Source organism: Bufo gargarizans, chromosome 6 (assembly GCF_014858855.1).
Source record: "Bufo gargarizans isolate SCDJY-AF-19 chromosome 6, ASM1485885v1, whole genome shotgun sequence".
Classification (NCBI taxonomy): domain Eukaryota; kingdom Metazoa; phylum Chordata; class Amphibia; order Anura; family Bufonidae; genus Bufo; species Bufo gargarizans.
In genome coordinates, this window is record NC_058085.1 from 136,671,232 (window position 1) to 136,805,522 (window position 134,291).

Sequence of the window (134,291 nt, forward strand, 5' to 3'; positions counted from 1 at the left end):
TCTGAGCACCTGTCATGTTTCCTGAGGTTCTACAATGCCCAGACAGTAGAAACCCCCCACAAATGACCCCATTTCGGAAAGTAGACACCCTAAGGTATTCGCTGATGGGCATAGTGAGTTCATAGAACTTTTTATTTTTTGTCACAAGTTAGCGGAAAATGATGATTTATTTTTATTTTTATTTTTTTTCTTACAAAGTCTCATATTCCACTAACTTGTGACAAAAAATAAAAACTTCCATGAACTCACTATGCCCATCACGAAATACCTTGGGGTGTCTTCTTTCCAAAATGGGGTCACTTGTGGGGAAGTTATACTGCCCTGGCATTCTAGGGCCCCTAATGTGTGGTTAGTAGTTTAAAATCAAAATGTGTAAAAAATGGCCTGTGAAATCCGAAAGGTGCTCTTTGGAATGTGTGCCCCTTTGCCCACCTAGGCGGCAAAAAAGTGTCACACATCTGGTATCGCCGTACTCAGGAGAAGTTGGGGAATGTGTTTTGGGGTATCATTTTACATATACCCATGCTGGGTGAGAGAAATATCTCAGCAAAAGACAACTTTTCCCATTTTTTTATACAAAGTTGGCATTTGACCAAGATATTTATCTCACCCAGCATGGGTATATGTAAAATGACACCCCAAAACACATTGCCCAACTTCTCCTGAGTACGGCGATACCAGATGTGTGACACATTTTTGCAGCCTAGATGCGCAAAGGGGCCCAAATTCCTTTTAGGGGGGCATTTTTAGACATTTGGATCCCAGACTTCTTCTCACGGTTTCAGGCCCCTAAAATGCCAGGGCAGTATAAATACCCCACATGTGACCCCATTTTGGAAAGAAGACACCCCAAGGTATTCAATGAGGGGCCTGGCGAGTTCATAGAATTTTTTTTTTTTTTGCATAAGTTAGCGGAAATTGATTTTTTTTTGTTTTTTTCTCACAAAGTCTCACTTTCCGCTAACTTAGGACAAAAATTTCAATCTTTCATGGACTCAATATGCCCCTCACGGAATACCTTGGGGTGTCTTCTTTCCGAAATTGGGTCACATGTGGGGTATTTATACTGCCCTGGCTTTTTAGGGGCCCTAAAGCGTGAGAAGAAGTCTGGAATATAAATGTCTAAAAATGTTACGCATTTGGATTCCGTGAGGGGTATGGTGAGTTCATGTGAGATTTTATTTTTTGACACAAGTTAGTGGAATATGAGACTTTGTAAGAAAAAAATAAAATAAAATATTTCCGCTAACTTGGGCCCAAAAAAATTCTGAATGGAGCCTTACAGGGGGGCGATCAATGACAGGGGGGTGATCAGGGAGTGTATATGGGGTCAGGGTGATCACCCCCCTGTCACTGATCACCCCTCTGTCATTGATCACCCCTCTGAAAGGCTCCATTCAGACGTCCATATGTTTTTTACGGATCCACGGATACATAGATCGGAACCGCAAAACACATACGGACGTCTGAATGGAGCCTTACATGGTGGTAATCAATGACAGGGGGGTGATCAGGGAGTGTATATGGGGTGATCACCCCCCTGTCATTGATCACCCCCCTGTAAGGCTCCATTCAGACGTCCGTATGCGTTTTGCGGATCCGATCCATGGATGCGTGGATCCGTAAAACACATGCAGACGTCTGAATGGAGCCTTACAGGGGGGTGATCAATGACAGGGGGTGATCAGGGAGTGTATATGAGGTGATCACCCCCCTGTCACTGATCACCCCCCTGTAAGGCTCCATTCAGACGTCCGTATGCGTTTTGCAGATCCGATCCATGGATGCGTGGATCCGTAAAACACATGCAGACGTCTGAATGGAGCCTTACAGGGGGGTGATCAATGACAGGGGGGTGATCAATGACAGGGGGTGATCAGGGAGTGTATATGAGGTGATCACCCCCCTGTCACTGATCACCCCCCTGTCACTGATCACCCCCCTGTAAGGCTCCATTCAGACGTCCGTATGCGTTTTGCGGATCCGATCCATGGATGCGTGGATCCGTAAAACACATGCAGACGTCTGAATGGAGCCTTACAGGGGGTGATCAATGACAGGGGGGTGATCAATGACAGGGGGTGATCAGGGAGTGTATATGAGGTGATCACCCCCCTGTCACTGATCACCCCCCTGTAAGGCTCCATTCAGACGTCCGTATGCGTTTTGCAGATCCGATCCATGGATGCGTGAATCCGTAAAACACATGCAGACGTCTGAATGGAGCCTTACAGGGGGGTGATCATCCCATATAGACTCCCTGATCACCCCCCTGTAAGGCTCCATTCAGACGTCCGTATGCGTTTTACGGATCCGATCCATGGATGCGTGGATCCGTAAAACACATACGGGCGTCTGAATGGAGCCTTACAGGGGGGTGATCAATGACAGGGGGGTGATCAGGAAGTCTATATGGGGTGATCACCCCCCTGTCACTGATCACCCCCCTGTAAGGCTCCATTCAGACGTCCGTATGTGTTTTGTGGATCCGATCCATGTATCCGTGGATCCGTAAAAATCATATGGACGTCTGAATGGAGCCTTACAGGGGGGTGATCAATGACGGAGGTGATCAGGGAGTCTATATGGGTGATCACTCCTCTGTCATTGATCACCCCCCTGTAAGGCTCCATTCAGACGTCCGCATGTGTTTTGCGGATCCGATCCATGTATCAGTGGATCCGTAAAAATCATACGGACGTCTGAATGGAGCCTTACAGGGGGTGATCAATGACAGGGGGGTGATCAATGACAGGGAAGTGATCAGGAAGTCTATATGCGTGATCACCCCCTTGTCATTGAGCACCCCCCTGTAAGGCTCCATTCAGACGTCCGTATGCGTTTTGCGGATCCGATCCATGTATCCGTGGATCCGTAAAAATCATACGGACCTCTGAATGGAGCCTTACAGGGGGGTGATCAATGACAGGGGGGTGATCAATGACAGGGGGGTGATCAGGGAGTCTATATGGGCTGATCAGTGGTTTATAAAGGGTTAATAAGTGACGGGGGGGTGTAGTGTAGTGTAGTGGTGTTTGGTGCTACTTTACTGAGCTGCCTGTGTCCTCTGGTGGTCGATCCTAACAAAAGGGACCACCAGAGGACCAGGTAGCAGGTATATTAGACGCTGTTATCAAAACAGCGTCTAATATACCTGTTAGGGGTTAAAAAAAATCACATCTCCAGCCTGCCAGCGAGCGATCGCCGCTGGCAGGCTGGAGATCCACTCGCTTACCTTCCGTTCCTGTGAGCGCGCGCGCCTGCGTGCGCGCGTTCACAGGAAATCTCGGCTCACGCGAGATGACGCCTATTGGCGTTAGCGTAGCCTGGGAGCGCCGCAGAGATGACGCCTTTCGGCGTTAGCGTAGCGCTAAGTGGTTAAAGGCATATTATCTTTTCTGCTTCTGAGAACACAAAATATATAACAGTTATATGACATCCAAACATGAAGTCACTGTAAATAACTCTGCTTTCGTCTTTAACACACAAACATAGGAACTGTATTAAGGTTATTGGCAGGTCTAGCTGTTGTAGGGATTTGCTCTGGTAGGCAGGGTAAGCGGACGCAATACAGAGGCAAAACTACGGTTGAAAAGCAAAAGTCAGTGTTTATTCACACAAAAAGGCAGAAAAGAAACACAATACTTGGCAGGACCCTGATGTTAATTCACACAGCAGGAATCCTCGTGTTAATTCACACAGCAAAAGTCCACAGAACTCAAAAACACATCACCTGGCAGTCCACAGCAGGCTTTAGGGCGCCTGGCTTCCAGCTGGCAGCTCTCATGCAGCTCTTAGCCTTGCAGTATGGCAGAACTACTCAGCTCCCAAAACACAAAGCTGCACTATTACCTGGAGGTTCATTCCACACCCAGCTGAGCTGCTGACTGGGCTTTTAAACCCCAGCCCATATCCTAGCCTGGACGTGGGGAACAGCCACCCACCCTGCTCTTTGGCTGCTCCCAATAAGAACCGGCCCGGATTGGCTTTACAGCCACACTAAGTAAAACAGTGTCACACAAAATTACCGGTTCTTATCTCACCGAGGCCAGGAACCTCGGTGACACGTACCTTCTGTCAATGATGGACCCCTTCTCCTTCTTACACTGTATAAACACACAAGCTATATTAGCAACCTAGGACAGGTCTTAGCTGGCCAGGTACACCCGATACACTTGGCAGCTGACCTGCAAGGAACACCAAGACACTGGTGCAAGGCACCAATGGTCAGGCATATATAATAGGATAATGTTCAGACAAGACCAGATACAAGATCACAGACAGAGCCACATACCCAGGAACCCATGCATATCAGAATACATAGAGCATGACGAAGATATATCAGAACCAGAGGCAGCTCTTCCATTAGGCCGCCGCCAAAGGCCTCGAGCTGGTGGGGGCCTCGCCCTGGCTCCCACCTGCACCCGACACCTCTGCAACCGCAATTTTATTGGCTTCCGCGGGTGGCCTGCGCCCTGCTAAGCAGCCGGACTAAGAGCCGCTGCGGCCCGGCCGTTCTGAGCCCCTCTCTGCCTCTTTAAGAGAGCAGTGGCTGTTGGGGTTTAGAGTGTGCCGCCGCACAGGCACGTCTTCTGACTGAACGCAACGCCAGCCCCGCCCTCAGAGCGCTGCACAGCCACAGGGGAGAAAGAGCCAGGGCCCTGCCTCACCTCTCAGTGTCCGTGTCTGGCTGCTGCCGGCACCCTAAGAGTTGGGCCCGAAAAAGCCCAAGGTAAGGTGTGTGTCCTGCTGGCTGTTGTGCCCATCCCCCCTCCCCCCTGGCTGGCTATACTGTGTGAACCTTACCTTAGTGCCTGATTTGATGATAATAACTTACTGTTACTGGTGCCAGTGTCATCATGGACAGGGTGTCGGGGGAGAAATGTACCGTGGGGGGAGTGCTGCCATGGTAGGGGCGGGATAAATGTGACACTAAGGGGGTGATGTAAAAATTAAATTAAAATACAGTTGCATTTTATACTGGGACACATTATGGTGGATACTATGTGGAAGCGTGGAGAGAAGTACTATGGGGTAATTTCCGGGGGGCACTAAGAAGGGGTATTTTATACTGGTACATTATGGGGGCACTACGAGGAAGGAGGGAGAGGAGCACTATGGTGCATTTACTGGGGGCACTATATAGGGGCTTTATTACTTATGTTTTTTTCCCCTGAAGGCACCCATACCGACAGATGTGACGTCACACAGGAACCGTTCTTGGACTTACTTTCTTTGGCTTCCCCGCGCTCACGCCAGCTACCGGCTGGAGCAGCGCACGCAGAAGAGGGGAGTCGAGAGGACAGAGCAAGTTAACTACCATGAGGAAAGAAAAAAGGAAGAATAGAGAGAGGAAAAAGGGACTTGGGACAGTACACGCATCCCACTTACATCACCGGGAACTTGGAGGCAACTGACAGCATTCTATTGCAGGGGAGAACGCTGCATATACAGATTGTGTCTAACAGGATTGTTACATCAGGTCATATCTTTTGTAGTATCCAAGGGAAGTGTCTTTATTACAGCACAGGATCCAATTAACCTAAAGTTTCTATTTTAGAATTTTACTTGTTAAGTCCAGGCGGGGCTTTCTATTGGAACCCAGCAGCGGCCCCCGGAATTATTTCTAGGGCAATATCAGACACGTAGGTTGCATAGATTAGCGGCAGAGCAGGAGTACCTCCCTCCTTTCTGTTTTATTACTCCCCCATGGTATGACCCCCTAGTAGCAGCACCAGCCTCTCCCTGCTCTGCTATCCCTCTGCCCCTTCTCCAAATCCTTTATTATTAAATCTTTCTCATTAGGATAAAACACAACATCAGCTCCACCGAGCCCCCCAGCCAAAGTGTTGATTTTTATTATCGCTTGCATATGTTGTGTTTGTGGGGACCTTGTGTTCGAGTTTCGCCTAAGGCCTCACAAAGTCTAGAGCCGCCTCTGATCAGAAAAAATAAGAAACATAGAAGCATGCCTGGAACCCATGCAGAACAGGAAGCATGACAATCACGGAAAAACTAGGGCATAACAGAATCATACAAACATGCCTGGAAACTATGCATAACAGGGAGCATGGCGTTCACAGACAGACTAGGACAGAATAGAGTAGAGAAACAGTGGGATTGGGATCGATGGGATATTCATAAAGAGTCCGAAATGTTAAGCATGGCCATATTGAAAGATATCTACGAAACTACTTTCTGAAAAAAACTAAAGAAAACCGACTAGTGGTCGACTTTACTAACGGCTGGCTACTGATAGCAATCTATGATCAAAAGATCAAAGCTTCACTGCGATTTTTAAGCCGCGATTAAAGAGTCCGTATCATACGAAAGAAAAGTTAACAGCTCATCTCGTGATAATTGAAGCGATCTTAAGGAGTTCCGATTTTATGATATCAGCAAGCAATTACACTCTGCCGTTTTTATTTGATTGAATCGACGCCGAGGTTAGCACTCTTACATGTGGGACGCCACAGAGTTGCGAATCAAATAGTGAGTACTCTATTTATTATGCTATGAGACTGTTTGCTATGGATTTTGCCCAATAGGAACTATTAGCATAAGAACGGGACTTTATCCATTTTCCATCCAGCTAGGCTTGATCCAACTTAACACATATACCTGCACCTTACGGACTTGTTACATGAGATAGTCCATCCACTATCTGATCCATCCCAAGAATACGTGTATGCATGTTTTTATGTTTTTTATGTTTGAAAAAAATTGCACTATTTTACTTTATATTGGTTCTCTGCGTGAACCCTTATGTTCGAGTGCCGGTCCAATTAAATTCAATTTTACTGCTTTTGAAGGGGTGATTCATTTTGGACATTGGCACCCATCCGTGTTTATAGAGATTGAGCCATCCCATTACTATTTATTGCTTTATAAGCCTGCCAAGACCCCGCCTGGAATGTGGGGAGAAGCCACCCACCCAGCACTTTTGACTAGTCCCAGTAAAAGCCGTCCCGGATCAACTTTACAGCCATACTAAACAGCTGAAGTGTCAGACTGCAATCTGCAATAATGACACTTGAAAAAAAACGGCTCTTACCTCACCGATGCCAGGAACCTCGGTGACACATACCGACCATCAATGACGGCCCCTTGTTCCTTCCTGACCTATATAGGTTAGGCCCCTTTTACACAAGCGAGTTTTCCGTGCGGGTGCAATGCGCAAACTTAACGCACCCAGAGTGAATCCTGACCCATTCATTTCAATGGGTCTGAACACATGAGCGATAATTTTATTTCTTATTTGTGTTGCGTAAGAATCGTAGCACGTTCTATAGTGTGTGTTTTTCACACAGCCCTGGCCCCATAGAAGTGAATGGGGCTTCAATGAAAATACGCATTGCATCTGGATGCAATGTGTTTTTCCCTGATGGTTGCTAGGAGATGTTGTTTGCAGAACGCGTGTGAAAAAGCATCAAAACTGTTTGTTCCGGCTGTGGGGATTCGCTCTGGAAGTTAGGACTAGCGCATGCAGTATAGAGGCAAAATACACAGTTCTTGAATCAAACAGCAGTGTTTTTTCACACATTGGTGTATAACAAAATGCAGATAAGGTGTATCACAAAACGCAGGTGGCTTGGTGTTTGTTCACACACAAGTAAAGTCCATAAACAATAAAAGTCACCCTTTCTCCTGAGTGTTAATTCACACCCTGTTCAGACTCATCAAGTCCATAGGCGAACTGTTCGCCTTTAGAGGGGCCTGAGTCCTCCTTCCGGCTCAAAACTCAAATCCCAGCACAGCCCTCAGTTCACAGCACAGCTGGTTTTTATGCCTGGCAAAACCTGGCCTGGAACATGGGGAGTAGTCACCCACCCAGCACTTTGACTACTCCCAGTAAGAGCTGTCCCGGATTAGCTATGACAGCCATGCTAAATCTCAAGGTGTCAATTCGCAATAGCTGCCGCTGACACATAAAATACTGGCTCTTGCTTCACTGAGGCCAGGAACCTTGGTGACACATTGTCACGGTCATATTGTTTGACTGTGATGCGGTTGCTGTGCAGACTGTTTGCCGGTGGCAAAGTGTTGTTGTCGGTTTGCACATGCATTTCCCCTTCAAGGTGTGTCTCTGTGCGGTTTGGTGAGCGAGGGGTTAATCATCTAGCTAGTGGGGATTTAGGTGTGTCCTGGGTGTGGCCATGATGTGGATATTATCTGTGGCTTCCTGGCTGGGGGCAGTTGTACTCCAGTTGTACCTCCTTGTTTGGTGATGGAGCTCTGCTCCTTTCCTGGGTGATTCTGCCCAGTCCTTGAGGGCCACCTTATTGGACATAAATTGTCTTCCTTTTGTATGCTCCTTATACCCTACGTTACTTGTTGTATGTTAGGTGTGGGTTTATGTTCAGGGTGTGTTGTACGTCTTGATTGTTGTTAGATGTCTGGGCTGTTGTTGGTGTTTGTCCCTGCAAGTATGTAAGACGTTTTCCCTGTGTGTTGTGTTCTCTGGAAGCGGGCTGGTTTCCTGGAGGGGTGAACCAATAGTCTGTATGCTGTGCTGCCCGGGGCCTCCGTGCATCTTGCTGCATGGGGATCCATGCAGTTACTAGTGAGCTGGTTTCCTGTATGTGTTGTTTGTACGGTGCCCATTTTGGTGTGTGGGCTCTTGTACGTATGCACTGGTTCCAGTCGTGGTGGCAGCGACAGGTAAGTGTGTTTTCTGGTGTTCTTACCTGCCGATCCAGTTGCTGCATATGGTCTTTTCCTTTCCCTGCTTCAAGGACTTTTGAGACTCCTGTTCCTCCGTGTCCTGGAAGAACAGGGCGCCTCTCCTTAGCTCCTTTGTGAGGGATTCTCAGGGCAACTCAGGGCCTCAGGTATCCAGAGTATGAGCCGTCCTACCTTCCAGGTCCACTCATACAGTTAGGGCGATGTATAAGGATGCAATAGGAGGTGACCTGCTCCCTTATCCTTATCCCAGTCATCGTACAGTGTTTTTTGTTCCTTCCCTACTCCCCACCGTGACACACATACCTTCCATCAACGATGATTCCAGGTACCTTCTTACATACCCCCCTTTGTTCAACCCTGAGCGGGTGAACACCTGCCATACAGTATACCCGGGACAGGGCATCTGCGTTTCCCTGCAGCCGGCCTGCCCTGTGTTCCACCGAGAATTTAAAGTTCTGTAAGGACAGGAATCACCTGGCATTTCTCTCTTTGGCCTGGCTCATCCACTTGAGAGGGGAGTGGTCAGTCACCAAGCGGAACTTTCTCACCAACAAATAGTAGCAGAGAGACTCAAGTGCCCACTTGATAGCCAGGCACTCTCTCTCCAATATACTATACCTGGTTTCGGCTGGGGTGAGCTTGCGGCTTAAAAAGACAATAGGATGCTCCTCCCCTTTGACTTCCTGAGAGAGTACAGGAAGAGTACTTCGGAGGCATCTGTCTGTGTAACACCCCAGAGTTGTGTTACTACAAATGTGTCTTCACAAATGTGCATCTAAACACTGGATTAAATACAATTATTGTTGTAATTTTCCAGGTACACCAGCAGGTGGCAGCACTGTGTTGGTAAGGTATTAGTTTAGCTCCCCCTCTGTGGACGTGTGGACTGTTCCCACATCCTGCACCATGGGTGGAGAAGGAAGTTAGGTCAGTGTGCCAGCCACCCCTGTTGGGGAAGGCTGTGTGATAGAGTTCAGGAGTCCCCCTGCATAGGGAAGAAAGCCAGGATCTTGTCTCGGCTAAGACATTGATCAAATATCCAGACTGAGCCCTGCAGCCTCAGCTGGATGAAGACAGCAGACAATCTCCAGAGTTCCAGGACGAAAGCATTCCCTGAGAATATATCTGTGAGTAAAGTCCAGAGACCTAGGATAAGCCATATTCCTCCTCAGCTAGTCTGTCCCCACAAAGCAGAAGATATAGAGAAATGCAGAAGATAAATTCCTGCCACAGTTACAGAGCTACTAAGCAGACGTCTTATCCTGCAAGCTCCATATTTATAGTGCAGAAGATTTATTACTGCCAAATGATTGCCAAAACCTGCTGGGACCAAAGACCAAAGCTGTATTCTGTTTGGATTCAAGTTATCATCAGTAAAGAAAAGTTTGAACTTCATCTAAGGGTCTGGACATCATTTCTGCTGCAGAATTCCTCTATTACTCCTACTATCACAACACTCAATTTATTGCAAGTGAGCCAGGAGTCCGGCCGTACCCAGGTAGGAGACACCGTTGACACAATTATCAACACCTATAGGCCATTACACCACTCTGGCATTCCTAACCTAGGACGTGCGTTATAACACCTTGGGAGGGCCCTGTGATAGTACCCTGCGCACGCTCAATTGGCGTCATGAACAAACTATAGACCAGGGATGGCCAACCTGTGGCTCTCCAGCTGTTGTAAAACTACAACTCCCACCATGCTTTGCTGTAGACTGATAGCTATAGGCAGTGTGGGCATGCTGGGAGTTGTAGTTTTGCAACAGCTGGAGAGCCTCAGGTTGGCCATCCCTGCTATAGACTATCATCTACACCTGACCCAGCCATTGCATAATTTGGCGTCAGCGTATACCCGTATCCTGCTCCTTGCATTTTTGGCGTCACTGGAACAGGATCGAACTGTGTTTTAACAGCATCGGATTGTGTGCCAATCCCTGCTACAAGGCCTACAGACTGTGTCAAAACCCTGAAAATGTACTTTGTTGCTTTATTGTGGTGCCAGCCAGTGCTAAACCGTGCGCACCGACACTTCAAGGGTTAATCCGCCATATTCCTGTAATGGCGCCACTTCTTCATGCCCTTTGGAAGCGCAAAAACTCAATAACGCCCTCTCAGGAGCACGAAAATGATGACAACGCCCCCGAAAACTAAAGACTGCCCACCAAGAACTTTGCAATGTGAGCTAAGGGAGTGAAAACTCCTTCTTTTGGGCTCCACCCTCATTTCCTGCACTGACCGTGGCGGAGGAAGCAGAGAAGATGGCGCATTTCCCGAAGCCAAGATGGGACCAGATGGTCATCGGAGGCGAGCCAGTGTATGAAGACCACCTGCCAGAGATTAAAGTCTCCCAGCTGGTGAAGAAAAGTGGTTCCTCCGTCTTTGCTGTGACCCCTGAGGCAATGGATCCCTCCGAGGCTGCTGAACCAGCGACCAAGATGTCCGTCACACCCAAGCCCGCTCCCGCGGAAGACCTTGCCTGCCAAGCCGTCCAGACACTGGAAGTGTCTGCACCGCCAAGTGCTTTGTCATCAACGACCGACGTCCTGGCCCAGGAACCAGCTGCGTCCTCGGAGGAGTCGACCGCCGTTCCGCAGACAGCCGAGATCACACCAGATGACCAGCAGGAGTAACTAGAACCGGCCGCCTGGCTGTGACACCAGGTAGAAGTAGCCCCGCTCCCTGATGCCCCTATCCAGTCCGTAGCTGCCCCTGCATCTCGCCCAGTGGCGGGTCCCGTTACTGCTAATAGGCCCGAACAGGCTCCACTCCGCACACCTTCTGGTGCGGCAGAGGCGGACGGAGCTTCCACTCCGTCGCCCAAAAGAGATAGCCCCAGGCCAGGCCAGCTTAGGCTACTTTCACACGAGCGTTCGATCGGATCCGTTCTGAACGGATCCGATCATAATAATGCAGACGGAGGCTCCGTTCAGAACGGATCCGTCTGCATTATATTGGCATATAAAAGCTAAGTGTGAAAATAGCCTCAGACGGATCCGTCCAGACTTTCAATGTAAAGTCAATGGGGGACGGATCCGCTTGAAGATTGAGCCATATTGTGGCATCTTCAAACGGATCCGTCCCCATTGACTTACATTGTAAGTCTGGACGGATCCGCACGCCTCCGCACGGCCAGGCGGACACCCGAACGCTGCAAGCAGCGTTCAGGTGTCCGCCTGGCCGTGCGGAGGCGAGCGGAGCGGAGGCTGAACGCCGCCAGACTGATGCAGTCTGAGCGGATCCGCATCCATTCAGACTGCATCAGGGCTGGACGGAAGCGTTCTGCTCCGCTCGTGAGCTCCTTCAAACGGAGCTCACGAGCGGACAGCAGAACGCTCGTGTGAAAGTAGCCTTAATCCAGAGGTCTCGCTAGAGATTACCGGTCACACCCAGACCCCATGGGAATATAAGACCGCCATAGAGTAGTGGGTCAAACAAGTCCTAGACGACCCTCAGCCTGGCGACCCTAAGCTCACCAGACGGACAGGGACAATACACTGGTTTTCTGTACCGCGAGGAGTGGGCTTCCTCCAGGACAACTACTCTGGAGCGGAGATCTAGTTTAGTGCTCCTACTTGCCGCAGGCCCTACACAGCCTGTATGTGGGTGACCAAGTGGAGTACACCCCAATGCAGTCCCTTCAAGGCCCTTTCGCTGCAGGAGTGACTTTACTGGCCAAACCGTTATCCCCTGCCTTAACCCCAGAGACCTGGCAGCAGGACCCAGGCTCTGCAGGGAGAGTCAGACGTCTTCAAGAGACCCCAGATGGCCAATTAAGGTTGAGAGAGCAAGCGCAGCCTGAGCCAGAGTCGCTCATCCCTGACCTGGCCGCACCCCCAACACTACGGGTGGGCCAAATAAATAATTATATTCTCACCTTCAACCCCAGGGTGCAACCCTACAATTTGCCCTGGAAGCTACCACAGGCACCCCCAATTTGCCTGTCAGAACCCCTTCAGCCGGAGGTTTTATTCGCTTCTGCACCGGCTAGGGATCTCAATTTGCAGCAAGTCACCACTGCATTCTCCAGGCTTACTGCTCAGCCATTACCAAAAGACACCACCAGAGGGCAGTGGCGCATCATTACGGCTGCTAAAGTGAGCTATTAAAGGCAAGAGTGCCCCCTTATGAGGTTCAGTAGCTCCAGCAGCGAGGAGGACCTGGAAGTCCTTCTCTAAATGCCCTTCTCATTCAAAAATAAAGGACTATTGGGGGCCACAGTGTGGACTGGTCTTGAAGACTGAGAGTTGGCAGTTTTGTTGTTTACGGTTGCCACAAGTTACAGCCTCAGCTGGATGGCCACTCTTGTGAGGACTCCCCCCATCATCAACTACTGTTTTAGGCCCCAGTTTACATTGTTTTATCCTCTTTCTCAGGTTTCTTGAGAGCCTCATGGAACTATGGTTCTCATTATGCTGCTGTGTTATGTGCTTTTATATAACATTTTATACCTTCTATTGGATTACAATTGACTCTATTGTTTCCCATTGGATTTCAAGTTACTTTTTTTTGTTTCCAGAGGATTCTACATAAAGCACTTCAAAGAAAAAGGACTCAAGTCATATTTGAGTGTATTATTGCATTAATAAATGCACTATGTTTTTGCACGAATATTTACCAGGTTATGCAACGTTACAAGCTTTCACCCAAAGAACTATTTGTGATTTATACTGTTCTAATCTTGCACTAATTTATGCACTAAATGTTTACAGGTTATGCAACGTTAAAGTATCTTAGGCCCATTGTGTGTATTCTCTTATAGGTGCCGCAATGTGACCTTCATGCACTTATTGTGAAATTGCACTAACTTTTGCACTTAGCCAGATATGTAGCACCTTACTTTTGTGCCTTGCTTTACAGCCATTGTTTCTTCCCCCCTTATACGGACTGTCTCTGCGGACGTTTAATACCAATGGCCTACACCCAGTGTTATATGCCCATAGGTACCCAGGATAGGACCAAGTGGTAAGTCCCGGCAGGTCCAGAAACTACATGGGTAACCCCGCTGCTTCGGGAATGGTTAGAGGAGTTTTTAACCCTTCCTTCCCGTTTTTTATTTGTTCAGGATTGCTCCCATCCTGAGGTGTCTTCCAGAAATTTCATGGGATTATCATACCCTCCTCCTATGACTGCCAGAAGTGGTTGGAGAAGCTGATACCTCCCCTTCTGTGACATTGCCTAAGGTGTAGGCCTCAACCTTAGAGCCATTTTAGCTACCCATATTCACCATAGTGATTGTGCTATAAGCCTTATATTTTGACTTTGGTGCAGGGAAGAGAATACAGGATAAAGCCACCCTTCCATTTGCGGGCATTTCATTACACAATGGTGGGATTACAGAGTAAAGACACCCCCATGCTTTCTTTGGTATTCGATCAAAAATACTTCAAAGTTAGTCAGTAGTGATTGCTTAGCAGACCTTTGGTTCACTGGGTATACCGAGAGGGAAACTGTTACTTAGGACACCCTACTCATGCGGGCAGGAACTTTAGGGTAGCCGTTATATGTTTGTCTTTGTATGTCTTATGTGTATTTCATGCAGCACTTTGTATTAAAGGGCTTCTGTCACCCCACTAAAGTGATTTTTTTTTTTTGGGCTGGTGAAATTAGTTATATTGCGATATATCACAATATAATTGTGTCACTTACTTTGATCCAGCAGTTTCTTCAAAAAACGAAGTTTTATCATATGTAAATTCGGTCTCTAACAGCAAGTAGGGCGGCTACTTGCTGCTAGCTGCTGCAGAAATCCGCCCTCTCATCGTGTTGATTGACAGGGCCAGCCGGGATCTCCTCCTCCGGCCAGCCCTGTCGGCATTTCAAAAATCGCGCGCCTCTGTGGATTTGGCGCAGGCGCTCTGAGATGAGGAGGCTCGTCTCCTCAGAACTCCCTCAGTGCGCCTGCGCCGATGACATCACCGAAATAGAAGACGTCATCGGCGCAGGCGCACTGAGGGAGTGCTGAGGAGACGAGCCTCCTCATCTCAGAGCGCCTGCGCCGAATCCACAGAGGCGCGCGATTTTTGAAATGCCGACAGGGCTGGCCGGAGGAGGAGATCCCGGCTGGCCCTGTCAATCAACACGATGAGAGGGCGGATTTCTGCAGCAGCTAGCAGCAAGTAGCCGCCCTACTTGCTGTTAGAGACCGAATTTACATATGATAAAACTTCGTTTTTTGAAGAAACTGCTGGATCAAAGTAAGTGACACAATTATATTGTGATATATCGCAATATAACTAATTTCACCAGCCCAAAAAAAAATAATCACTTTAGTGGGGTGACAGAAGCCCTTTAAATTGGGTACCCCAGAGCTTGTATCCTCTCCTCCTAAGCATAAGCTGAGGTCGACTTAACTCAAAGTAAGGGGGAATGTAACACCATAGAGTTGTGTTACTACACGCCTCTACCCCGCTACTGTCTTCTAAGAGCTTTCACATTGTCATCAGGTATATTTTACATTATGTCTTCACAAATCTGCATCTAAACACTGTATTAAATACAATTATTGTTGTAATTTTCCAGGTACACCAGCAGGTGGCAGCAATGCGTTGGTAAGGTATTAGTTTCAGTTTAGTATATCTAGGCTGGAATAGATTATTCCAGCTTAGCTACCTCTCTGTGGAGGTGTGGACTGTTCCCACATCCTGCACCATGGGTGGAGAAGGAAGTTAGGTCAGTGTGCTAGCCACCCCTGTTGGGGAAGGCTGTGTGATAGAGTTCAGGAGTCCCCCTGCATAGGGAAGAAAGCCAGGATCTTGTCTTGGCTGAGACATTGATCAAATACCCAGACTGAGCTCTGCAGCCTCAGCTGGATGAGAAGAAAGCAGACAACCTCCAGAGTTCCAGGACAAAAGAATTCCCTGAGAATATATATGTGAGTAAAGTCCAGAGACCTAGGAGAAGCCATATTCCTCCTCAGCTAGTCTGTCCCCACAAAGCAGAAGATATAGAGAAGCGCAGAAGATAAATTCCTGCCACAGTTACAGAGCTACTAAGCAGACGTCTTATCCTGCAAGCTCCAGATTTATAGTGCAGAAGATTTATTACTGCCAAATGATTGCCAAAACCTGGGACCAAAGACCAAAGCTGTATTGTTTGGATTCAAGTTATCATCAGTAAAGAAAAGTTTGAACTTCATCTAAGGGTCTGGACATCATTTCTGCTGCAGAATTCCTCTATTACTCCTACTATCACTGCACTCAATGTATTGCAAGTGAGCCAGGAGTCCAGCCGTACCCAGGTAGGAGACACCGTTGACACAATTATCACCACCTATAGAGACATTATAGGCCATTACACCACTCTGGCATTCCTAACCTAGGACGTGCGTTATAACACCTTGGGAGGGCCCTGCGATAGTACCCTGCGCACGCTGCAATTGGCGTCACAAACAAACTATAGACTATCATCTACACCTGACCCAGCCATTGCATGATGTGGCGTCAGTCTATACCCGTATCCTGCTATATTGCATATGTACCACAAACTCCCTTTTGAAGTCAAGCGTCACCAAAACCGGTGAACCGCACAGGGCAGACTTCAAAGTGGAAAAAAACTCTTCTGCCCGCTCATCTCAGCAAACCATCACAGATTTTTGTCCCTTCAAGAGCTCTGTCAAGGGCGCGGCTATAGTGACAAAGTGGGAAACAAATCTCATGTAATAGCCTATCAGTCCTAGGAATGACTTTACTTGTTTAGTGGTGATAGGTCGGGGCCAATTTCTTATCGCCACTATTTTGTTTACTTGGGGTTTGATCACTCCGCGCCCAATGACATACCCCCTGTATTTTGTCTTCTCTAACCCTATCGCACATTTTTTGGGGTTAGTGGTAAGTCCAGCTTTTCCAAGGGAGTCTACTACAGCCTGCACTTTGGGCAGGTGACTTTCCCAGTCGGTACTGTGGATAACAATATCATCCAGGTAAGCCGAAGCATACCGATGATGTGGTCACAGCACAATGTCAATTAGCCTTTGGAAAGTGGCGGGGGCGCCATGCAGACCTGGTACAGCCGCTCCGGTGTGATGAAGGCTTCTTTTTGGCAGCCTCCGTTAAGGGTACCTGCCAGTATCCTTTGGTGAGGTCCAAAACAGAAAAATATCAGGCTTGTCCTAACCTCTCAATCAGCTCATCTACCCGGGGCATGGGATACGTGTCGAACTTAAATACTTTGTTTAATTTTCGAAAATCGTTACAAAATCGCAACGTTCCGTCCGGTTTGGGTATCAGTACTATAGGGCAGGCCCACTCACTTCTAGACTCCTCAATGACATCTAGTTGCAGCATTAGTTGTACTTCCTCAGAGATGGCCTGTCGCCGATCCTCGGGTACCCGGTATGGTTTCAACCGGATTTTGGCCTGAGGCTTAGTGACAATGTTATGCTGGATTATGGAAGTGCGTCCAGGGAGGTCTGAGAACACATCCGTGTTCCTGCTGTTCGTTTTAACATCGTTTTTAACGTTTGATTAAACCTTTCTAGGCCGTCAGTTTGCAGGTGATAGACGGATGTCCGTATCTGTTTGATATTCAGCAACTTACAGAGCTCCCGCATGACCTTGGACATAAAAGGAGTCCCCCGGTCAGTCAGAACCTCATTGGGTATGCCCACTCGGGAAAACATCTCCATTAACTCTTTTGCTATGAGTTTGGCCGATGTATGTCGCAGTGGCACCGCCTCCGGGTACAGAGTAGCATAGTCCAGTATGACCAAGATGTCTTGGTGCCCTGTAGCAGACTTTGGTACTGGGCCTATGAGATCCATAGCGATTCTCTCAAATTGTACCTCAATAATCGGGAGGGGCACCAAGGGACTGCAGAACAGGTGCTGGGGGCTAGTGGTTTGGCAGGTCAGGCAAGACTTACAAAAGTCATTCACCTCTCTAAAGACACTGGGCCAGTAAAACCGTTTTAGTATCCAGACCTGTGTCTTCTGCAGTCCCAGATGACCCCCGAGAACATGTTGGTGGGCTAACTCTAACACAAGTTTTCGATAGGCCCTGGGCACCACCAACTGTTCAACAGGTTCACCCCGCAGCGGCTTTACCCGATATAGCATATTCTGGTGGCCCACAAAACTGGGAAACATCGACTTGGCCCTAGGTTGTTGGGGTACACCATCAAGTATTACCACATTCTCCCAGGCCCAGGATAGGGTTGGTTCTCGGCGTTGGGCTGTACCAAAATTCTCCCCGGAGACGTTGAGGTCTGCCAACCCAGGACCCAGTGGCAACTCCTCCACGTCTCCCACCATTACCCTATGCGGGGTTTTCTTCCCCTCTTCCACTGAAGTGGCGGTCACCCCTATTACTGGCCCTTTGGCCTCAGGTTTCCAGGGCCGTCCCCCTGAACAAGGCCAATGTCCTGGGCTTATTCCTGTCTCAGGGGTTTCCTTAACTCTCACAACCGGCCATAGGGCAGGGAAACCTGGAAAGTCTCTCCCTTTTTAAATCAGATAATTTTTATTAGATTTTTCGGAAAATCACAAAAATACAAAGGAAAAGAGTCTGCACAATATACATGCAACTGTTGATGACAAAAATACCATAGCATTACAGGATCAGATAAATAGTTACTTTCATAAGTATCCCAAGTAACATCAACCATGGTACAAGTAGTAGATAAAATCACGTAATCTAGTTACAGAGTATACCTGGTACAAAACCACATCTCCCATCTAATAATGTATAAACAGAGCTGCCCCTCACAAACTGACAGTTGCGGAGTGAGTGCTAAAAGCGACTTCCACTGCTCTTCTGAGATTGGCCCGACCTCCTTCTCCCATTTAGATTTGACTGCTAAAACCTCCTGTTTCAGTGATCCTGTAGGTAGATAATATCAGACCGCTCGAGGAACTGGTTGTGAGAAGTTGCTGAAACAGCGGGACCATAGTGCATTTCAACTACACGGATTTAGCCTGTGTCTGAAAGGCATGACGAAGTTGTAGAAATTGATAGAAAGCCGTGTGTGGGAGATCAAATTCAATTCTCAACTGCTCAAAGGACTTAAAAACATCAGCACTCTGTAGTTGACATAAATATCTCACTCCTTTGCGCTCCCAGGGTGAAAAGCCATCTAACTGGTACAGTTTAGGAAGCTGCGGATTCCTCCAAATAGGGGAAAATTGCGTAAACCCCTTTACTGATAACAGCGCCAAGTATTTTTGCCAAACCTTGTGCATCATAAAAAGTGTGGGGTGCCCCGACAGCTTACCAACAATTCCACTATTTTCCAATAAAGCCACCGGAGAACTGTGCCCAATAATGTGTGCCACCAATCTGGCTGAGGCAACGTCTCCAGGAATCCTCCCCCATCCCCTCAACTGTTGCAACTGGGCCGAGATGTAATAAAGCCATGCATTCGGAACTGATAACCCTCCCTCCTCTTTCCCTCTCTGCAGAGTGTCCAGTCTAATCCGCGCCTTTTTATGGCGCAAATCAAATCCCTAAACAACCTATCAATTTTTATGAATATCCTGCGAGGAATCCATACCGGGGAATTATGTAGTATATACATGAGTTTGGGCATGAGAATCATTTACTCCTCCCAATTTCAGACAGCGGCAATTTGCACCAAGCCTTTATCTTATCCAGCATTGCGATTAAGAGTGGCTCCACATTCTGTTTAATATAACTGTTAGGCCTCTTTCACACGGGCATCATGTTTTTTGCCCGGATAAGAGGCGGGTGCGTTGCGGGAAAATGCGCGATTTTTCCGCGCGAGTGCAAAACATTGTCATGCATTTTGCACTCGCGTGAGAAAAATCGCGCATGTTTGGTACCCAGACCCGAACTTCTTCACAGAAGTTCGGGCTTGGGATTTATGTTCTGAAGATTGTATTATTTTCCCTTATAACATGGTTATAAGGGAAAATAATAGCATTCTGAATACAGAATGCTTAGTATAATAGTGCTGGAGGGGTTAAAAATAATAAAAAAGTTAACTCACCTTCTCCTCTTGTTCGCGTAGATTCCGGTCTGTTCTTTAGCTGTGGACTGAATGACCTGAGGTGATGTCAGATCACATGCTCCAATCACATGGTCCATCACCATGGTGATGGAGCATGTGATCTGACGTCATCAAAGGTCCTTCAACCCACAGCTAAAGAACAGACCGGCCTCTACGCGAACAAGAGGAGAAGGTGAGTTAACTTTTTTATTATTTTTAACCCCTCCAGCACTATTATACTAAGCATTCTGTATTCAGAATGCTATTATTTTCCCTTATAACCATGTTATAAGGGAAAATAATACAGTGAATAGACTGTCACCTAGAACCCATGCGTGAAAATCGCACCGCATCCGCACTTGCTTGCGGATGCATGCGATTTTCACGCAACCCCATTCATTTCTATAGGGCCTGCGTTACGTGAAAAACGCACAAAGAGGAGCATGCTGCGATTTTCACGCAACGCACAAGTGATGCGTGAAAATCACCGCTCGTGTGCACAGTCCCATAGAAATGAATGGGTCAGGATTCAGTGCGGGTGCAATGCGTTCACCGCACGCTTCGCACCCGCACGGAAAACTCGCCCGTGTAAAAGGGGCCTTAGGATTTGCTGTAACCATTATCCCCAGATATTTGACCTGATGCACAATTTGCAATGGACAAGAGTTTGGGGTAAGAGTTATAGCAGATTCATCTAACGGTAGGAGAGTGAACGTATCCCAGTTGATACGGAGACCAGACCTATCACCAAACTCCCGTATAAGTGTCATAACAGGACCTAGAGACTGTTCCACATTATCCAAATAAATTAACATGTCATCAGCGTACAGGGACACCCTTTCCTCCCGAGTCCCACAGGGAAGCCCCACAATTTTTTCAGATGAGCGCAACAAGCAGGCAAGCGGCTCAATTTCAATAGCAAACAGAAGGGGGGATAATGGGCATCCCTGACGGGTTCCTCTTCCCAATCTGAATGACTTTGATGTTCCCCCATTCACCCGTATCCTAGCCGTGGGGCCATTGTATAACAACTGAACCCAGGAGATAAAGGTCGTCCCAAACCCCATGACTCGCAACACCTCCCATTCAACACTATCAAAGGCTTTAGCCGAGTCCAATGAGAGAATGGCTCGCCCACCGACAGACTCAACTCTTCTCTGAGTATTAAGAAAAAGGCGTCTAAGATTCACCGAAGTAGATTTGTCAGGCATGAAACCCGCCTGATCACTATGAATAATAGTGGAAATGACAGACTGTAGATGATTCGCTAACACTTTCGCCAGTATCTTAATATCAGAGGTTAACAATAAAATTGGTCTGTACGGGTCAGGGGATTTGGGATCCTTACCAGGTTTGGGCAGGACCACTACTATAGCTTCTTTCATAGAAGCAGGAAGGTTTCCTGTTTGAAGGGAATCATTAAAAACTGACATCAAGTGGGGCATTAGAACAGTACTATACTTTTTTTAAAATTCTATCGGTAGTCCATCTATCCCTGGAGCTTTCTCATTGGGAAATGATTGTACGGCCAATTCAATCTCCACCTTCAATTTAGACCTATACAAGGATTCATAATAGGTGTGAAAAACTGACAAAATCTCCTCATCCGCCGTAGCAAGAGAACCATCTGCCCTCTGGATAGACAAGATTTTGAATGGTCCCTCCTGGGCTCTAATAACCCTTGCCAGTAGTTTACCAGAACTTTTTTGTTTCATAAAAAACCTGCGATTGTTCGCCGTTTGCAATAAATGCTGCATCAACCTCGTCTGAGCTGCTATAAGGGAGTCCTCACTTGCCCTATCAGGTGTATTTACAAACCTTTCCTCCGCCTCCACTACCAAAGCTTGCAGCTGTTTCTGGGTTTCACGAGATTTAGTTTTATGTCTGCTAATTTTCAGAATACAAAGGCCTCTGACGTACGCTTTGCAAGTATCCCACACCACACCCACACTTGCCGATCCAACATTTTGCGCAAAGAACTCTTTCAATTCCTCCCCCACACCATTCTCCACATCTACCAATTGTAGCCAAAACGGGTTAAGCTTCCACGCCCCGATCCCAGTGAGACGCCTAGTGCCCGGATGCGTCTCTCCCTTTTAATGGTTCATAGTGGAGATTTGTGGCGTCCACCTGCCGGCCACTGTGGTTAGAGACACCAGCGCGGTGGGGTAGTCATTCAAGTCTCCATGAATGCATATCACCCCAACTTTCCGGCCAGTATACTCAGCGGACAGCACCAGGGTAGCCCTTACCAGGGTAACCAAGCTCCCTGAGTCCAGCAGCGCCTCTGCTTCAGTGTCTCCCACTTCCACCTGGTACCCCTCCGGGGTACCTGTGGCTTACAGTTTCCTAGCATATAGTGATTGTCGGTAACCACAATTAGTGTCCATAGGCTCAATCCGATGAGGACAGTCAGCCCTGGTGTGACCAGGTTCCTGACATCACCAGCAGATTAACTGGGTCCGACCCATAAGGGGAACCTCCCGGGGGGTTTAATTGGCTCATACTGGTGGGCCTGGGGTGGGGATTTCTGGAGTTTTCCCACATCCTCCACCAATTGTGGGGATTCTCTCTGGTAGTTAGGACTAGCGGATGCAGCATAGAGCCAAAGTATTCAGTTCTTGAATCAAACAGCGGTGTTTATTCATACGTTGGTGTATAACAAAATGCAGATAAGGTGTATCACTAAACGCAGGTGGCTTGGTGTTTGTTCACACATAAGGAAAGTCCATAAACAATAAAAGTCACCTTTTCTCCTTGGTGTTAATTCACACCCTGTTAGCAGTTTAGCCTCATCAAGTCCAGCCAGCCCGGCTCAAACCCTCAGTTCACAGCACACAGACACCTAAGCTCCACTGTCAGAGGGAGGTAAATCCACCCACCTGGCAGTGCTGGCTGTTTTTCATGCCTGGAAAAACCCAGCCTGGAACATGGGAAGTAGTCACCCACCCAGCACTTTGACTACTCCCAGTAAGAGCCATCCCAGATCAGCTATGACAGCCATGCTAAATCTCAAGATGTCAATTAGCAATAACTGCTGCAGACACATAAAATATTGGCTCTTACTTCACCGAGGCCAGGAACCTCGGTGGCACATACCTTTCATCCACGATGATTCCAGGTACCTTCTTACATGGCGCAGAAAAAACTGAAAAACTGAACGCAATTGCAGACAAAACTGACTAAACTTGCTTGCGAAATGGTGCCAGTTTTACTGAACGCATCCTGACATAATCCGTATAGTTCGTGCGAAAGAGGCCATAGTCTTTTCTTAGTGACAATCTGTAGAAATGTATGATGTCCACTGAAAATGTATGAGAACTAATGAACTACAAGAGATCATGAAAGGATATAACGAAAATGGATTTGCCTGAAATTTTCATTTCCTGTAGTCCGTAGGCAGCACAGTCCCAAATGGCTTCAACTTGTGTTAAATTCATGTCTGTGCTGCCATAGGATGTCTAGGAAAACAAACAAAAAACGTCACCCCGGCAGCCCCCCTGACTTGAGCATCGGAGCAGTTTATGCTCCGATGCTCTCCTTTGCCCTACGCTAAATCGTTCAGGGCAAAGGAATTTTATGGAGATCCGGTGACGTACCGGGGCTCTCCATGGGGCTGCCAGGAAGCCCGGTGACGTCACCGGCACTGATAGGCGGGATTTAGAGCTGCCCTATCCAGTAAAAGGGCTAGGGCAGCGGCCCATCAGAGCCGGTGACGTCAATGAACACACTGCCGGGCGGAAGTTTCCTCCCGGCAGTGTTTTATTAAAAACAAAAGAGACCTTGCCCTGCGCAATTTAGCCTCAGGGGGGCTGCCAGGGTGAAAATAAGGGTATGTCCGGGTTCAGCGCTGAAATTTTCATTTCCTGCAGTCCATAGGCAGCACAACCATGAATAGGCTAAAGTAATTTGTGACTGTGCTGCTGTAGGATGTCCAGAAAAGGGTGTTTATGTATAATTCAAGTTAAGAAAACGCACTGCACTCCATTATAGCAACAGATAAATCATAAGTTTGCACAACTTGTGTAGTTCTACAATGTCATTTTTCATAATAAAAAGTCATGCCTTTCTCATGCTCCAGGGAATAACCTGACTCCAGCCGGGTCTTGCTGGAGCAATAGCTGTGATAGTCACATACAGTTTTACCGGCTAAACAGTGACGTAACTTGTCTAGAAACAAGTGCCTGAGAGTTTATTCAAAGGGCGTGTGCATTATACTGACTTAGGGCTCATGCCCACGAACGCAAGTGCTCCGTGCCCGTTCTGTGGACCGCAATTTATGGTCTGCAGTGCACGAGCACAGACAGTGGGGGATTCGCATGCGGATCGTGGACCCATTCACTTGAATGGGGTCCGCAATCAGCAACCTACGGTCTGCACCGCAAAAAATTAGTGCATGCACTACTTTTTGCGGGGAGGAGGCACGTACTGTACTCGGTAGTGCTTCCGTGGGCTTCCGATCCGTGCCTCCATTCCGTATCTCTCGGATTGCAATGCACACGGCCGGTGCCCGTGTATTGCGGAACCGCCGTATGCGGTCCACAGCACAGGCACGGAGCCCTCACGTTCATGGGCATGAGCTCTTACTCAGATGTAGGGTAGCCTGAATCAGGAATTACCCATGTACAGTAGCATGCAGAGTGCAAAGACGCTCAGTTTGTCACTGTCTTATGCCTCCATACTGTACCTTATTCTCCCTTACAAATACTAGGGCACAATACTTTTGTAATACAAAATTTGATGCCACAATGGTTATTTCGCAAAAATCACAGCGAATGTGTGAGAACACGTTCTGTAAATGCCTCCATGTCATCAGACGTATACAGACGTATACAGAGCTCCCGTGGGTGCTTTATTACCATTTTGTACATCATGGTTACATATTTTGTAAGCATACATAAGTCCTTAAAGGGAATCTGTTAGCTCAGAAATATACCCCTAGAGAAAGTGGTGTATAGCCTGTGATACTGAGTCCGGTTATGTCATTTTTATCTTCATAATCACTCGCATTCTGACGCTGTGCTCCAACAAACCAGCAGGAAAATGTATTGAGAGGACTCCTGAGCTCACACACATAATGGAGAGGAATCAAAGAGGAGTCCTCTCAATGTATTTTACTCCTGGTTTGGGGGGGAGCACAATGTTGAAAGGTAAAAATGAAATAAATGGATTTAGCACCACGTACTATATACACTACTTTGGGGGGGGGGGGGGGCGAGAGTTTTGGAGCTGACAGATTCCCTTTAAAGGGAAACTATCACCACAAAATACAATGCAATCTGCAGGCAGTATGTTATAGAGCAGAAAGAGATGAGCAGATTGATGCATAGTTTTGTGAGGAAAAAAATCTGCAAAACTTGTAATTTATAAATGTAAACCTCTGCTCTTTTTGAGCTCAGACTCAGATGTACCCGGAGGGGGTCTTTTCAGTTTCAGTGTGTGAGATGGCAGTCAGTCACTGATAGCATTACTGAGAAGCAACTGAGCTCAGATGAGCCTTTTCCCACAAAACTATATATCAATCTGCTCAGCTCTCAACCTTTTCATTGCAACTACCTGTAGTGACAATAAGTTCAAACAGAACAATCCCAAGGAAACGATCAGTGATAAAGTTATGTCTCATTCACACGTCAGTGTTTTGGTCAGTGATTTTGAGCCAAAATCAGGTGCGGCTCTAAACACAGAACAGGTGCAGATCTTTCCCTTATACCTCATGTCGTCTGTGTAGCTCCACTCCTTGGGTTTGGATCACAATCACTGATGAGCCTTAAGGCTATTCCCAAGCCGCTGTCAAAGGCTCTGTTCTAAACCTCTGTCAGCATTTCCTTCAGATTTGACAGAAAGAATAGCGCAGCATGCAATACTAATCTTTGTCATAATGACAGACCTCACCTTAGGAACCATGATAGATGACCAAACATACAGGAGAACACAGTACTTCATACCTTTTTCCTCTAATGATGTCTCCTCTGATATAGATGTTTTCTTTCCTCATCTTCTCCATTCAGACCAGACCGCCATGATGACTTCTTTCAGTCATGTCTCTTCTCTGCAGAGTTTTCTACACAGACATCTTAGGTTCCTACTTTTCTATCATCCTCCCCACCTTCTCAACACCCCATCCCATTACTCCCAATACTGTGTCTGCTGTGCTCCCCAGTACTATACTGCTTAAACAGATAGCCCGTGAAAATACTAGTGCCACACAGATAGTTCCTCCTTCAATAAATTGTAGTAATAAAGCCCCCATAGTACTGAACTCAAATACTCATGCCACTGTCTGCGAAACAGTACAGGACACTGACCTCTTCTGGCCTGTGTCCTGAGCTGCTTGCAGCCCAGCTTAGGCGGTCGCTATGATGATGATGTCATCATGCTGCTTGCTCCAACCTCTGCCTGTCACGGACGTTCCTGTGGCAGGTACCAGGAGATCCCAGAGACTGGCAACTCGTGGGTTAAATTGACAAGTTCCCTGTGTCTGTGTTCTGGTGAATGCCACACCCTTTGCTTGAGGTGTTGCTTGTTGGTAAATTACCTTTCCCATAAGTAGCGGCTTCTCACTCTTGGAGGTGCGGTTTATAGATTTTCTTCCTGACTTCTAACTAGCTGTTCGGGTGTATCCTGTGGTGCTTCTAGAGTTGCCAGCTTTCTACTTTCAGCTAAGTTTGTATTTTCTTATTGTATTGTGTTTGTTATATTCCCTGTTGTTTGTATCTGGGCCTGAGACATAGACTTCCATTCGTCCATCTGGGGAGGAATGGGTAGTCTCTGGTCCTAACCTCATTCCAGGGCCTTCTAGGAATATAAGGGCCTACGTATACAGCATATGAATATTCCTACCTTCAAGGTCTATTCATATTGATAGGTAGTTAGGGCCTGAATTAGGGTTGTTTAGGAGGTGACGGTGGGGCAGTGAGATATCGGCTACTGTACCCTGCCACACCTTTCAACTGTATCACTGTCCTCAGGACAGAGATACAGTTGAATATCAGCACAAAAACTACCCCCTTATAATGTACGTCAGTGCAAATGCTACCTTACAATGTGCGCTACTACAAAAAAAATCCCTTTACTTTTCAGATCATACCCTCATATCAGACCTCAGATTAAACCCCCATATCAGATCCTTAGACCCTCATATCAGATCAGACCCTCATATCAGATCAGACCCCCATATCAAACCTCAGATCAGACCCCCCATAGGACCTTTATGTTAGACCCCCCATATCAGACCTCAGATCAGACCCCTTTTAGACCTCTGTCAGACCCCAATATCAAAACTCAGATCAGACCCCTCTATGTCAGACTCCCTCCAATATCAGACCTCAGATCAGATCCCCATTTGACCTCCATGTCAGACTCCCCCCAAATCAGGCCTTAGATCTCCATGTCAGATGCCCATATTAAACCTCAGATCAGACCCCTTTAGACCTCTGTGTCAGACCCCTTCCCTCCAAGTATCAGACCTCAGATCAGACCTTGAATTAAATAAATTAACTTACTTTTCCTGCTCCAGCACTCATCTCTGGATCTGGCGGTCTCCCCTGCATTCTTAGCTTCCGGTCTTTTCTGGGTCTGTGCTGCACTGCTACCTGACGGCCTCCAGCGTCAGGTCATAGTGTGAGTGTACCGCCTCCTGCAGACTAGTGAGTGCTTCCATAATAAAAGCACTCACTAGCCCCACTGGCTCAGGGGCCTGGTCGCAACTGCGACCGCTACAACCCCTATAGCTACACCACTGCCATAATTATCCTGGGTGGTTGTATCAGCCATGTATGTTGATTAGCAATAGCCAGCACACAATGAATACAGATACATTAGATCTGTTTATTACGTGTGGAAAACGCATTACCAGTGAGAGGATCCAGAATGCTTCATGCATAAGACTAGTATCTGACTAGTGCTTCTAGATCCAGTAGGCTTTTCTAGCAGGGAGATCCAGCTGCAACCCTGCAAATATGCCAAGAATTGGCTGGACTAAAACCGCTGTGCATTATAGTTAATACCTTTAAATGGATTATGCTGTTTCCTATAGTGATGACCTGAAATGCTGCCGTATTTCAGAGTATAACATAGCTGTCAGTAATAAAAGAGCCTGATGGGTATTCATACTACCTGTGGTTTGGGCAGCATGAAGTGGGTAGTAGTTTTCTTTTAATCATAAACTCTACTGTCATAATTACACACAAAGATTACATAAACAAGACAGTGTATAAGTTATTTGTGGTTTAGTTCAAAAAAGTTAAAGAGGTTGTCTGGGATTTTTTAACTAATGACCTTGTTAGGTCATCACTATCTGATAAGTGGGGGTCTGACACCCGGGAATGTGCGCCGATCAACTGTTTGAGACGGCACTGGTGCTCGCAGTACCATTCATCGCTCACATGACCTAGGCCTATTCACTTCCATGGGGCTGAGCTGTGATACCAAGCATCAACAATATACAATGTACGGCGCTGTGCTTGGTGAGGTAAGAGAAGGCCACAGCGCTACTGTGAGCATCGATGCCTTCTCAAACAGCTGATCGGCTTTCCTGGATGTCGGACCCCCGCCTATCAGATACTGAGGATAGGTCATCAGTTAAAAAAATTCTGTAAAAACCCTTTAAGAGGCTGCCTCAAGGGCCCTTTTTTGTGTATAGGCATCATTTACATGTCAGAACGGCAAATGGACATAGAAAGAGAAAGTCATATATGGTAGACCCCGCCTTAAAGGGAATGTGTCATCAGAATAATACCTGTTGTTTATATAACATTTTGTTAAAATGATGTTATTTTAAATCGTATATTTAAAAATCGTGCAGTTTCGCACTGGCCACTAACCCTAATAATAGCCACCATATCTGGGTCTGCATATATGACTTTACCGCAGTTATCTCCTTTTCATTACAGGCAGGATTGGAATGACAGGTACACAGGATCCACAATTCACAATAGGTGATATCACAGCTTATCTACTCCCTCCTGACTTCTCAGGTCTCAGAGCAGGGTGCCTTAGTGGTAAGCACTGGTGACTTGCAGTGGTGGGGTCCTAGGTTTGAATCTGACCAATGTCACCATCAGCTGTTCTCCCTGTGTTTGTGTGAGTTTCCTCCGGGTACTCCGGTACTCTCACACCAAAGACATACTGGTAGGGAACTCAGCGTGATGCTAATGTCTGTAATGTGCTGTGGATTATGTCAGCGCTATATAAGTGAGTAAAATAAATGCCTAGAAGACTCCCCCATCTATGGCTATGGCCCATATAACAGCTGTAAAGCATATCTCTAAATGCTGTTAACATCCGCTCAGGCAAAATGGCTGCCCTCACAATCATCTTCAGGAAACAGAATTTAAAAATAATAACAAATATTTTTTTTAAAATAAAAACAGAAAATGGTATATGTGTCACCATTAGGGATGAGCGATTCGCATAAAACTTTGTTCCAATACTGTACGGAGCGCTCCGTACAGTATTAGAATGTATTGGCTCTGATGATCCGAAATTATTACTTTGCAAAGTCTCGCGAGGCTTCGCATAATAACTTCAGAAATTGATTTATACTGTAAAAAAACATTTCTCGAACTCGGGTTCGGTTCCAAAGTACCACCCAAGTTCGGGAAATGTTCTTTTACAGTATAAATCTCAACGGTGGCTTCACTTACATCTGGTTTATCTCATTATATTAACACTTTACATATTTGAAGGCTTCCACAGCTCATTTGTGAACTGCAGGAACTTTCATTGCCACTTACATTAGATGTAAGTGCTTTGTATTCAAATATAGACCTCACCCTTAGAATAGCATCATTTAAAGGGGTTCTCCGGGCTTTTAATATTGCTGACCTGTCCTCAGGATAGGTTATCAATATTAAATCGGCAGGGGTCCGACACCTGGCACCCCCATGATCTGCTATATGAAGGGAAGGAGCAGTCTCCATTCTCTCTTCCTGCATACTGCTTCTATGTCTATATCTACTGCACACACCGGGTGTCGGACCCCCACCTATCTGATATTGATGACCTATCCTGAGGATAGGTCATCAATATTAAAAGCCCGGACAACCCTTTTAAATATTACTTGGAATCTGATCCCAAAATGTCCACTACACAGATACATTTTTTTGTTCATTGGAAATTATTTTATTCTTCAAAACAATTTTTTTCCTTTGAGGGTCGTTTGCATCAGCAGAGACGGGGCTGTGCGATGAGACCTTGATTTGATTTGCAAATTTTTTCATGGGGCGATTTGAGTCCCAATCCATTGAGCAGTCCCCACTCTGCAATCACCTTTACACTGTCCTTTACCTTCAATTTTACGTCTAAGGGCTCATGCACACAAACTTATTTTCTTTACGTCTCCATTACGGTTTTTTTTGCATTCACTTCAATGGGTCCACAAAAAAAAAACGGAAGTTACTCCGTGTGCATTCCGTTTCTGTATGTCCATATTTCCGTTATGCAAAAAAGTAGAACATGTCCTATTATTGTCCGCATTACGGACAAGGATAGTACTGTTCTATCATGGGCCAGCTGTTCCGTTCCGCAAAATACAGAATGCAAATGGATGTCCTCCGTATTTTTTGCGGACCGCAAAATACATACAGTAGTGTGTGTGAGCCCTAAGGCTACAGTCACACGACCGTATGTGTTTTGTGATCCGCCCAAAAAACGGATGACGTTCTCAGGTTTTTTTTGCGGATCCATTGTAACAATGCCTATCCTTGTTAGCAAAACTAACAAGAATAGGACATGTTCTATCTTTTTTGCGGGGCTACGGAACGGACATACGGATGCGGATAGCACACGGTGTGCTGTCCGCATTTTTTGCAGACCCATTGAAATCTATCCTATCTGTAAAAAAGAAAAAAAAAAACGGAACGGACACGGAAACAAAATACGTTTGTGTGAATGTAGCCTAATAGCATAGATTTTTTTTAAATGTAATTATAAGTAAAACGGAAATGTTTAAATCAGTTGACGTTCATAGTTTCATTGATTATCGTAGTAACCATTACTATAAACGGCTTGACAATATTCCATTTGGTCAGTTTCATAGAATTAAAAAGAATTGTTCTCTAGAATCTAACATCAATCAACAACCCTCGATTTTACATTAATGCTTTTTACAAAAGGCTTACCCAAAAACTGCATATCAGAGAGTGAACTCATTTGATCCCCAAAAAACTTTTGGGACACCGGTCTATTCCTAAAAAATTGGAGTGAGATTTTAGTAACATAGTAACATAGTTCATAAGGCCGAAAAAAGACATTTGTCCATCCAGTTCGGCCTGTTATCCCGCAAGTTGATCCAGAGGAAGGCAAAAAAAACAAAAAAAATAAAAATAAACCCTGTGAGGTAGAAGCCAATTTTCTCCACTTTAGGGGACTATAAACTTCCTTCCCGACTCCAATCAGGCCATCAGAATAACTCCCTGGATCAACGACCCCTCTCTAGTAGCTATAGCCTGTAATATTATTAAGCTCCAGAAATACGTCCAGACCCCTCTTGAATTCCTTTATTGTACTCACCATCACCACCTCCTCAGGCAGAGAGTTCCATATTCTCACTGCTCTTACCGTAAAGTAATATTACCCCAACACTGGCATTTAGTTTCAAAGGGCTTTATTAGGAAAAGGTTTCAAATGGAGCAGAAAGATAATACCTGGCAGCTGCAGAGAAGAGGCCCCACACAGAAGATTGTGCTACTGTATCACAATCTGGATGTCACGGTCTATAGTGCTGAACAGGAGTGGCAGGACAGGGGGCAGCCCAGCCACATGCGGTAGTCCCCAGGGGCTCACCTGCCATTAGAGAGAAATCATGGAAGGGGAATGAGAGGAGGATACTAACGGCTGCCATAGTCCCGTGACTACCTCAACTCTCTTCACCAATGGTGATCATCTTTTTGAAGTCATTTTGTCCATTAAGGTTTTGACCGCTGCCACAAAAAGGGTAGATTAATTTAGGCCAGGAGGAGGAAGAACTGAGCAAGTTTGAATGGGGTAAATCTCATTCCTATGGGTCTGGCTCCCAGGAGGCACACAGCAAAAGATTTGTGAAATGTAGTACCTAAAATCTCAGTTAAGAGAGAGCATATAGAGGACCAAAGGCTGCTCAATACGGGGCAGGCCCATTAAGTATGGCACATGGACCTCACCACTACACAACCACTAAAGCACATTGGAGAAACCAATGGTTATCCAACACTGGCATTTATTGTTACCTGATCCTCTATTAAACATAGTTATAAAAAAAAATGCTATTACTTTTAGATTATGACAGTCCCTAAAAGAATACTAGCCCCCAGTTTTTTTGAAACTTGCATTTCTATCATGTGAATATTTCTGCATTGTACTTTCACACAAATCCATTTAATAGAGAAAGGGGGTAACTAGCACATTTCAAAATCCCTTCATTTAAAAAATCCACCTGAAAAAAGAGCTGTGAAGTCATGGTCACTAGAGGTCTCACTTCCACGTAATTGGCAATTCACTGCCTGTCAGGTAAGATCCTTCCCTAGTAACAGACACAGAAGACAGCAGTGAAGAAGTAGGGGAGTGTCAGAGCTAGCAGAGAGCCTGAGCCTAATTAAAGGACTGCTTTTACACTGCTTCTGAAGATCACAGGAGCCTGATGCCTTTCTGTAAGTGTGATCTCCTCCTCCTTATCTGTTCTGTGAGCTTCGGAGCTAAAAACAAACATAGTGGACGTCACAGCAGTACAGTGCTGTCAGATTCCACAGAAGGGAGACACCCCCCTGCTTGTGAAAGAAATGCATCTAGCTGTTCAGCTGAAACAATTAATAATATGGCTGAAAGAGACACTAGGGGGCCCCAAAAAGTCTTATTACTTTTATGACAGTTGTGATTATACAAAGAAGCACAGCCATTAAGCAAAGTTTTTGAAAACTCAGTTATGCTTTCAAGTTAGGTTCCGAGAGTATAAAAATTCCCCCAATATGCCAGGCCCCTCAGACTGAAAATATAAACCTGGCTCCCCACGCCACTCCTGGTCCCCGCACCACCGCTGCTACTTCTCCCCGTGTGCGGATGAAAACATCCTGTGTTGGGGGGGGGGGGGGGTTTGCAGCCAATGGCAGGCGGGGACAAGCCCCCCTAGCATCACCCGCAATGCTAGGGAGGCCTCGTCCCCATCCCCGCCTGCCATTGGCTGAATTCCCCCCCCCTCCCGACACCAAATGTTTTCACATCCGTGCACAGGGAGAAGCAGCAGTGGCGGAGGGGGCCAAGTAAGTATATTCAGTGTGGGGGGCCTGGCATATGGGGGATTTTTATACTCTCGGATAACCTGTTTAAATGGGATGTAAAAAGTGGCTATGCTGGTTCAGAATGCTTCACTTCTAGCTGGGCTGAGCACTTTGAGATCCTGGGTGCCTTAAAGGGGTTGTCCGGGTTCAGAGCTGAACCCGGACATACCTCCATTTTCCCACCGGCAGCCCCCCTGACATGAGCATCAGAGCAGTTCATGCTCCGATGCTCTCTTTTGCCCTGTGCTAAATTGCGCAAGGAAAAGGCATTTTTTGAAGATCCGGTGATGTAACGGGGCTCTCCATGGGGCTGCCAGGAACCCCGGCACAGATGGTCGAGATTTAGCGCTGCCCTAGCCAGTAAAAAGGCTAGGGCAGCGCTAAAGCCCGCCCATCAGAGCCGGTGACGTCAGCGAACACACTGCCGGGCAGAAGTTTCCGCCCTGCAGTGTGTTATTGAAAACAAAAGAACCCGTGCCCTGCGCGATTTAGCGCAGGGCAAGGGAGCGCTTTCGGAGCATGAGATGCTCCGATGCTAGCATCTGGGGGTTGCCTGAGTGACAATAAGGGTATGTCCGGGTTCAGCTCTGAACCCGAACAACCCCTTTAAACTGTTTGTCTTCTTATGTTATTTACTTGATTACCATACTTGTCCCTGCAATCTGCAGCACATTGGTCTCACTGTGCAGTCAATGGGAAAAAAGTCAACAGATTGAATATTAATGCAGGGAAATTTAAAAGCGTTTTCCAGGATTTTTTAAGTGATGACCTATATTCTGGTTAGACAATATGTAATATAGAGCAGCACAACAGTACCTTTGTGTGGAACTTCAGAAATGCATCAGCCCATCCAAAGCCCCAGATCCATAGGGGTTAATATGTCAGTATCCAAAAAAAGCTTGAAAAAGGCTACCATGTAGCCGAAACGTTGCTGTCCATGGACTGGAGATGCTGCCATCGCTTTCTTTTTTTGGATACTGACATATTAACCCCTATGGATCTATGGATCTGGGGCTTTGGATGGGCTGATGCATTTCTGAAGTTCCACACAAAGGTACTGTTGTGCTGCTCTATATTACATATTGTCTAACCAGAGGATAGGTCATCACTTAAAAAATCCTGGAAAACGCTGTCTTTGTACTGTCTCATGCACCACGTGTGAATAAACCCTGTTGGACTGGAGATGCTGCCATCGCTTTCTTTTTTTGGATACTATCCTCTGGTTAGGTTATCAGTATCTGATTGGTGGGGGTCCGACATCCGGGACCCCTGCCGATCAGCTGTTTTGAGAAGGCAGCAGCTTACCAAGCACAGCGCTGTACATAGTATAGCAGCTGTGCTTGGTATCACACTGCTTCTAGGCCACGTCACACGTGAACGTATCAACAATGGCCTAGTAAAAGCAGTGAGAAGGAGCGCCACTGCCTTCTCAAACAGCTGATTGGCCAGGGTCTGAGTATAAAAATCCTGTCATCTTGGCATCAGACATAATAAACGTGACAGTTTGATGAACCTAATTATTCTTGAGCAAATACTGCATTGCATAGAGTTTTATGATCAATAGAGAAGCCTGGATGTTCAGGATGCGGATTCTGACACCAGAGGGATTAACTGCAGCAATAGTAAGAATTAGATTTCTCTCTATTGTGTATAAGGATATAGGAAAGGAGTCAGTGGAATTATATTTTAAAGGTTTAGAATTGTAAAGGGTGTATTAGACAGGTAGATTTGGTAACAATGATGATTGACGATCGAATAGTTGACAAGTCGTTATTGTTCCTAACTGGTTATTATTACACAAGACAATGATCACAGAAGTAATCGTTATTGCGATCGTTCTAAAGTTTAGAATCGTTTGTAAATGCAATTACTTACAAGGATTATAGCACTTGGAGGTTTCATTCCGATTCCAGTCCTCTACTATGATGTCTTGAACATCAGGTGATGACTTATTACACACTTAGATGTCATGTTGATGGACGATAATTTTTTAAGTTGAAAGGTGTGGTTGAACGAGAATCAAACGTTTTCACGATCGCTAGTCAGTATTAGACACTATAAAAATTGGTGTATAGCGAACGAGATTACGATTTTTATGATGATAATTGATTCGTCTAACTTTTTAGGAACTCTTTTTGTATTTCTAATGGTTTTATGCAGTATTTTATAAACTGTTCCAGTCTATGTTTTTGAGATGTCTTGTATATGTGTTCTATATATTGCCCCCTGTCCCATGCTTTTGTTGTACCTGAAGAAAGAGGCGGCCATCCTCTGAAATGCATTGTATGTTAGAAGCAACCTCTTGTTTTTTTATTTAAATAAAAGTTTTACAATAGTATCCTGCGGCCAGAAGCCTGCATTTTTACTATTGTAAAACTTTTATTTAAATAACTGCCCCCCAATGGCTTAGGGGACTGGCATACTTGCTGACAAAACAGGGACAGTGGTGTGATGACAAATAATACTAATTAGACCACTTTTGATCAAACTATAGAAATGTATACAAATGTGATACATTGTGATGTGAACATGACACACCGTATGGTATGTTACATGTACGGTACATGTCAGTGCGTATGAGGTGGTGGATAAGTAGGGATCCCCTGTAATTATAAGTTCGATTTATTAGACACTAATACTAGTGTTTTTAGTGAATTTCCTTTTTTTTTTTTTTTTTTTTTTTTTACGAGACAGTAAGCACGCACACACTGTGACAAGATGGGATTAAGTAAGTAACACATCTTTAACCCCTTTGGAGCAGGTCTAGAAGATGCCAGTGGGTTAAGGCAAGAGGTGTTTGCCAAATTCAACATTCATCATTCTTCCTTTCATGTGTGTTATAGAAGCCCAGCCTGCGACCCTGACTACCCTTCCCAGGCTCTTCATGGAAAGAAGCCCAGTCTCCCTTGTACATAAAGCACCTCTGTGAGAACAGCATTCAGTCCTAGCGAGTGACCCAGAAAGAGAAGACTGGCTACTCTACACATGCACTGCTAATAGGTGGGTACTGAAAGAACAGCCGTCTCTGCGTTGGGTTATGTAGTTTAATATTTAAATGGGTATATGGCAGTTATCATTGGACGTAGTCATTATTGCGATGCCTAGTACCTGTCTTCATACATCTGTACCATCTCTACCCACTTTTGCTTACATCCCCTTTTATTTTTTGTGCCACTCAACTGCCAGCCTTGTACCATCCACAATGTAACCGAGCACTCCAACTCTGTGAAAGTGGCAAGATGCCCACAGTTGGGGATGAGTGGGTCCCTGAGGAACAGGAATCTGTAACCGGCAAGCTACAGCGTAAAATGAAGCAGTCTCCTCTTGTTCCAGTTGGTGAGTAACACTCAATCTTAGTCTACTTTCACAATGTGTTTTGCAGTGTCCGTCGTAGGTATAGGTCAGAATGGCAGTGTATAAGCATACAGTGGCATCTGTTGCCCATAGGCTTGATATAAAAAATTGTATATCACGCCAAACACATTTTTAATTGGATGTCTCTGTATGGAATAATGCAATCTGCTGCGCTATTCCATACAGCAAAAAAAAACAAAAAAAAACTATCATATACATATTCAATGGAAGCCAAAAGCGCTTATGGCCTCAAGTCTGGTGAATAAGGGTCTATCCATACATCTGACATATGAGCTGGGATCTTTGTGCGTGGCAATCGGATACTGCTAGCAAAGTGTGAAAGCAGCCTTATTATCTGGTTTACGGGCTTGAGATAAAGAGAATAATAACACTTCTTGATTATGTCAGGAATAATTTATAGGTCTGGCCTATACCAGATGCATATAGGGAAGAGTTTGGGCTAAAGATCACATCTATTGATTTGTAATTACCAGTCCACAAATGTAGACCATGTCCTTAAAGGGGTGTCCGCTTTGGACGTTTGAAGGGTCTCTTGATCACAGCATACACAGATCACTAGGAACTAGCTGTGCCTAGGCCATGAGACCAATGTACAGTGACCAGGGGTGGACTGGGAACTTAAAGTGGCCCTGGAAAAAAAACTAAAAGAGGCCCTGGAAAAAAAACTAAAAGAGGCCCCATGCTGTCGGCGGGTCCAAATTGACAGAAACAGACAACAGAAGTAGGAATACCTTAGTGCAGCACAATATACCACCCCAGTAGAACCAAATAACACAGTGCAGAACAAAATACTGCCAAAATTTAAAGGGGAATTCCGGTAGGTACAAGTTACGATAATAGCTGCCCCATTCCCACTTCAGGCCCCTTGCCGCTCCACTAAGATGAATGGAATGGCCACACACATGTGCAACCGGCCACTCTGGTCATTTTAGGGGAGCAGCAAGTGGCCTGAAAGGGGGTATGGGGCCCCCCGTTCTTATGATAGGTGGGGGTCCCAGCGGTTGGACCCCCACTGATCTGATAGTTATCCCCTATTCTGTGGATAGGGGATAACTTGTACCTACCGTAAATCTTCTATAATGTATGCTGAAAGCATCAGATCTTTATGGACCTGGCTGGCAGACAAGAGGAGGGCTTGGGTGGCCCTTCGGCCATCAGCCCACCAGGAAATTTGCCTTTAGGTTCTATGGCCAATCCGCCCATGACAATGATGTCAGTGGCCTAGGAAGAGTCGCTCATGGGTGCTGGGAGTTAGAACTTCAACCTATCAGATATTGAAGACCTATCCTGTGAATGCACCATCAATATAAAAATCCCAGACAACCCGTTTAGTATTAGCTCATGGGTGAGAGACCACTTAGCGCGTCTGTCACTAGTTTATGCTGCCCTCAGTGACGGCAGCATAAAATTGATGACAGGAGGACCAGTATTCCATGGGATTTGCTCTACTGCATAAACCAGACACCATGGCAGGGTTGTGTTCAATTATTCCTGCTCCTTTCAGGTCTGCTTGGATTTGCTGTGATTGTCGTTTATGGACTTCACAGACTGAAACAACGGGGCAATGTAAAAATGTCTGTTCACCTGATTCATACACGGGTAGCTGCACAAGCCTGTGTTGTGGGAGCTACTGCCTTAGGTAAGTCTTCCATAGTACATTGATCACCTGGAGAAGATAGTGACCTGTGCAAATTGCTATGTTTGACTAAGTTTATTAGGTGTGATGACAGTATGTTCTTAGTATTACTCCTTATATTATACCTTCATATGTTAGCTTTGCTGCATCATGGCACAATTCCAGCTAAAGAGGGGGCTCTTAACTCAAACTTCTTGTCGCACCCATTGTTTGATTCGAGTGGCACCGCACAGGTGAAACTCGAAAAATTAGAATATCGTGCAAAGTTCATTTATTTCAGTAATGCAACTTAACCCCTTAAGGACCAGGCCATTTTTTGCAAATCTGACCGGTGTCACTTTAAGTGCTGATAACTTTAAAACGCTTTGACTTATCCAGGCCATTCTGAGATTGTTTTTTTTGTCACATATTGTACTTCATGACACTGGTAAAATGAAGTTAAAAAAATACAAAATTTTCCAAAAATTTGTAAAAAATTGCAAATTTCCAAGTTTCAATTTCTCTACTTCTATAATACATAGTAATACCTCCAAAAAGTGTTATTACTTTACATTCCCCATATGTCTACTTCATGTTTGGATCATTTTGGGAATTATATTTTATTTTGTGGGGATGTTACAAGGCTTAGAAGCAAATCCTGAAATTTTTCTGAAATTTAGAAAAAAAAAAAATTTTTAGGGACCAGTTCAGGTCTGAAGTCACTTTGCGAGGCTTAACCACCTCCCGTCCGCCCATAGGATATAAACGTCCGGCAGGTAGATCTCTATTTCTGAATGGACGTTTTAAAACGTCCGTTCAGAAACTGCAGCTGCACGCTAATCGTGCAGCTGCTGATCGGGTTGCCCGCTGTCAGTGACAGCAGGGCAACCCTTAGAGAATGCAGGGACAGTGCCCAGGTGTCCCTGCCTTCTAGATCACTGCATACACAGCGCTCACCGAGCGCTGTATATGCAGAGCAGGAACGCTATGCGCTTCCTGTTCCGGCCCGGCGGTCATGTGACTGCCGGGACCGGAGAGTGCAGGAGCTGTGTGAGGTCTTTCACAGACCTCGATCAGCCCTGCACTGAGGCTGTATTGCTTCTAAACTTCTAAGCCTTCTAACGTCCTAAAAAAATAAAATGACATTTCCAAAATGATGCCAACATAAAGTAGACATATGGGGAATGTTAAGTAATAAATATTTTATGAGGTATCACTTTCTGTTTTAAAAGCAGAGAAATTGAAATTTAAAAAAATTGCAAATTTTTCAAAATTTTTGGTAAATTTGGGATTTTTTCATAAATAAAGGTGAAATATATTGACTCAAATTTATGACTATCATGAAGTACAACGTGTCATGAGAAAACAATCTTTGAATGACTTGGATAAGTAAAGGCGTTCCAAAGTTATTACCACATAAAGTGGGATATGTCAGTTTTGCAAAATTAGGCCTGGTCAGGAAGGGGGCAAATGGCCCAGATGGGAAGTGGTTAAATAATAGAAACCACCCAAAAAATTACCCTATTCTATAAACTACACCCCTCAAGGTATTCAAAACAGATTTTACAAACTTTGTTAACCCTTTAGGTATTCCACAAGAATTCATGGAAAATAGAGATACAATTTTAAAATTTCACTTTTTTGGCAGATTTTCCATTTTAATAGTTTTTTTTCCAGTTACAAAGCAAGGTTTAACAGCCAAACAAAACTCAATATTTATGGCCCTGATTCTGTGGTTTACAGAAACACCCCATATGTGGTCATAAACCGCTGTACGGGTAAACGGCAGGGCGCAGAAGGAAAGGAATGCCATACGGTTTTTGGAAGGCAGATTTTGCAGGACTGGTAGAAACTCCCAAAAAGTGGACCCATTTTAGAAACTACGGTATAGGGTGGCAGTATTGTTGGTACTAGTTTAGGGTATATATGATTTTTGGTTGCTCTATATTACACTTTTTGTGAGGCAAGATAACATGAAATAGCTGTTTTGGCACCATTTTTATTATTTACAACCTCCATCTGACAGGTTAGATCATGTGATATTTTTATAGACCAGGTTGTCACGGATGCGGCAATACCTAATATGTATACTTTTTATTTATTTATGTAAGTTTTACACAATGATTTCATTTTTGAAGAAAAAAAAATCATGTTTTAGCGTTTCCATAGCCTGAGAGCCATAATTTTTTCAGTTTTTGGGCGACTAACCTTGGGTAGGGTATGATTTTTGCGGGATGAGATGACGGTTTTATTGGCACTATTTTGGGGTGCGTGTGACTTTTTGTTCGCTTGCTATTACACTTTTTGTGATGTAAGTTGACAAAATGGTTTATTTAGCAGTTTTTATTTTTTACGGTGTTCATCTGAGAGGTTAGGTCATGTGATATTTTTATAGAGCCAGCGATACCAAATTATGTATACTTTTTTATTTATTTATGTTTTACACAATAACAGCTTTTTTCAAACAAAAAAAAAAAAGATGTTTTAGTGTCTCCATATGGTGAGCCAGTTTTTTTTTGGGCGATTGTCTCAGGTAGGGGCTCATTTTTTGCGGGATGAGGTGACGGTTAGATTGGTACTATTTTGGTGGGCAAATGCCTTTTTTAATCGCTTGCTGGTTTATTTAGCAAAGTTTTTATTTTTTACGGTGTTCATCTGAGGGGTTAGGTCATGTGATATGTTTATAGAGCCGGTCGATACGGACGCGGCGATCCCTAATATGTATTGTATACTTTTTTTCCCCCTATTTTTTTTTTACTTTCTTTGGGGAAAATTAAATTTTTGTTTATTTTTACTTGAAACTTTATTTTTTCACTTTATTTTTTGTCCCACTTTGGGACTTGAACTTTGGGGGGTATATTCCTTTACAACGCATTCCAATACTTCTGTATTGGAATGCATTGGCTGTACGAGTAATACTTAACCCCGGCCGCGACGCAATCGCGGTTTAAACCCATGACGTACCGGTAAGTCATGGGTCCTTAAGGACTCGGGAAACATGCCGTACCGGTACGTCATGCGTCCCTAAGGGGTTAGAAGGTGAAACTAACATATGAGATGGACTCATTACATGCAAAGCGAGATATTTTAAGCCTTTGTTATAATTTGGATGATTATGGCTTACAGCTTATGAAACCCCAAAGTCAGAATTTTGAGGTACCCTTTGCTCAGGGGGTATGGACTAATTAGCTGACTAGAGTGTGACAGAGCCTAGAATATTGAACCTTTTCACAAAATTCTAATTTTAAGCTGCATTAATGCAATTCCTTTTAATTTGCATTACTGAAATAAATGGACTTTTGCACGATATTCTAATTTTGAGTTTCACCTGTACCGTAAGTGGAGGAGAAAAGTCACACAGCTGCATTGATCTTCACTGGGCTGATGCCACATTATACTGGGATGGAAAACTGTTTAGCTCAGCAGAGGGTCTCCACCTGTTGCCGTTTCATGTCACCTACAACCGATAGAGAAAGGGTGCATGGCTAACTTCAGTTGGGGCCACACTTCTCAATGGCTCAGGCACTGGATGTAGAACCACAATCATAATGTTCCATAGAAATTGATCTAGGAAGTGTCAATGACTAATCTATTAGTAATGTGGCTCACTGCTGCACCACTGGACATGTGGCTGCGTCCTTCCTTTCATGCTTTTAGCACAAGAGGATGCATCTGAGGGGCCGCTAAAAGCATCCAACAAAGACTTTTCTTCCAAGGATTTGCCTATGCAGAAAAGAGCAGGAAACCTGATAATTGCATAAGAATTCATCAAATCCATATAAATGTGGAAAATCCCTTTAGGCTGGTGACACAACAGCCATTATAACTTGAACTTTTCCCAAAACACTAGGCATGGTCATCTGTAGATGGCACATACGAGACGGGGAATATTCTCATATCACATCAGCAAACATGCTGGCATTTTTAGGCTGGGTTTCAACACCGCACAAATCCACTTGCGTTTCACTGAGAATTACCACATGATCACGTGAAACTGCTTTTAAAAATGTGTTTCAAGCTACTTTGATATTGGCATTTTGGCTTTCCGTTTGTGAGATCCGTTCAGGGCTCTCACAAGCGGTCCAAAACTGATCAGTTTGGCCCTAATGCATTCTGAATGGAAAAGGATCCACTCAGAATGCTTCAGTTTGGCTCCTTTCAGTCTCCACTCCGCTTTGGAGGCGGACACCAAAACGCTGCTTGCAGTGTTTTGTATACATCTGACGAAACTGAGCCAAACGGATCCGTTCTGACACACAATGTAAGTCAATGGGGAGGGATCCGTTTTCTATGACACAACAGAAAACGGATCCGTCCTACATTGACTTTCAATGGTGTTCAAGACAGCTCCGTCTTGGCTATGTTACAGATAATACAAACGGATCCATTCTGAACAGATTAAGACATTTGTATTATCTGAACGGATCAGTCTGTGCAGATCCATGACGGATCCGCACCAAACGCGAGTGTAAATGTAGCCTTACCTGTAAAAAGTGTGGCCAATAATCACAGCACACACTACTGCTACCTTGTCTTATTATAGGACATCACCACAAAAGCTGCCCATACACAAACTGCCGGCTGAACGCGTGTCCAGTCCACAGCCACTCCGTCCAGCGTGGATTAAAAGAGAAATGAATCACAAGTCCCAAAAATGTATTATCTTTATTAAGTACACATATGTGACATTCAAGTGTCTTGTGTGATTGAAGCAAAGAGAATTTGTAGGAATAATCTTGTGGAAATGAGTTTTGAAGAGCGACAACATGGACTTTTCTGTCCATCCCAGACCTCTTCTATTCAGAAAGCCCATATTTTAATGGTGAAAGGCACAGACACCTCTAACCAGAAAGAATTGAGCATGACCAATCCTTCTTTCCTCCCCAACATCTGCCGTGAAGGGGGGTTGGGGCATCCGTATACACCACCGATCTCCCCACAATTAGAAGGTTCCGCACACAGCTCTGCCTGTATGGTTGCACACAGACTTCCACTGGCTACGACCTAAAGCCGCAGACACACAGCATGGACCACGTTATAGTCTTCCCTATGAGCACTAGAGAATGCCACGATTCATACAGAACACAAGACTGTGGGGGTCATTTATCAAACTGTTGTAACGTAGAACTGGCTTAGTTGCCCATAGCAACCAGATTCCTCCTTTCATTTTAGACAGCTGCTATGGAAAATAAAAGGAGGAATCTCATTAGTTGCTATGGACAATTAAGCCAGTTCTATTTTACACCAGTTTGATAAATCTGCCCCTGTATAAAGTAGGTGGTTAAATATGCCTGTTTGCATACACAGCATATCTAAGGGTATGTTCACATGGGATGATTTTGCTGTAGGTAGAGCTACGGCATACTACTATAGCTTTACAAGTCTCATTCATTTGCTGCTGAACGAATCAGCGGCATTAAATGACCTGCAGCGTGGATTTTGAATCCGTAGAACGTCGGCGGATTATACCCTTTGCAACGCACTGGCGAAATTCATGGTCCATAATAACTCATGCTGATTTTGCCACCATAAATTGAATACTGTGGACAGCCCCTTAGAAGTACCCAATCTAATGACCTCCATCAGCTATGACAAAATGTAAAGATTACATTTACCACGGCCATTGCTTCCTCTTCACGTCTTTTTCCCCCCTGCATTGAATACTATAGCGTACTTCTGATGACAGCTACTGTACTTCTGTACCTTTAATAGTGGAGACTGACCCCTCTGTTGCTGCAATAGCAATTGCAGTGTCTGCTAGCAGAAAGCCAGACAGCTGCATATGGGTTGTTGGTGTTAAATCAGCCCTTTGTTAATTTTATCAGACTATGTAAAGCTTTATAGAATACATCCAGTTGTATGCAACAGTCCTCCTCCTACAGCAGAATGTCTGCATGTTCATTTGTCTATGTGACTATTCCCCACGCTTCAGAACAGAGTTCAAGAGTTAATTTTCAGGAAATGCAAGAGACATGATCCCAGGAAGAGGGTAAATTCCAGAATGCGCATTGAGGGATTAAAGAGCCCCGAGCAAGGGCACAGAAGGAGCACGTGTCAGCAGTCAGGGGAAACAAGATCATTATAAGGCATCGAGTATCATTCTGAAATACAGTGTGATGAAGGAATAATGTTTATCTTAACATTCAATAATCTCCTTCAACTGCACATATGAACTTTAATAATGTAAGTCCTATCTGTTATAAGTGATTATTCAATAGTACAAATATCCCCCCACAATGCCCAGGCCCCCTCCTATAGTCGATACTAAAACAGTTGCCGGCACCCGTGTCCATCCGGATCCTTGCACGGACACTGCTGCTTCTCCCCATCACACGGATCAAAACATCCAGAGATGCAGTGTAGTTTTGTACTATTGGATAACCCCCTTACGTAGCTGTGGGTAGCTATAAAGCCTAATGTCTAATATAGACATGTCTGTGGGTTATCTTCTATTGATCACAAGAACAGGTAGCACGAACTGCTGCTCCATTCATCTCTACGGGAGTTCTGGAGACAACCAAATACAGCACTTGGCTATATAGTTCCTTGGCAATAAATAAAATTACTAAGTGACCCCCTGCTGGGACCCTCAGTTATTGGTTGCAATTTGCAGGGAATCCCAGCAGAAAGTGTTCAATTCCCCTGCAACTATAAAAGCACTTCTTGCCAGATAAACCTTTTCAAACCTGTGACTGGCTAAGAGGAATGTGGTCCAGACCCCGTGACAACACATAGCCAAGACGCACTTTCAGCCCAATTTGGGGTCTGTTTAAAAGCTACGGACAGCAATGTTTTATTATTGCTTTCTACTTATTCTGGGTTAAAGATCTTTTATTTTTATTTTATTAGTCTTTACAAAAAAATGTAAGCCATTTCCTTGTACAGCTGTTAGCTTCTGTATTTTTGCAGAGTAGTCGGCTTTCCGTTTACGAGTCCCATCAGAGAGCAACTGACAGCTCATGTGTAGCCCTCATCTCTGAACTCCTGATGGCTCAAAAACAGCTCAATTCTTATCCGCTTTATAAGAATATGGCTTAAATAAGTGTTTATGAGCTGTCAAGAGTTCATAGATAGAGGGCTACATATAAGCTGTCTGACAGGACTCAGTGTAAACAAAGTCTGCTGACTCTGCAGACCAATTAAAAAAAATATATTGTTAGCCCAAAAGGAGAAGAATGCAATAATTAAAAAAAAAAAAAGTTACCTCCAAAGGTGGATTCAATTACACTCACTAGCAAAGCATCAGCCTGACCTTGTAGTTTACAAAGTTGGACACCCTGTAGTTCTACTGAACCAAACTTAGAGATGCATGTTAATCTAAATTTGGTTAAGAAAAAAAAGGAAGGGGTATTACTTCAATCTGATACTACTGGGTACTAGGGAGTTGGAACCGAATCACAGTTCGGGAAATGTTTGTATACAGTAAAATTAATTTCTGAAGTTATTGCAAGCAATAACTTCGGCTCATCGGCGCAAATACACTCTAATACCGTACGGAGCTCCTGCTCTGTACAGTATTAGAACAAAGTTTTATGTGAATCGACTTTGGATGTTTCATCCGAAGTCGATTCGCTCATCCCTACTGGGTACGTTTTAACTTTCATCTTTTTTTATCTGCAGGAACTACATACGCCATGTACAAGGAATACAGGGAGAAAAAGGCAACTGAGAGAGAAGCTGTAAAACAAAATGGAAGACGTTCTACCAAGGAGTAAAGGATGTGTCTCATGACCGAACCAGGCTATGACTCGCACCTAGGAGAGAGATCTGCTCCCATTTTTCTGCCGTTATAGTTTTACTTCCAGAGGACAATTATAAAAGTACATTACTCTGGCACTTGATATGGTTCCATATCCCAGATAACCATAGAGGACAGCATTAAAATCTGCAGACTAAGCGGTATAGAAAAAAACTACGTATTTACTCTCCTTACGTAGCTCTGGGGCCATTGTAATGCATATGTAGATGTAGAATGTGATTGGGACAAAAAAGAAACAAAGATAATACACGACTTCTGTACAGAAACAGTGACATTACAATAACCAATTTTCTGCTTTTACTGGATCAACAGCTGATAATACATAGTACATATATGCAGATGTAGCTGAGCTAACATTGACTAATAACCAAGATAATGCTGTGCCATGTCTTTTCTCACGACAAAAGCCATTTAAAAGTTATCTTATTATTACCATACTTTACGTGTCAACCATCAAGTTTAGCTTGGCTGCATCTGTAGTTAGATTATATACCCACATATTTTTATGTATGATACACACATTTACAGTCTAAGTATCAAGTACTCATTGATATTTCAGTAGAACGATTCCATCGCTGTCCAATTACTACAAGTCAGTTGCTTTTAGAACAATCACAGAGAGCTCCTATTTTTGTGTGTTACATCAAGGCCAGATGTAGTACGTGCCTTGCTCCCTCTGCAGCTGTGCTGGCGAACATACCCCAAAAAAAACTGAAACTTATAGTAGACAGATGAAAAAGTTTATTAAAAAAATAAACAAATTATGTACACATGGCAAGACCTGGGTAAAATTTTCTACACAAAATTCAATATGTAGAGAATATTGACTGTCGTTGCCCAAAGACACACTATGCAGATATGGGAAGATCTGTCTTGTAGCCATACAGTTAAGGACTCTCATACACATTGGTGTATTGACGGGTGAATCCGCTGAGAACTGCGGGTTCTGCTAAGTGTCTAATGTGTATGGGGAACTCACGACCCATCCCAAACAAATGGTATTTTCTTCTCCCTGGAAATAAGCTGCCAGAAGTGTCTGGCATGTGGCTTTCTTCCCAATGAATACACATATATGTTTGGCTCAGCCAAATGTGTATGTGTATGGGGGAGGCGGTCGAGTTGGGAGAGAGAGCTGTCAGCCAAATGACAGCTACTGAATGTGTATGGACGCGCTTAGCCAGATGTTAATTGTAGCCAACTGTAAAACGTTCGGGAACTAGCCTCCCATTGTGCTCACATGGGATAGTTCAGCACTACATCCTGTTTGGCCAATTCCAACAACATAGGGTCATCGAAAAACTTGCTGATGCTTACATCTTCGCTTAGACCCTGCAAGGAAGAGACCGGTTATTGATACTAATAGAAAATACATTTTTCCAATACAAAATACTTGCATTAGGCATATCAATGGATAACGAATATGTAAACTTGTTTAAAGGCTATGTACACCTTTGGAGTCCATTTTTTTTATGATTGCGTTTAATTTTTGGCTACAAATTATATTTTCAATTGGCGTTTATTAAAAATATTGAGCTGTTCAGTCACAAAGGGTTCGTTTTTCACACAAAAAAAGGATTCCATATTGTTAATAAAGACCAATTGAAAAAAAGATTTATTAGCTCAAAAGAAGTATAATGCAATAAAAAAAATAAAAATAAAAAGTCTCTAAAAGGTGTACATAGCCTTTAAATGAGTCTATAGGAGATGACAATGCTGGCATCGAGTCTAGACAGAGGGACCTTTCTGAACCAATCTAACCAACTATGTTTGTCATATAAAGTAAAAAACAAAAAAATATTTTTTCCCTGAATGACCACACATATACTTTGCATCATTTCCATATACTCAACTCTGAATATGAGCCATATTGGAAGTTATGGAAAGACTTTGATATTCTTGAACATGTGCTGGTCAATGGTTATGTAGTTTTGTGCCCTTGGTGTCATGATACTTTCATGGACCTCAGTCATCATGTGGTCTTTAAGGCCACTGTCACACGTGTGTATTGTGGTCAGTGTTTTGCCTCAGTACTTTCAAATCAAAACCTGCAAGAGGTGCAAATCTTTCCATTGTATTTTTCGCCTGTGTATGTTCTATTTCTGATTTTGGCTTGGAGTGAGGAATGGTTTTAATTTAGATGTTTATTCCAGCTATAGCACGTGATGGCATACCGCTATGCTGTCACTGGCTGATCTATGGGACTTGCAGCAACTGTTAGAATGAAGAAGCAGAGGCATTCTGTAGAGTACTGCAGCACCTTTGGAGTTTTAGGGTACCAGCACACTGCAAATTACACAAGTTTTTTTACTGTGGATTCTTGTGCAGAAAAACCTCAGCATAAAGGCTCATTCACACGAACGTGTGCTGCCCGTTGCCGTTTTGCGGATCCGCAATACACAGGCACCGTTCCGTGTGCATTCCACATCATGGATGCGGACCCATTCACTTCAATGGGTCCGCAAATCCAGAGATGCAGAATGGAACACTATGGAAGCACTACGGAGTGCTTCCTGGGTTTCCGTTCCTCCGCACTACAAAAAGATAGAACTTGCTCTATCTCTTTGCGGAACGGACAGATCGCGGACCCAGGTCCGCGATCCCCATGAGGCTGGGCCACGGTTGGTGCCCGTGCATTGCGGGCAGCAATTTGCGGTCCACAGCACAGGCTTCACACGGTCGTGTTAACAAGCCCTAATACATTACTAGCAAAGTGTATGAGATTAGAAAATGCTTTATTCTTCTGTGCTGAAACTGACCTGCTGTGCAGATTTTTGCAATCCGCAGCATGTGAACTATTTGTGCAGTTGTTTTGTGTGGATTTCATCCTTTTCAATGGAAGGGTGAGACCTGCAGCAAAATTGGTGCAAATCTGCACCAAAACTGCAAGTAAAGTATTCGTTGTTTGGTGCGAGAATGCACAGTAAACCACACAGAAGTCTGTGTGCATTTTCTATTAGTAAACCTGTTGCCATGGCCAATCCAGTTGCTTTGATTCTCAAACCCCCACAGATCAGCAAAAGTTACAGTAAATCTAGTCGTATTCACCCACTTGCTATGGATGGAATACCCTTTCAGGGTTCTCTTGAAAGACAACCTGTAAAACCAACTTTTAGGTAATGAATTTATCCAACAAACTTCTTACATACCTTCCTACGTCTTGTTTTGATCATAAATTCTCGGGCAAGGTGAGGTGCTGGCTGAGGCTCCAGTGGTCGTATAATGATGCTTTTATCCAAGGGGTCTCCTGGCACAATCTGCAATGAATAAGAAAGCCCAATCAGTGCTTGGTACTCGAGAAAGAAAGAAATTACCTAATAAAAATGCTTCCGACCATCAACTCCTATTTTACCTGCCAGTGATGAAAGACAGACAAGGAGAAAGCCTGTCCTTGAGTGTGAGTGCGCAGATCTGTCTCAAAACCAAATGAGTCTATTGCTGGGATGAATGCTTTGATGGTATAGAGCGGTGAACCAGGAATAGGAGCATCTTGTGTGACATGGCCTCTGCAGGACAGAAACATCATGTTATCACTGTAAAATAAACATGTTTAAGCCAGGTTTACACAGTCGAAAAATGAATCACTAACCTTCTTCTGGCCAGAACAGTATACACAGCAGACACACAGTCAGCAGGAGCTTGCACTTCCACAAAGTAATACGGCTCCATGAGACGTGGAGTGGCCTGTAAGGTGATATGGGTGAAGTGGCACACAATGAAAAAGGGCCAGTCACAGTAGAATTGTCAATAAATCGTAAAACATTGGCACTGCTTCTTTCATATAGTACTATGCTGGTACATGGCATCTACAAATGCATGCAAGCACCATTGTATACATTTTCTTTGCAGGCATAACTAAACATAGGCACAGGGCTGGGCAACCTGGTAACAACTAACCACTGTATTTCTAAATCAAACTAAGCCAGCAGAGTCTATGCTGACAATCCTTGTTAATTGTCAGCTGTGTGAGACTATGGACGAGGTCCTCATTAATTTGCAGAGTTTGGGCTCAGTTCCCGCTGAACACATTTAGCTCCAGTGTGCCATGATGTAGGACACGCACAGCTGAAAACAAAAAATGCTTATGCAATATAAAACATTGTGAACATGATTCACAGCCAGAGCTTATAACACAGCAGAATGCATGATAGGAATGAATGGATCTGCCTATGTTAGTAACCCATGTGTCCAAAGAAGAGAAACAATAAGAAATAACCTTACCATCAGGAAAGCAGAGTATACTACTCTGCGGGCTGTTGGAATGATCTGCCCACCTCCCCGATGCAATGGCTCCTGCGCAATGACCGCATCCAGTATTTTAAACTTCACATTTCTGATCACTAAATGGAAAATACATGCATATGAGAAGAGTCAAACTCTTATTTACAGAGAAGACAATGGCCCAGATTTTCTACCTCTATAAATGACGGCTGTCTAGACCTGCACCAGATTTATCACAGGGGCTCAGTTTGGATGATAAATGAGGTGTAGGAATAGAAACTTTTGTCTAAATCTATACTAACTATTGGTTAGCTGAGACAGATTTTTTTTTATGTCAGAATTGTGGTGCAAAATAGCACATCTTAGACCAGCCCCATCCCTGTAAAGTACCACCCCTTTCCAAAAACGTTCCCCCTTTCCAAGTGAGAAAAAATAAAATAAAAATGGTGACACTTTTTAGGAACAGATACACTAGTAAATCTAGGCCAAGGTTTCTTATCATATTATAAGACATTGCAAAATACTCACACTCATCACACAAGGGGCCTTCCCTTGTCCCCCATTGGAATCCCTGTACAATGCTGTCCTTTACCGAGCTCAGCAAAGCTTTATCCACCTGTAGCAACACAAAGTAAAGGTTAGGGGGAAATGGAACATTTCATATTAGACCCGGGAATGGGCAAGTAGGTACAGCAGAGGGATCTATACTGCGAGTTTATATTAATTAAATAAAAAAAAATGCCAGTACATACTGTAACTCTCTAAAGCAAGGGTACTCAACTGGCGGACCACGGTCCAAATACGGACCGCGGCCGCCAGTTGTCCGGACCCTGGCCATCCTTCAGAGTGCTCCTTCTCTCCTGCACACTCTGGTACGTGCAGGAGGAGGAGCTTACGGCACACTTCTGCCTGTCCCAGAGCGCAGTGAGACAGGGCTCCCTCCACATGCCAGCGGCTCCTCCTCTCCTGCAAACTCTGGTAAATGCAGGAGGAGGAGCTTACCGGCGCACTTCTTCCTGCTCCAGGGGCGCAGTGAGAGACGGCTCTCTCCACCTGCAGGCACCAGCGCTTTCATCCGGCACCTGCACATGGAGGGAGCTTTCTCCCTCAGTGCGCTCACAGGTCCCTCCTCCCCTGCAGCAGCGGCAGCACGTAAGGGAGCTTCAAGCTCCAAAGGACACTTACGTGCTGCTGGAGAGGGGAGGGACATCACCACTGCCACCAATGAAATAAATGTCCCATTTGGGAAGGAAGGGGGGCGTGGAGAGGGCTACAGAGAGGCGGGAACACGACACTGACTGCAGGAAAGGACTCCAGTCAGTATCGTGTTCCCATCTCTCCTGGGCCATCTTCTTTAAAATTAAAGGTAACCTGAATAAATAAAGTGATGAAGCCCCATCAAACCATGATCGTTTTGTTCCGCATCCAATTCCCATTATTGGGGCATTGGATGCGGACCCCTTAGTTTCAATGGAGCGGAAAAAGATGCAGACAGCACACAGTGTGCTGTCTGCATCTCTTGTGGCCCCATTGTAATTAAGGGGTCCGCATCCAATCGCCCAATAATGGGAATTGGATACGGAACAAAACTATCATATGTCTGTTCTGTGGCTTGGGTTGCCACCCGGCCAGTAGTTCACCAGCAAGGCTGCTATTTTAGCTCCCTTGCCGGTGCCATAATTTTCCTGTAAGGACTGTTAGGGTACTTTCACACTTGCTGCAGGACGGATCCGACAGGCTGTTCACCCTGTCAGATCCGTCCTGCTGCTATTTCGCCGGACTGCCACTCCCCATTGACTATAGCGGAGAGTGGAGCTACGGCGCAGCATGGCAGTGCACGGCGTGAGGCCGCCAGACGAAGAAGTCGGACATGTAGTACTTTTAGTCTGGCGGCCTCTCACCGTGCTGCGCCGTAGCTCTGCCCCCATCCCCATTATAGTCGATGGGCACAGAGCAGCGGCACGGCGAAGTAGTGGCAAGATGGATCTGACAGGGTGAGCAGCCTGTCGGATCCGTCCTGCTGCAAGTGTGAAAGTACCCTTACTAATGAGCGCTTCCATCATGGAACACCCATTAGTACAGCCTTCACCTCCACCACTACTTGTGCTAGTAAAAAATTAATTAAATTACGGTACCTCCATTTGCTCACGCTGTGGAGAACACTCCCTGCTGACTAGAAGCTCAGGACAGGACCTACAAGACGTCATCACGTTGGAGCACCGGTCCTGAGCTTGCAGTCAGCAGCGAATGTTCACCGCAGCCAGGTGAATGCAAATTTTTAATTTTTTTTGCAAAAGCAGAGAAGGGGGGCACTAATGGGGGCATTACTCTTACTGGGGGCACTAATGGGGACATTATTCTTACTGGGGGCATTATTCTTACTGGGGCACTAATGTGGCCATTACTAATTCTGTGACTTACCCGGGGCGCTCCACTGTAACGTCAGAGCGCCCCACGCGCATGGATCACATGATCGCATGGCATCTTTACTGCAGACCCAGGTATGTGGACCTTTAATAAAACTAGTTGAGTACCCCTGCTCTAAAGTATCATTTTGCCATTAACAATATGACATTATTATTTTACCTTTAAATGTAAATGTAATGAAATTTCATTCCAGAGGCTACATTAAAAGGAACACAGCAGGCAAAACATATAAAACTTTGTCATATCTAGTGCAGAGCCTGAGAAGGTGATGCACGACACAGGGAATGAAAAATATAACAGTGTATGCATTTGGTCCACAGTGTTCCTTTAATATCAGATTGCTGCCTAGAAAAAAAAACCAAAAAAAAAAAAAACCACAATCTTGTAAGGTCTTATTAAAGAGGACCTTCTAACCTCTCCTGACATGTCTGTCTTAGTAACTAATTGCGTTCCCCATGCAATAACAATTCTGGAGCATCTATTCTTATGACTGATGTGCAATTCTTGCCAGAAGTTTCTGTGATGGGATATGTGGTAGATTTTGTTGCAGACAAAATCCCTTGTGTGGCCCTACCCTTAAATCAGGCACTTACCTCAGAAGGCAATGTGTCATCTACCAAGATGTTGGGACCAGTGGTGTCTGGCCCAAAAGCCCAGATAGAACGGGCAGCCAGAAGATCCCAGTCATATTTTGTCTGAAAAAATTCTCCCAATTTCTTCCTGTGAATTAAGATCAGAGAGGATACTAAAAGCAGAGCCAGACATTTCAACAAACTAAAGGAACATTGGGTCAATCTATGGAAGATTTCATGTAAAGCACGCAACACCTCTTGATAAGATGTATCCTATTCCAATGCACCTCCATTATACATAGAACTTCAAAGCAGATCTGCAATTTCAGTACACGCGTTTTACCTGTTCCAGGAGATCTGCACCACCTCATTTTCAATATCTTCAGCCAGGCCTTTTTCCAACGGCTCAGCAATCATTGTGATTTTATTTCTGCAGAGAAGACATTAAGGGTAAGAAATGTGGACAAGTGGTTTCACAATCGCGGTTGGAACAATATTACCATGAGAAACATGGATACCTTGGTTATTTGGTGTGTATAGATATAAACTTACTTCTTATTTGGGGTCTCAGCAAAACATTTCAGTGATGATGTTTCCACTACAGTCTCGCAAAAAGTCACCACAGGATCTGCCACCTGAAAGTTTACAGAGGTGATAAATAAGCAATACTATTAAAGGGTTATCCCATGAAAATAATATTTATAGTTAAACTCATCCCTTCATGATAAACATTTTTGTATTTACAATTCCTTAAAAAAAATAAAAAATTATATGAACGATGTTTGTATGGTGCCACCTGCTACTTCTATGGAACAGCATTCGTGTGTCCACCTGAGTAAATGTGCCAAGGTGGACACACATGCTCAGTCTTTCTTCTCTGTTCCTTCAGGTATGTTGAGGGATTCCTGGTGTGTGTCAGCTTGCTGAGGCAAAACCCAGACCTGAAATGTTAAAATAGTTCAGCCTGTTCTGATAACAAGCACTTCCCCATTTCAAAACTCACCTTAATATCAATTTCTGAGTACATTTTGCGGAGGTCGTGCATAACACAGTCAAGGTACAGCTCTCCAGTGCCAAGAATGACATGCTCCCCAGACTCTTCAACCTACACAATAATTGCGGACAATTACCACACAGGAAATCCTAAGTCAATTCCCAATACAACACCAGAAATCAGTGGGAGTCAAAACAGGATATTATGATATAACCCAAATATCTAACTGTATAGCTGGATTCATGCACATGCTTATAGAGAGATGATACCTTGGTGGTGAGAGAAGGATAGCTCTTGTTGACTTTCCTAAGTCCATCTAACATCTTTGGCAGTTCTGACGGGTTAACGGGCTCCACAGCAATTTTAATGACTGATGTGGTGTTGAATTTTAATGGCCGGAAGATCTGAGCCTAGAAGATAATCAAATAATAATTTGTGAAGGCATTCATCAAAATAATTCTGATTATTAAGCATAAAATAACCATAAAAGTAAGGCATTACAACCCCACCTAATCAAGGTCTCATCAAAATATTATTCAGTAATAGTCTGATTATTTGCCATCCGTTTACCTCCTCATTGCCCCTAGGTTCTGTGATTGTGGCTGTCTTTACTATAGGCTGATCCACACCTTCAATCAGAACCCAATTCCCGGCTGGTACTCTATTCACTTCAATATGGTACCTAGACGGAACAGCAAATGATTAGGACACAAAGTACAATTATCAATATCCATTAGAAATCTCTCTTCAGTACCAAAACTTACCTGGCCACAGACACCCACAGCCTTCCAACTGTGCAGACCTGGGAATCCTCCTCATCTTCTAAAGTATAATTCTCACCCAGTACCTTAACTGGCTGCCCAGCATGAATAGTCCCACTCAGCACACGGCCAAAGGCATGAAACTGTACTCCATCATCTGTGCTGTACATCTTGGTTGTATGACACATCAGCGGACCCTTATAAGAGATAACCATCAACCAAATTAACCTTCAGACAGACAGTTGCTATAAAGGCCCAAGTCTCTAAGCATATTCCAAGGCTATAAATTAAAGGGGCCGTCTCACTTCAGTAAATGGCATTTATTACGTAGAGAAAGTTAAGTCAAGGCACTTACTAATGTATTGTTATTGTCCTTATTGCTTCCTATCCCATTAAGATAATTTGGTTACGAATATATATGTGCAATAATTTTGGAATCATGGTGGTGCAGCTATCTTATATGCAAGAATTGCTGCTTATACAGTTAGGTCCATATATATTTGGACATTGTTTTTTTTTACCTGTTTACTAAAACATATTCAAGTTAGTTATATAAATGGACATGGAATTTTAGCTTTCATTTGAGGGTATCCACATTAAAATTGGATAAAGGGTTTAGGAGTTTCAGCTGCTTTACATGTGGCACCGTTTTTAAAGGAACCAAAAGTAATTGGACAATTGACTCAAAGGCTGTTTCATGGGCAGGTGTAGGCAATTTCTTCATCATTTCATTCTCAATTAAAGGGAGTCTGTCACCGGATTGTGACCTTATAGACCGCTTACATAGCGCTCTAGCATAGCAGTCTATGATTCTAATGGTACCTTTGATGTGTGCTTCTGAAGTTCCCCCAAGGCAAAAACGGACTTTTATTCAAGGGATCGCAAGTGCCCAGGGCGGGGTTCACCTCATTGGAGCCCAGGCTGTTCTGCCTCTTTTCGCCATATCCCCGCCCCAGCCTCTTCCTCTGCCCGCCCCGCTCTTCCTTTGCGTCCTCCTTCCCTGCAGCCGGATCCCGCGCCTGCGCTATCCATTGCTTGGCCGGGGCATGCGCACTGCAATGCCCATTGTGGGTGTCTCTGGTCCGCCTCCTTGCCGTTGGCCGGCGCATGCGTAGTAGCTACTGCGATGCCGTGCCCACAATGGGCATTGCAGTGCGCATGCCCCGGCCAAGCAATGGATAGCGCAGGCGCGGGATCCGGCTGCAGAGAAGGAGGACGCAAAGGAAGAGCGGGGCAGGCAGAGGAAGAGGCTGGGTCGGGGATATGGCGAAAAGAGGCAGAACAGCCTGGGCTGCAACAAGGTGAACCCCGCCCTGGGCACTTGCGATCCCTTGAATAAAAGTCAGTTTTTGCCTTGGAGGAACTTCAGAAGCACACATCAAAAGGTACCATTAGAATCATAGACTGCTATACTAGAGCGCTATGCAAGTGGTCTATAAGGTCAAAATCTGGTGACAGACTCCCTTTAAGCACATAAAAGGCCTGGAGTTAATTTGAGTTGTGGTTCTTGCATTTTGAAGATTTTGCTGAGAAGTAAACAAGCGGTCAAAAGGAGCTCTCCATGCAGGTGAAACAAGCCATCCTTCATCTGCTAAAAACCAGAAGAAAAAAAAACATCCGAGAACTTGCTACACTATTAGGAGTGGCAAAATCTACAGTTTGGTACATGCTGAGAAAAAAAGAAAGAAAGCACTGGTGATCTCAGCAATGCAAAAAGACCTGAACACCCATGGAAGACAACAGTGGTGGATGATCGTAGAATAATTACCACGGTGAAGAGAAACTCGTTTACAAACAGCCAACCAAGTGAACAACGCTCTCCAGGATATAGGCGTATCAATATCCAAATCTACCGTAAAGACAAGACTGCATGAAAGTAAATACAGAGGGTTCACTGACCGGTGCAAGCCACTAATAAGCCTCAAGAATATGAAGGCTAGATTGGACTTTGCTAAAAAAAAAACAAAAAAAAAAAAAAACACACTTCTGGAACAACATTCTTTGGACAGATGAAACAAAGATCAACCTCTACCAGAATTATGAAAAGCAAAAAGAATGGCGAAGGCATGGTACAGCTCATGATACAAAGCATACCACATCTGTAGAACACAGCGCAGGCAGTGTGATGGCTTGGGCATGCATGGCTGCCAGTGGCACTGGGTCCCTAAGTGTTTATTGAAGTGACACAGGCCAGAAGCACCCTGGGGGAATTCTGGGGTTTTCAGAGACATACTCTGTGCTCAAATCCAGCCAAACTGATTGTCCATCTGTACTATGGCACGCCGACCAATGACCCAAAACATAAAGCCAAAGCAACCCAGGAGTTTATTAAAGCAAAGAAGTGGAATATTCTTGAATGGCCAAGTCAGTCACCTGATCTGAGAACCCAATAGAGCATGCATTTCACTTGTTAAAGACTAAACTTCAGACAGAAAGGCCCACAAACAAATCGCAAGTGAAAACCGCGGCAGTAAAGGCATGGCTGAGCATTAAAAAGGAGGTAACAGCGTCTGGTGATGTCCATGAGTTCAAGACTTCAGGCAGTCATTGCCAACAAAGGGGTTTCAACCAAGTATTAGAAATTAACATTTTATCTACAATTATTAAATTTGTCCAATTTTGAGCCCCTGAAATGAAGGGATTGAGTTAAATGTTTTAATTTAGCACCTAACATTTTTATGCAATCATTTTGTTCAACCCACTGAACTTCAACTACATCTAAATTGTTTTGTTCAAAATCTATTGTGGTAATGTACAGAACAAAAATTACAAAAAGGTCGTCTGTCCAAATATATAAATATATCTATGGACCCAACTGTAAATTGCCCAAAAATCAATACTATCTTTATCAGTATAAGACAGCATTCAGCAGGGGATCTCTTTGGATTCCAGCATTGCCAGTAGCTTGAGCATCCCTGTCTGGTCCCATTAACTATTATGGGGACCAGCAGTGATCTGGGCGCAACCTGGCAAATATGCAGAGAACTGGCTGGAAGGAAACTACTGCGTGGAGATCCAGCCAATTCTCATTCAAGCTTCTGGCACGCCGGAATGCAGAGAGATCCGGCTCGCAGTTCCCTGTCTGAACAGCCTGTCGGATCCTAAACGCTACTGTGCAACTAGCCTATAGCCAGAATGACAAAACACAAGTACATATATACGTCTATGAATACCAGCTAATTTAATAAAAGAATAAAAATGTACGCACATCAGGATCACACTGGCTCATCTCCTCTCCTAGTTCAGAATCCATACCCCCAGTATAGGTGTGTTCAATTTTGGCTCTTGCACCAGCCTTTGGAGATGGAATGTGCTGAACACACATATCCACAAAACCTGCAAAATGAGAACAATCGCTTAAACCTAATCATTTTACATTACAACAAAACATGAAAAACACGTCAAGTGCATTGTAAAAGTAAACCTTTTATTCAGCATATATGTACAGCATGCAAACTAGAAGGTCAGAGTATAAAACTTACCTGTGAATAGGGCTGAAACGATTATTCGAATAACTCGATTAAATCGAGTCAAAAAATTCATCGATGCAGTTTCCCTGCATAGAGGAATCGTTCAGATCACGTGATCACGGAGCGGGAGTGAAATTAAGCGTCTCACTCACCGCTTCCGTGTCCTCCGGAGCCAGAGAGGCAGGACTGAGCGGCCGGCACAGCTGAGGGAGGAGGAGGGAGTCTCTCCCTCCCCACTGTGCGCGGCTGCCGCTGAAGACCAAGGAGGAGGGGAGGAGGAGAGGAGGGGAGGGACTGTGGCCACTGCACCACCAATGAATGTGCCGGCCATATCCCACAGGGTCCCCCTCCCCCCCCCCCATCATTGGTGGCAGTGTCAGTTCCAATCGGAGCCCCAGCAGTGTAATGCTGGGGCTCCGATCGGTTACCATGGGAGCCAGGACGCTGCTTAAGTCCTGGCTGCCATGGTATGTTAGTAGTGAGCAGAGAGCAGCGCATTATACTCACGTGCGCTGTGGCCGGCGGTCGCTCCTTCTCATAGGTCTGTGCGGCGCATTGCTAATGCTGTAAGCATTAGCAATCCGCCTCACAGACCGAAGGAGCGACCGGCGGCCACAGCGCACGTGAGTATAATGCGCTGCTCTCTGCTCACTACTAACATACCATGGCAGCCAGGGCTTCAGTAGCGTGACTCTTGGCTGCCATGGTAACCGATCGGAGCCCCAGCATTACAGATCAGAGGCTGGGGGGGGGAGGGGGGGGCAGATCAGAGGCTGGGGGGAGGCAGATCAGAGGCTGGGGGGAGCCAGATCAGAGGCTGGGGGGGGGGGGAGCCAGATCAGAGGCTGGGGGGGGGGGGGGAAGCCAGATCAGAGGCTGGGGGGGGGGGGGAGCCAGATCAGAGGCTGGGGGGGGGGGGGGGGGGGAAGCCAGATCAGAGGCTGGGGGGGGGGGGAAGCCAGATCAGAGGCTGGGGGGGGGGGGGGGGGAGCCAGATCAGAGGCTGGGGGGGGGGGGGCCAGATCAGAGGCTGGGGGCAAGCAGATGGAGTGGTTAATGGAGGCTGCAAGCACCACCTTGGCATGTATAAAGTTATTGGTTTAGAGAGGGGTTAATGAAGGCACCTCCAAGGTGCTTTCATTAACCTCTTCAGACCAATAACTTTATACATGCCTAATGCCAAGGTGCTTCCATTAACCCCTCCAAACCCAATGGGCATGTATAAAGTTATTGGTTTGGAGGGGTTAATGGAAGCACCTTGGCATTAGGCATGTATAAAGTTATTAACCCCTTCAAACCAATAACTTTATACATACCTAATTACGTACGTTATTTTAAGTAGCTTTTTCTTATTAGATTACTCGATGAATCGAGAAATATAATCGATAGAATACTCGATTACAAAAATATTCGTTTACTGCAGCCCTACCTGTGAATTCCCCAAAGAAGCGATTGCATACAAGCCTCAGTAGTGGTCGGATATTAAGCTTCAGTTCCTCCTTTGTGAGATGGATGCCCAAGTCTTCCAGTGTCTGTGGCAGAGTAGTATCTACATCCCCCACTACCTGTAAGGGAACCAAAAAAAAAAAAAAAAGGAAGATTAACACAAGCCTTCAATAAAAGAACAAATCTAAAAAGAACACAGAAACCAGTGCTGACCTGAGCCAAAATCTTATACAAAGGCTCCAAGATGAACTCCACGAAACTTCGCTGAGAGCTGCTTGTTGGAGCTTTCTTGGTAAATTTACGCCTGGAAGAAGTAACGGAGTTAACATTCCTCTATTTTAAACCTGATTACAGCTGCCCCTTCCCTCTAAGTCTTGCGAGCACAGGAGCTACCCCCGACCCAATACTATACTGACTTTAAAGGGGATGTCTCAAAAAAAATATTGTTTAGTTACATCCAGACCAATATTATAAACAATGTTTGTATTTACACTTCACCAGATAATACAGAAATATTAGCGCCACCTGCTGTTTCTATTGAACAGCCATTCTGTGTGCACCTAAGCAATTACAGTAATGCTGTCTAACTCAGTATCGCCTGACAAGCAGAGAAGATGCTGCAGCTTTAAAAGAGTCCAGCTTACCACACCAATGATCCCTCCACATGACCGAATGAGCAAGACTGAGCATGTGTGTCCACCTAGATACATTTTACAGCATGGACATAGAATGGCTGTTTAACAGAAACAGCAGGCGGCGCTATTCTAACAGTCCTGGGATATGAGCATTAAATAATCGCAAATACAAAAAATATTTATAATAAATGGGGTGGATTTAACTATCACCAATATTTTTAATGAGACATCTTCAATGCTCTTCATATATGATATACAGGTGAAACTCGAAAAATTAGAATATCGTGCAAAAGTCCATTTAGTTCAGTAATGCAATTTAAAAGGAATTGCATTAATGCAGCTTAAAATTAGAATTTTGTGAAAAGGCTCAAAGTGTCACACTCTAGTCAGCTAATTAATCCGTACCCCCTGAGCGAAGGGGACCCGAGATTGTGACTTTGGGGTTTTCATAAGCGGTAAGCCATAATCACCCAAATTATACCAAATAAAGGCTTGAAATATCTCGCTTTGCATGTAATGAGTCTATCTCATATGTTAGTTTCACCTTTTAAGGGCTCTTACAAACTTGCGTTGTCCGGATCCGTCGTGTACGCCACTTGCCGGAATTACACGCCGGTTCCGGAAAAACGCAAGTGAACTGAAAGCATTTGAAGACTGATCGTCTTCAAAATGCGTTCAGTGTTACTATGGCAGCCAGGACGCTATTAAAGTCCTGGTTGCCATAGTAGTAGTGGTTAGCGGGGGAGCAGTATAGTTACCGTCCGTGCGGCTCCCGGGGCGCTCCAGAATGACGTCAGGGAGCCGCACGGAAGGTAAGTATACTGCTTCCCCGCTCCCCACTACACTTTACCATGGCAAATAGGACTTTAGCATCCCGGCAGCCATGGTAACCATACAGAAAAAGCTAAACGTTGGATCCGGCAATGCCTCGAAACGACGTTTAGCTTAAGGCCGGATCCGGATTAATGCCTTTCAATGGGCAGTAATTCCGGATCCGGCCTTGCGGCAAGTGTTCAGGATTTTTGGCCGGAGCGAAAAGCGCAGCATGCTGCGGTATTTTCTCCGGCCAAAAAACGTTCCGGTCCTGAACTGAAGACATCCTGAACGGATTTCTCTCCATTCAGAATGCATTAGGATAAAACTGATCAGGATTCTTCCGGCATAGAGGCCCGACGACGGAACTCTATGCCGGAAGAAAAGAACGCAAGTGTGAAAGAGCCCTAAGTTGCATTACTGAAATAAATGAACTTTGCACAATATTCTAATTTTTCACGTTTCATCTGTATTATCTGCTTCAACAAGTACTTACGTTTTCGGATTGAAATAGATATCACCCCACAACCGCTTGGCAAACTCTTGATAATGGATATCACCTGCAGATCAGAGAATTTAAGACTGTAAAATACCACTAGAGGAGGAAACTAAATTGGCAGTTACTATAAAAATGAAGGTTTATCCCCTCTGCTAGAATATAGAAATCCCAACATTCATTTCAATGACACGCATCATCCCAGAGAATATCTATGAAAAAGTCAGAAGTGAACGTCAGATCCTATTATTTCTGTCTTTCGTCTGCAATTCTGCAGCTCTCCAGTAGATGTCCTCAGTTATACAAGAATTTTTATTATTTTTTATTATTAATAGAACTAGAAATGAGAAAAATCGATTCTAACAAATCAATTCTTCTCATCAGCAAAGCTTCTTTATCTGTGGGGCGCTGTCCCCGTAGGTGAAGTGCCCACCTGCAGGCATTTAGTCCATCCCTCTCAATTTCCTGACTGCGTCACTACTCCGATTAGAATTGCTGCATCTGTGCAGTCTGTCGTAGCAGTGGCCCAGGCAGGAAATTGACAGGGTTGGGCTAAAATTGTCTGGCCCTGTCAATCTTACTGCAAGTGGGCACTTCTTCATCAGTGGGGACAGCCCCCCACAGGTGAACAAGCCCAGCAGATGAGAATGAGAATTGATTCACTCATCTCTGGTTCAATTATTTAAGACACTTTTTTTGTATAACTGACCCCTACTGCGAAAGAAGTGCAGAAGAAAAACTGCAATAACTGCATCCGAAATTAGCTTCTGACCTGTCTCCGCAAGTGAAGCAGCCCTACTGATGAGACAAAATCAATTCACTCAGAACATTTCAAAAACTGAACCATGAATCAAAAGTATAAAAGCATTGTCCCAAAAGACAGCAAGGAAACACAAACTAATGGTATGGTTAGTGTTCCCTGGAGCAGTTGCTTTGCATTTTTGTTGACAGTAAAACTTTATTTTGGTGTTGGATGGTCAGAAAATTCCCTTGGTTCGGCATGCGGTTTTATTCTGGAGATGCAAGACTATCTAAAATTATAACATTCCTATCATGGAAGTAAAAGTGCAAGTGCAAAGACTTGTGCCTCACCCTTTCTATAAATTCTGAATTGTTAAAGGGGTTCCCAGAGAATCATTTAAAATAGTTGCAACTTGTCCTAGAATGTGACTAGTACTTGTTGCCACCACTTGCAAAAAATGCCTATAGGCTGTGGACGCACTACACACTTCCCTACAACAGATGGCAATAATGAAATCCTGCCTACGATATGCCATCATGGCTGAGCAGCCTGATAGGAACACTGACAAATGTGTAGTAGAGGCAAGTGCCAGGCAGCTCTAGAAATGGAGACAACCAGCCCTGCGAACATTTCAGGACAGGTTGTTTGCGGCCATTTTAAATTATTCCCACAAAAACCCTTTAATATGAAGAGCTCCTACATTTTTGTGCGATGTATTTAACAGGACAACAGCACTCTTACATCTTCAGACTGGAGCACAGATTGTTGCCATAGTTAATTCCAGTGGACACTTATTACTAGTCTGCTGCGTATGGAGTTATATAACTTCCCTATACAGAAGACATAAGGGGAGGTGTACAGCCCCAAATTTCAAATTTTCTGGAATTTCGAAATATCCAAAAGTTTACTGGATCTATTATTATTATTATTATTAACATAAAAAAGCTAACATTATACACTTGAGAAAGAGTTGTACTCGCAGTTTATAATAATCCAGTAATGTGCCCCATAGTAACAAAACTTTAACATACCATATGTGTCAGAATAGATCTTGGCAAATGAGCCCAGCGTGAAGCAGATGCTATACTGTGAACTTGCAAAGCATACGTTCCCCAGGAGTGGGGATAAAACCAAGTTCTCATCTGTGGAATACATGCTGCAGAGAGACAAAGCATTATTAATGCAGAATCAAGTCACTACTTTCTAACTATTTCCTAACAAAACCTCCCCTGTACCTCAGTAATCCATTAACCTCATCCACAATGTGTCTCAGCTTGTAATAAGCATCAGTAGGCGGCAGCTTCAGCTCCAGAATTAACCGGTCTATTTTATTAATGCACACTGTGACAGCTAAACGTTCCTGTACAGCGTGCTTGATCAGACGCTCTGTGTTCAGCATTACCTGTTAGGGAAAATTTAAGAAATGGATGCAATTAAAGTTCCATCTGAATTGGATGAAGAGCAAGCAGAGAGACAGAAACAATGATTCCATGAGTCTGAACACGGGCATAGAGGGCAACTTTTCCAATTTTCAGGGCCTACACACGACTGATCAAGAATCTATTTTAGCAAAACGCTAACAGTATAGACCAAGAATCTTACCCCCTCTGCTGCGTCAATGAACAACACAATTCCATCTGATATTCGAAACCCAGCCGTGACCTCGTCTGAAAAGTTCACATGACCTGCAAATAACGACATACTGAAGCGAAGCCAAAGATGTATAGCATGCTTAGGATGTAAGAACATAAGATGAAAAAGTGGTGGGGTGGAAGGAAGAAGGTTGCTATAAACTTGCATTGACATCACAATGTACCTTCAGTACCTGCTAGACAAAGATGACTTAAATGGGGGTTTGTAGTAATTTTATATAGATGGCTTGTCCTCAGGATAAACCATCCATATCGAATCAGCTGTTCTAAAGTAACTTTGATGCAGGTACTACACAATTGCTTCCACTGTGTAGAAGACTTCAACAGGAGCAGCGTTCCATTAACCAGCTACGCCCCCTACACAATGGATGGAACGCTGCAGTTCCAGAGCTGGAACTACTATAGAATAGTTAAACCCCCACTGATCAGATACTGAGGATATCCTTAGGATAGACCACCAATATAAAATACATTTGATGTCCTAGAGGTACAGCAGAGCAGAGTTGTAAAATAACCTCAACTAAACAACATGATCTCATCCATCAAATGATGAATACCTGGAGTATCCATTATATTAAACAGATAGGATTTTTCCTTGGTGTCGGGCAGAACGATGGTCACAGGTGTACTTTTCATGCCAACGCCTCTCTGCAAGCAAAGAAGAATACAAATTGCATATAGGGAGACATTCAAGACTGGTTATTCTTGTTAACTCTAAGACTAGGTTTATCTGTGTAGCGTATTTTGTTAGGTTAGTTTCACATTAGCGTAAGCGGCAGAAAACAGCCCGTCCCGGCAGAGAACAGCCAGCATGAGCTCTCTGGATCTGACTAAAAAGGAGATTTTTGTATAACTTACCAGTTAAATCTCTTTCTCGCTCTTCCTTGGGGGACACAGACCTTGGGTATAGCTCAGCTCCCTAGGAGGCGTGACACTAAGTAAAACTGTTAAGCCCCTCCTCCATCAGCTATACCCTCAGCCTGGAGATAGAGGCTACCAGTTGCATGTCCAAGTAGTGAAAGGAAAACAACCAATAACGGAAACAACCAGCCAGCAACCCAACGGGGCGCCAAACCATAACCCTGTAACCAAACACAGAAGGGTGGGTGCTGTGTCCCCCAAGGAAGAGCGAGAAAGAGATTTAACTGGTAAGTTATACAAAAATCTCCTTTTCTCGCCCATTTTCCTTGGGGGACACAGACCTTGGGACGTTCAAGAGCAGTCCAAGAAGGGAGGGACCACAAACCCAAGGCGGAACACCACCAGAGCATCAGGAAACCACCGCCTGCAAAACCAGGCGGCCCAAAGCAGCATCCGCTGATGCATGCGTATGCACTCTATAGAACGTTGTGAAAGTGTGCAGAGAAGACCAAGTGGCTGCCTTGCACAACTGTTCAGCTGAGGCCCGATGCCTCTGCGCCCAGGAAGCTCCGACTGCTCTGGTGGAATGAGCAGTGATGCCGAAAGGCGGAGCTCTGCCCTTGGCTCGATAAGCCTCAGACACCGCCAGTTTAATGAAACGGGCAATAGCCACCTTGGAGACCGCCAAACCCTTGCGCGAACCCTCCGGAACCACAAACAGGGAGTCCGTGCGCCGAAAGGATCCGGTGACCTCCAAGTAAATCTTCAACGCCCTGACCACATCCAGACGGTGCAGTTCCCGTTCTCTGGGGTGGGAAGGAGAGGGACAGAGCGACGGAAGGACGATGTCCTCATTGATGTGAAAGGCGGAGACCACCTTTGGCAGGAAGGTCGGAACAGGCCGAAGCACAACCTTATCCTGGTGGAAGATCAGGAAAGGTTCGGAGCAAGAAAGAGCCGCTAACTCCGACACCCGTCGGAGAGACGTGATGGCCACAAGAAAGATGACCTTGCAGGACAGAAGGCGAAGGGAGACCTCCCGTAAAGGCTCGAAGGGGGCGGATTGGAGCGCCGAGAGCACCACATTCAGGTCCCAGGAAGGAACTGGAGGGCGGTACGGCGGAACAGAGTGAGCCACCCCTTGTAAGAAGGTCTTAATTGGCCCTAGAGGGGCCAGGGGACGCTGGAGAATAGACAGCCCCGAAATCTGTCCCTTCAGAGAACTGAGGCTCAGCTCCAGGTCCAGACCCGACTGGAGGAAGGACAGGAGTGTGAACCCGATAGTAGATCCTAGAGGATACGGGCTTACGAGCACGGATCATGGTGCAGACTACGTCCGCGGAGAAACCCCGTTGCGTTAAGACGGCGGTCTCAATAGCCACACCGTCAAACGTAGCGAGCCTAAATGCTCGTGGAAGATCGGTCCCCGAGAGAGAAGGTCTTCCCTGGAGGGCAGTGGCCACGGTGCGTCTGCCATCAGCAACATTAGGTCGGCGTACCAAGACCGGCGGGGCCAATCCGGGGCGATTAAAATCGCGGGAACGCCCTCTGCCGCGATCCTCCGAAGAACCCGTGGCAGGAGGGGAAAAGGAGGAAAGACGTACAGAAGGGAGAATTCGCGCCACGGAAGGACGAGCGCGTCGGCGCCGTATGCCTTCGGGTCCCGTGCCCTGGCCAGGTATAGGGGGACCTTGTGGTTGAATTTGGAGGCCATGAGGTCCACGTCGGGGCGACCCCAGCGAAGACAAAGGGCTTCGAACACCTCTGGGTGCAGGGACCATTCTCCCGGGTCGATGGTGGACCGGCTGAGGAAATCCGCCGCCCAGTTGTCCACCCCCGGGATGTAAATCGCGGATAAGGCCGGCACGTGCGTCTCCGCCCAGAGGAGAATGAGGGTCACCTCTTGCATCGCTGCGAGTGCCTCCCTGGTGGTTTATGTATGCCACAGCCGTGGCATTGTCCGATTGGATCCGAACAGGGTGGCCCCTCAGTAGATGGGTCCAGTGTCTGAGGGACAGAAGAATCGCCCTCAGTTCCAGAATATCGATTAGAAGTCTGGACTCCGATAGAGACCAAACGCCCTGGACGGACCGGGGAGGGAAACCCCCCCCCCCCACCCCCGTAAGCTGGCATCGGTGGTAATCACCAGCCAGTTCAGAGGAAGGAAGGACTTCCCCCTTAGAGGGATATGCAACCACCAGCTGAGGGAAGCCCGAGACAGGGGAGGCAGAAGAAAGGTCCTGTCCAGACTCCTCAGTGATTTGTCCCAGGCCGACAGAATTGCCCTCTGAAAGGTGCGGGATCGGAATTGTGCGAACGGCACCGCTTCGAAACAGGCAACCATCTTTCCCAACAACCGCATGCTGGATCTGAGGGAAGGGCGGTGATGACGGAGGAGACTGTGAACCGACCCGCGAAGGGCCAGACGCTTGTCCGACGGGAGGCGGACCTCCGCCAACTCTGTATCCAGGAGCATCCCCAGGAAGATCAGCCGTCTGGAGGGGATAAGGGAAGACTTGGGGTGGTTGATAACCCAACCGAACCGCGTCAGGGTCTCCAGGGTGAGTTCCACACTGCCGGATGCCTGAGAGAAGGAGGGTGCCTTGACCAGGATGTCGTCCAAGTATGGGAGAAGAAAAACACTTCTTGAACGTAGAAGGGCCAAGACAGGGGCCAGGACCTTGGTGAACACTCGAGGAGCCGTCGCCAGACCAAAGGGAAGGGCGACGAATTGGAAGTGATCGTCCCCCACCGCGAAGCGCAGGAAGCGGTGATGACATGGAGCAACCGGAACGTGGAGGTATGCATCCTGAATGTCGATTGAAGCCATGAAATCCCCTCTTTCCAGGGAGGCCACTGCGGACCTGAGAGACTCCATCCGGAATCTCTGCAGTCGGAGAAAACGGTTCAGGCGTTTTAGGTCCAAGATCGGTCGCACTGAGCCTTCCTTCTTGGGAACCACAAAGAGGTTCGAGTAGAACCCCCTGAACCTTTCCGTCGGAGGCACGGGGGCGACGACACCCTTGTCCATTAGAGAGTGAATGGCCGCGAAGAAGGCGGCTGCTCGTACGGGATCCCGCGGAGGACGGAATCAGAAGAAACGGTCTGGCGGAATGGACGCAAATTCGATTTTGTATCCGCAAGATACAATCTCGAGCGCCCATGCGTCTGAGATGTGGGCCCGCCATACGTTCCTGAATAGGAGAAGGCGGCCCCCCACCCGGGTGGGTGGGGGCACACCTTCAGGCAGAGGGCTGCTGGCCTGTGGGAGCCCGTGCAGGCTGGGACTTGCGCCAGGTAGGTTGCGTCCGAAAAAACGGCTTCTTGCGTCTATCCTGGGCTTGGCCAGAGGAAGAAGAACTGGCCGCGGGTCTAGACCCGGTGGTCTTGCGAAAGGACCGAAAACGGGACGAACCAGCGCGACCACGGGGGGCGCCCTTTGGCCTGGACTGGGGGAGGTGAGTACTCTTCCCACCCGTGGCCTCTGATATAAGTTCGTCCAGACGGGTCCCGAACAGGCGGGAACCCGTGAATGGTAGGCTGGCCAAAGAGCGTTTGGAAGCGGCGTCCGCCGCCCAAACCTTCAGCCAGAGTTCCCTCCTGACAGAAACTGCCAGGGCAGAGGAACGGGCAATGAGGGCACCCGCATCAAGGGAGGCCTCACAGACGAATTTTCCGGCCTGAACAATTAGTTGGGCTAAGGAACGGAGGTCCTGAACAGGGACGTCGACCCTAACTCCTGATCCAGTTGCAAACCCCATTCAGAGACCGCTTTACCAACCCAGGCGGAGGCAAAGACCGGTCTAAGGGCCGAACCAGAGGCAGTAAATATGGCCTTGGAGAGGGATTCCGTACGACGGTCCTCAACAGACTGGAGGTAAGATCAGTCCTGTACAGGAATAGTAGTGCTTTTGGACAGGCGAGCCACGGGAGGATCAACCTTAGGCAGGGATGTCCACGTGGTCACAGAATCCGCTGGAAAGGGATAGCAAATGTCCAGCTTTTTGGGTGTAATAAAGCGGACGTTAGGCCGAGTCCAAGCCTTGGATACCACAGAAGAAAAATCAGCGTGTATGGGAAAAACCTTGGAGGCCTGTCTGGGGCGGAGAAAAGACACGCCGGCCTGTTCAGAGCTGGGGGGGGGGGGGGGGGGGGGTCATCGTGTAGCTGAAAGGTATCACGGATGCTAGTGATAAGATGCCCCACCGCGGACGCCAATTTGGACGGAAGCTCTGAGTCCATGTCCACTTCCAAATCCGCCAGTTCTCCCTCAGAAAGCGTATCCCTTTGAGAGGATAGACTTGACTGAGCTTGCACGCATGGCGGAGAGAGCGAAGCATCTGGAGAAGATGTGCGCTCAACCCTTGAACGTTTCTGAGTATGCCGGGCCCTGGAAGATTCGCTGGGAGGCAGGGAACCAGTGGGGGCGGCAGAAACGGTAGTCCCAGCGGGTGCGACAGGGATTGTGGCAGCCTGCGGGAGAGGCGGTCTATCCACGAGACGGCCCACTACGTGTGTAAGGCTTTCCACTGCCTGAGACAGAGACCTAGCCCAGTCAGGGGGTTCAGAGGCACCGGGGGGCGCAGCGGGAAGCGGGCCCTGCACCGGGGCCTGACATGCAAGGCAATGCGGCTCAGATTGCCCACGCGGAAAAAATTCCTTACAGGCGGTACAGGCATGGTACCAGGGTTTGGGGGCACCCGTGGGATCTGACATGCTGAAAGGTGGTTGTACCCTAATATAGAGACCACAAAGGGTTATAGCAGCTATGACCAGGAGGGTTAGGAGAGGGTTAACTGTCCTACCAGTGCCTCAGAAGAACGTCAGGAGTAGAGATGGTGCAGATCAGCAGCAGCAGAGAGCAGCAAACAGCAGTGAGCCAGCAGATAGCGCCCACAGAAGCCGAGCGATGTTTAGAGTCCCCCACCGTGTCTCAGCTTCCTGTCAGGAGTGAGGAAGCGCGGGAAACCTCAGCAGAATCGCGGGGAAACAAGCTCCGCCCCCTCCAGCGCTTAACTCCGCCACCCAAATGCCGCGCACGTAAGCCACGCCCCCTGCTGCCGAAAATGCTCTCAGGGCTAAGAAGAAGCCAGATGCCAGAAAATAAAGGGCCCGCAGACCCCTAAAGTGCGGCGATTTGCCCAGGTGGGTGATGCGCCGAAAGGATCCCTTTCTGCCACCATGTCCCTTGCTCCGCCGAGCGTGATCTGCCCATGTCGGGCATAAGCCCCGCCCCCCGTTCTCGGAACGGAGCGGGCGGCGGCGGGAAGGGAGAGAGTATGCCGGGCTGAAGAAAGCAGCATGGGGGGAACGGCGTGGAGGTGCTGAGGATATACCTGAGGGGAGCTGGGGAGGGTCTGCTTGAGCGCTCAGAATGAGCGACCACGGGTGCCCCCCTTACCCAGAGGGTAGATGCTGCAGATAGGGACGGGGTATGGGCTGGAATAGCCATCTCACCGACCGACGTCTTCACCCTCAGTTCCTTCCAGCAGGGTCGCCCCTTCAGCCACTGGCACCGCAGTGGCAGGAAGCTGGGAGAGGGGCTTGGCGTGCGGGCGACCCCCTAGCTGGCGGGATGTAGGGGAGCCATTGCTGCCCAGATCCTCCTATTGCTTCTGTGGGGGAGGCAGCAGTGCAGATAAGTTGGCACTGGTGCAGCTCAACCCCGGGAGAGCAGAGAGGCCCATGCGTCTCTGGTATCCCTAGGAAAAAGTAAAATAACAAAATTAGAAGGAAAAATAAAATAACAAGGAGAAAACAGCCCTGCAGTAGCAGGGAGTGTCTTGCCTCCTTGGACACTAAGCTAAAACTGGTAGCCTCTATCTCCAGGCTGAGGGTATAGCTGATGGAGGAGGGGCTTAACAGTTTTACTTAGTGTCACGCCTCCTAGGGAGCTGAGCTATACCCAAGGTCTGTGTCCCCCAAGGAAAATGGGCGAGAAATGGGATCCACAGGAGATCTGACCGTACAAAAAGAGCTGCAAGCAATGGTTTTTGTCTGTCCGAATCCTAGTATATTTGCTGAGTAGTGGCCGGATCCCATTATAGTCAGTGGGGGCTGGCGGGCACACAGTAACCTCTGGCTATGCTGGATCTAGAGAGCTCCGGCAAGCTGATCCCTACCAGAGCAGCATGCTGGACAGCTCTAACGCTAATGAACAAGGTTTTATTCTGTTCCCTGTGTAGGAACAAAAAGGATAAAAGACAGAAAGCCAAAATCAGTCATATTATGGACAACAACATTGTTACTAGAGCCCATTGTCTGTCATTCTGCATAATAAAACAGTGCGGCTTGCTGCAATCTTTTGTCCTGCCTTATTTATGGAAACTGTGAAGATATGAACCTAGCATTAGTAAAATTATTTTACCTGTGCTTTATTGACCACTTACCTCCTGTTCGGTAAAAAGGATATCGGTGTAGCAGAGCTGAAAAGAGAACAAAAAGACATCCAAATAAAGCAATGGACAACTGCACAAAGCAAAATTATATTAAAAGCCAGCAAGGTGTATGAGGCTGTATTACAGGAGCCTGATATAGTGGAGGAGCTGGTTCTGTAGTCACATCCCTACTCATCATAGAAACATTCCATTATGGCTGTGGAATAATATATTTACATCTAAGATAAGCATTATCCAGAAATGCTGAACCAAGTGGTGCTGGCAGTGTCAGCATATTGCACACTGCAGATATTAAAGGAGTTTTGCCATCTCAGACAATGGGGGCATATCGCTACGGAGGGCGGGAAAACGAACGGAGGGCGCACTGCACATGTGCAGCCGCCCTACATTCATTTCTATCGAGCCGCCAAAAATAGCCGAGCGCTGGCTCATCTATTGGCGTCTGCCCCATAGAAACGAATGGGAGCATGAGCCACGCATGTGCGGTGTGCTCCCATTCACTTCTATGGGAACAGCGCTTGGCAGGGTCCTCCAGCCACAGCGTTCCCTGCTTCGTTCTCGTTGTAGGTGCGGGTCGCCCCCACCATTGTCCGAGATTGGAATACCCCTTATGTAGTTAAACCACAGATATGAAAGCAACAGGCAAATACTTCTACTTACATCCTGGTCATGGTGCTTGCGGATCTCGGGATGCGTTTGCTCAATTAGACAGTCCACAAAACAGGTCTAGTAACAATCATGAAAAGAAAATAGTCAATACAACATCTGTTTTATGAAATGCAGGTAAGAGCAGTGAGACTCTGGAACTCTCTGCCTGAGGAGGTGGTGATGGTGAGTACAATAAAGGAATTCAAGAGGGGCCTGGATGTATTTCTGGAGCGTAATAATATTACAGGCTATAGCTACTAGAGAGGGGTCGTTGATCCAGGGAGTTATTCTGATTCCCTGATTGGAGTTGGGGAGGAATTTTTTCCCCTTAAGTGTTTTTTTTTGCCTTCCTCTGGATTAACTTGCAGGATAACAATCCAAACTGGATGGACAAATGTCTTTTTTTGGCCTTATGTACTATGTATGTTACTATGTAGATGCTGACCTGAAAGTACTACACGAGAAATGCCATCATTATTTCATGTCCCTGACAGATATGTAGGCCATGATTGTCTTGTAAATGGGACAAACACATGAGTGTAATATTAGTAGGACATTTACCTTTCCATGATGAAGGTGCCCACAAAGTGTCACGTTCCTAATGAGTTCTGAATTATCCATGAGATCGGCCAAAAAACTGTAAGATATGATTGCACACAATATAACAAACAAATCAGCCTCTTTACCACAGAAGAGAGAGGTTCATGGAATCTACTCACTCCATGGCATACACTGTGGCGGGCAGTCCTTGTTCCATCATGGAGAACTTTTTTGCCTTCACTGGTTTAATAATAGGTTCTGTGATAATAGAAAACACAAGTCTATAGAACAGCTAAAAAAGCATGACAAACATTGGCAAACAGTATACAAGGACTACAAAATTCCTGTAACACCCCAACATGAAGATAAGGGTTAATTATGAAACAGAAGTACACCTATATTAGTCTTATCTCTGGCGCACATAGCAACGCAAAGGTCCTTTGCGCCACAGTCTGACTATTCCCCACTCATGCCAGGTCTAACAAAGTGGGCTTGGCGTGGGAAGGGCTGGAAGGCCCATCTCATTTACCATTTTAATTGTCTGTTTCAGGCACAGAAAATGGTCTAAATGCAAGACAGCTAGAACGCCGTCTTACATTTATAAGCTGCGGTGGATCCGCCAAAGTTATCTAGAAGTCAGCGTCTCTACATAACTTTGGCGGATCCACCGCCAGTGCAGGGCTTTATTAAGACTGGCATCTAAAATGCTGGTCTTAATAAACGTGCCCCATAGTGTCCAGCCACAGCAGATCAGTCACTGGAATGGATACTAACTGGTTGGGAGACAGTGCTGCAATATTGATACAATTTTGCTGCACTATTTTGTGCTGCATTGTATATTGCTAGGCCAGAGGCACGGTACATCACCCGCACCTTCGTTCAACAGTTAAAAGGGTTGTGTCACCTCAGACATTGGTGCGGGTCCCACCAAGAACATAGCCCTCCCCACATGAGCTCCAAGCTCTCCGTTCACTTCTATGGGAGTTCTAAAAAATAGCCAAGCGAGCATGCTCAACTATTTTTGGAAGCCCCATAGAAATAAATGTGGAGTGCACTGCGCAAGAGTGGCCACAGCTCCATTCACCCCTATGGGACTGCTGGAAACAACTCTGCTATTTTCAGATTTTCCATAGATTAAATGGTGGGTGTATGTGCATGAGTGGCTGTTCTCCCTTCACTTAGGGGGGCCCTGATCAGGAGACAGGAGCGGACTACAGAGATGACATACAAAATAAAAGGAACAGTTCCAGCACTTTGTGCTCCGATTATTGCTTTGTCTTTAATTATTAGTTGTAGGGCTGCAGCTAACGATTATTTGAATAATCGATTAGTTGCCGATTAATTTCTACGATTAATCGGGAAAAACGACAAAATTACAAAACAGAGAGGTTTATATGATCTTACTTGGAAAATGATGTTCAAAGGCCATATTAAAACAAATTGTGGACGACACTATTATGGGGGATCTGTGGACGGCGCAGTTATGAGAGGGGGATCTGTGGACGGCGTAGTTATGGAGAGGGGGATCTGTGGACGGCGTAGTTATGGAGAGGGGGATCTGTGGGCGGCGTAGTTATGGAGAGGGGGATCTGTGGGCGGCGTAGTTATGGAGAGGGGGATCTGTGGGCGGCGTAGTTATGGAGAGGGGGATCTGTGGGCGGCGTAGTTATGGAGAGGGGGATCTGTGGGCGGCGTAGTTATGGAGAGGGGGATCTGTGGGCGGCGTAGTTATGGAGAGGGGGATCTGTGGGCGGCGTAGTTATGGAGAGGGGGATCTGTGGGCGGCGTAGTTATGGAGAGGGGGATCTGTGGGCGGCGTAGTTATGGAGAGGGGGATCTGTGGGCGGCGTAGTTATGGAGAGGGGGATCTGTGGGCGGCGTAGTTATGGAGAGGGGGATCTGTGGGCGGCGCTAGTTATGGAGAGGGGGATCTGTGGGCGGCGCAGTTATGGAGAGGGGGATCTGTGGGCGGCGCAGTTATGGAGAGGGGGATCTGTGGGCGGCGCAGTTATGGAGAGGGGGATCTGTGGGCGGCGCAGTTATGGAGAGGGGGATCTGTGGGCGGCGCAGTTATGGAGAGGGGGATCTGTGGGCGGCGCAGTTATGGAGAGGGGGATCTGTGGGCGGCGCAGTTATGGAGAGGGGGATCTGTGGGCGGCGCAGTTATGGAGAGGGGGATCTGTGGGCGGCGCAGTTATGGAGAGGGGATCTGTGGGCGGCGCAGTTATGGAGAGGGGGATCTGTGGGCGGCGCAGTTATGGAGAGGGGGATCTGTGGGCGGCGCAGTTATGGAGAGGGGGATCTGTGGCGGCGCAGTTATGGAGAGGGGGGGATCTGTGGGCGGCACAGTTATGGAGAGGGGGATCTGTGGGCGGCGCAGTTATGGAGAGGGAGATCTGTGGGTGGCACTGTTATGGAGAGGGGGAACTGTGGGTGGCACTGTTATGGAGAGGGGGATATGTGCACTGTTATGGGCATAACAGTGCACAGATCCCCCTTCCCATAGCAGTGTCATACACAGACCCCCCCCCCCTCCCCATAGCAGTGCCATAGACAGATCCTCCCCCCTCCCCATAGCAGTGCCATAGACAGATCCTCCCCCCTCCCCATAACAGCCCCGGCCCCAATGCTTATAAGTCTGACTAATCACTGCATCTTTATTTTACCTTTTTACAATGACGCTCCTGTAACAGCCAGGCAGAGCGGACGGCGGCGTAACGTCACTCACGTGACTCACCTGCTCCGCCCACTTCATGATGAAGGAGGCGGAGCAGGCGTGTCACGTGAGTGAGTGACGTTACGCCGCCGTCCGCTCTGCCTGGCTGTTACAGGAGCGTCATTGTAAAAAGGTAAAATAAAGATGCAGCGACCGCCCGCCCGCCCGCATAGCAACGAATCGGCGATTATTCGATAACTGGATTCGTCGACAACGAATCCAGTTATCGAATATAATCGATTACATCGATTAATCGTTGCAGCCCTAATTAGTTGCAGTTTACATCTTGTGGATATCACATCCAACCATCGCAACAGGTTAACATGCTTCGAGCTCCATCGTTCTTAATCATAACAGAGATGACACCCACACCTATTGATATGCCACCAAAGCCTCGGGTGAAACAACCTCTTTAAGGTACAGTGCCACAAATTATCTCTAACACATTGCTGCGGGACACTGTATGTTGGACAAATTCCAGTCTAGCCCAACCCTAACTGGGAAGACATGATATATTCGTTACCTTCCACATGTTCCTCTCACCTGTTAGTGGCTGTGTGTCCTCCTCCTGCACTATAGTTTCCACCTCAGGACCATACACTTCCTCAGCAGTGGGGTAATATTTCTTGTCCTCATGAAGAACAACCTCCATCCCTGGACGATCCTCATCAGGATCTCCAATGTATTCATCATCGTCATCATCTTCTGCCTGCACACATACAAATAAAATAAAAAAAATGAATAAGAGAATAATAAGGGCAATAAGCAGTTAATGTAATTGACACTATGACCTCCAGTCTACATAACAGATCATATACAGCAACAACTGTCTCCAACTGTTGCACTACTACAACCCTAAGCACGCATGGACTACTGCAGGCGATCAAGATTTGCTAGGAGTGGTTGTTTTGCAACAGCTAATGAGCTGCATTGTTGAAGACGACTACCCTAAGCGATAGTATGTGCAGAAGAAACCATGAAATGGTTCATAGAAGTCACAAAATGGCACCAGAAGGGAGTTGAGTATGGAGTAATCCCCATGACTCCACTAAATCAATTGGTACCAAGATGTAGGATCAACAATTAAAGGGATTTTCTAATTTCCAGTAAATAAAGCTTATCCATTGTATAATAGAGGCTTCAAATACATTCCAAGTCTAACTGATACAGCTGCACATCCAAATAGGTGTATGCATTACGGCTGTTGTAAGGGGATCTAGGTGCTGGTTAAGAGCGATCAGACAGACTTGTTTGCTTAAAGGGGTCCTTTTCTGCTGACTATTTAGCGCGACCAGAGCGGCGTCGGGGATAGGGCTGAAACGATTATTCGAATAACTCGATTAAATCGAGTCAAAAAATTCATCGATGCAGTTTCCCTGCATCGAGGAATCGTTTACATCACGTGATCACGGAGCGGGAGTGAAACAGAGGCTGGGGGGGAAGGCAGATCAGAGGCTGGGGGGGAAGGCAGATCAGAGGCTGGGGGGGAAGGCAGATCAGAGGCTGGGGGGGAAGGCAGATCAGAGGCTGGGGGGGAAGGCAGATCAGAGGCTGGGGGGGAAGGCAGATCAGAGGCTGGGGGGGAAGGCAGATCAGAGGCTGGGGGGGAAGGCAGATCAGAGGCTGGGGGGGAAGGCAGATCAGAGGCTGGGGGGGAAGGCAGATCAGAGGCTGGGGGGGAAGGCAGATCAGAGGCTGGGGGGGAAGGCAGATCAGAGGCTGGGGGGGGAAGGCAGATCAGAGGCTGGGGGGGAAGGCAGATCAGAGGCTGGGGGGGAAGGCAGATCAGAGGCTGGGGGGAAGGCAGATCAGAGGCTGGGGGGGAAGGCAGATCAGAGGCTGGGGGGGAAGGCAGATCAGAGGCTGGGGGGGAAGGCAGATCAGAGGCTGGGGGGGAAGGCAGATCAGAGGCTGGGGGGGGGAAGGCAGATCAGAGGCTGGGGGGGAAGGCAGATCAGAGGCTGGGGGGGGAAGGCAGATCAGAGGCTGGGGGGGGAAGGCAGATCAGAGGCTGGGGGGGAAGGCAGATCAGAGGCTGGGGGGGGAAGGCAGATCAGAGGCTGGGGGGGAAGGCAGATCAGAGGCTGGGGGGGAAGGCAGATCAGAGGCTGGGGGGGAAGGCAGATCAGAGGCTGGGGGGAAGGCAGATCAGAGGCTGGGGGGGGAAGGCAGATCAGAGGCTGGGGGGGGAAGGCAGATCAGAGGCTGGGGGGGGGAAGGCAGATCAGAGGCTGGGGGGGGAAGGCAGATCAGAGGCTGGGGGGGGAAGGCAGATCAGAGGCTGGGGGGGGAAGGCAGATCAGAGGCTGGGGGGGAAGGCAGATCAGAGGCTGGGGGGGAGGCAGATCAGAGGCTGGGGGGGGGAGGCAGATCAGAGGCTGGGGGGGGAAGGCAGATCAGAGGCTGGGGGGGGAAGGCAGATCAGAGGCTGGGGGGGGGAGGCAGATCAGAGAGCTGGGGGGGAGGCAGATCAGAGACTGGGGGGGAGGCAGATCAGAGACTGGGGGGGAGGCAGATCAGAGACTGGGGGGGAGGCAGATCAGAGACTGGGGGGGAGGCAGATCAGAGACTGGGGGGGAGGCAGATCAGAGACTGGGGGGGAGGCAGATCAGAGACTGGGGGGGAAGGCAGATCAGAGGCTGGGGGGGAGGCAGATCAGAGACTGGGGGGGAGGCAGATCAGAGACTGGGGGGGAGGCAGATCAGAGACTGGGGGGGAGGCAGATCAGAGACTGGGGGGGAGGCAGATCAGAGACTGGGGGGGAGGCAGATCAGAGACTGGGGGGGAGGCAGATCAGAGACTGGGGGGGAGGCAGATCAGAGACTGGGGGGGAGGCAGATCAGAGGACTGGGGGGGAGGCAGATCAGAGACTGGGGGGGGAGGCAGATCAGAGACTGGGGGGGAGGCAGATCAGAGGACTGGGGGGGGAGGCAGATCAGAGACTGGGGGGGAGGCAGATCAGAGACTGGGGGGGAGGCAGATCAGAGGACTGGGGGGGGAGGCAGATCAGAGGACTGGGGGGGAGGCAGATCAGAGACTGGGGGGGAGGCAGATCAGAGACTGGGGGGAGGCAGATCAGAGACTGGGGGGGAGGCAGATCAGAGACTGGGGGGGAGGCAGATCAGAGACTGGGGGGGAGGCAGATCAGAGACTGGGGGGGAGGCAGATCAGAGACTGGGGGGGAGGCAGATCAGAGACTGGGGGGGGGGGGAGGCAGATCAGAGACTGGGGGGGGGGGGAGGCAGATCAGAGACTGGGGGGGGGGGGGAGGCAGATCAGAGGACTGGGGGGGGGGGAGGCAGATCAGAGACTGGGGGGGGGGGGGAGGCAGATCAGAGGCTGGGGGCAAGCAGATCAGAGGCTGGGGGGGGGAGAGGCAGATCAGAGACTGGGGGGGGGGGGAGGCAGATCAGAGACTGGGGGGGGGGGGGAAGGCAGATCAGAGACTGGGGGGGGGGGGGAGGCAGATCAGAGACTGGGGGGGGGGGGAGGCAGATCAGAGACTGGGGGGGGGGGAGGCAGATCAGAGGCTGGGGGCAAGCAGATCAGAGGCTGGGGGGAGGCAGATTGAGAGAGAGTGGTTAATGGAGGCTGCAAGCACCACCTTGGCATCTATAAAGTTATTGGTTTAGAGAGGGGTTAATGAAGGCACCTCCAAGGTGCTTTCATTAACCTCTTCAAACCAATAACTTTATACATGCCTAATGCCAAGGTGCTTCCATTAACCCCTCCAAACCCAATGGGCATGTATAAAGTTATTGGTTTGGAGGGGTTAATGGAAGCACCTTGGCATTAGTCATGCATAAAGTTATTAACCCCTTCAAACCAATAACTTTATACATACCTAATTACGTACGTTATTTTAAGTAGCTTTTTCTTATTAGATTACTCGATGAATCGAGAAATATAATCGATAGAATACTCGATTACAAAAATATTCGTTTACTGCAGCCCTAGTCGGGGATCATATTTACCTCTGCTGGGTTCCAGCTCCTTTGCTCCCATGCAGCTCCTGGGTCTCCCTACGTCAACATCTGGTTTGATATGGGTCCCGTGGCAGCTGTAGTTAATAAATTGCCCATTGACATGACATGAGGGACACATTAATGGGTGTAATAGCTGCGAGACCTGCATCAAACCGGGTGTTCACGCGGGGAGAACCAGGGGCTGCGGCGCGGACTGAATGCAGCAGAGCAGATCAAGTATGATTCCCACTGCAGGCCCAGCCATACTGGGCGGTCTACAGAAGAGATCACAAGCGGTGAACAACCCCCTCTACCAGCTGTAGACAAGTTTGATCTGGACAAAATATAAATATATAATTTTTTACATATACCATCATTAATTTTCAATCCCCCTGAAATTCAATGCAACCTGCTCCGAGTTTGACACTCATGTGGATGAATCCCAATAAGACATGATGTCTGTGTGTCCAGGATGCTGCTGCTTTTACTAGCTTCCTTCCTGGACTGATTTATCTTACTCCAGTCCATGATGGAGTTTTCTCATTTGTCACTGATGCTGAGAAGTGCGATTCCCTTCCCCCTTAAAGGTTTGCAGTGGGTGCTCTGCTTTCTCTCTACGCTTGAGCATCTTTCCCTGCAAACTGGCTTGAATGTGGCCACCAGAGCCTGCAAGTCTCCTACATATAACTGATTCACTTTCCTTTCACTGTTACAGAGCTGTGCTAGGAACAGAACCTGCTCTCCTCTACTGGACCATGTAGTTTTTACTGCACACAGATCACTTTGCTGCCCCTCTGTCAGCCATCAACGTGAACAACTTTCCACTGCAGCACCCTGCCGTCTCTCTCGCCGCTTTTTTCATTCTGGCATGTGACAAAAAAAAAAAAAAAAAAAGGAGAGGGGCGTTCAGACTAGTGTCAGAACCCCAATAAAAATGTATGCTAAAAAGTGAGGTCAAGGAAGTTCCAGCATATATGGTGTGTGCAGAATCAGGAAGAGCATTCACCTTCTGAAAATGGGTTGATGGTAAGAAGTGCATCAGAATATGGGCAATTTCTGGCACCAAAAGCTGCAAAGCCATGCTTTTCATTTGGTCTTGGTTGACAGGTGCTTAGTGCCACTATAGACAAATGTTGGGTGCAGCTTGCACCACTTTTAGGGGTTTCGTAAAGAGCCAACCACGTTTATAGGGGTTGTTCAGAATTGCTGCACCATCTTCAGCATAGGGTCCATTCACACGTCCGCAATTTCGTTCCGCATTTTGCGGACCCATTCATTTCCATGGGGCAATCGTGCTGCCCGGACACGGAATTGCGGATCCGCAAAAAAAATTGAAAATGTCCTATTCTTGTCCGCAATTGCGGACAAGAACAGGCATATTCTATTAGTGCCGGCAATGTGCGGCCCGCAAAATGTGGAACGCACATTGCCGCTGTCCGTGTTTTGCGGATCTGCAAAACACGTTGCAGACGTGTGAATGGAGCCTAACAACTGAGCTCACTACAGAACGGACAGATCTGTGGAGTGCCAGCGCTACAAAGTATCAGCTAATCTGCAGGGTTGCAGACACCTGCCATTTTGACGTTGATAGCCTATCCTGAAGATAGGCCAGCAATATGTAAATCCTGGAGACCCCTTTAAACATGTCTACATGTGGAAAATCATATTTCCCATTTTCGCCATTTGAAGAGAGGACTTTGTGAAAGTCTAAACTGAAACATGACAGCCATTTGTAATTGTGCACATGCAGGAAAGAATCAGCCATGTTACAGAACCAAAAACGGGAATGAGGATGGAAAAACTGGACCATACAGGACACTTGTGCCTTACCACATCTACATCCCTGTCATCTCTTCCCATGTCGTCATCATCGTCGTCGTCATCAGAGTCCAGCTCAGGGCCAATGTAATTGCCAAACTCATCATATGGGTCAGCATCCATGTCTGCAGATCCTGAATGTGCAGAGGAATAAAACAGGCTGAATAAAGATGCTTCATGTTACAAGTTATTCAGAATCTTCATCTCATCCCATTAACTACTGTGTGTATGGTGACACATAGCCAGCTTGTCGGCCACTATAAACAGTAACACGAGGGTCTCAAAGGTGCTTTTCCCTATCATCATGATGGTGCTGCAGAGGCTGAGATGGGGGTGGGGTACTTGGCACCTGGGATTTATTCAGCTCTGATATAGAAGTACTTAAAAGGGTGTTCTAGATTTATGTGAATAAAGATTATTATATACTGAACAGTTAAAGGGTTTCTGTCACCCTATTAGGCTAGTTGACATTAGCGATGTGCTAATGTCAGCTAAACCTAACTAGCCTATTCCTACTTTTATCTACGCCCCTGTTACGCCAGAAATTTTACTTTTATAAAATGCTAAGTAGCCTGCTAATTGTTTCTGCTCTTAGAGGCTCCGTACTCCCACCAAGTCCTGATTGACAGGGCCAGGCAGCGGTTGCATCTGTCTGCCATCCCTGTGCTCTGGTGAAATCTCGCGCCGTTCACTGCGCAGGCGCGGTGAGGAAGCTGGCAGCCTGCAAGCGTCTTTCCCTCACCGCTCCTGCGCCGAATGCTGAACAGCGCGAGATTTCTCCTGAGCACAGGGCTTGCAGACAGGTGCGAGTGCTACCTGGCCCTGTCAATCAGGACCTGGAGGGAGGCGACAAAGGTGGGATAACGGAGCCTCTAGGAGCAGGATCAAGCCCCCCCCCCCCCAGAGGCTAATTTGCATATTATACAAGTTTGATTTCTGGCATAACGTGAGCATAGAAAAAAGTAGGAATAGGCTAGTTAGGTTTAGCTGACATTAGCACATCGAACTGACAAAGGGGTCTGTCCGGCGGTCACATTCAGTTATGTACCAGATCCAGCCATTCGGTCATTTTCCTTGTTCTGCTCCTATAATGGAGAAGAACACCAGAAACAACAACACTGGTGTGAACCTGTCCGTTTTTTTTTTTTTTTTTTAAGGCTCATGCACATGACCACTGGGTGTTTTGCAGTCCGCAAACTGCAGATCCACAAAACTCTGATACCGACCACATGCGTTTGGCATTTTGCTGAACGGAACAGCTGGCCCCTAATACAACAGTCCGTAATGCGGACAATAATAAGACATGATCTATTTTTTTTGTGGACCGGCCATGCGGACACATTTCCATTTTTTGCGGCACCCTTTGAAGTGAATAGTTGTACAAACAGTTATTTCCAACTGTTTTGAGTGCCCGTTCCACTTTTCAAACAATTTTTAATTCAGAACTAGGGGTGTTTCTTTTGAACCTGAGCACCAGGCGTGGTGAACCAAAGTGAGCCACAGAGGTCACGCTACATTTTTTCTGGAAGAGTAAAAATACTCCTCTTACCATTTTTGAAGAGCATTTTCAGCCGATGAGGAGTGCGAAAGTTACAGTAATTCAAATAGTTAATACGAAGGCCTACATAACATTAAAGGGGTTGCTATTTATGCAGGGAAACCATTACTAGTGCTCTAGAACTGTCTTCCATGCATAAATGGCAAATTTAGAGAATTTTACATTTCGCTGAGGCCACTGTCGCTCTGAGGGGGTCGGCACCGCTGAGGCCACTGTCGCTCTGAGGGGGTCGGCACCGCTGAGGCCACTGTCGCTCTGAGGGGGTCGGCACCGCTGAGGCCACTGTCGCTCTGAGGGGGTCGGCACCGCTGAGGCCACTGTCGCTCTGAGGGGGTCGGCACCGCTGAGGCCACTGTCGCTCTGAGGGGGTCGGCACCGCTGAGGCCACTGTCGCTCTGAGGGGGTCGGCACCGCTGAGGCCACTGTCGCTCTGAGGGGGTCGGCACCGCTGAGGCCACTGTCGCTCTGAGGGGGTCGGCACCGCTGAGGCCACTGTCGCTCTGAGGGGGTCGGCACCGCTGAGGCCACTGTCGCTCTGAGGGGGTCGGCACCGCTGAGGCCACTGTTGCTGTGATTTTATGAGGTTTAAAGGGTTTTTCCTAAGATCGATATTTATCACATGTCGTTAAAAAAGGACCCCTCACTTCTCCTGATTTGTCTGTTTTGGTAAATACTTGCACCCCCCCTGTAATAACAATCCTGGAGGATCTATTCTTATGACCTTATGTTGCACAATTCCTCTGTTATTCCTGTTATTAGTTATGAATGACTTGCTGGCAGTTTGCAGTGAAGGTCCAGATGGGTGTGTCCCTGCACAGCCTGACATTATTCAATCAGTGCTGTCAACTGGTAACATCCAGCTGGACCTTTATTGCAAACTACTAGCAATTAGTTCATAAGTTCTAGTGGGAATAATAGAGGAATTGTACAATATAGAGTCACAAGAATTGACTCCCCAGAATTGTTATTGCATGGGAAAGGCAAGTCGTTTCTAAAACAGACATGTCCTCTTCAAGTACATGATCGCTGGGGGTCCCACCTTGGTTACCATGTTCTAGTGTAATCTGGGTCAAGTATGAAGAGGTAAATAGTGTTGATCTTGGGACAATCCCTTTAATTTTTGCTGCTGTTTCTGTGCTGCTGGTCACTGGGGTATGCCATCCATCACGTGGCCATTGCTGCCCACCAAAGTTACGTCCTTGTAGATGAGCTCTCAGGTGAGTATGTCGTGCCACCAGGGCTGTTAGACTCTGAAGAGACCTGAGGCACTGGCAGAGCAGGACACAGGCACAATGGATGATGGTGCATGCTGGTGCCAAGGGCACAAGCGAAAGGCCCGGGCACATACCTTGCAGCGCCACAGTCACATGTTGTGGATCTGGATGATGACATCACGCAGTGATATTCACTGATCTAGGGTGCAGCAACCTTTGGGACTCCAGCGCTGCTGTGAAACTACAACTCCCAGCATGCACACTTGCTCAGCTGTTCTTGTAACTCCCAAAGAAGTGAAAGGAGGATACTGGGAGTTGTAGTTTCAGAACAGCTGGAGTGCCGGAGGTTGCTGATCCCTGATCTAGAGGCTGTCATTTTGTGTTATGCTTGATCTTGCTATAAAGGGGAGTTTGTCTTCCATGACCCATTGCCCAATCTCATTCCACAAAAAAGCCACCACCGCTGTGGTTACTGGATTATACAGTTTTACAGCAAAGTACTTCATGTGCTTGGCAGAGGACTATGTCCTGGAGGCTGTAAATGGCCACATGCGGCACCGCATTACAGAAGAAATCCTTATAAGCAGCATCTGATGGAACATGCTGCAATGAATCCTTGATGGATTCATAGGAAAGCTGACATGTGACAGAGGTCTACGGGTGACAGGTCTGTCGTTATGGAGGTTTCCTCCTGTTGGCGTGTCCAGCGCTGGGACCCCCACTGACTTCTATAAGTAGAAGTCTGAAGCGCTCAGCCACTTTTCCTCACTGCTGACCGCGGTAGTGAAGACGGTCCCCTAGACCTTCTATTGAGGCAGTCTTCACTACCGCGCTCAGCAGAGAGGAGCGCTCGGCTGAGCGCTTCAGACTCATCACTATAGGGTAAAAACAAGGCACTCAGATCCCCACTAAATTTCACGGATCCCCCCGCCAGTAAGGATCGCGCCCCTCCTTCCTCCCTCTTCAGAGCGGTATGTCCTAAGCTCCGGCAGCCCGCTCAAACTGACCAATAACAAAGCTCCTTACTGTAAGGAGCCTTGTTATCGGTTGTCTCAGGCAGCAGCAGCATTGCTGCGCTGCCTGCGCCGTTCACTACACTTATGAATGGCAGGGAAAAGTCTAAGGCGTATTGGTACGCCTTAGACTTTTTCCAGGGAGTAAAATGGCCTGAACAGGCGTCTATAACGCTTGTAAGGGCGTTACTGCAACCTCTGGTGAGCCATCTGTCCATTACTTGTAGAACAGTTCTACAAACAGGTTACAAAAAAACGGAACAGACTTGGAACAAAAAAATACTGTACATTTGGGTGCACGAGCCCTTATTTTGCTCCAGAGGCGACTGTCAATGCCAGACACTATTGTAAAAACTATTATTTGAAAGCAGGACTAAGGCGTTAATCACACTGTTAGTATTTTACTTAAACCCTTGAGGACCCTGTGATTTTCCTTTTTTGCGTTTTCGTTTTTCACTCCCCGCCTTCCCAAAGTCCTGACTTTTTTATTTTTCCATTCAGCCTGCTTGAGGCTTCGGGCTATTTCAGCAATGTAATAGGTTCCCCGATCTCAGCCCGGGGAACGCTGTTACAGGAGCGGAAGCGCGCGGCTTCCGGACTGCTCAAATGCCGCGGTCACATTTGAACACGGCATCTGAAGGGAAAACGTATGTGATCAGCCTAATGGCTGATCGCATACATGTGCCACAGGTCTCTGCTATTTAAAATAGCAGAAACCAGTCGGCTGTGGGGCCCGCTGCACGTGCGAGAGGGCGCCATGTTAAAAGACCGGACTACATGTACGGCGGAGGTCCTGAAGGATTTAAAGGGGTTGTCCGGGTTCAGCGCTGAACCCGGACATACCCTTATTTTCACCCCGGCAGCATCCCTGAGCCTAGCATCGGAGCATCTCATGCTCCGATGCGCTCCTGTGCCCTGTGCTAAATCGCGCAGGGCACGGGCTCTTTTGTTTTCAATAACAGAGCCGGTGATGTCACCGGCTCTGAGGGGCGGGCTTTAGCGCTGCCCTAGGCATTTTACTGGCTAGGGCAGAGCTAAATCCCGCTCTTCAGTGCCGGTGACATCACCGGGGTTCCTGTCAGCCCCATGGAGAGCCCCGGTACATCACCGGAACTCCTAAAAATGCCTTTGCCCTGTGCAATTTAGCGCAGGGCAAAGGAGAGAATCGGAGAATTAACTGCTCCGATGCTCATGTCAGGGGGGCTGCCGGGGTGAAAATGGAGGGATGTCCAGGTTCAGCTCTGAACCCGGACAACCCCTTTAAGTATTTGTAAGCCAAAACATGGAAGAGACAAATAATTACCATTTATCTCTGTGGGTTCCAATCCTGGTTGTGGCTTCCAAATATGGATGAAAAAAATCCATCTCAAATCCAGTGGTTACTACCACCCTGCAATCCAGTGGCGATGGCAGTGTTTGTACAGGTGGCCAGGATCGTGGGAGCTCACATAGGCCGGTGCTTTTTCCTGTAATCTACAAACATGTCCACTGCTGCTGGATTGCAGGGTGGTCATAACCATGGATGCGAGCACTGAATAATATGGTGGAAAAATTAATGAAGCCGGCAAAGGAGGCAATATGGACTATCACAATACATTAGTAAGTGCCTGGTATTACCTCCTCTACACGATAAATGCTATTTGCTGAAGTGAGAGAACCCCTTTAAGGCTGTATATCACAGATTTCAGTATAAAACTGAAGCATGCTACAATATTGTATGGAATAAAGACAGACGACATAACGGAAACCGACAGCCACCCTTATATTCAAAGTGGTCTATCAGACGCCGATGGTGTCCATAGTATGATGGATCCAGCACTTCTATATTTTTTTCTTCTTCCAGTTTTAGACAACAACAGAAAATCTTGACTCACTGAATATTTAAAGGGGTTGTCTCATCACAGACAATGGGGCATATCGCTAGGCTATGTCCCCATTATCTTATAGGTGCGGGCCCCGCCGCTGGAATCCACACCTATACTGAGAACAGAGCGGGCAAAGTGGTGGCTGGAGGACTCCGGTCCGGCCACCACCAAACGTGCTCCCTATAGAAATGAATGGAAGTTCTCCGTGCATGGCCGGCCACCTCTCCTGCTCACTTCTAGGGTCCTGACGGAAATAGCTGAGCCAGCACTCAGCTGTTAGCGGCGGCCCTGCGGTGGGACCTGCACCATAAGACAATGGGGGCATATTCTAGCAAAATGCCCCCATTGTCTGTGATGAGACAACCTATGCTGCAAAGGTTCTATTCACTGGCAGCAAGCAGGTATATTAAAAATGACAGACATAAGAAATTAGCCTAACTAGACAATGAATAAGCATCACTTACATACATGTACTCACTGAAAAATAAAAAATAAATACTGATCAGGTTGCACTAAAGAGCAGAAGCAGCTGTGGAACTAAAAGCCCCAGCAAGCCCTAATAATATAAGTAGTACTATGCGATGTATGGCTGCAGTGACGGTGGTATAGTGTATATACACACATGAGCCAGGACCACTCGACCTTACCTGCAGGTTCCCGCTCACAGCCCGCACACACACGTCCCTCGTACGTTCTCTCCGCACGCCGCTCTCTCTCACGCGCTCTTCCTGCGACACCGGCCGAAAAGGACCCAGCGTGCCGAGCACAAGTTCACTGTGCTGTCCTCCGGCTGCCTGAACCAATGCAGTGGGAGGTGGGGGCACAAACATAGTGAAACATAGTGAATATCTCTTCACCCACACTCCGTTTAATTCCAATGCCTTATTATTTAAGTGAATTATAGTATTGTGCACAAACTGGAAAGCAGAATCCTACACGGCAATAACTTAAACACCTATAAAAAATACGTAAGTATTGTAAGCCCTTGCTGTGACGCTATGTCTTCTGATTGGTTAAATTGTCCCCCATACAACCGAGGGAAGTTTGTTGCTATGGTGATAGCGTTCTGGCTGAAATGAAGGAGGAGCTGCGAGGTAAGCGGGTGATGTAACGGGAGAATGCAGATATCAGCGATGTTCTGTGGGGTACACAAAATATTCCAGTCATGTGCCATCTTAATGCCCCTAAAGAGGCCCAGTCCCCTCTCATGACTTGTCTGTTTTAGTAACTACTTGGAACACTCCCCATGTAATATCAATTCTAGAGCATCTATTCTTATGACTCTATCATGTGCCATTCCTTTATTATTCCTGCTAGAAGTTATGCATAAATTACTAGCAGTTTTCAATGAAGGTCCATCTAGGTGTTACCAGTTTGGGGTGGGGGTACAATATCTGATACTGGTAGCACTGATTTCATAATGTCAGACTGTGCAAGTACACCCCCCCAAATGGTAACCCAGCTGGACCTGCATTGCAAATTGCTAGTAACGCTACTTTCACATTGGCTGTAGCCTTTTCTGGCAGGCTTTTCCGGCTGGGGGAACAGCCTGCCGGATCCGTGCTACTTTAAGTCCTCCGTGCTGGTGGAAGTCTGCTCCGGCCCCATTCACTATAATAGGAGTGGTCCGGAGGTCCGGCTAATGCACTGCAAACATGCCGAGGAGGCTGGAATAAAACTACAACATGCTGCGGTTTTTGTCCGGCCGCCTCTCTGCATGTTTGCCGTGCTGCGGCCAGACAGAATGTGAATGAGGCCGGAACAGACTTCCACCAGCACGGAGGACTTAAAGTAGCACGGATCTGGCATGCTGCTCCCCTGCCGGAACAGCCAGACGGAAAAGGCTACCGCAAGTGTGAAAGTAGCCTTATTCATTCTTATTGTCTAGCAGGAATAATAATGGTATTGCACACCATAGAGTAATAAGATGCTACAGAATTGGTATTACATGGGGAATGCAAGTACTTACTATGGATCCCCCCCAAAGTAGTGCCAGCTGGGGAGCGCCCCTTTCAAATAATGCTAGTTACAGAGAACCCAAAGTAGTGCCAAAAGAGTCCCTTAAGGGGTGCAAACTGCAGTTCGCCCCCAAAAGTTCTAGCCACCGTACATTTACATATATTAAAACATCATTTAATCAGCAATGTGGGCACATATGAACATGGGGTCTCAGAGGCTGGACCACTCCACCAATCAGATGTGATGGCAACATCTGCGTTTTCTCAGCGAATCAGCAAAAACGCGTCCGGTCAATAACAACAGTCTGCATCCTTTCAAAACGGATCTGGTTGTAGTATCTCCAAAATGAACAAGACGTGTCCGAAAAAACGGATTCGGCACCATTGACTTACATTGTTTTCATGCTGGATCCACCTTGCTCAGTAACCCATGACACACACAAAAACGCTGCTCCAGTGTGTACGTGCAGCGAACAGAAAGAGAGATGAGAGACGGCATGTGCACACTGCGCGTTCCTTCCCTTCATACAGCTGATCAGTGAGGGTGCCAGGTGTCAGACCCCTTCTGATCAGATATTGATGACCTATCCTGAGGATAGGTCATCATTATTAAAGTCCGGAGAACTCCTTTGAAAGGTGCAATTGAGTGATACAGTAATTGCCTGTCTAAAGATTTGTGCATCACTATGAGGCTAGAACTTGTCGGGGATATAAAGCAAAAGGTTTTATATAAAAGTGAGGATCAAATAAAAAAATTCTAATGATTATTGATCCTCGAGGTGGACATATATAACACCTCAAAAAGAGTTTGATCGGTTATTTAATTATATTGTGCAATCAGTAAAACGAGGTACAAGCATCTATGCAAAAATATAAATGATTTGTTATACAATAATTTTAAATACAATCAAAGATTAATCAATGTGAAATTCAATAATCTGCAATGATACACAGTGATATGCAGTACCCAGAAGTAACCAACAGAAATACCAGCGTGTACACAGTACCTCTCAGACAGAAGAATATAATACAATCCGTCTCAACCACAATTTTTAGATATAAAAACTTAATAATGTTAAAGGATAGATACAAACCCTTGTTCTGCACATACCATGCCAAATCTCGGATATTCGGGTAGAATGGTCACACAACTTATAAATTATCAAGCTTTGTATTGACTATGGAATGAAATTATTCCAATCAGAGTTACCTCTGAAATCAATATTTAGGTCTTTTATTCAGTAATATGCATGGCTACTGAATAGTGACAATATTGATGTAACACTTTTAACAACTATACATCCGCCAACAGCGGGGAGTTTGCTAAATATGAGGCTGATTAATTTATATCAATACTAGACAAAATAAAGTTATACATTACGGAGAATGCAGATGATGTGCAGAGACTAAGGGAAGTCGGCTCTAAGGTCTGATCTGGTCAGTAGAAACTTTCTCCAGGGTTTTCTTTGTTTTTCTGTGTTTTCCTGGTTCCCCCTTGTCTTTTTCGTGTTGCTCTTTTTGTTTCGGTTCTGTTCCCTCTCCCTCATGTTTGTGGTTTATGATCACAAACTTAGCAGTTAGACACACCTTCCTAGCTTGCAGTAGTCCAATCGGCTAGCCGTGTACATATGATAAGGACTGTGATGTCATCGTATTACCCAAAATACACTCTTTCTATTGGTGTAATGTTACTCATATACCCCTAGGTGACACTATTACCTAAGCTATTAGTATCATTCGCACCAGCTGCGTCTAGAAAATATTCTTATCTCAGCCATAGATCCATAAGGAGACAAGAATGACTTTTCTCAGACTGGTACATGAACTGTGTTTTTCCGATGAACCTCTTTCGGCCTACTTTAAAATACATGACATAATGGTGAATATAACACACATGGCCTATTATATATCAAATCCACTATAATAGGATATTTTGATATAGATATTATATACTTATGAAAAGGCACAGCAAACTACACAGCAAAGATTGCAGTATCGCGGTTCTACATTTCAGCATAATGAAGGTGAATCTGGTCATGTTGGAGCAGGTTTGGAGTTCTGCTGACTTGCATTTTGCCACATAATACTAGTATACAACCACATTATGGTTGCCACATAGTATTATGTGGCAATGTAGCGTCTCAATCTCAGGTTGTGTGATGTATACAGCCCTAGCCTTACTCTTATATTTTGTTTACTTAGCAATGAACGATTCAGAAGTGCTTGATTTTCGGGAGCTGGAACGGGAGTTGGCCAACGCTGTGGCTGCAGATGAGAAGTATCAGAGGGAGAATGCTGCTAAATTTCGTGCCATTCATCAGAAAGTGGCATCATACGAAGAGTTCAGGTATGTCACTTAATAAATGACCTCTTCTGGACACATTATGACCGGCATAAAGATCACTAATAGAAGGTGCTCCACTGTACTTAAAGAGCTTGTCCTGGATTTAAATATTAATGACTGTTTTGCTGATAAGATCAAGACTCAGATAGCGTATTTTTCGTCCCCCTATAAGACGCACCTGCCCATAAGACGCACCTAGGTTTTTGAGGAGGAAAATAAGAAAAAAAAAAATTTTGAACCAAAAGGTGGCTTTTGAACTAATAGTGGTCTGTGGATGACACTGTTATGGGGGATCTGTGGGTGACACTGTTATGGGGGACCAGTGGGTGACACTGTTATGGGGGACCCGTGGGTGACACTGTTATGGGGGACCCGTGGGTGACACTGTTATGGGGGACCCGTGGGTGACACTGTTATGGGGGACCCGTGGGTGACACTGTTATGGGGGACCCGTGGGTGACACTGTTATGGGGGACCCGTGGGTGACACTGTTATGGGGGACCCGTGGGTGACACTGTTATGGGGGACCCGTGGGTGACACTGTTATGGGGGGGGATCTGTGGATGACACATATATAGCATCTTATGCTATGTGTCCTCCACAGATCGCCTCCATAACAGTGTCCCTGCGGTGTGAATGACCCCCAATACAGGGGGTGGGGGTCGCATCTGGTTTTATAATGACAGCGGGGCCCGTGCAGTGACTGTATTCTACTACACGGGGCCCTGCTCACTGTATATAATCGTATCTGTAATTGTAGGCATTGTTAATGTATACAAATTCTGGGTATTAGCGCCTGTATTACGGTACTTACAAGCGCTCAGTAGCAGAGAGGAGGGAGGGAGAAGGCAGGACGGGCGCTGGCAGCGTGAGTCACTACGTCGTGCGCCCACGCTGCCTGCTTCATTCACGTTTATTTTCAGTGTTTTGAAAATAAGATTTTTTGTGGGACAGCCCCTTTAACTGCAACTACACTTCAAATGAAGGTCAATAATATGATTTTATTAAATATAACAACAATAAAGTATACGTATAGAGATATAATGTCCTTCCTTTTGCAAGTTAAGTATATACAAAGACTAGAAAACTAACATCATCAGCTGGAAAGCCCCTTGTCAGCTAGAGCAGTCAGTCTGGACCAGGAAAACATTTCTGTGCAAAGCCTCCTTTCGTAGATGAGCTTCAACTGCTTGCTGAAAAGTTCCAGCTTTCATACTGATTAACCGAAGAGCCTCACCCCTAGTGGAACGTAGCTAGCTTATGCAATCTATAATGGTCACAGTGTATATCTTTGTCGGTTATTATTTCGGACATTGGAGTGGCCAATTCTCAGATCCGCAATAAATCCGAAGACAACCGTGGCAGACAATGCTAACTGCACCAACGTTTCAGACAAGTCTTTTGTTCATTTTCAGGTCATAAAGATTCTATCAAATAGTGGTATTATTTGGCCTTTATAAAGTCTTATTATTGGCAATGCTGGCAATGTATTCTGTAATATAGAAAATATAGTGGCTCACCTATTCAGTGACTAGGACTAGGTGCTCTGAGTCATGACTGACCCACCCAGTCAGAAAAAATGTACAAAAAGATTGTTATGAAGACCGACACTGTAAATCTGAGGTCACGCAGAGAGTTAAAATGTCAGGTTTCTGATTTCTAAATGAGACAAAGATAAATAATTTCAGAACTTTTCCCACCTTTTAATGTGACCTATAAACTGTACAACTCAATTGAAAAACAAACTGAAATCTTTTAGGTGGAGGGAAGAAAACAAAAAAAATAATGTGGTTGCATAAGTGTGCACACCCTCTTATAACTGGGGATGTAGCTGTGTTCAGAATTAAGCAATTCTAGGTAGTTTGGAGCTAGTGTACAGATGTGGTGTCTATGACCGCTTCATGATACATGACTGAAATGGTGTGATAAGCACATGTGGAGAGATTAGGAAAGGATTAGCTCTCCGAGATATGCTGACCAGAAATAATGCAAGGAGCACACAAATCACCGTTATAGCCTTACATATAACGGAATACTGTGTCATTTAGAACATGAATGAGTAAAATAAACAGTTACCTTGTAATTAAGGCTACTTTAACACTAGCGGCAGGACGGATCCGACGGGCTGTTCACCCTGTCGGATCCGTTCTGCCACTATTTCGCCGTGCCGCTCCGTCCCCATTGACTATAATGGGGACAGGGGCCGAGCTCCGGCACAGCACGGCAGTGCGCGGTGAGAGGCAGCCGGACTAAAGTCGGACATGCAGTACTTTTAGTCCGGCGGCCACTTACCGTGCTGCGCCGGAGCTCCACCCCCCCATCCTTATTATAGTCAATGGGGATGGAGCGGCAATCCGGCGACATGGCGAAATAGCGGCAAGACGGATCCGACAGGGTGAACAGCCTGTCGGATCTGTCCTGCCGCTATTGTGAAAGTAGCCCAAACTGCACCATCCTGATGTAGTTGCATTGGATTGGATATTCTTTGGTACTTCGCTATTGCGCAGTCTAGGTTCAGAGAACATGAGCACGCTGCTCTCAGCGTGCTCCGTGTTCTTCTCATCAGCACAGGGAAAAAGGAAGCGCTCTCTCCCTCCCCCCTGTGCCGCTGCCACCAATGAGGACAGAGGGGTGAGTGCACTGCGCCACCAATGAAAGTAAATGTAGGACCTTTAATCTGGCAAAAAATTCTGAACTAGGTATCATGATATGTACAGCGCCCAGGGATCTCACTGCACTTACTATTATCCCTGGGCGACGCTCTGTTCTCCCGCTATGCCCTCCGGTATCTTTGGGGACTTGGTTATACTGGGCGGAGACTGCCCTTGTTCTCCTGGGTGTCTCCTTCTCCCAGGCTGTGAGCTCTGCGCTGCGATTGGTCAGCGCTACAGCCTGGGAGAAGGAGACACCCAGGAGAACAAGGGCAGTCTCCGCCCAGTATAACCAAGTCCCTGAAGTCTCTGCCCAGTATAACCAAGTCCCCGAAGATACCGGAGGACATAGCGGGAGAACGGAGAGGCGCCCAGCAATAATAGTAATTGCAGTGAGATCCCTGGGCGCCGCTGTACTTATCATAATACTTAGTTCACAATTTTACAATTTTTTGCCAGATGAAAGGTCCTCTTTAATACAAATCCCGGAGGCAGGTGCTGGCGGGGAACTGCAATTAGCAGCAGTTGACCCCTCAGGTGCCACACCCGCTTCCTGTATTAAATGTTAATTATATTATCATTGGTGGCGCAGTGCCACGTCTGACTCCGTTATACCCGGGCTCAGGAAGTCGCAGCGGATGGCTGCGCGCTCTATGTCTAAAGATCGTGCTGTTTCTTAATGGTAGCTTTCTGTGTTTGCCTTGCAATCCTTTTTGTCTCACTCAGGGATCCGTAGCTTTTTCTCCTCAGCTGTTTCTTGTCCGTCACTCCCAACCTCCTTATATTCTCCTCTCTCACTTCTCTGGTTGCCAGATATAGAGCTTCCTGCCTGGACTTCTATACTGACCCACTGGAGCTGTGTAGCTGTGATTCCTGGTTGTTGTTCCAGAGCATTACCCTCTGGATCCCTGTTGGGCTTTTGTCTTCCGTTGTTGTCGCCCACCTGGGATTATGTTTTGTGTGTATTGTCTGTCCTTTCCTTGGTGTTTTCCTTTAGTGTTAGTGGTGAGGACTAGTGTCCCCACCGCCCTATTCACTACTTAGGGCTCATCTTAGGGAAAGCCAGGGTTTAGGCACGTGATCGGCATACGGGTGAGAAACCCGTCTAGGGACGTCAGGGCAGTCAGGTGCCAGCCTCAAGGTGAGTTAGGGGTCACCACTTTTCCCTCTCCCTTGGACAGGGCCTTCCCTTTTCCCTCCCTTTGCGTCACTTATGTGATTGGCAAGCCGGTTGTGATAAAAACACACCAAAATATTAAGTATAAATCACCCCCTTTCCCAATTTTACATATAAAATATTACATATCGACACGTCAGAAAAGTCCAAACTATTAAAATAATTAAAAAACCTCATATGCGGTGAACGCTGTTTTTTTTTATTATTTTTTTTAGTCCCCCTAAAAAATAGTATCGGACTGTTCTTTTATGGGCCGGACGTTCCATAAAATGCGGAATTCACGCTGCTTGTTTTTTTTTTTTTTTTTTTTTTTTTTTTTTGCATGGTATCGAGTATCGCAATACTTTTTTTATGGTATCGAAACCAAATCAAAATTTTGGTATCGAAACAACCCTAATTTGAACACCTGAGAAAATCAGTGTTAATATTTGGTACAGAAGCCTTTGTTTACAATTACAGAGGTCAAACGTTTCCTGTAGTTCTTGACCAGGTTTGCACACACTGCAGCAGGGATTTTGGCCCACTCCTCCACACAGATCTCCTCTAGATCTGTCGGGTTTCGGGGCTGTTGCTGTTCAACACGGAGTTTCAGCTCCCTGCTCTGGATAGCTTCATTTGGTTTTGGAAGTTGAAGTTGAACTTGTTGAAGTCCTGTTCACCCATCATCCTCATAAGTTAAGTGCTCCGCTTGTTGTGTTTTGTATTGTATTAAAAAGTTCTACTTTGGTCTCATCTGACCACATGACTTTCTCCCATGCCTCCTCTGGATCATCCAGATCCAGATGGTCTTTGGCAAACTTCAAACAGGCCTGGACATGTGATGACTTGAGCGGGGGAATTCCGTGCAATGCATGATTTGACAACATGACGGCGTAGTGTTCTTCCGACAGTGACCTTTGAAACTGTTGTCCCAGCTCTCTTCATGTCATTGACCAGCTCCTCCCTTGTAGTTCTGGGCTGATTCCTCACCTTTCTTATCATCAGTGATACCCCACGAGGTGAGATCTTTCATGGAACCCGAGTCCGTCTTTAGCCTCTTCCATTTTCTAACAATTTCTCCAACAGTTGATCTATTTTCACCAAGCTTCGTGGCAATTGCCCCGTAGCCCTTTCCAGCCTTGTGGACTTCCACAATTTTGTCTCTGGTGTCTTTTGACAGCTCTTTGGTCTTATCCATGGTAGTAGTTGGCGTCTAACTGACTGTGGGGTGGACAGGGGTCTTTAAAGAGCTTAGACATGTGCTACTAAGTTGGATTAATGAGTGGAGTAGAGGTGGACTTTTTAAAGGCACAGTAACAGGTCTTTGAAAGACAGAATTCTTGCTGTTTCTCAGGTGTTCAAATACTTATGTTCAGCAGTGCAAGATAAATAATTTCTTTAAAAATCATACAATGTGATAAAGTTTTAATGTGTAGGGTATTTCTGTTATAGTGCTAACATATTACTCGGCTCTGTACAGAGATTATCATCACTCACAACAGTCCCTGTCCCTAATGCAGGGCTCGACAAATCCCAGGCGCCAGGTCGCTATGGCGATCGGGAATTTGGTCCTGGCGCTTGCGTATTTGTCAGCCTGTTTTCAAAGGTGCCCGGGCGACGGGTGCGGAATGCCAGAGGGGGGCCCATTCTGTCCAGAGGCAGCAGGAGTGGAGATGAGCGCCTCCATTGTGGAAGCGTTCATCTCCATATTCATCTGTATCGCCGTCCTCAGGACAGCGATACAGATGAATGGTGCGGAGGAGCGTCCCCCTTGCCCGTTCCTCTAAAAGGGCTACAGGCCTAGGGCCTGTAGCCTATCAGAGGGCGGTGCAAGCGGCGTGATGGCGTAATCGCACCGCCTGAGCCGTACAATGCGGGACACAGGCCGGAAGAGGCCTGCATTGCATCACTGACAGCAGCATAAGGTAAGTATTTGAGTTTATTGTTTTTATTATTTATAGTATATTGTGGCAAGAAGGGGGATGGGGTGCCTATATACTGGCACAATATGGGGGGGACGGGCACTATGGAGAAGAGGGGAAGCACTATGGGGCCCTATATACTGGCACAATATGGGTGGGGGCTCTATGGAGAAGAGGGGAAGCACTATGGGGGTCCTATATACTGGCACAATATGGGGGGCACTATGGAGAAGAGGGGATGCACTAAGGGAGCCCTATATACTGGCACATTATGGGGGCCCTATATACTGACACATTATGGTGGGCACTATGGAGAAGAGGGGAAGGAGCACTATGGGGGCATCCACTGGGTGCCCTATGTACTGGCATGCATTATTAGGGGGCTCTATGGAGAAGTGGGGGGGGGGGGGAGCACTATGGGGGCATCTACTGGGGGCTTTATGACGCTGCTCCGCCTGGCTCCTAGCTTTTTTAGCTGGCTCCTAGATTCCACGAAAATTTGTCAAGCCCTGCCCTAATGTGTATGGCCACCTTTAACCACTTCAACCCCGCTAGCTGAAACCTCCTTAATGACCAGGCCACGTTTTACACTTCTGCACTACATAGAAACATAGAATGTTTCGGCAGATAAGAACCATTTGGCCTATCTAGTCTGCCCAATATACTAAATACTATGGATAGCCCCTGGCCCTATCTTATATGAAGGATGGCCTTATGCCTATCCCATGCATGCTTAAATTCCTTCACTGTATTTGCAGCTACCACTTCTGCAGGAAGGCTATTCCATGCATCCACAACTCTCTCAGTAAAGTAATACTTCCTGATATTACAGGGAGTGCAGAATTATTAGTCAAATGAGTATTTTGACCACATCATCCTCTTTATGCATGTTGTCTTACTCCAAGCTGTATAGGCTCGAAAGCCTACTACCAATTAAGCATATTAGGTGATGTGCATCTCTGTAATGAGAAGGGGTGTGGTCTAATGACATCAACACCCTATATCAGGTGTGCATAATTATTAGGCAACTTCCTTTCCTTTGGCAAAATGGGTCAAAAGAAGGACTTGACAGGCTCAGAAAAGTCAAAAATAGTGAGATATCTTGCAGAGGGATGCATCACTCTTAAAATTGCAAAGCTTCTGAAGCGTGATCATCGAACAATCACGCGTTTCATTCAAAATAGTCAACAGGGTCGCAAGAAGCGTGTGGAAAAACCAAGGCGCAAAATAACTGCCCATGAACTGAGAAAAGTCAAGCGTGCAGCTGCCAAGATGCCACTTGCCACCAGTTTGGCCATATTTCAGAGCTGCAACATCACTGGAGTGCCCAAAAGCACAAGGTGTGCAATACTCAGAGACATGGCCAAGGTAAGAAAGGCTGAAAGACGACCACCACTGAACAAGACACACAAGCTGAAACGTCAAGACTGGGCCAAGAAATATCTCAAGACTGATTTTTCTAAGGTTTTATGGACTGATGAAATGAGAGTGAGTCTTGATGGGCCAGATGGATGGGCCCGTGGCTGGATTGGTAAAGGGCAGAGAGCTCCAGTCCGACTCAGATGCCAGCAAGGTGGAGGTGGAGTACTGGTTTGGGCTGGTATCATCAAAGATGAGCTTGTGGGGCCTTTTCGGGTTGAGGATGGAGTCAAGCTCAACTCCCAGTCCTACTGCCAGTTTTTGGAAGACACCTTCTTCAAGCAGTGGTACAGGAAGAAGTCTGCATCCTTCAAGAAAAACATGATTTTCATGCAGGACAATGCTCCATCACACGCGTCCAAGTACTCCACAGCGTGGCTGGCAAGAAAGGGTATAAAAGAAGAAAATCTAATGACATGGCCTCCTTGTTCACCTGATCTGAACCCCATTGAGAACCTGTGGTCCATCATCAAATGTGAGATTTACAAGGAGGGACAACAGTACACCTCTCTGAACAGTGTCTGGGAGGCTGTGGTTGCTGCTGCACGCAATGTTGATGGTGAACAGATCAAAACACTGACAGAATCCATGGATGGCAGGCTTTTGAGTGTCCTTGCAAAGAAAGGTGGCTATATTGGTCACTGATTTGTTTTTGTTTTGTTTTTGAATGTCAGAAATGTATATTTGTGAATGTTGAGATGTTATATTGGTTTCACTGGTAAAAATAAATAATTGAAATGGGTATATATTTGTTTTTTGTTAAGTTGCCTAATAATTATGTACAGTAATAGTCACCTGCACACACAGATATCCCCCTAAAATAGCTAAAACTAAAAACAAACTAAAAACTACTTCCAAAAATATTCAGCTTTGATATTAATGAGTTTTTTGGGTTCATTGAGAACATGGTTGTTGTTCAATAATAAAATTAATCCTCAAAAATACAACTTGCCTAATAATTCTGCACTCCCTGTACTTTTAAACCTTTGCCCCTCTAATTTAAAACTATGTCCTCTTGTAGCAGTTTTTCTTCTTTTAAATATTCTTTCCTCTTTTACCTTGTTGATTCCCTTTATGTATTTAAAAGTTTCTATCATATCCCCTCTCTCTCGTCTTTGTTCCAAGCTATACATGTTAAGTTCCTTTACTCTTTCCTGGTAAGTTTTATCCTGCAATCCATGTACCAGTTTAGTAGCTCTTCTCTGAACTCTCTCCAAAGTATCAATATCCTTCTGGAGATATGGTCTCCAGTACTGAGCACAATACTCCAAATGAGGTCTCACTAGTGCTCTGTAGAGCGGCATGAGCACCTCCCTCTTTCTACTGGTAATTCCTCTTGCTATACACCCAAGCATTCTGCTAGCATTTCCTGCTGCTCTGTGACATTGTCTGCCTACCTTTAAGTCTTCTGAAATAATGATCCCCAAATCCCTTTCCTCAGATACTGAGGTTAGGACTGTATCACTGATTTTATATTCTGCTCTTGGGTTTTTACGTCCCAGGTGCATTATCTTGCACTTATCAACATTAAATTTTAGTTGCCAGATTTTTGATCATTCCTCTAGTTTTCCTAAGTCCTTTTTCCATTTGGTGTATTCCTCCAGGAACATCAACCCTGTTACAAATCTTTGTATCATCAGCAAAAAGACACACCTTACCATTGAGGCCTTCTGCAATTTCGCTGATAAAGATATTAAACAATATGGGTCCCAGAACAGATCCCTGAGGTACCCCACTGGTAACAAGACCTTGGTCTGAATATACTCCATTGACTACAACCCTCAGCCACTGCCTAATCCATTCAACAATATGGGAGTCCAAGCCCAAAGACTCTAATTTATTGATTAGCCTTCTATGTGGGACAGTATCAAAAGCCTTACTAAAGTCTAGATAAGCGATGTCTACTGCACCTCCTCCATCTATTATTTTAGTCACCCAATCAAAAAAATCAATAAGATTAGTTTGACATGATCTCCCTGAAGTAAACCCATGCTGTTTTTTCATCTTTCAATCCATGGGATTTTAGATGGTCCACAATCCTCTCCTTAAGTATGGTTTCCATTAATTTCCCCACTATTGATGTCAGGCTTACTGGCCTATAGTTGCCCGATTCCTCCTTACTACCTTTCTTGTGAATGGGCACAACATTTGCTAATTTCCAATCTTCTGGGATGACTCCTGTTGTCAGTGATTGGTTAAATAAATCTGTTAATGGTTTTGCTAGTTCACCGCTGAGCTCTTTTAATAGCTTTGGGTGTATCCCATTAGGCCCCTGTGACTTATTTGTAATAATTTTAGACAGTTGACTTAGAACCTCTTCCTCTGTAAAGACACATGCGTCAAAAGATTCATTAGTTTTCTTTCCTAACTGAGGTCCTTCTCCTTCATTTTCCTTTGTAAAAACTGAACAGAAGTATTCATTGAGGCAGTCAGCTAGTTCTTTATCTTCTTCCATATACCTTCCTTCTTTGGTTTTTAATTTGGTAATTCCTTGTTTTTAGTTTCCTTTTTTCATTTATGTATCTGAAGAATGCCTTATCGCCTTTTTTCCCTGACTGAGCTAATTTCTCTTCTGCCTGTGCTTTAGAAGCTCTTATAACTTGCTTGGCCTCTCTCTGCCTAATCTTATAAATTTGTCTGTCCTCCTCATTTTTTATTTTTTTTTTATAATTCCTAAATGCTATCTTTTTGTTTTTAATGATTTTGGCCACTTCTGCTGAGTACCACAGTGGTCTCTTCCTATTTTTGCTTTTACTAATGCAATTTTCTGTTGCCTTCAATAGTGCCACTTTTAAGTAGTCCCATTTCTCCTGGACTCCAATGAAACTGTTCCAGTCTGATAGGGACTCGTGTACCACTAATCTAATTTTATAAAAGTCAGTTTTTCTAAAATCTAAAACTTTAGTTTTTGTGTGGTGTGACTCAGTGTGTGGTGTGACTATGTACTTATAGTAAACCACACTGACTGGTGATCACTAGATCCCAAGCTTTCCCCCACAGTAATATCAGATACCAAATTCCCATTTGTGAATACTAAATCTAAAATGACCTCCTTCCGGGTTGGCTCCTCCACTACTTGCTGTAGAGATAATCCCAGTAGGGAATTTAGAATATCTGTACTCCTGGCAGAACTAGCTATTTTGGTTTTCCAGTTTACATCTGGAAGATTGAAGTCTCCCATAATGATAACTTCCCCCTTCAATGTCATTTTAGCTATTTCCTCAACTAGTAGATCATCTAATTCTTTGACTTGGCTAGGTGGTCTATATATCACACCTACACGAGTTACCTTATGATTATCAAGCTGCAAGGTAACCCAAACTGTCTCCAAATTGTTCTCGCTAACTTGTATCAAATTAGATTTTATGCTATCTTTCACATACAGGGCCACCCCTCCCCCCTTCTTGCCTACTCTGTCTTTCCTGTATAGAGAGAACCCTGGTATTGATGTATCCCAGTCATTACTCCCCTTGAACCACGTCTCAGTAACAGCCACTACATCTATATTCTCAGATGCCATTATAGCCTCAAGTTCATTGATCTTATTCCCTAGACTGCAAGCATTTGTAGACAAGACTCTGAGCTTGTCATTTCTTAACCTTTGTGCTACTGGCCTCTTCTGGCACTGTTCCGGGGGGCAGTCGGACTGCTGGATTATCACTCTTTTGCCCCCCTTTCCTAGTTTAAATGCTTCTTAGCAAATACTTGGAACTGTTCACTGAGGACATTGGTTCCCTTGAGAGAAAGATGCAAACCATCTTTCTTGTACAGTTCTTTTCCATTCCAACAAGAGCTAACATGCGACACAAAGCCAAACCCTTGGTTCAGACACCATTCACCAAGCCATACATTGAATTCCTTAATGCGCATCTTACTGTCATGCTGAAGGTTCTGCACAGGCAAAACTGCAGAGAATGAAACAGTTGATGCAACCTCCCGTATATCCTTTCCAAGTGTGTGAAAAGCTTCCTTCACCTTTGAAACCTCATTGTATGCCAGATAGTTTGTCCCAAGATGGAGAATAACATCCACTTCCCTTTCCTGCTTTGCTTGCCTAACAATATTTAGGATCCGTCGTCTATCCCTGCTAGCGGTAGCACCAGGGAGACATCTCACAACACCATTCTCCTCAAACTTCACACCTCTTATGATGGAATGCCCACCAACAGCTGCTTACTATCAATCCTCACCTTTTCTTTTTTGTCTTTGGCTGCAGTCTTGCATACTTTAGGCATGGGAGATTGTTTCTCACCCACTACTTTCACCGTTTATTGCTCGGTCATGCAACTTACCACCCAAATGAATTTTACCTCCTTTTCTTCTCACCAATAGAGCTTTCATTTGGTGGTATTTCATTGCTGCTGACATTTTTACTTTTTTGTTATTAATCAAAATTTTACGATTTTTTTTTGCAAAAAAATGAAATTTTTCACTTTCAGCTGTAAAATTTTGCAAAAAAAACGACATCCATATATAAATTTTTCGCTAAATTTATTGTTCTACATGTCTTTGATAAAAAAAAAAAAATGTTTGGGCAAAAAAAAAATGGTTTGGAAAAGAAGACACCCCAAGGTATTTTGTGATGGGCATAGTGAGTTCATAGAACTTTTTATTTTTTGTCACAAGTTAGCGGAAAATGATGATATTTTTTTTTTTTTCTTACAAAGTCTCATATTCCACTAACTTGTGACAAAAAATAAAAACTTCCATGAACTCACTATGCCCATCACAAAATACCTTGGGGTGTCTTCTTTCCAAAATGGGGTCACTTGTGGCGTAGTTATACTGCCCTGGCAATTTAGGGGCCCATATGTGTGAGAAGTAGTTTGCAATCAAAATCTGTAAAAAATGACCGGTGAAATCCGAAAGGTGCACTTTGGAATGTGGGTCCCTTTGCCCACCTAGGCTGCAATAAAGTGTCACATCTGGTATCCCCGTACTCAGGAGAAGTTGGGGAATGTGTTTTGGGGTGTCATTTTACATATACCCATGCTGGGTGAGAGAAATATCTTGGCAAAAGACAACTTTTCCCATTGGCATTTGACCAAGATATTTATCTCACCCAGCATGGGTATATGTAAAATGACACCCCAAAACACATTCCCCAACTTCTCCTGAGTACTGCGATACCACATGTGTGACACTTTTTTGCAGCCTAGATGCGCAAAGGTGCCCAAATTCCTTTTAGGAGGGCATTTTTAGACATTTGGATCCCAGACTTCTTCTCACGCTTTAGGGCCCCTAAAAAGCCTGGGCAGTATAAATACCCCACATGTGACCCCACTTTGGAAAGAAGACACCCCAAGGTATTCAATGAGGGGCCTGGCGAGTTCATAGAATTTTTTATTTATTTTTTGGCATAAGTTAGCGGAAATTGATTATTTATTTTTTTTTCTCACAAAGTCTCACTTTCCGCTAACTTGGGACAAAAATTTTAATCTTTCATGGACTCAATATGCCCCTCAGCGAATACCTTGGGGTGTCATCTTTCCAAAATGGGGTCAGTTGTGGGGTGTTTGTACTGCCCTGGCATTTAAGGGTCTCCGCAATCATCATATGTATGGCCAGCATTAGGAGTTTCTGCTATTCTCCTTATATTGAGCATACAGGTAATGAGATTTTTTTTTTTTTCCGTTCAGCCTCTGGGCTGAAAGAAAAAAATGAACGGCACAGATTTCTTCATTCGCATCGATCAATGTGGATGAAAAAATCTCTGCCAAAAAAAAATAAAATATGCCAGGACATAGGAGCTCCACCCAACATCCATACCCACTTAGCTCGTATGCCCTGGCAAACCAGATTTCTCCATTCACATCAATCGATGTGGATAAATAAATCATTGCCGGGATGTTTTTTTTTTTTTTATTTATTTTTTTATATGCAAAGTGTTTGCCAAAGCATATGAACACCGCCGCCTCCTCAGCTCATATGCCTTGGCAAACGTATCTTTTACTGCAGAGGAGAAATCTCGTCTTGCAGCGCCGCATACACCGACTTGCGTGTAATCTGACAGCAGCGCAATGCTTCAGTCAGAATGCACATCAGTGCTGCAATAATTTTATTAACTTTGGAACAGAACATATAAACTTTAACTTTTTGAACTGAACATTAACCTTTTTGCTTACTGGTGTTTTTTTTTTTTTTTTTTTTTTTTACCTTTTATAGAGCAAACCTCTCCTTCCCCATGGGTCAATGTGCAAAGCGCAAATCGCCCAAAGATGTGGCGAAGTGCGTTATGCACTTTGTCCCAGGTGAAAGGAGACGTTTGCAGCAGCTCTGTGTGAATGGGCCCTAATAGCCCTGTGTGCCTGTCCTGGTGAGATGTGATCCCTATGCTAGGTGTACCTGTGTGTGGTACTTCCGGAAACACTCCCCTAAGCATAGGGCAGGGTAGTCAGGACAGAAATAGCGGAAGTCACGCCTTATTCCACTCCTGCTACAGACACAACATCTTTTTCGGGGTGACGGTTGGGTTGAGGTACCGGCAACGACATTGGGGAAATGTCTCTCATGTAGACGGCTAACTACACTGGTGGATGGGGCCACGGAACCTCCTGGGTACAGGAGGTTCTCGATGATCTCTTCCTGAAATTTTTGGAAGGATCGTGTTCTCCCAGCCTTACTGTAGAGAACAAAACTATTATACAGAGCCAATTGAATCAAATATACAGACACCTTCTTATACCAGCGTCTGGTTCTGCGGGAAACTAAATACGGAGACAACATCTGGTCATTGAAGTCCACCCCTCCCATGTTAAGGTTAGTCGTGGACTGAGAGGGGCTTTTTAATGACACGGGTTGCTCGCTCAATTTGTATTGTCGAGTCTGCGTGAATGGAGGAGAGCATGTAAACGTCACGCTTGTCTCTCCATTTCACCGCGAGCAGTTCTTCGTTACACAATGCAGCCCTCTCCCCCCTTGCAAGACGGGTGGTAACGAGCCGTTGGGGGAAGCCCGCGCGACTAGTTTGCGCGGTGCCACAGGCGCCAATCTGTTCTAGAAACAAATGCCTGAAGAGGGCCACACTTGTGTAGAAATTGTCCACATAAAGATGGTACCCCTTGCCGAATAAGGGTGACACCAAGTCCCAGACTGTCTTCCCGCTGCTCCCTAGGTAGTCAGGGCAACCGACCGACTCCAGGGTCTGATCTTTTCCCTCATAGACACGAAATTTGTGGGTATAGCCTGTGGCCCTTTCACAGAGCTTATACAATTTGACCCCATACCGGGCACGCTTGCTTGGGATGTATTGTTTGAAGCCAAGGCGCCCGGTAAAATGTATTAGGGACTCGTCTACGCAGATGTTTTGCTCTGGGGTATACAAATCTGCAAATTTCTGGTTGAAATGGTCTATGAGGGGCCGAATTTTGTGGAGCCGGTCAAAAGCTGGGTGGCCTCTGGGACGGGAGGTGCTGTTATCACTAAAGTGCAGGAAACGCAGGATGGCCTCAAAACGTGCCCTGGACATAGCAGCAGAGAACATGGGCATGTGATGAATTGGGTTCGTGGACCAATATGACCGCAATTCATGCTTTTTGGTTAGACCCATGTTGAGGAGAAGGCCCAGAAAAGTTTTTTAATTTCGGAAACTTGGACTGGTTTCCACCGGAAAGGCTGGGCATAAAAGCTTCCCGGGTTGGCGGTTATAAATTGTGTGGCATTCCGGTTTGTTTCGGCCACGACTAAGTCCAAGAGCTCCGCAGTCAAGAACAGCTCAAAAAATCCCAGGGCCGAACCAATCTGAGCTGTCTCAACCCGAACTCCAGACTAGGCGGTGAAAGGGGGAACTACAGGTGCGGCTGAAGTTGGGGACTGCCAATCAGGGTTTGCCAGCACCTCAGGGATTCTAGGGGGTCTACGGGCCCGTCTTTGCGGTGGCTGCGACGGGGTAACTACTGCTCGTGCCACCGTACCAGCTTCAACTGCCCTTCTGGTGCTCGCCACTTCACCATGTTCTATGGCAGTGCTGGTACTAGGTCCAGGGAGGGCTGCGCTGCTGGTGTATGCCTCACCACGTAATCCGACAGCGCCAGCCCCACTCTGCTGCCCTTGAAGCGGATCCTGCACAACCTGTGGTCTAGCGACACGGGGCCGGGTACGCCTGGTGCTATCAGGGACCTCAACCTCCTTGTCCGAACTTTGGGTCAGAGAGCCACTGCTTTCTACAGGTTCATATTCTGACCCGCTAGATTCATCAGATGAGGGTTCCCATTCCTCATCCGACTGGGTCAGAAGCCTGTAGGCCTCTTCAGAAGAATACCCCCTGTTTGACATTTGGGCAACTAAATTTAGGGGTATTCCCTAAGACTGCCCAAGGAAAAAATCAAGCCTGTCTTACAAATGGGAGGCTAGCGAAGTACCGGAGGCCGCTGCGGTTGATAAAAAATATCAAAACAGATTTTTTTTATCGCCGCAGCGCGTGTAAAGTGAATGTGCAGTGATCAAAAAAATATATATTTTTTTGTCACTGCGGTGGGGCGGGCGTGGGTGAACGCTCGTGTGGGCGACCGATCAGGCCTGATCGGGCAAACACTGCGTTTTGGGTGGAGGGCGAACTAAAGTGACACTAATACTATTATAGATCTGACTGTGATCAGTTTTGATCACTTCCAGATACTATAAAAGTACAAATGCTGATTAGCGATACGCTAATCAGCAAATAAGGGACTGCGGTGCGGTGGGCTGGGCGCTAACTGATCCCTAAACTACCTAACCAATGGACCTAAACTATACTAAAACCTAACGGTCAATACCAGTGAAAAAAAAAAAGTGACAGTTTACACTGATCACTTTTTTCCTTTCACTAGTGATTGACAGGGGCGATCAAAGGGTTAATTGGGGTGCAGGGGGTGATCTGGGGCTAATGTGTGGTGTTTGGGGTACTCACTGTGAAGCCTGCTCCTCTGCTGGATCCAACCGACCAAAAGGACCAGCAGAGGAGCAGGGCAGCCATATAACAGATCATATTTACTAATATGATCTGCTATATGGCTTCTGATTGGATTTTTTAAAAATCATCAGCTTGCCAGCCGCGATCATTGGCTGGCAAGCTGATGACGCGACCCCCCTTGCCGAAATGCCGGCCCGCATTGCGCATGCGCGGGCCGGCTAAGTGCGTCATCTCGCGTCTCGCGAGATGACACGCCAATGCGTGATTGTGCGCAGCGCTGCCGCCTCCGGACCGCGGATCTGCGTTAGGCGGTCCGGAGGCGGTTAAAGGGGTTGTCTTACTTCAGCAAATAGTATTTATCATGTAGACAAAGTTAATATAAGACACGTTATAATGTATTGTGATTGTCCATATTACCTCCTTTTGCTGTTTTTTATTAATTTTTTCATTGCGTTATATACTTCTCATTTCCATGGTTACGACCAGACTCGGACTGGCCCACAGGGGTATAGGTGAATCCTCAAGTGGGCCCCTTTCTCCCCCCCCCCCCCTGCCCCCCCGCACAATGGCACATGTTTCTATATACATAAAGGGAATCAACAAGGTAAAAGAGGAGAGAATATTTAAAAGAAGAAAAACTGCTACAAGAGGACATAGTTTTAAATTAGAGGCACAAAGGTTTAAAAGTAATATCCGGAAGTATTACTTTACTGAGAGAGTAGTGGATGCATGGAATAGCCTTCCTGCAGAAGTGGTAGCTGCAAATACAGTGGAGGAGTTTAAGCATGCATGGGATAGGCATAAGGCCATCCTTCATATAAGATAGGGCCACGGGCTATTCATAGTATTCAGTATATTGGGCAGACTAGATGGGTCAAATGGTTCTTATCTGCCGACACATTCTATGTTTCTGTGTTTCTTTATACATAACACAGTAGACTTACTGCACTTCATACATATATTCAATGTATAGCACCTGAATCAGCCGATGTTCATAGAAAAATCTTGATAGATTATTTAAAAAAAAACTCCCCAGTTTATTATTATAGACTCTATCAGAGCTGAGATGTCTTCTAGGTATAGAGGAAAGCTACCAGTGTCCTTTTCTCCCCAGGACCTACCTTCTCAAATTTGCTGCAGGGACCCCAATATTCAGTCATCTGGTAGCGTCTTGCTGCTGTGTAAGCAGGTAATATTTGAATGTATCCGTAACGTTTGCCCCCAAAATAAATTTTACTGGTGGGCCCTAGGTACCACACTGGTTACAACTAGGGCTGAAACGATTACTCGATTGAATCGAGTATTTCGACACCCAAAAAATTTGTTTCTGTCACGTGACCACGGAGCGGGAGTGAAGCGCTTGCTATTACTCCTGCTGGCCCGCAATACTCTCCTTTCCAGCAGGGGGCCTCCGGAAACGTCACAGCACATCCATGGTCCCACGCTGCACTAACCTCCTGAGGTACGTGCGCCGTGAACTGACGCGCTGTGTGACGTCAGACGCAGAGCAGCGTGGAAAGGTAAGTTGGTGTGACCAATGACGCTGTGCACTCCAGGTGTCAGGAGGAGCGGAGTGGGGGGGAGATGCTGGCACAAGGAGGGAAGAGCTGCTGACGGCTCTGGGGTGGGGGAGAGCTGACGGCTCTGGGGTCGGAGAGAGCTGAATATGCCAATGCCATTGGCTGAATATCTCTGGGTGATATTAGAGCCAATGGCACTGGAGGGAACTGAAACACTTGGACTGATCACACAGGGGGGAACGAAGGGTGTTGGGGACTGATGGCAGGGGGTCTTCTTGATTGATCAGGAAGCTAGGTTGCATCTAAATCCAATGTTCTTTCACTTAAACGCCATCTTCACGGGAAAGCAACAAGCCAGGTGTTGGGTCATGATCCGCTGCCCGCTTTCCTGATAGTTATGGTACAAAAGCACCAGTATCGGTACCAGTACTTGTATTCTATAACAAAAAAATGGTATCGGCTACGATGCACCGATATATTGTCCGCGGAAACATATCGGCCGTGAGGTGCGAAAGTGTTCGGGTTTGGCTTGAAGAAAAGGTCGGAACCCTATAGTGGGCGGCGTAGGTGCATGACGTAGTGAGTGACGCGCCGCCCACCTGCCCTCCCGGCCTGCCTCCTCCCTCCTCTCTGCCACAGATTCCCCCCACCCCTTAACAGTGTCATCCACAGATTCCCCCCACCCCTTAACAGTGTCATCCACAGATTCCCCCCACCCCTTAACAGTGTCATCCACAGATTCCCCCCCACCCCTTAACAGTGTCATCCACAGATTCCCCCCCCACCCCTTAACAGTGTCATCCACAGATCCCCCCCCACCCCTTAACAGTGTCATCCACAGATTCCCCCCCCACCCCTTAACAGTGTCATCCACAGATTCCCCCCCCCACCCCTTAACAGTGTCATCCACAGATTCCCCCCCCACCCCTTAACAGTGTCATCCACAGATCCCCCCCACCCCTTAACAGTGTCATCCACAGATCCCCCCCCACCCCTTAACAGTGTCATCCACAGATCCCCCCCACCCCTTAACTGTGTCATCCACAGATCCCCCCCCACCCCTTAACTGTGTCATCCACAGATCCCCCCCCCACCCCTTAACTGTGTCATCCACAGATTCCCCCCCACCCCTTAACAGTGTCATCCACAGATCTCCCCCCCCCCCTTAACAGTGTCATCCACAGATTCCCCCCCACCCCTTAACAGTGTCATCCACAGATTCCCCCCCACCCCTTAACAGTGTCATCCACAGATTCCCCCCCACCCCTTAACAGTGTCATCCACAGATTCCCCCCCACCCCTTAACAGTGTCATCCACAGATTCCCCCCCCACCCCTTAACAGTGTCATCCACAGATTCCCCCCCCCACCCCTTAACAGTGTCATCCACAGATTCCCCCCCCCCCCCACCCCTTAACAGTGTCCTCCACAGACCACCATTAGTTCAAAACCCACCAAAAACACACCTTTTGGTTAAAAATATTTTTTTCTTATATTCCTCCTCAAAAACCTTGGTGCGTCTTATAGGGTGAAAAATACGGTCTATTACCTTATATTGCTGCTGCTGACTATGGTGTTCTTTAAAAAGTTCCTGTTTGTTCAGTGTTCGGAAAATCTTATTTTAATGAACACATGTTCTTATATCTATTCTATTTTATTTATCTGTTCTGTGCAGTGCTATTAAGAAAATGGCAAGTTTTGTATTTTGTACTTTTTGCAGTAAAATGCAAATATGTTATTTAATTTAGTAAAAGATGTTTTATTTTGTAAAACACTGTGCATTTCAGTTCTTGAGTTGAGCATAACTACATTTCGGCATCATCCGTAATTTGTGTGTGCTTTTTGCCTTGAAAATCCAAGCAAATAGACCTCTAGCACAATTTCCCTTAAAATATTGCATCGCATACCGGTATTGCAATTTTTAGGGCCCTAATCGCAATCGCACAAAATTCCCATATCGTGCAGCCCTTGTGCCTTGTATTAACTTTCTCTACATGTTAGGGTACTTTCACACTAGCGTTTTTCTTTTCCGGCATAGAGTTCCGTCACAGGGGCTCTATACCGGAAAATAACTGATCAGGCATATCCCCATGCATTCTGAATAGAGAGTAATCCGTTCAGTTTGCATCAGGATGTCTTCAGTTCAGTTGTTTTGACTGATCAGGCAAAAGAGAAAACCGTAGCATGCTACGGTTTTATCTCCGGCGAAAAAAACTGAAGACTTGCCTGAATGCCGGATCCGGCATTTTTTTCCATAGGAATGTATTAGTGCCGGATCCGGCATTCAAAATACCGGAATGCCGGATCCGTCCTTCCGGTCTGCGCATGCGCAGACCTTTAAAAATGAAAAAAAAATAAAAAACTGATCCGTTTTGCCTGATGACACCGGAAAAACGGATCCGGTATTGCAATGCATTTTTCTGACTGATCAGGCATTTTTCTGACTGATCAGGATCCTGATCAGTCTGAAAAATGCCTGATCAGTCAGAAAAAATGACATCCGTTTGCATACAGTTTGCCTGATCAGGCAGTCAGTTCAGGCAACGGAACTGCCTGCCGGAATCAAGCAACGCAAGTGTGAAAGTACCCTTAAATGTCATTTGTTGAAGTGAGACATCCCCTTTAAGGCTCACAGTTTACCTTTCCTACTGTATCTCAGGCAAACATATGCTAGGGCCCAATTTCTATTAAGCCAGTTAACCTATCCGTATGTTTGCTGGAGGGAACCAGTGGAAACACAGGCAGAACAACCTTTGGTTGTATTCAAGCCCAGGACCCATCACTACAAGGCATTAGTGATAACCACTGAGCCACCATGCTGCTTTTGAGACTGTCCAAACATTGGTTTGGCTAGCATGTAAGCAAGACCCAAAGGCACATCTGCTAATTATACCACAACATCTGGGCATTTACTATAATGTTTATTTATTTTCTTCTTCTTCTTCTTCCTTTTTTTTTTCTTTCCTACATTTAGGGATTACAATTTCTAATTCTGAGTGGAAACACCAGAAAAGTTTGATGTTCTTTTTGCTAGATTAAACTTTTCATTTCTACAGTAAATTCCACTTCCATTTGTCCTCCGCAGAGATATTGTTGCAGCTTCTAACCTGAAACCCTTGGAGTGGAAGGACAAGATTGGAGGCGATAGGAAGCAGCCATGGAACCCGACTGCCACAACAAGCAGCTCGTCCAAAGAGCCGGCTCGTGCCGTGTTACAGGTGAGGCGGAAACAGAAAATTGATTACATCTGCTTGTCCCGGCCGCTCACCCTTTTTTTTTTTTTTTTTTTTATAAGACACTTTTTGAAACTCCATCTTCTCTTGTAATACAGATATATCCATTTGATTGCCTCCAGCTATTCTCAGCTCCCTTACTGTGGTTTACCTTTGCTTGATTAGAAAATTGTGGCAGTGAAAGATGACTCTTTTAAAAGAAGATCAGCCTGTTGCATACATTTAAAGGGCTCCTGTATAAGGCAGAGGCAGCCATGTTCTGTATGACACTTGCATCGTTGTCAACAGTCCCAAATATGCAGGGATTTTCCCAAATTTTTTATTTTTTTTATTCATTCCCAGCAAATTCAGGCTGTCCTGGGCCAAAATGGGGCCCCATCCTTAAGTGAGTGTTCCCAGTTGAGTTTGGGTCGTTCCCAGAGCAGAGCTTACATGCCTTGAATATAGGAAAAAGGACACCATTATAAACCAGTGATGAAAGAACCGTATGTACGCAGATGATGTGAAGGCGGTGGACTCGCACTGTAGCCCCCGATTTGGACTTTCCTCGCAGTTTTTTTTTTTTTTCAGTTCTACATTTAACCAGCCTTAGGCCTCATGCACACGGCCGTTGGGCGGCTGTGGCCGTATTACAGCCCACAAACGGCGGTTTAGCAATCCAAGGCTGCCGGCCGTGTGCACCCCGCATCGCGGCTGCACTTGAACGGAACGGAGTCACGGAACGGAACACCAGAAGCACTACGGAGTGCTTCCGTGGTATTTCTTTCCGTTGTTCAGCGCCGCAAAGAAATATGACCTGTCATATTTTTGGGCGGTGCGGACAGACCACGGACCTATTCAAGTTGAATAGGTCTGGCCAGCTGCACGGATGTTGCAAGAGTGTCTAGCCTGATAATATTTTTTTTCTCATTCAAGGTTTTTATTGAGATTTTCAAATAAAGTAGATATGACATATAAAGGACAGCATATAACAATGTCTCACAATGCCATGAACAGCACAGAGCAGCCTCCAAAAGCAAGAGGCAGTAAGGTATATCTTCCCACATGAAAAGGCACTATAAACACGCGCCATTACATGAGTAAAAGAAGCAAATTGGTTATGCGGGACAGAGAAGGCAATAGGGGTCTAACCCCAACAAGTCATACACACAACAGAAGGGGGGACACAGAACGAAAGAACAAGCAGCGGAGTTCCGATCGGAGTCCCAGTTTATTCGCTGGGGCTTCGATCGGTAACCATGGCAACCAGGACGCTACTGCAGTCCTGGTTGCCATGGTTACTTAGCAATAGTAGAAGCATCATACTTACCTGCTGGCTGCTGCGCTGTCTGTGACCGGCCGGGAGCTCCTCCTACTGGTAAGTGACAGATCATTAAGCAATGCGCTGCACAGACCTGTCACTTACCAGTAGGAGGAGCTCCCGGCCGGACACAGACATCGCAGCAGCCAGCAGGTAAGTATGATGCTTCTACTAGAGGGAGGGAGGGGGGGCCGGGGGAGGCCGCACACTGTGCCACCAATGTTATTCAAACTGGGGAGGGAGGGGGGTCTGCCCCCTGCTGCCTGGCAGCCCTGATCTCTTACAGGGGGCTATGATACGCACAATTAACCCCTTCAGGTGCGGCACCTGGAGGGTTAATTGTGCTGATCACGGCCCCCTGTAAGAGATCAGGGGCTGCCAGGCAGCAGGGGGCAGTCATGTACACAGTTTGTAGTATATTCTAACTAAAAGCGTCCCCATCACCATGGGAACGCCTCTGTGTTAGAATATACTGTCGGATCTGAGTTTCACGATCTAACTCATATCCAACAGTATATTGTAACATAAAGGCGTTCCCATGGTGATGGGGACGCTTCAAGTTAAAATATACCATCGGATTGGAGAAAACTCTGATCCGATGGTATAAAAGGGACTCGACTTTACATTGAAAGTCAATGGGGATGGATCCGTTTGCAATTGCACCATATTGTGTCAACGTCAAACAGATCCGTCCCCATTGACTTGCATTGTAATTCAGGACGGATCCGTTTGGCTCTGCACGGCCAGGCGTGACACTGTTAAGGGGTGGAGGGGGGGATCTGTGGATGACACTGTTAAGGGGTGGGGGGGGGGGTCTGTGGATGACACTGTTAAGCGGTGGGGGGGATCTGTGGATCCTCCAAAAATCAAGGAAGACCCACGGACGAAAAAACGGTCACAGATCACGGACCTACGGACCCCGTTTTTGCGGACCTTAAAAAAAAAAAAAAACGGTCGTGTGCATGAGACCTTATGAGAGAGAAGGAAAGCCCGCTTCCATTGAGAAGAGGTGAGGCCATTCCCTAGGTCATGATTCCAAGCGTGACAGAAGGAAGGGAGTTGGTCAGAAGTCTGGAGAGTAAGCAGGTTATAAATAGTAGAAATATCCTGGAGGACTGCAGAGGGAGCTAGGCACATCTGTTCAAACACTGTAAGGCTCCTGCTCAAGGTGTGGGTGGGACGTATAGAAGAGTAAAAATGTTGGAGTTGTAAATACTCAAATTTATGCCTGGGGCGTATATGAGAAGGCTCTATCAGTTGGCTTAAGGGCTTCAGTGCTGAGGCTGATAATGTTTTTTAAGAGAGCAGCAGCCATGTATAAATTTAGTGGAGTGGGATTCCTTTAATCCAACAATTTTGGTACCATATTGGTGCTAGACTATGTAAATGTAACAGCTATCACCATGATGCTTTGTAGCAAGGGGCTGCATTTAAGCTTTTCACCCCTACAGTCATTGTTTTGTGACGGAAGGGAAGTGACAACTAAGATGGGGGTTGGTGGTCTTTTATTATGACCCCCTACGCCAGTAACTGGTGTAAAAAAGTTGCACGCTGTCGTTCTGCGACTTTTTTAAAACTCATGTGCCTAAGGCTAGGGCTACACGGCGACACTGGTGTCGCTGAGTAGCAATGATCCCATAAAAATGATTGGGCTTGCCGCGGTAAGAAATCCAACACATTCATTTCTATGGGATCACTGCTACTCAGCGGTCCTGGCCGCGACCAGTGTAGCCCTAGCCTAAACCTAGGAGCGTGGAGCTTTCCTAACAAGCTTTCCTATGAACGCTCTTAAGAGATTATCTGATGGATTCTCGGCTCGTGTAAAAGGCCATTTATTTGCATTCTTCTGGCTTCTGGTCATGGCTTGAGATGTTGTACTGGGATCTGCTAAATATTTTAATCTGGTTCTGATCATGCAGCAAAGCCAACTACTTATCTGCCACCAACAGGATTCTGGCACCATGTATAAAAAATAATAATTAATCCTCCATTATGTTTATTGACCCTGTTAAAGGGGTTGTCTCACTTCAGCAAATGGCATTTATCATATAAGATAAAGTTAATACCAGACACTCACTAATGTATTTGGATTGTCCATATTGCCTCCTTTGCTGGCCTGGTTCACTTTTTTATCACATTATACACTGCTCATTTCCAGGGGTTATGACCACTGCTGCAGAGCAGATACTAGGTGGCCGGGATGGGAGCTGCTGTGCATGCGTGCCTATGCGCACTCCAGGGGTAAATGCACACGTTCAGGATTTATGTGCGAACAATACGCTCTGAAATCTGTAGGTGTTCACAGGGAAATCCGTGCAGTCAATCCGCATCAATTGGTGCAGATTTGCATGCGGTTTTTACTCTGTCCATTGAAGTGAATGGCTAAAATCCCGTCAGGAAAAATAAAATAAATTGACATGCTGCATTGAATCTCAAATTCTCATAGAATACAATATACATGACCTACGGTGCGGATTTTCCGCATGCAATCCTGATCGTGTGCATTTAGCGCAACAGTTGCAGCCACCAGAGAGGCCGGCACTTTTCCTATAGTGTGCAAGCACGACCACCAGTGCTAGATTGCAGGGTGGTCATAACCATGGAAACGAGCAGTGTATAATGTGATGGAAAAATGAATCCAGCCAATAAAGGAAGCAATATGGACTATTACAATACATTAGTAAGTGCCTTATATTAACTTTCTCTACATGCTAGATGCCATTTGATGAAGTGGGACTGCCCCTTTAAATTACTGTGAAATCAGTAGGCTGTTTGTTTTGTTTTGTATTTTCTTCTGCTAAAGCCATAAATCTCACAGGTCTTTTATTTGCCCATGTCTTTATTATAGGACTCATCGTCAGAGCCCAGAAATGCATTTGAATTTTCCCGTGATTGGCGCAGGATAGATATGAAGAAAAAATATGACTTTCTTCTGAAAATTGGGGCGGAGACGTTGTCCCATATCTTCCATGCAGAGGTATGCTCGGGTCTGCTGGGAGAGTTCCTGCTTGTGTTGGAGGAGCATCTCGAGGACAGGCAGGTGACTGAGGTGATGGAGATATTGCAGTGTTTGGCAAAGACTCCACGCTTCAACCTCAACCTGGACTTCCTCAGTAAGACTGAGATGGTGTGCTGCCATAAGCTGTTCGAGAAGCTGCAAACCTTGCTAAATGATGAAAACGAGGAGGATGGTAAACTGAAATCAACGTTAAAGCAATTAACAACTCTGTATAAGGTCAATGAGTCAATAAACTAATTTACATATTACTGTCATCTTTATTTAAAGGAGCAATAATCAATCCTCCAGTCTCAGATGTCTTCTCTCATTGTAGTCTCCAGGCTTTATTTGTAAAAGCTTCAACAATGACAGTTCTAAAACCAGATTTCAAAGGTTTTTTTTTTTTCCTACTTCGTATAAAAGTTTGTTTTTCAGTTCTTCAAAATTTTCAAAATTCCTGCTTGTTGTCAGTAAATAGAACCCCCCCCAAAGACTGAAAACCAATCAAGACCTAATACTTCACATAACTGGGGGTTTGCTACAGTCCGCCGCAAGCCAAACATTCTGAATGCCAGGCTGATGCATTTTACCTACTGTGACAACTCTGGGTCACTTAGCTCTCAGGATCACTGTCTTCTCCGCTTGGGGTACTTTCACACTAGCGTTATTCTTTTCTGGTATTGAAATCCAGTAAAGGGTCTCAATACCAGAAAAAACGCATCAGTTTTGTCCTAATGCATTCTGAATGGAAAGCAATCCGTTCAATATGCATCAGGATGTCTTCCGTTCTGTCCCTTGTATGGTATTTGACGGGACAAAATACCACAGCATGCTGCAATATTTTTTCCGGACAAAATCCCAGAACAATACCGCACTTGCTGTTTTCGGCATTCATTTCCATAGCGATGTATTAATGGCGGATCCGGTACCAAGTGTTCCGGAAATTGCTGCATCGCCGGATCCGGTTTTCCCGGTTTACGCATGTGCGGGGATATAGGAGGAGCTACTTTCTCTTTTGATCTTTGAAAAAATTTAAATACCGGATCCATTATCCTGGATGATACCGGATGAGACTGATCCGGTATATAAAATAAGCTGTCTGTTTGTGTACGGCCTGCCGGATTCTAATAACGCTATTGTGAAAGTACCCTTAGGCTACTTTCATACTTGCGGCAGAGTGATCCGGCAAACAGATCCGGCAAAACGTATGCCAACTGATTGCATGAGTAAGACTGATCAGGAGCCTGATCAGTCAAAAAAATGGATTGAAATGTCGGATTCGTCTTTCCGGTGTCATCTGGCAAAACAGATCTGGTATTTATTTTTTTCACCTTTTTTTTTTTTTTTTTTTTTTTTTTTTGTCTGTGCAGACCAGAGGGACTGATCCGGCATTCTGGTATTTTGAATGGCACTAATACATTCCTATGGAAAAAAATGCCATTCAGGCAAGTCTTCAGTTTTTTTTTCTTTCGCCGGAGATAAAACTGTAGAATGCTACGGTTTTCTCTTTTGCCTGATCAGTCAAAATGACTGAACTGAAGACATCCTGATGCATCCTGAACGGATTTCACTCCATTCAGAATGCATTTTTTATTAGGATAAAACTGATCAGGATTCTTCCGGCATAGAGGCCCGACGACGGAACTCTATGCCGGAAGAAAAGAACACAGGTGTGAAAGAGCCCTTAGACGGTTGGCACACCTCAAGAAGCCACTCCAACACTGCAGATTTGGGTGCAAACTGGCCACGACCAGCTTTATTGTCACTTTTACAGCAGTCCAAACAAATCATAAACATAGATCCTTGGCCGTCTGGCCACTGACTACACAGTATTTCTCCCTCTCTGTCTGGGATCTGGGTCTACCACCCAGCTCCCCAAAACACTGCAGTGCCTACCCCACACAGGGTTAGAGGGTCCCGGCTCCCACAGGCCTTGGCGCAGCCTGCTCCTTGCCCTGATTGAGGAGCTCAGCCCACATTTACCTGAGCTCCTCAGCTGGCTGCTAAATACCTTCATTACCAGCCTAGCTGCTGCATACAGTGGGAAAAAACTATTTTCCCAGCCTTTCTTGTTACCATTTTAATAGCCCTCTGGCAGCTCCACTGCCACCCTACACTGATAGATTGTAACAGTCTATCATTCATATTTCATTCTTGGGGTCGGTTTGATTACAGCGATAACTTTATCGTTTTTCTCGTGTTTTTAATACGTAAAAAACAAACAGATTTTTGCTTTGCATCACAATATTCTGACCCCCATAAATTTTTTATATTTATGTCTGCAGAACTGTGTGAGGCTAATTTTTTACGGAGTGATCTGTAGTATTTGGGGAAGTGTAGTGGTTCAAGCAGTGCAATAATGGAGACTTGTTGGATATGCACACTGTATCAGAGTGACTTGACAGCAAAGGGGATTTTTCTAGGTGGCCTTTCCTGGACTGTTGTGAGCCAATAAGATGAACCCAATGCCTTCTCAGTTCTTCCAGCATGGACATATACTTCCCAAATCAGCAAGAGAGAAGCCAGTACAGAAGGGTAACATTTTCAAGGTTTTCAGATATGGTGAAAAGCCAGAAGTCACCAGAAACCAAAGCCAGACAAGAAGAGGAACCTCACAGAGCTCCCTATGATGTGAAAGCAATACAAAATGGCACCAGAGTGATCACGTTACCTTCCTATGGGTTTTTCCAGTGGGTTGGTACAAGAATAGTGATAATTTCCTGCGTCCGCTTTTTTGGGGACCATAAATTATGGATGATACACGGACACAATACGGCCGTAAAATACAGACACACTGAACAGATGTGGAAGCAATACGACTGACACTAGGACCTGAAGTTTGCAGCCCAAAATACAAAAATGGTCATATCCTATGAGGTCTATGTCAAAGTTGTAATTAAAGGGAACCTGTCACCGGGATTTTGGGTATAGAGCTGAGGACATGGGTTGCTAGATGGCCGCTAGCACATCCGCAATACCCAGTCCTCATAGCTCTGTGTGCTTTTATTGGGTAAAAAAAACTATTCGATACATATGCAAATTAACCTGAGATGAGTCCTGTACGTGAGATGAGTCAGGGACAGGACTCATCTCAGGTTAATTTGCATATGTATCAAATCGTTTTTTTTACACAACAAAAGCACACAGAGCTATGGGGACTGGGTATTGCGGATGTGCTAGCGGCCATCTAGCAACCCATGTCCTCAGCTCTGTACACAAAATCCCGGTGACAGGTTCCCTTTAAGGTTCAGGATGGAAATATTTTATTGAGAAACTGAACATAAAAATAAAAATGGGTCACACTCAATGTCAGAAAATATTGCTTTACTGAAAAAGTAGTAGAAGCTTTGTTCAACCCTCCAAGCTTATGTATGCTACATATAAACATATATCTTTCCCAAACAAAAGGTAAAAAGAAGATAATGTTGGGGCCCACTAGATAAGTCATTCATCTGGCACCAGAGGGGAGTTGAACACTTTTTGCCAAGTTCTTCTGCCAATTATGTTTGCTCTCTGGGGGTCCCAACAGTAGGACACCTTGCAACAGTTTATTTTCCTTAACAAAAAGGGATTGTCCAAAGTGGAGAAGTACAGTAGAATTTAGAACCTTTTTTTGCCAACAAAGGAATGTTGGATCATAATGATTATTCTGCTCTATTGGGTCTCTGGTTGCTTCAGCGACAAGTCAATAGGAGAGCCCATTTGATGTGTCCTCTATCTTACCTGCATTTAAAGACTTGGTCAGCCAACTATTTTCCTTCTAAGGCACGATGATTCCCTCTTTTCTCCCTTGTGTAACAGTTGCATTCCTCCTCCATCTAATTCCAGCAAATAGTTTTGCCATTGTTGAAAGAGACGACATCTACAGGTCTGTTCAATGCCCGGCATTTTTATTGTTTGACCCAGCTGCTTACCTTGAAGACATGACCTTTGAGCTTCCTTGCCATTGCAAGCCTGAGATAATAAAGTCCGTAGTATGGTACTATCAGAAGAACAGGGGTAATAAGAAGACACGGGTGCTTACGGACTTCAATGGTACAGTCCAACTTGATGTTGAAAATGTTCAGAGTAGTACCGACATTGTTTTCCGATTCAGTATCCGGATGTTCAGCCTAATTGTATTTAAGGCACAAATAGAAGATTCTGGAAATTATATGTGTGGCTCAAAAGATGGACACTTCTTTTATGGATACAGTGTGGATATTCAGGACTCCAAGAATGCCTACGTAGCATTTGAAAACCAACATGGTCACCCCCAACAAGATTTAGTAAGCAAATACTTTGTGTCCTTCACTACATTTTGGGAATGGACAGTCTGTGATCGATGTGATGTAAGGGGGGAGCAAATGAGAATTGGCTTATGCTATATCAATAGTACCTACCTGAACCCCAGATTTCGTGCGGCTCCAAGCGATGTGACTTCTTGTGGCTCAGAAGGTGTTCCACCGAAATTCAAGAAGTTGCTATCTACTCGAAGACCAGAGATCATAGTTAGGAGCTGCATGACTCCATGTCATAAGCCAAAGAAGGGCATTCTGGGTAAATTAAGCACGTTGATGCATAATATAATGAAGCTTAAAGATTATATCCCTTGGCTACCAAAGGTTCCAACCCAGTTACATTCTCACCCACTAGGTAGCAGACTGACTATTGCTTGCCCAGGAGCCAAACCAGAACAGGCTGTGGCTTGGGACAAAGATGACAAAAGACTTTATCGCACAGAGTATCTTATTGGAATTAATAAGTCTATGAGAGTCTTTATCGATCATGGAAACCATCTGAACTTTCGCTTTGTTCAATACAATGATAAAGGAATTTATTATTGCTGGCTACAGGGGAAGATGAAAGCTGGCTTCAGGTTGGCTGTGCAAAAAGATCCAGTAAAGAAACGTCATTTCAGTGACCCCGAGTCCGTATTTGCCATGAAGACCATTGGGATAAGTTATGTATTCTTCTTCATTATTTTCATCTTGATTCACGGTATCAAGTGCTGCTTCAAAGACCTGAAGCGCTTGCTGTTCACTGAACAACCTAGCACAATACATGAGGACAGAACATGACTACCAAATAAAATATTAAGGCTTTGTCATTACTTCTTGCAGCTTGCTCGCCTTTTATGAAGTTGATACTTCAGAAATATCAATTCAACTAGCAGAAAACTCGGAGGATCATCTGAGCAAGTAGTCATCAATGACCAAATCTCTACATGTTAAAATTAGTAAATTGATCAATAAATCCAATACTTGTTGGTTTTAATATAGAAACACAACTGATTTTGTGGTTTTGATAAAAGTATTTAATGCCCTTTTACTCCTTTCTTATTGCCATTTTGCTCAAAAGCTGGCACAAAGTTGTGAAACCAGCGGGTGGCAGCAGTGAGCTACGATTCATAGATTTAATTCAAACACAATCCTATAATGTCTCGGCTATGCAGATAATTTTTATATTCAGAATAATTTATCATAAGCCATTTAACCATGAGTATAACTGTCCGTTCCAGTTTTCTTTAGACCCACTGACCCAGTCTTTAGTAAAGTAATACTACATTTTCTTGAAATCATTCCTTTACTAAAATGCAAGTTTGGTGCAATTCTTTGGTTCAGGGGGCTAGCTAAAAGCTAAGGGACCTGGTGCAAGATTTCAGCTTGGGCCCCCCTTCCCTTAGTGCTTTGTTGCAGCACATAGCCTTCATGCTGCCTGTGTCAAAAAATGAAACTCTACCCCCCATGCCAAATTCTTGACCTAACCCCTTCCCTCCAGCCACAGGTGTAACTTGACCATCATGCACTTTCTATAATACTGGTGTCTTCTTATGCGGCACAAGGGTCTTTGGGCCCCCTCAGGCTCCTGGGCCTGGTAGTGACTGCTACCTCTGTACCCCGTATAGCTACGCCCCTGCTTTGGTTATTTATGTTGGAGTATCTGAAGCAGCTTCCCTTCACTCATGGGGAAGAGATATTAGCTAGTATAATTTGGATTTCCTCTCCTCTCCATTGGACCAGTATGGACCAGTAGACCCTGCCTCTCGAATATACAACCTTGATGGGGTGGACTGGTTCAAATACCAGGCAAAACGGAATACTCGCTGTAATTCATTCTACATTTGCCACATTTTCTGAACCACCTTTTATTGTTCCAAGCCTTGGTGCACAAGGAATTTGACAAGGATCCTCATCCAGTAACCAGAGCAGAATGTGGCTACAAAGAACATCCCTCTGAGAGACCTGGCACATTGGTGCATTATTCCAACAGTCTACTGATTTAATTGAGAACTACCTGTAGGGTACTGCAGAGCAATTCAACGCCTACTGTTGGGTTTCCAACATTGCACACATGATCATTGGGAATCCCAGCCCGTGACACCCTTTGTCCAGCTGATCCTTAGGGGACATTTATAACAAACAAAGATTACCTGGGTTTGCTGTTTAAAAACATAAATGTAAGTTATGTCTATTAAAGGTGTTGTCCACTGTTTACAACCAGTTGTTGGAAAAGTCAGTGGTCAGCTGTAATGGCCATCAAGTGTTTAATTCCCCTGCATTACCTGTTGTCCATTTTACAAAATGAGCTGCTCTTGTTATTCATGTTAGTTATGTGCTGCATCCTCCAGATCAAGAGGAACTCTTTGTAGTCATGCTCCACGTGGGCTAATAAAGTGTTTTCCTAGTCTTTTAAAGGGGTATGCCAAAATGTTAATAATCCCCAGCACACAGGATAGTGAATAAGTGTCTGAATAATGGTTGCACAGCTGTAGGTGCCCTATGATCATGAGAATGTGGATACTGCGTCCACCTATTTGAATGGAGAAGTGGTGGAGAATGCATGCTGCCACTCCGTTCGATGCTGAATATGGCAATACCATAGAGATGAATGAAGTGACAGCGTGCATGCTTGACTGCCACTACATTTGTCCATGGTGGAGGGAGTTTGGGGGGGCCATTGGACCCATAATCTCATGATCTGTGGGGGGCCCAGCGGTCAGACCACAATCCACTATTCTGTGTATAGGGGATATGTTTAAATCTCAGCCCAACCTTAGTACATCCGAATGCCCTATAGGTTCTATTCCAGTGAACCCTATTAAACTATAAGACAGGATAGAATAATCCCCTAGCCGGAAATATATTAGACTTCATGTTTCATCTTACAAAAAAACATGACACAAATCATGGCAAAGCGTTCTTGTTAGGCCAATTGCACACTACCGTGTGTCCCAGTGGCCATATTGCAGCCCGAATACGGCGGGTCTGCAATACACGGGACACCGTCCGTGTGCATTCCGCATCACGAATGCGGACCCATTCACTTGAATGGGTCCGCAAATCCGGAGATGCGATGCGATGCGAAACTTAACCACGGATCGGAAGCACTACTGAGTGCTTTTGTGGGGTTCCATTCCATGCTTCCATTCCGCAAAAAGATAGAACTTGTCCTATCTTTTTGCTGAACGGACGGATCGCAGACCCCATTCAAATGAATGCGATCTGCAGGCGGATGGCCCACGGTCGGTGCCCATGCATTGTGGACTGCAATTTGCGTTCCGCAGCACGGGCAGCACATGTTCGTGTGCAAGAGGCCTAAGCCTGTCTCACACAGGACTGATACAATCTAATATCTCTTTCTCTGTAAGGGTGCCTTCATATGTGGCAGATTTTGTTGCAGATATTTCTGCAAATGAAAATCTGTTCCATTCATTTGAATGGAGCTTGCCAAAATCCATGTGCTTGAAGCCAAAACAACCCCATTGAAATAAACAAAACTGATTCTTAGTCGTAGAAATTTCTGCAACAAAATCTGCAGCATGTGAAGACATGGTAAGACAACTTTGCCATCTGTACGTATGTCTTTACCAATTAAGCCTTATTATTCTAATTAAAAAAATGTGCAAATTCTGTAAGTCAAAGTGCATGCACCTACACATAGTGGATGTGCTTCCCCTCCCAAGCTGAACAGGTGTCCATTGAATAGGAACCTTTGACATTACCAACAACCTCCATGATATTATCACAAGTGGAGCTCACAGCAACTCCAGTCAGGAAGAAAGTAAACAGTACTAAAGCATGAAATTCTGTAGCATACCTACAATCCACTGTAGATTTTTTTTTTAAATTTCAGTAAATGAGTTGGCCCATCTTAGACTTTAATGGCATATTGCTAGGACATACCGTTAAAGCCAGATAGGTACAGTGGATATAAAAAGTCTACACACCCCTGTTAAAATGTCAGGTTTCTGTGCTGTAAAAAAAATGAGACAAAGATAAATCATTTCAGAACTTTTTCCCACCTTTTAATGTGACCCACATTCAAAATCATGTTAAATAGGAGTCAGCATACACCTGCCATCATTTAAAGTGCCTCTGATTAACCCCAAATAAAGTTCAGCTGCTCTAGTTGGTCTTTCCTGAAATTTTCTTAGTCGCATCCCACAGCAAAAGCCACGGTCCACAGAGAGCTTCCAAAGCATCAGAGGGATCTCATTGTTAAAAGGTATCAGTCAGTAGAAGGGTACAAAAGAATTTCCAAGGCATTAGATATACCATGGAACACAGTGAAGACAGTCATCATCAAGAGGAGAAAATATGGCACAACAGTGACATTACCAAGAACTGGACGTCCCTCCAAAATTCACGAAAAGACAAGAAGAAAACTGGAGGCTACAAAGAGGCAGGGCCGGCGCTACCATAAGGCAGACCAAGCGGCTGCCTTAGGGCGCGCCCTGCGCAGGGCGGAAAAATGAATGCCCTTCTTTTTTTTTTTTTTTATAACTTTATTGAATTTGTGCCGCAGCGCCGCCGCCTTGCGCCCGCCCCCAGCCTGCGTGTGTCGGCCGCTCAGAGTCACGGCAACACACCGGTCACATGTGCTCAGCCTGCCATGGGGGCCTGACTGGTAGTAAGCTGCGCCGCCGGCGGGTATGGCAGGGACTAATAGGCGAGGCTCGAGCTGACTGATTGTGTTGTGTCTGACTCACACAGACACACACAGCCGTCAGCCAGATTAGACCACCAGACGCACTGGCAGCCAGCAGCAGCAGGAGTCAGGCAGGTCAGGAGTGGACTCAGGACTTAAGGTAGGTCACTTGAAGTTTGAACTGTTCCGAATTGAATGTATTGTATATAATAATTAATATGATCATTTAAAATTATTTCAAAATCATAAAATGAGGCCATAAGTGCTAGTCTAGTGCCAGAGCAGAGGCGCTCAGGCTTTTAGCACGGCATTCAATTATGTGTTTTAAAAAAGTAATTACAAAACAACAATCATTAATATTGGCCCCCCCCCCCCCCCAATATTAATGATTGTTGTTTTGTAATTACTTTTTTTAAACACATCATTGAATGCCGTGCTAAAAGCCTGAGCGCCTCTGCTCTGGCGCTAGTTTGTGTGACCGTGACATGATGGAGGGAGGGGGTACAATGTAAATGTTGTACAGTACTCTGAGTATGTGACATGGGAATGGGGCCAGGCCGCCAGGAAGGGTCGGCTGGGGGGGGGGGGTTAAAATGTGACACAGTAAGGGGTAACGATGTGATCATGGATGGCGCCAGGGCTGTCCGGGCTGGGGAGGGATTAAGTGCAATGGGGGGTAGAAATGTGACACAATAGTCTATTGTGTCACATTTCTCCCCCCCCCATGGCACATCATTCCCCCGCCTGGACGTCCCTGGCCCCATCCATGATCATATTATTACCCCCTATTGTCAATAGGCCGGGGCGGGGGGGCGGGGGGGGGGGGGAATGTGACACAATAGGGGGTGCTCATGGGATGGGGCCAGGTCCGGACGGGGGGGGGGGCGATGTGCCATGGGGGTGGGGGGGGCGCCAAAATGTAGCTTCGCTTGTGTTGGCAAAAATCCTTGCACCGGCCCTGCAAAGAGGCCTACAGCAACATTAAAGGAGCTGCAGGAATATCTGGCAAGTACTGGCTATGTGGTACATCTGACAACAATCTCCCGTATTCTTGATATGTCGGGGCTATGGGGTAGAGTGGCAAGATTTTTCTTACAAAGAAAAACATCCAATGCCAGGCTACATTTTGCAAAAACACATCTGAAGTCTCCCAAAAGCATGTGGGAAAAGGTGTTATGGTCTGATGAAACCAAAGTTGAACTTTTTGGCCATAATTCCAAAAGATATGTTTGGCGCAAAAACAACACTGCACATCACCAACAAAAAAAAAAACATACCAACAGTGAAGCATGGTGGTGGCAGCATCATGCTTTGGGGCTGTTTTTCTTCAGCTGAAACTGGGGCCTTAGTTAAGCTAGAGGGAATTATGAACAGTTCCAAATGCCAGTCAATATTCTCACAAAACCTTCAGGCTTCTGCTAGAAAGCTGAATGTGAAGAGGAACTTCATCTTTCAGCATGACAATGACCTAAAGCATACATCCAAATCAACAAAGCAATGGCTTCACCAGAAGAAGATTAAAGTTTTGGAATGGCCCAGCTAGAGCCCAGACCTGAATCCGATTGAAAATCTGTGGGGTGATCTGAAGAGGGCTGTGCACAGGAGATGCCCTCGCAATCTGACAGATTTGGATTGTTTTTGCAAAGAAGAGTGGGTAAATCTTGCCAAGTCAAAATGTGCCATGCTGATAGACTGTCACGAGGGTGTCAAGAGCCACGTCTGACTCCGTTATACCCGGGGTCAGGAAGTCGCAGCGGGTGGCTGCGCGCTCTATGTCTAAAGATCACGGTGTTTCTTAGTGTTTGTTTTCTGTGTTTGCCTTGCTATCCTTTTTGTCTCACTCAGGGATCCGTAGCTTCTCCTACTCAGCTGTTTCTTGTCTGCCACTCCCAAACTCCTTATATTCTCCTCTCACACTTCTCTTGTTGCCAGTTATAGATCTTCCTGCCTGGACATCTATGCTGACCCACTGGAGCTGAGAATCTGGTTGTTGTTCCAGAGTGCTACCCTCCGGATCCCTGTTGGGCTTTTGTTGTCTCCTGTTGTTGCCCTCCTGGGATTATAGGTTTAGTTTGTATTGTCTGTCCTCCCCTTGGTGTTTTCCTTTAGAGCTAGTGGTGCGGACTAGTGTTCCCACCGCCCTGTTCACTATCTAGGGCTCATCCTAGGGAAAGCCAGGGTTTTAGGCACGTGATCGGCGTACGGGTGAGGAACCAGTCTAGGGACGACAGGGCAGCCAGGCGCCAGTCGCAAGGTGAGTCAGGGGTCACCACCTTCCCTCTCACTAGGGCAGGGCCTCCCTCTTTTCCTCCCTCCGTGTCACGTATGTGACAGTTACGCCGATCGTGATATTATAACTGGCCCTTATTTTTTTTTTGAGAAAAAAAAAAATATATATATAGATTTTTTTTTTTTTTTTTCTCTACTTAGAATCCAATATGGATCCTATTGCTGCTTTGGCAAAACAGCTTCAAGGCCTGTCTTTGGAGGTGGCAGGATTGAAGGCGTCTGTCCTCCAACAGCAGCAGCAAATGCAGCAGACCGTAAGCCCAGCGGTTGCTATGGGTAACCAGGTTGTTACAGAACCCAAGGTTGTTCTTCCTGACAGATTCTCTGGGGGAAGGGACAAATTTGTGTTGTTCCGTGAGGCCTGCAAATTATATTTTAAGCTGCGCCCTTACTCCTCAGGTAAGAAGAACAGCGGGTGGGGATTGTTATTTCCCTGCTTCAGGGGGACCCGCAATCCTGGGCGTTCTCGTTACCCCCTGGTTCCCAGGCTCTCCGGTCAGTGGAGGGATTTTTTGGGGCTTTGGGTCTCATATATGATGACCCTGACCGTGTCGCCCTGGCTGAGTCGAAGTTACGGAGACTCCTACAGGGAGATCGGCCAGCAGAGGAATATTGCTCAGAGTTCCGCAGGTGGGCTACGGATACTCAGTGGAACGACCCGGCTCTCATGAGTCAGTTCTGCTCTGGGTTATCTGAAAGGGTTAAGGATGCGCTGGCGCTGTATGAGACCCCCCTTTCCCTTGATGCTGTTATGTCCCTCTCTATCAGGATAGATAGACGTCTTAGGGAGAGATCGAAAATTCCTGAGCAATCGGTAACCTCTCCCAAGCAGCAGTTAGTCTGTACTGACTTGGATGAGCCTATGCAGCTAGGAGGAACTTCTCGTCAGGTCCGTCCTCCTGAGGTTCGCCGTAGGTGGGGGGCTTGTTTTTTCTGTGGGGGGAAGGGTCATTTCATTAATGTCTGTCCCTCCTTTTCCCAAAAACAAAAGACCGTCGGAAAACTACTAACCCCAGGCTGTGCGGAGGATGTCAGCCGGGGGGTATACGTTTCCTCCATACGAACATCTCAATTTGTGTTGCCAGCGGTTATTGTTTTTGGTGTTAAGACGGAGTCTATTTCTTTTTTTCTAGACAGTGGTGCAGGGGTAAATTTGATAGATGCCCATTTTGCCCGCACTATGGGTTTGTCTCTCTGTACGCTGCAGAGACCCATTCCCATATTCGCTATTGACTCTGCTCCTCTGTCTCAGAGAAACCTCACTCACGTTGTCCATAACTTACATCTTCGGGTAGGGGACCACCATAAGGAGCGTCTTTCATGTTACGTTCTGGAGGGCCTTCCCTCTCCTGTGGTATTGGGTCTTCCCTGGTTGGTAGCGCACAATCCAGTGGTGGATTGGCAGGCCAGGGAGATATTGGAGTGGAGTGAGCATTGCAGAGAGAATTGCTTAAATAACAATTGCTTAATCGCCTCCATAGCTTCCCTACCTACATTTATTTCGGACTTTGAGGACGTTTTTTCTGAAAAGGGTTGTCAGAAGCTACCACCTCATCGTCCTTATGATTGCCCGGTTAACCTGATTCCCGGTGCAAAATTACCCAAGTCCAGGTTGTATAATCTTTCGGGTCCCGAGAGACAAGCCATGAAAGATTATATCTCCGAGAGTCTGGCCAAGGGACACATTAGACCCTCTTCTTCACCCGTGGCTGCAGGGTTTTTCTTTGTTAAAAAGAAAGATGGGGGCCTGCGTCCTTGCCTAGATTTCCGTGAGCTAAACCGGATAACCGTCCGAGACCCATACCCTCTTCCTCTCATTCCTGACCTTTTTAATCAGATTGCGGGTGCTAGGTGGTTCTCCAAACTTGATCTTAGGGGGGCCTACAATCTGATTCGTATCAAGGAAGGGGATGAGTGGAAGACAGCTTTTAACACCCCTGAGGGGCATTACGAAAATTTAGTCATGCCTTTCGGTCTGACCAATGCCCCTGCTGTCTTCCAACATTTCGTTAATGATATTTTTAGTCATCTCATCGGCAGGTTTGTAGTCATATACCTAGATGATATCTTAATTTATTCGGCTGATCTGAAAACACATGAAGTACATGTCAGGCAAGTACTGCAGGTCCTACGGACGAATAAATTATATGCGAAAATTGAAAAATGTGTCTTCGCCGTTCAGGAAATACAATTCCTGGGATATCTATTATCTGCTTCAGGTTTCCGTATGGATCCTGGGAAGGTCCAGGCAATTTTAGATTGGGATCTTCCTGAGAACCTTAAAGCTCTACAACGGTTTTTGGGTTTCGCAAATTTCTACAGAAAGTTTATTAAAAATTATTCAGTGATCGTTAAACCCCTTACTGACATGACTAGGAAGGGGACTGATTTTTCTAAATGGTCTGACGCTGCTAAAATTGCATTTTCCTCTCTAAAAGAGAGATTTACCTCGGCACCTGTCCTAATTCAACCTGATGTCTCCCAGCCTTTTATTGTTGAAGTTGATGCGTCGGAGGTGGGAGTGGGGGCTGTATTGTCTCAGGGTCTGTCTCCTGGCAAATGGCGTCCTTGCGCTTTCTTTTCCAAAAAATTATCTGCAGCAGAAAAGAACTATGATATTGGAAATAGGGAACTGTTGGCGATTAAACTGGCGTTTGAAGAGTGGCGTCACTTCTTAGAGGGAGCAATCCACCCCGTCACGGTAATTACGGATCACAAAAACCTTCTGTACCTAGAATCGGCTAAGCGTCTCACCCCTAGACAAGCTAGGTGGTCGCTATTCTTTACCAGATTTAACTTTGTAATCACCTATCGTCCTGGGGCAAAAAATACCAAGGCAGACGCATTGTCTCGTAGTTTCCCTGGAGGGGGTAATGTTAGTGATCCGGTACCTATTTGTCACGAGGGTGTCAAGAGCCACGTCTGACTCTGTTATACCCGGGGTCAGGAAGTCGCAGCGGGTGGCTGCGCGCTCTATGTCTAAAGATCACGGTGTTTCTTAGTGTTTGTTTTCTGTGTTTGCCTTGCTATCCTTTTTGTCTCACTCAGGGATCCGTAGCTTCTCCTCCTCAGCTGTTTCTTGTCTGCCACTCCCAAACTCCTTATATTCTCCTCTCACACTTCTCTTGTTGCCAGTTATAGAGCTTCCTGCCTGGACATCTATACTGACCCACTGGAGCTGAGAATCTGGTTGTTGTTCCAGAGTGCTACCCTCCGGATCCCTGTTGGGCTTTTGTTGTCTCCTGTTGTTGCCCACCTGGGATTATATGTTTAGTTTGTATTGTCTGTCCTCCCCTTGGTGTTTTCCTCTAGAGCTAGTGGTGCGGACTAGTGTTCCCACCGCCCTGTTCACTATCAAGGGCTCATCCTAGGGAAAGCCAGGGTTTTAGGCACGTGATCGGCGTACGGGTGAGGAACCCGTCTAGGGACGACAGGGCAGCCAGGTGCCAGACGCAAGGTGAGTCAGGGGTCACCACCTTCCCTCTCACTAGGGCAGGGCCTCCCTCTGTTCCTCCCTCCGTGTCACGTATGTGACAGTTACGCCGATCGTGATATTATAACTGGCCCTTATTTTTTGAGAAACAAAAAAAAAAAAAAAAAAATTTATTTAATTTTTTTTTTCTCTACTTAGAATCCAATATGGATCCTATTGCTGCTTTGGCAAAACAGCTTCAAGGCCTGTCTTTGGAGGTGGCAGGATTGAAGGCGTCTGTCCTCCAACAGCAGCAGCAAATGCAGCAGACCGTAAGCCCAGCGGTTGCTATGGGTAACCAGGTTGTTACAGAACCCAAGGTTGTTCTTCCTGACAGATTCTCTGGGGGAAGGGACAAATTTGTGTTGTTCCGTGAGGCCTGCAAATTATATTTTAAGCTGCGCCCTTACTCCTCAGGTAATGAAGAACAGCGGGTGGGGATTGTTATTTCCCTGCTTCAGGGGGACCCGCAATCCTGGGCGTTCTCGTTACCCCCTGGTTCCCAGGCTCTCCGGTCAGTGGAGGGATTTTTTGGGGCTTTGGGTCTCATATATGATGACCCTGACCGTGTCGCCCTGGCTGAGTCGAAGTTACGGAGACTCCTACAGGGAGATCGGCCAGCAGAGGAATATTGCTCAGAGTTCCGCAGGTGGGCTACGGATACTCAGTGGAACGACCCGGCTCTCAGGAGTCAGTTCTGCTCTGGGTTATCTGAAAGGGTTAAGGATGCGCTGGCGCTGTATGAGACCCCCCTTTCCCTTGATGCTGTTATGTCCCTCTCTATCAGGATAGATAGACGTCTTAGGGAGAGATCGAAAATTCCTGAGCAATCGGTAACCTCTCCCAAGCAGCAGTTAGTCTGTACGGACTTGGATGAGCCTATGCAGCTAGGAGGAACTTCTCGTCAGGTCCGTCCTCCTGAGGTTCGCCGTAGGTGGGGGGCTTGTTTTTTCTGTGGGGGGAAGGGTCATTTCATTAATGTCTGTCCCTCCTTTCCCAAAAACAAAAGACCGTCGGAAAACTACTAACCCCAGGCTGTGCGGAGGATGTCAGCCGGGGGGTATACGTTTCCTCCATACGAACATCTCAATTTGTGTTGCCAGCGGTTATTGTTTTTGGTGTTAAGACGGAGTCTATTTCTTTTTTTCTAGACAGTGGTGCAGGGGTAAATTTGATAGATGCCCATTTTGCCCGCACTATGGGTTTGTCTCTCTGTACGCTGCAGAGACCCATTCCCATATTCGCTATTGACTCTGCTCCTCTGTCTCAGAGAAACCTCACTCACGTTGTCCATAACTTACATCTTCGGGTAGGGGACCACCATAAGGAGCGTCTTTCATGTTACGTTCTGGAGGGCCTTCCCTCTCCTGTGGTATTGGGTCTTCCCTGGTTGGTAGCGCACAATCCAGTGGTGGATTGGCAGGCCAGGGAGATATTGGAGTGGAGTGAGCATTGCAGAGAGAATTGCTTAAATAACAATTGCTTAATCGCCTCCATAGCTTCCCTACCTACATTTATTTCGGACTTTGAGGACGTTTTTTCTGAAAAGGGTTGTCAGAAGCTACCACCTCATCGTCCTTATGATTGCCCGGTTAACCTGATTCCCGGTGCAAAATTACCCAAGTCCAGGTTGTATAATCTTTCGGGTCCAGAGAGACAAGCCATGAAAGATTATATCTCCGAGAGTCTGGCCAAGGGACACATCAGACCCTCTTCTTCACCCGTGGCTGCAGGGTTTTTCTTTGTTAAAAAGAAAGATGGGGGCCTGCGTCCTTGCCTAGATTTCCGTGAGCTAAACCGGATAACCGTCCGAGACCCATACCCTCTTCCTCTCATTCCTGACCTTTTTAATCAGATTGCGGGTGCTAGGTGGTTCTCCAAACTTGATCTTAGGGGGGCCTACAATCTGATTCGTATCAAGGAAGGGGATGAGTGGAAGACAGCTTTTAACACCCCTGAGGGGCATTACGAAAATTTAGTCATGCCTTTCGGTCTGACCAATGCCCCTGCTGTCTTCCAACATTTCGTTAATGATATTTTTAGTCATCTCATCGGCAGGTTTGTAGTCATATACCTAGATGATATCTTAATTTATTCGGCTGATCTGAAAACACATGAAGTACATGTCAGGCAAGTACTGCAGGTCCTACGGACGAATAAATTATATGCGAAAATTGAAAAATGTGTCTTCGCCGTTCAGGAAATACAATTCCTGGGATATCTATTATCTGCTTCAGGTTTCCGTATGGATCCTGGGAAGGTCCAGGCAATTTTAGATTGGGATCTTCCTGAGAACCTTAAAGCTCTACAACGGTTTTTGGGTTTCGCAAATTTCTACAGAAAGTTTATTAAAAATTATTCAGTGATCGTTAAACCCCTTACTGACATGACTAGGAAGGGGACTGATTTTTCTAAATGGTCTGACGCCGCTAAAATTGCATTTTCCTCTCTAAAAGAGAGATTTACCTCGGCACCTGTCCTAATTCAACCTGATGTCTCCCAGCCTTTTATTGTTGAAGTTGATGCGTCGGAGGTGGGAGTGGGGGCTGTATTGTCTCAGGGTCCGTCTCCTGGCAAATGGCGTCCTTGCGCTTTCTTTTCCAAAAAATTATCTGCAGCAGAAAAGAACTATGATATTGGAAATAGGGAACTGTTGGCGATTAAACTGGCGTTTGAAGAGTGGCGTCACTTCTTAGAGGGAGCAATCCACCCCGTCACGGTAATTACGGATCACAAAAACCTTCTGTACCTAGAATCGGCTAAGCGTCTCACCCCTAGACAAGCTAGGTGGTCGCTATTCTTTACCAGATTTAACTTTGTAATCACCTATCGTCCTGGGGCAAAAAATACCAAGGCAGACGCATTGTCTCGTAGTTTCCCTGGAGGGGGTAATGTTAGTGATCCGGTACCTATTTTACAAAGAGGAGTGGTTGTCTCGGCTGTACACTCTGTTCTAGAGGGAAAGGTGTTAGAGGCCCAGGGGGACGCCCCGGCCTCTTGCCCCTCAGAGAAATTGTTTGTACCGTTAAACCTGCGTCTTGAGTTATTGAAGGAACATCATAATTCGGCACTTGCTGGGCACCCAGGTAGTAAAGCAACCTTGGAGCTATTGTCTCGTCGTTTTTGGTGGCCAAGGTTGCGTCAGGATGTAATAGATTTCGTGTCTACTTGTTCTACTTGTGCACGCGCGAAAGTCTCTCATACACGTCCAGCAGGGTCTTTATTGCCACTTTTCATCCCCAATAGACCATGGACACATCTATCAATGGATTTCATCACTGACTTACCTTTGTCTGCGGGTAAAACAGTTATCTTGGTAGTAGTAGACAGGTTTAGCAAAATGGTACACTTTATTGCGCTACCCGCACTTCCTAATGCTAAGACTCTTGCTCAGGTGTTTATCAGTGAAATCGTGAAGCTTCACGGGGTCCCTTCCGATGTGGTTTCGGATCGGGGAACCCAGTTTATTTCTAAAGTTTGGAAAGCTTTTTGTACCCGTTTAGGGGTACACTTATCCTTTTCCTCAGCTTTCCATCCTCAGTCGAATGGACAGACTGAGCGTACCAACCAAAACCTAGAAACATATTTAAGGTGTTTTGCGTCTGAAAACCAAGAGGTGTGGTCATCATATTTACCGTTAGCCGAGTTTGCCATAAATAATCGCCGTCAGGAATCCACTGGCAAGTCACCATTTCTTGGTGCATACGGTTTTCATCCCCATTTTGTACTTTCAAAGAGGGGGGGTCTTCTGGGGTTCCCGAAGAGGAACGGTTTTCTTCTT

The 134,291-nt window shown here is 46.0% G+C and overlaps 4 protein-coding genes across 4 annotated transcripts; 3 read left to right on the top strand and 1 right to left on the bottom strand.

Moving 5' to 3' along the window:
- The first annotated feature begins 35,732 nt into the window (after nucleotides 1–35,732).
- Nucleotides 35,733–46,405, top strand: HIGD1B (HIG1 hypoxia inducible domain family member 1B). Its single transcript, XM_044297024.1, has 4 exons — nucleotides 35,733–35,878; nucleotides 36,065–36,214; nucleotides 37,758–37,892; nucleotides 45,489–46,405. Exons 2-4 carry the CDS (start codon nucleotides 36,118–36,120, stop codon nucleotides 45,581–45,583), a joined length of 327 nt encoding a protein of 108 aa, XP_044152959.1. The 5' UTR covers nucleotides 35,733–35,878; nucleotides 36,065–36,117; the 3' UTR covers nucleotides 45,584–46,405.
- Nucleotides 46,352–87,190, bottom strand: EFTUD2 (elongation factor Tu GTP binding domain containing 2). The gene is made up of 28 exons (XM_044297023.1): nucleotides 87,097–87,190; nucleotides 80,812–80,933; nucleotides 75,560–75,725; nucleotides 72,480–72,558; nucleotides 72,322–72,397; nucleotides 71,773–71,838; nucleotides 71,104–71,139; nucleotides 64,411–64,501; nucleotides 63,804–63,886; nucleotides 63,437–63,603; nucleotides 63,233–63,357; nucleotides 61,460–61,523; nucleotides 59,729–59,819; nucleotides 59,499–59,634; nucleotides 57,808–57,935; nucleotides 54,603–54,796; nucleotides 54,409–54,520; nucleotides 54,108–54,248; nucleotides 53,848–53,949; nucleotides 53,397–53,479; nucleotides 53,188–53,274; nucleotides 52,866–52,992; nucleotides 50,374–50,461; nucleotides 49,846–49,964; nucleotides 49,214–49,308; nucleotides 48,977–49,130; nucleotides 48,774–48,881; nucleotides 46,352–46,956 (listed from the first exon to the last, which is right to left on the bottom strand). The coding sequence occupies exons 2-28, from the start codon at nucleotides 80,920–80,922 to the stop codon at nucleotides 46,861–46,863; spliced, it is 2,925 nt and encodes a 974-aa protein (XP_044152958.1). The 5' UTR covers nucleotides 80,923–80,933; nucleotides 87,097–87,190; the 3' UTR covers nucleotides 46,352–46,860.
- Nucleotides 87,191–87,490: 300 nt separating this feature from the next.
- Nucleotides 87,491–116,108, top strand: CCDC103 (coiled-coil domain containing 103). The gene is made up of 4 exons (XM_044299815.1): nucleotides 87,491–87,543; nucleotides 90,610–90,754; nucleotides 111,394–111,526; nucleotides 115,690–116,108. Exons 1-4 carry the CDS (start codon nucleotides 87,525–87,527, stop codon nucleotides 116,095–116,097), a joined length of 705 nt encoding a protein of 234 aa, XP_044155750.1. The 5' UTR covers nucleotides 87,491–87,524; the 3' UTR covers nucleotides 116,098–116,108.
- A 3,501-nt stretch (nucleotides 116,109–119,609) lies between these two features.
- FAM187A (family with sequence similarity 187 member A) lies at nucleotides 119,610–120,899 on the top strand. Its single transcript, XM_044299544.1, has one exon. The coding sequence runs from the start codon at nucleotides 119,610–119,612 to the stop codon at nucleotides 120,897–120,899; it is 1,290 nt and encodes a 429-aa protein (XP_044155479.1).
- Nucleotides 120,900–134,291: the final 13,392 nt, after the last annotated feature.

What these genes read in the sequence shown, in the direction of transcription:
- HIGD1B (XM_044297024.1), top strand. Translation starts at nt 36,118, where the DNA reads ATGCCCACAGTTGGGGATGAGTGGGTCCCTGAGGAACAGGAATCTGTA. An exon ending in GTCTCCTCTTGTTCCAGTTG is followed by an intron (nt 36,215 to 37,757) that starts GTGAGTAACACT and finishes TGCTCCTTTCAG; the next exon opens with GTCTGCTTGGATTTGCTGTG. An exon ending in TGTGGGAGCTACTGCCTTAG is followed by an intron (nt 37,893 to 45,488) that starts GTAAGTCTTCCA and finishes TTTTATCTGCAG; the next exon opens with GAACTACATACGCCATGTAC.
- EFTUD2 (XM_044297023.1), bottom strand. Translation starts at nt 80,922, where the DNA reads ATGGATGCTGACCCATATGATGAGTTTGGCAATTACATTGGCCCTGAG. An exon ending in GAGGTTAATGGATTACTGAG is followed by an intron (nt 63,358 to 63,436) that starts GTACAGGGGAGG and finishes GTCTCTCTGCAG; the next exon opens with CATGTATTCCACAGATGAGA. An exon ending in AACCTAGGGGCAATGAGGAG is followed by an intron (nt 54,249 to 54,408) that starts GTAAACGGATGG and finishes ATTATCTTCTAG; the next exon opens with GCTCAGATCTTCCGGCCATT.
- CCDC103 (XM_044299815.1), top strand. An exon ending in GCATCATACGAAGAGTTCAG is followed by an intron (nt 90,755 to 111,393) that starts GTATGTCACTTA and finishes TGTCCTCCGCAG; the next exon opens with AGATATTGTTGCAGCTTCTA. An exon ending in CGGCTCGTGCCGTGTTACAG is followed by an intron (nt 111,527 to 115,689) that starts GTGAGGCGGAAA and finishes TCTTTATTATAG; the next exon opens with GACTCATCGTCAGAGCCCAG.
- FAM187A (XM_044299544.1), top strand. Translation starts at nt 119,610, where the DNA reads ATGATTCCCTCTTTTCTCCCTTGTGTAACAGTTGCATTCCTCCTCCAT.